Source organism: Chlamydotis macqueenii, chromosome 1 (assembly GCF_036417535.1).
Source record: "Chlamydotis macqueenii isolate bChlMac1 chromosome 1, bChlMac1.mat, whole genome shotgun sequence".
Lineage (NCBI taxonomy): Eukaryota > Metazoa > Chordata > Aves > Otidiformes > Otididae > Chlamydotis > Chlamydotis macqueenii.
Window position 1 is genome coordinate 99,352,047 of NC_141556.1, and position 144,179 is coordinate 99,496,225.

Below are 144,179 nucleotides of genomic sequence, written 5' to 3' on the forward strand. Positions count from 1 at the left end.
CCGCGCACGCCTGAGGGGAGGTGCCGGCGCTTCCCTTCGGGCAGGCGGACCGGTGGGGGGGGGCGGGCGTTCTGGCCTCGCCCCCTTACAGCTGATTGGCTGGTCCTCCGCGGGGTGGTAACCTCCTATTGGCTAGCCGCGGGCTAGCCCTCGCTTGTCCGCCCTGGCATCGCTTTGCCTGCGTTGGCGTTCCGCTGCTGCCGAGAAGTTTGTCCTTTCCCACATCCCGTTAGCAGTAACCAGGGGTTACCGGCCTGGTTACGCGTCCCCAGTCCCTCGGAGATCTCGGCTTCGACCAATGAGCGGCTCAGCATGAGCGGGGCTCCGGGCACGTGACCCAGGAGCGGCCGCGCAGCGCTCGGGGCGGCGGAGCCGAAATGGGAGAACGCCGCAGCCGCCACCGCCGCTTCCCCTCCCCTTGCGCCCCCTCCTCGTGTTCGGCCGTGTGCTCCCGTCGCCCGGGGCAACACCGGTCGCGCTGGCAGCCCTGAGCGCGCGGCCGGCCGGTGCGGAGCTGCGGCGGTGAGTGCCTGGTGCCGGCAGCTGCTGCTGGCGCTGCTGGCGGTGCTGCTGGGAGGCGGCCGGCTGCGCGGCCCGGCCCCGTCTGCCCAAAAAGCGCCACAAGCCCCGCGGGGGGTCGGGAGGTGCCGCGGGAGAGGGCCGGAGCTGAAGCGGGGCCGCCCCCACGACACGCAGCCGGGGGCAGGGGCGGGAAATGGTTCCGTGGGGCGGCCCAGGCGCCGGCGCTGTGACCGGTCTGTCCGTGCGCTGCGCGCTGAGCCGTTACATTTCGCCGCTCGGCAGAACGGGCTGGAAACTTGCGCGGCCGTGCTCTCCGAGCCAGCTCCGCCGGGGCTGACCCGTGGGCTGGGACAGCGTCCGCCCCTGCGCGGGAGGGTTTTTGGCAGTGCGGTGCCTTCTGCGGAGCCCCGTTTTGATCCTTGTCACCGTCTTGCTCTCCTTTTCAGGGACCGGTTAGTTCTGCACACACGGAGCTCGCTTGTGGAGAAGCTCTTCTCGGGTAATCTCATAGAACGGGGTTTAAGTAGTTCAACAGGATCTGCCGTCTCTGCTGGGGAACAAATCTGCCCTGTTTCTGCCGTGGAGCCCTGGCAGAGCCGTGCAAAGGCACCCGTGAAGGCAGAAGCTTCAGAAGAGCAGGGGTTGTTATCCCAGGTGATGAGGTACCTCATAGATCTGTGAGGGATGGTTCCCCTAGTTTTTTCCACTTTCCTTGCTCTCGACTGGGAAGATGACAACTTTGGAAAGTTTTCCTATTTAATGATTCCGTTTTCTGCATCATCTGAAATGACCTTAACTTGAGGTTAGTTATCATTTACAAGAGGTAAAAAAATTTGTGTTTTTAAAAAGCAAACTGTCTCTGGTAACTCCAAGTATCCCTGCTCTCAGTGAATCTGCTCATGGAGGCAAGCTGGCAGCAGAGAACATCTGTCTGCGTCTCGGCTGCTCTGGTAGGAATGCAGTTGGGGTTCTTTAGCTTCAGCTGCTGATCAAAATGGGACCTCGGAGGACAGGAGCCTATGAGCTGAGGCGATAGTGCCCACTCCTTCTGCACGGGCTGTGATCATCTCCGGAGGGGAGATCGGTCTGTGGTTAACCGCCATCCTCTGTCCCATGACATACTGGCGTAGGCATGGAGGTTATTCCCCTGTTTCACAGCTCCCCCACTCCCGTGCCCCTTCCCCAAACAAGAACAGCTGATGACTTGAGCCCCAGCTCTGGAGGGAGCCACTCAGGGCAGGAGAAGTGGCGTGTTGGAGAGCTGGATGCCAAGACCACTTTGGGTTGAGTCGCTGCCAGACTCGCTTGATTCCTCACGAGGCTCCTTCTCCTTTGGTTCCAGTGGTTCCTGCTGGACTGTTCCTGTGATAGACAACTCCAGTCACGGGTGATTTTTGCCCAAGTTAAAATCTCCTTCGGATACACACTGGATTTTCCATTCTTCCACGTGAGCCACCAAGTTCACTTGGGCCCCGGAGCAAAGACCATCCCAGGAACGGCTTTGCCTTGTCCAAGCAACCCACGCTGCCTTTCCCAGCCTCTGACAGGCACTGGCCTTTCAAAGACAGTAAAGTCAGGAAGCTCAGTGATGAGCGCAGCAGCCTGTCAGTGAACAGCTCTCACGTGCTCAGATCAAAGCTGTCATTGTCTTGGCCCCACCTTGGGCAGCAAGAAGGACTGTGGTGGGTTGACCTTGGCCAACAGCTGAAGACACAGCCAGGGACTTGCTGGAGAGGGAGAAGAGAGGAGGAGGGTGAGAAGACTTGTGGGTAGAGATAGTGGCCATTGAATGGGGAAAGCAAAAGCTGCGTCCTCCAGCAGAACAAAAAGAGCCATTCGGTCACTGCTGCCCATCAGTGGGTAGATGCTGAGCCACCTTCTGTCAAGCAGAGCCTCAGCATGCGTCCTGACTGCGTGTGCAGACAAGCGCAACAACCACGAATGTTTCCCCTCCTCCTCTTTTCCCTGAGCTCTGTTTGCTGAGCACAATCTCATCTGGTATGGAATATCCCTCTGGTCCATTGGGGCAGCTGTCCTGGCTGTACCCCCTCCCAGCCTCCTGGCTGGGGGAGAGTGGCGCAGGGCAGAGCGGGAAGGAGAGAAGCAAGCACTGTCCAGCGAGAGGCAAAAGATTGGTGTGTTCTCAGCAGTGGTTTGGCCAAACAGACAAAGCACAGCCTCACACGGAGTGCGGTGCAGAAGAAAGCAGCCAGACTCGTGACATGCTCCTAGGAGGGAGGCTGTGGATGGGAACTGGGGAAGGAAAATTGCCCAGAGCTTGCCGGTGAAAGGCCTTTACCTGGACAACGGCTGTTGTTTGCAGGAGCGTTGTTTGAGCTGAATAACCAAGGGACTTTCAAAGCTTGTGCATCTTTGTGCACTTGACCGCACGGTTTTTATGAGTTGGAGTGTTTCATAGCTCAGCGTGCGTACCAAGAAAGAAACATGCGCATCATCTCAGCATTATTCTCCATTGTTTGCTCCACAGAGAAACCTCAGCAAGAGGAACCCAGAGAACCCAGTTTCCTTGTTGTGGATCTGTTTGTGTCAGTGAGGCAAGCCCTGGGATTTCAGAGCTTCCTGTATGTTCCTGCTTTAACTTGCAGGTTTCCTTATGTGCAGTGGTCTTGCCTTCTTATTTTGGAAGAGTGCCGTGTTGTTGCTGCCCAGATACGTAAAATGGGGGCAGATGAAGAGTGAGAGGATGGAAAAGGGAAAGACACCATGAGACTGTCCTGGGGCTGACTGAATACGACACACTCTGAATAAACAGGCTGCTGCTAGGGAAATGGCTTGCCTCGCTTATACACTGGGGCTAACTATGCATTTCTTTTTTTTTCCTGTAGTCTCTCTCCCAGTCTTCTTGTGTTCCCCTGGCCTGTCCCCATCGTTTCTGTAGCCTTCTTGGCTCTAACTGGCTAACAAAGAGGGATGTTCAGGCTATTGGCCAGCTGCTGGAACTGGTTAAAACAACGCCAGGAACCTGTCAGGTAAACACATGAAAGCATTTTACACTTCTGTGCTGACCTTCCCAAACTGTATTTCATGTCCTCTCACCTATGCTTTGCTGTCTTAGCTGTATAACATGGTTTCCTATTTTTTAATTCTGAGACAAAATTCTGTAATTTTTTTTTCTCCAAGAGAGAATCAAGACATCTTCTGAACTTAAAAAGTTAATTCAGGTGTTGTTTCTGACTTCTGCAACGTGCAAACTTCAAAATACTTGGCCTTCACCTACTGTTTGCTCAAGTTGAGCGTTATGGGATGATGCTGTTTCCTAAAATGTTGTATGTGCTCAACAGCACTGGTTTGCACATTTGCAGTGCAGATTGCTCCTGCTTGAAACCAAGGCACAATGAGTAGCAGTGCCGCTTGTTGACAGCATCTGCTGTTGTCTACACAAGTGTTGTGTACTGAAATGAGTTTTGAGTAGAGGCACGACTTTGAAGCAGAGTGACAGTGAAAATACAGGGGAATGGGAAAGAAATGACGGAAATTGTTTGAGACCATGACCACACCAAAAGAAAAGGATAAAATTGGCAGTACCGTGAAACTAACTTTCAGCAGGCAAATACAGGTTGAAAGCAAAATCCGTGTCTCCTGTGAAACTTGGAGCACAATCTTAGACTTCTCATTTCATACCTTCTTCTGCTGTTCTGTCTAATCTGAGAGTTGGACACCTTGAACAGCAGATACCAAGCAGCAGGCGTTGTTACAATGGTGTATTTTGATCCCTATTCTTCCTGCTCCTTAGTGGTAAATTTGCTAGGCGTGTATGAATGAAAGAAGTGATGTCTAGCTAGAGGAAAAATGTTTGAAATATGTTTCTTGCTTTTTTTACTCCTTATGAAGGAAGGTGACTCTATTAATGGTGGGTCTGGATAATGCTGGCAAAACTGCTACTGCCCGAGGAATTCAAGGAGGTAAGCCATTAATTGGTTTATCATCACCTCAGTGGAGCATTGAAAGAGAGAGTGTAATTACTAATTTTCCATCCTTTTAATCTAAAAATATTTCTTCATCTCTTCATTTATCTCTCCCTCCCATACTGTGGAAAGACAATTCTGGTAATGGTACCCCCCAAAGTAGGACAAGGGTGGTTGCCAAAGTGAGCAGGTCACAGGCCCCATTGTGTGAAGAGCTGCAGATGAGAGAAAAATGAAGGAGTCTTACCTTTGTAAGATCAAGATTCTGATTTTTGATATCAGGCAAGTCACACTGCGGTGACTGTAAAGGTCGGTGCTGCCAATCATGTGCTTAATGCTCAGGAGAAGCAGCAGAGCAAGCTCTGCATTTGCTTGTTGGCCACTGCACCTACCATCATGTTGAGCTCCCGTAGACCAAACCCGTGGTAGTTCAACCAAGTGGCTACCATTCTGCTACGTCTTTGCCAAAGGTAATAGGATGGTGTGGAGGCAAGGTAGATACTCTGGAGAGAGCTGCCTCTTCAGGCGTTGCACCAGGCAGCATTACAGCCCTTACTCCACTGAGACAGGAAAAAATTGGCGCACAGAGGTGCTGAATTATCTGGGGAACACCGAGACCCAATGATGAGTCCCTTGATGCTTCTGTACCTTGAGTTGACCCCTGTCTTATTAACTGCGCTGAATGCTAAATGGCAACAAAATCTGTTCTGGGTTCTTGTTTAAATTTCATGAGCATCAGAGTGTATTTTGGGAGTAGAGGAAGGTTTTTTCAGTAGCTCAGTAAAGAGCTGAAGGAACATTGTCACTAAAAGGAAGCCGACTGTCTCCATCAGTTGCCTGAAGTGAAAGAAAGTGTAGGACAAAAACTCTGAAGGCTGTAGACCACATTTAAATTCAGAATTACTCTGAATTAGTGAAATGATACAAAATACTCTGGCTACTGATGTGTTTCACATCTTAATGTACATCAGAGAAATCTATGCACCTGTTTTGGTTTTTTTTTCCCCCTTGCGTGCATGTGAACTTGCTTTCAGGTGACCACCCAGTAGCATGCATACATGAGTAAACTTTAGAAAAAAACCAGCTTTCTTTGCCCTCCGGAAAGGAAGACGGCAAGCAAAAGTGTCAAATAGAAAGCTCGAGATTTTGAGCATATTGCATGGCAAACTGCAAAACAGACAATAAAACGACAGAAAAAGCCAAAGGCCAAAACCTGATCTTCACAGAGGCAGTCAAGGAATTGACATCTCAGAAGAACATGGTTTCAATCGCTTTGTCTCAGCTCTTGGTTTGACCTTTTGAAGCTGTTTTGGCAACCGTGAGGGGTAAAGAATAAACTTGGCAGAGCACAAGGCTTCCCAGTTCATCATGTGTTAACGGTTTTGTTTGTTTTTTTTCTCACACGTGGATTAATGCCATGCAAATTCTATAGAACTGTTCCGACGGGAGCAGTGGTGGTGAGGGGGAAAGTAAAAACTGCAGCGCACTGAACACCACTGCAGTTTAATGGTGGTGTTCAGTATTAAAGATTACGCTTTTGCCCCCCACCCCGCCCCAGTGCTCCTATCTAAATTCCCGTAGAGGTTGAGAGACCAATGCGTTCATTTGAAATTCCCCGAGGAGAGGGGAAATCTTAATGTAAAAAAATAGGTGGTTAGCAATATGCTGTCACTGAACAGGTTTCCTCCATGTTTTTAAAACTGGAATTTTGCTAGACAAATCACAATGTAAAATGCTGTTGAAATAACTCAGGACACTTTTGACTGAAGGATTTTTTCTGTGAACTCTGACAGAGTCTCCTGAAGACGTGGCTCCAACCGTTGGGTTTTCCAAGGTTAACCTGAAACAGGGACGCTTTGAAGTCACCATCTTTGATTTAGGAGGCGGAAAACAAATTCGCGACATCTGGAGAAATTACTATGCCGAGTCCCACGGTGTAATATTTGTGGTGGATTCCAGCGACGTGGCAAGAATGGGAGAAACCAGAGAAGCCATGAGAGAGGTTTTAAACAGCCCTAAGATATCAGGAAAACCCATGTTAGTGTAAGTAATGTTCTGAAATGTTCTCCTGACAGCCTGAAGTGTGGTAAATGTTGCCCTTCAGTACACCTTCTCAAGCAGTGTTTCTGTCTAGTACAGACATAAGTAGAAAGTATCTTAATAGTACCGTAACTTTAGCACTAAGCAATATGACAATGAGTTTTCCAGGATTTCTGAAGTATTTATTTATGCCAATCTTAGTATTCTGTGAGTGAACAGAACCTTTTTGTTCTTTCTTTCTTCCACCCTCCTTTCCCTCTTGAATTGTACACGGTGATATGCTGAATACATTCACTGCATCTGACATTAGATCTTCCTTAATCTTGCTCAGGGATTTTTATTTCTCTTCATTAGCAGTGTTAAAATAAGAATAAGGTTTTGGGTTTTTTTTTTCTCTTTACAATTCTAACATTACTCAAAATGGTATGACAGGTCAAAGGCTTTGCAAGTTTGGCATGGCAACATGGTGTTAAGAGTGTTACTATTTAGGCCTAGATTGATTACTTAAATTGTAAATGATTATATTCTGCAATATCAGTAATCTCTCATCAATAAATGTCTTGTTCAATTAACACATGGTGGTGCTGCTGATACACGATCAGCAAAATCTCATCAAAGACTGCTTAGTTTAATAGTATTTGGCATGTGCTTTTGTTTCAGTGCATGTGTTTTAATAAAAAAAAAAGTTTCAGAAGTTCTAGAGACATTCTTTCACAGAACAGATAGATTCATGAACTTCTCTGCTTAAAAACTAGGTTTTGTAAAATATTGGAAAGAATGTATTTTATTAAATTCAGCCACACAAACAAAATTTGTGTTTGAGGTTAGAAAATAAATTATGAAAGTTTGATATGTTTTATCAGGACTATATCTTTATATCTAGTGGGCCATATCACCTCCATAATGCAGTAATTACACAACATTTCTGTGATATCATGAAGAATCTGTAAAGCTAAGAGGGAGAGGCCTCTTACTTTTTAAGAAGTAGTGATGATCCGGTGGTTTGAGGGCGAAACTGGCTAATCTTTTTATATCAAGTGCATTGTAGTTCAGCAAGTTAATGGTGTATATATTGAAAAATAGATTAGATTTTAACTTCCATTGGTATCTAAATGCTATTAGTATAGGGAAGGCAATAATACCAAGTTAATGCAGCTAGTTTAACTTAAATCTGTTCTGAAAATGCAACTGTGACAGTTGACAACTGTGCAGTGTTTCTAAATAAATACAACTTTAGGGTTGTACCTGGTGCATCTGTTTGTCTTTGAAATAATCTCTGATTACGCTTTTTTTTTTCTTTTTTTTTTTCTTCCCCCTTTTTTTTTTCCTATGTGTACTTCTGATAGATAATAATAAAAAAGGCGGAATTACCTTTTTCTTTTGTATTTATGGACTTTCATCTCTCTGGACAAAACTAATTTTGCCTGTTGGATCAGGGAAAGATTAAATATTCGTGACTGGTAGCTACGATGGCCCTTTGACATAAACCATTGCTCATCAGACAAGTAAATTTGTGTATTTGTAAAGGAACATTCCAGTTATCAGGTTATCAGTATCGTAGCTGTGCTTTGTAATATTTTCCTTACTAGTTAATAAAACTTAAAAAGGAGCAATACTGAAGTGGTAGCAATGGGTAAGAAGGCAGGAATTTGCCTCTGGACAAGAATTCTGTTCTGACAGAGTTCTTTTCTTAATCTGTCTTTATACCATGGACTGCCTCAGAATATATAAAAGAAAATCCTGAAACAGAAATTGCATTCTCTGTTAGGTAAATTAATGCTTACTAGAACTTTCATCCTGTTTCACTTGTACAGGTCCTGGTGTTCAGAACATTAGGATTTGGATTAAGAAGAGTGCTGTTGTTGAATACTTTTAGAAAATTGGTTGTTCAATAGTAATTCCAAGAGGAAATAAAATACAATTTATGTAACTCTATACTAATGAAGAAACACATTCCCTAATATACTCACCTTTTCTTACATACTCTGACCTCTCACTAGTTCCCCAAGTCTTACCCTCTTTCTGCTTCTCTTCCCTGCCTCCATTCAGCATTTCCCCTCTGACTGGGTAGGCACATGTTGTGCCTGGTTGTGGTGCAACAAGCGAAGGTCTCGGCTGTTAGATGCCTTTGAGAACAGGTGACGTGAATGAAATAAAACAAGTTTGGATCTCTCTCTTCTAGCCGTGTGAATTTGATGTACTACTACTTACTACACCTTACTACTAGTAAGGTATGAAGATAACAGAAGGCTCTTCTCAGAGGTGTGGTGGTAGGATGAGTAGTGAGTGGTAGACAAGAGCTGCAACCAGGGAAATTCCTGTCTTTATTTGAGTAAGAATTTGAGCAAGCAGTTGATCTGGATGTCCCCCAGAAGTTCCTTCCAACCTAAATCAGTCTCTGGTTCTAGATTATGTTTATTTTTGTAAGAATGGAGTTTTATTTCTTTATTATATTTTTTCCTTCATTTTTGTACTAGCGAAAGTGAGACTGCAGAGGCAGCTGCATATTTAGATAGGCTAGGCAGCAGTAAGAACATGTCTCATCGCTGTGTAGTAAGGTATCATATTCCCCTATCCTTACCTGGTAGGGGTCTGCCTACGTGGCTGAATAATGTCAATATCTCTATGTTGGTTTATTAATGCTTGGCTTTTCAGCAGGCTGCTAACAAATGTCTCTGCAGGTTTGGTGACACGCTCTTCTGCTGTTAGTGATCTTTAATGTGTTCAGAAAATACCAACTCAACACCTATCTGTAAGAAATACAGCATGGTGTTATTATAATAAATAACCTCATGTCTGGTTTCCATTCCATAATTCAGTGCACACTGTCCTACTATAACATAAGCATTATTTCATGGTGTTAAGTAGGTAAGTTAGCCTATAAGGAACTCTTCTTATAGAGGTAGTATTGAAACACTCCTGATAACTGTTTTGTGACTTCTTTTTTGGTTCAGGCATCATGTTCTGGGTTGTCACTAACAATGTCTGCTTTATGTGTAGATTTTTTTTTTTTTTTTCAGAATTTCAGATTCCTGGGAAAAAAAAAAAAAAAGACTTAGACTTTGAATCAAGTAAACATGAGTGTAAAAAAAACACCAGGCAATTAAAAATACTAATTATTAGTTTATAAAAGGTAACTAAACCATTCTTATGAAGCCTGTCTTTGAGATTAACAATATTTTCAATGCTTCCCAAAAGCACAGGTAGTTTCTTGCCACATTATTTTATTGCCACATTATTTTGAGTGGAAGAACAAAAAAGTGCCACTTGTATCCTTTGATCCTTTCCCCTAGTTCATGTGTTTCTGTGAAAACCATAAAATTCTTTACATTCTTCTAACTCTATTTGGAAAAACAGATACATTTTTTTCCTGAGAGCTCTGTGGAAGAGGAAGTGGGAAGAAAAATGAAGCAATAGAGGGATCCTGAGACTGCTTTACAAGATCAGTTTACTAAACAGGAACCATTGGTAATTCAAACAGTTTACTTCTTTTGTCATTTGCAGCACGGACAACACCAGCAGCATACTGCTTTGCAAGGGTTTCTTTTTCGATACTTGACTGCAAGCCCAAATTTTTCTTTAGATATTTGAATGTATTCTTGAGTGTTGTTCATAATGATTTCAATGTTGTTGATCATCTCCCCTTGCTCCTCCACCAGAACAGATATCTGGATAAAAAGTTCCTTTAAGTCTTTGATCTGGTTCTCCAGATTAACTAGTTCTTTGTGTCTCTGTTCAATCTCTGAAAGCTGAGCTTTGGTAATTTTGACTTCAGTGAGTAGATTTTCATTGAAAATCTCCCATTTTCCTTGTTGGAGCATGTCATTGACTTCTTCCTCAGATACTTCTTTACCAGCTACTTCAAGCTGACGAACAATAAATCTTCTGCATTTCTCTTGCTTAGCAGTTATAGCATCGTTGTATGAGAACATAGCATTTAGGTAACGCTGGGATAAGAAAGTGTGCTGAGAAGCTAGGATTCTTACTGTTGCACGTGATGGCCCATGTTCACTTTCAGCTTTTTTCACTGCTTTTGACAGTTCATCCAAACATTTTCGTATGTGCTCTGCTTGAATTTTTATTTCTCTTGCAATGTTAGATTCTTTTTTAAGAACACTGAATCTTCTCATTGAAGATAATAGGCTTTTTTGTTGTTGACTGAATTTATGAACTTCCTCCGCCAAATTATTAATTTCATTCTGAAGCTTCTGGATTTCATGCAAGTGCCTTTCAGTTATGGGCTCTTTTTCATAAATAATGGCCTGCTGTTCAAACTCCTCCTGCTCTTCCTGTACAGTTGCACTGTTGTTTTCTCCAACTATGTGTAGTTCCTTAGCTCTCAGTTTAAGCTCTTGGAGGCGATCTTTCATGGTTTTTGTGTTCAGTGTTTTTCAGGTTTTTCCCCCTCTTGCAACACAGGGAGTTAACTCTAGTATCTTTTTTTCTTGTTTAACTGAAATCAAAGTGTAACAACAATCAATGTTAGCAGTTATATGTATACATGAAAGTAGTTTTAGAGATAGAGCTACTTCCCTCTGCACAAAAGTAAAGTAAAAGTAGCAATGAATTGGAAGTGGTAGGTATTCTAAACAAATGTACGAGATAGATGGTGTCAGTGTGCTCCACCATTTAATCCAGTTTCTGCAGGACTTAATCATAACCTAAAGTTTTTAATTTCTCTTCAGATGGGTATGGTTAACAGTCTTCCCTCAGCTTCTTGACTATAGTGTTTTTTCTACATACGGGGATTTGTAGCCCAAGCCCATTTTTCTAGTAGAATTGTGGTGTAGGGTCCAGAACTTAGAACAATGGGAAAGATGGCATGTGGAGAGGAATTTATTTTGGGGAGGAAGAGTGGAGTAACTCAAATTGTTATTTTATCAGAATTCTGTATTTGATGAAAATGAGTCAACTTTTAAATCTTTTTGGAAATAGAAGTGAGTCTGCTGCTCCATTTTTGGATTCTCAGTAGAAAACACACACTTCAGCTTTTAAGGTTATGAGATAGACTATCTGATGAATCAGGGTTCTGGCATGAATAAGCTACTTTAGTCTTTTAGTTTAACCACACTGAAAAACCTTTCTCCATTTTCCTTGCCTTCCCTTGCCTGGGGAGTTAAACTGATAATAATTGAAGCAGTTAACTGTACAGCAAAACAGAACTCTAATAATTTATCATGAAAATACTTTTTTTTTTTTTTAATGTTTGAGTTTTCACAGAGGAGGATCCATATTAGTAATGTTGCAGCTTGAAGATTTTCTAAGCCTTTTTTGGCTGAGAGAGGGCGGGCTGTTCAGCCTGGAGAAGAGGAGGCTCCAGGGAGACCTTACAGCAGCCTTCCAGTACCTAAAGGGGGCCTACAGGAAAGATGGGGAGAAACTTTTTAGTAGGGCCTGTTGCAATAGGAGGAGGGGTAATGGTTTCACATTAGAGGGAGGTAGATTCAGATGAGATAGTAGGACACAATTTTTGACACTGAGGGTGGTGGAACACTGGAACAGGTTGCCCAGAGAGGTGGTGGATGCCCCATCCCTGGAAACGTTCAAGGCCAGGTTGCAGGGGGCTCTGAGCAACCTGATCTGGTTGGAGATGTCCCTGCTCCTTGCAGGGGGGTTGGACCAGATGACCTTTGAAGGTCCCTTCCAACCCAAACTGTTCTGATTCTCTATTATTACATTGTCATTTGCAGTCTTCATAAAACTCAGCAAATGTACTTGTGCACCATAGTGGGATACAGTTCATACTGTTTCATATTTAATAGAAAGTGGATTTAATTCTATTTTCTACTTCAGTTGTTGTGCCAGCTTTACTGGAGATATAATTAAGAGAAATCTTCTATTGTGTATGTTTTAGAAAAATATCTAAGTTCAACTATTTTTAATTATAGGGAAGTATTTTCCTCAAACTCTACATGAATGTTTTCCTTGGACTATGATCAAGAATGGAAAGTTTAGTAAAAAGGAAAATGTTCAGGACTAGAAGACAATGGGATTTTTACTTGGGGTCTTCTGGTGAAATAAAATGGGTGTCTTTCAAAGGGCTGCTCAGGCGTAAATTTTAAACAGTACAGTAGTATCTTTTGGCTGTTTTCAGAGGTTTCAGAACAGTTTTCTGAAACAGTAGTGTTATATAGGTGCATTTCTTTTTAAACCCCAATTCTAATGATTTTTTTTTTTTTAGTAAGCAAATGCAGTATTTTTTTTATAGTATCCAAACGGATGCATTTGTAATAACTGCAAAGGACCAATCCACTAACCTGTCTATTTGGGAACTATTTTGTTACATTTGAACTGCTTCAAATGACACTGCTGTGGTATCACTGCTCCCTTATGCACATTTAAAGTCCCTAAATAGATTTTTGCATAATATATATGGAGTTGCACAGTGTGAACATATCTTCCACAGACTTAAATCTGTCTACAGGAGGATTAGCTGAAAAACAAAACTTGAAATGCTACAGTGATCCATCGTGAGAAAAAATACTGATATTCTACTCGTGTGGATTTCTCTTACCACCTTTTTTTTTTTTCCCTTAATGCCTTAATATTTGAATTTAGTGTTTGTTGATTCACATCAAGAGAACCCAAAAAGCCTTCCAGTTGTCAGAAGTTACAGTAATGTACTGAGACTTGTGATGAGGCAAGCTTGCAAATAATTTATTGCAAAACATTACTTTGGGGAGGGGAAAATGCAACGTGTCAGTTTTGTTACAGCAATTCCTCTTCATTGCCTAACTTGCTGTGAATCTCCCTATAGCAGAAGTCAGGTGATTTCTTGAGGCTAACATTCTTTAGGAATGTTTCAGAGCTGCTTGGCACCACAAAGACTGCCACAGGGAATGTTCAGTCTGGGGCATGTGAAAGGAACCAGGAGTGCTAAACAAGGCTTCAGAGAAGTGACCTGAAAATCTCTTATAGTATAGCCTAATAGATCTGTTGACCCATGTTAATTTAGCATGGCTTGACAAGCCTGTGATTAAAAGCAAGTTTTAAGGGCACCATTAAATGGTTATGATATGAGGTGGCAAGACTTTCTTGTATCTGAGAATTCAAGTAATTACTGAAAAGGTCGAAAATATGTATGCAGTCGTCCAGCTACCCCTTGAGAACACAGTACGCTTTCTCAAAAGGGCAGTTAATGAATTGGTCATATGATTAATCTCTTATAATTTTAGAGTAAGTTAAACACAGGAGCGTAAGAACTATGCTGGACTTCAATTTGTGTATCCATTAACAAATATTTTGGGTGCATTGGTTTTGAAATAGCTGTATTCCTTGAGGGGAAGAAAAAAAAAAGCAACAGAATTGCAAATCGGCAAATATTTTCAAATATTTGCAAAGAAGTAAGCAGAAGATACTTGAGTGCTGTTAATGGATTTTTTTTCTCCTTGTTTAAACAACAGTCTTACTAAAGAGTGGAATGTAAGCAATTGAACGCTAGTTTCGTATCTTATTTCCTATCAAGCTTGCCTTCAAAACCTGTCACTGAACGTGCTTGCCAATAAATGTGGTTGATTATACTGGCAACTGAAATGCATGCTGGTTTCAAATAAATAAGGATGTCTTCACGACAAAGATAACCTTGGAAATTGTTGGCTGGACTTCTTGAATGTTCCACAACAAGCTTTGTTCATATACTGAGTCCTTGGTGTTGTCCTGCCTGTTTGTGTATATGTATAGGGGCACATCCTGTTGTTCTTTTGATTGAGATGAAAGATTTATTTCCTTGAAGTTTTTGTCAATAGAGGGAGAATATGCCTGTTCCTTTTAGAGTAAAGGGAGTATATGGACTGAAAGCAGTTCAGTGACTTCAGTGCATCTCCTACATTCAAAAAAGTATTTTAAAAGATGATCCTCCTGAAGTGATAAAGTAGCACAGCCTAGCACATCCTCATCAGACTTTTTCTTCATTGAAGGTTGGAACATTTGGGTTAAAACAGCTAAGAAACTGGCTGCAGTAAAGGCAAAGCAAATCAATAGATAGGAAAGCATTAGCCTGTTAAACTGCAGCTTCAAATTATTGACTATGTTTAGAAATGGCCCTAAATGCTCCTACACATATAAATCTGAAGAGCATCAGTGAGGTTTGCCCAGGTTTCTGGCCATTCTTCAGTCATAAATGCTGCTGTGTCGTCTTTTATCTGAACTGTTACTGACACTGAAACCTGGAGCTGGAATTGGAGCTGGAATCACAAGCTGCTAGCCAGTCTTTAATAGAAGATAATCTGTAGAAATGGTGTTGCTCTAATCATATGGCTGAAATAACTTAGTCAAACTGGAGTGGCACTGTGCCTTCTTCTGTTCACACTTAGAAGCGATGTATGATTGAAAACATAGCCAAAGAATGGACAGGGCTACAGGATGGATTTGGAGAGGAGGTGGTAGATGTAAGGAAGGGAAAGGAGAAAGAGTCATGCCCAGTTTTGCCCAGTACCTAAGTTGCACTCAGAGTCCAAGGATTATTGATGTGCTTTCATACACGTATTTGGGGAGAGAAAGCAGGAATGCATATGCAACATTTCACTTTGGTCACTCTGGCATACCTTATCTTCTAGAAGGGCTTCCCTTCCCACCCCTCACAGTGTTTTTATCAGACAGATCCACTGCTGATTAAGTTTGTATTTGTTCTTCTGGTCGGCATCTTTATATATAGTTATATATAGCTGACAGGTTCAGAAATGCAATTTTCACATCCTTGTCAAATACATTTTAAGGATACTGTGGGAGTCTCTGCCTTCTGATACCCTTACTGTGTCGCTCATCAAGGTTATGAATTGCTCCAGTCAAACTGATGACATATATGGCCAGGAAAGTCTTTATAATGACAATTACCTCCGTACACTGATGAGGGGAATAATAGATCCGGACGACTGGACCACCATTATTAATCTGTCATGGTGATAAAGTATGTCCTAAATTTTTATATTATTTTCTCCATTTTTCAGGGGAAAAAAAAAAGCAAGTTGAAAGATCCTTTTGCTTAATTGCAAAGCAACCATACGTAATATTCGTCCACCTATCTAATTTATCAGTAGGCCCAGTAAACCGGGAGCCTACTTTCAAAAATGAGATTTGGGCTGCATTAAGTTAAAAGGCATAAACAGATATGTGAAGTAGGTAAGTTGATCATATAGAATTCTTATTACTGGTTGTAATTACATTTAATGGCTTCTTTTTTGGCTTTGATGAATTGTTTTATTTCCTCCTCACCTCCCAACTTACCAAAAACTCCTGTTTCTTTTAATTTCCATAGTTTTGTTCACTATTTCTTGCTTATTCAGCACCTTCATTAAAATGTCTGACACAAATAGCTCTGTTTGTATTTGATCTTTGATGCAATTTGCATGTCTTGTTATGCTCATTTTAATGTACTATGGTCCACCAGGAGAAGAGGACTTGCAGACAATCAAGGGACAGAATTCTCTCTTTAAGAGCTCTTTGAGATATACGATTTGCGTTGTCCATCATACTCCTTTCTTTATCTCTGCTGAAATAGCTACTTTTTTTTTTTTTCATGGTTGCAACAAAAATAAGAGTCAGTTTGTTTTCCTGTTCCTTAGTTAGCAGTCAATTAAGGGCACTGGGTGGAGGACACTTTCAGGCAACATGTCCCAAAGGAATTTCTGGTTACAAGTAATCTTATGTATTGTTTTATTTAATTTTTTAAAATCCCTTTCTAGGCTGCAGTGAAGTTACATTATAGCTCTGTTATATGGTGCCAACACCACAACTTATTTTTGAACACAATGGCTCTGAGTAATGTTTGGAGTCATACTCTGTTCTGGAACTGGATTACTGCTTTAAGTGTCTCAAGTTTAGCAACAAAAAATTAATAAATTTAAATGCCTACAGTTTTTAAGACACTTATAGTAGTCTGCGGGGAAAACTAGGGGCTTGAGTTGAGATTTCAGTTTGCTCCAAAGGCTATGCTCTCTCGTACATTCTCACAAGAAAAGAAGGAACTTGTTTGGTGTTTTGGAATCCTGCCCTATTACCCGAAGATTTATCTTGAGTAACTTCCTATAGATCATGTTTATTTTCTCCTTTGCTTAAAAAGTTTCCTTTAACTTAAATACCTTGTAAACAAACCTGCTTAAACCAAGGATTATCACACAGCAAGGGGGTTGGATGAAAATATCCTCTTAAAGCACCTCTGTCTTAAGATTATAAGTCCTTGGAAAAACATATTTAAAAATAGTTCTAAGTTCAAGTTTATGCTTGTGGCAAAGGTGGGAGTGGTTCGACAGGAAAATATCAAAGGCAGAGAGCTTGCCCTGGTTATGAACCTAAAACCAGATGCCATTATATATGGAAGGTAGCTAAATTGTATCAGAGTATATACGGTATGATAGTGCAAAATCAGTAACTTATTCAGCACAGAGGACAAGTGCTAATGGGCATCTCATTCTTAATATTAAAAAATACTAACATTCAAATGTCATTTATCAGCCTTTGTCTCTGGGAAGTAATCTGTAGCACATGGCTTCTGACATTGCCTACTGTGCGTAATGTTGAGGAAATACAACCTGGTTGCTTGTCACGTTGAGACAGTGTTACCCACCGTAACTGCCATAAGGCTACCCGGTGAAACTAAAATAACCAGTATGCAGGAGCACAGAAATGGTGCATTTGAAGCAAGGTAGCTTGGGAGTTCTCTAATTAGTGTGAAATAGATCATGGGAGGTGGAGAAATGTTGATACTGAGTGAAAACATGAGATTCAAATGGAATAAAACAGGTCTGTGTATTCAAGGAGTGGTTAGAATGGATAAGAATGAGTCTAAAGTTGCTGGAAAAGTGTAACCAAATCATGGTGCTGGAGTAAGCCCTCCAAGGGAGATATAGAAGGGGAAAATAGACCTTAGTTGCCTAAAATAATTCAGATGTTCTTGGGTGTTTGGCCAGAAAACTGTAACACAGTCATGTTGTACGAGATGTAGCTGTGTTGACTGTGTGGTGTTGCACAATATGGGAAAGAACCGTGAGAGGGAACAGAAGGGAATAATACGGGGCATAGACTTTAGCATTAGTGGAGTGGGAGAACACATCAGTTTGTGAATCATCTGTATTACAAGCTTTTACACTTGCAAAATCTCTACAAGTGGCAGTACTTCTCTTACATTTCAATTAGAAAAATGTGGTATTTTTTGCTATTTTATGAAGTATTTGGTTCAGAGATGCACAGTGAATCAGTGGCAAATCTAAGGTTGTTCCTTGGAGTTTTGGAACCTTGTGAATGTGTGGCTGTAGATGTGGAAGACTTGAGAAAAAGCGTCTACCACCACTTCCATGTCTACTGACAGAAGTTCTCATGTTCCCTACTGATACTTTGCGTAATGGAAGGTGGTAAGTTCATGCTTTCACACTGACGTAAATCAGTTACAGTGACGCATACTGCGCCAACAAGTCCTGACTGACAAAATAATGATCTCACTCTGCAGATGAGTTAGTCTGTAGATTATTCTCTGTAATTGGTAAGGGAATGGGATGTCCTTTGATTAAAAGCAAAACTGAAGAACTTATTAAATTTTTATGGTGATTTTTTCCACCTATTAAACCAGAGACTTACTGTCAGTAGTGCTCTTTAAGAGACCTCAGAAATGAGCAGCAGAGATAAGTAAAAGTATACATTGCCAATACTTGGGTTTATTTGTTTATTTCCAGCAAGAATAATACTAGAAATCAGCACCTTCACTTAATTAGCTGATGCAAATTTGATGGCCACCTATAGGTCACACAAATCCTCTGCCAAATGATCACGTAATTAGTGTCTAGATATTGATATCTTTTTAAAGCAATATTTGAAAATAAATTAGGAGCAAGAGAAAGGGCTGTAACAGGATAGAGGACAGGTGAAATTCTGTCCATTTAATAGTGTATATAGTTTGAACTCCTAGTTGATGACTTTGTATTGCTATAAGTCAGTTTCCCGACTTTTGTCTTCCTGACAGTAGAATTGCAAGCTCTAAATTTGTACTGTGCAACATCCCACCTACTTTAGGTTCCCATTTCATCTCTGTCAGACCATATAGCTACGTATCACAGCCTTGGAACTCACCTGTAATAAATGTAAGGATTTTCAGGCAGCTTTTTAAAAAACATATCTTACAGGCAACTTTGACTAAATAACTTTAATGTTTGCCTAAGTATTGATATATCAAGGTGAAACAGAGTATAAGAAAATAATTCCTATTTACAAATTTTGTAAATCTTATACAAAAATATATGCCAATGTCATTTATTGTTACTGCTTTTGTAACTACACATCTGGAAGCTGAACATAATATTCTTGATGTGGGCTCAGGCATCTCTGTATGCAGGCTATTTGATCAATAGGTATGATTAAACTGATAGCAGAGCAGAGTGTCTCGGAGAAATATGTTTTCAGTAAACAGGAATATGATTCAGACCTGAGGTGAGAATGAGGCCACTTAACCAAAATGAAACAAATTATAATTGTTTATATTCTTGTGACCACTTCAAAAAGTGATATGAGAATGAAGTTGCACTGGAGTTGCCTAGAGGTATTATAAACAGGGTGAGTTTAGAAACTTATTTCTAACTATTCTGTTATTTAAGTGTGACCTGGAGGAACTGTTCAGGGAAAAAGTTGAATTAGAGAAATGTCTCTTTTACCTCCCTGCAACTGCATGAAAGCAAACTCTTAATTTATGTTTGCAGGCAGAGGATCTTGTAGCACTTTATTCATCAGTTTTTCATTATAGCTTACCTTAATATTCAAAGGATTGTTTTGCATGAGAATTAAAGCCATGAAAAGCAAACTAGAGAAATTAAATGAGCCAGTTTATTTGAGAAAGGGCCTAACGTCAATCAGTAAAAGTTACTGATGGGTTTGTAATTGTTGTCAACAATGCAGAAGGCGCTGGGGCTTAGAGTGCTAAAGAAGAATTTAGTTTTTAAGATCTGTTAACACCCACCATTTCGATTATTTCAGTGTAGTGAAATGCTTTTAAAGGCAATCTGAAAAAAGTCTACAGAAAGAGGGGACTCGGAGCTTACTCTGAGAGTGGTTATGGTCTCCATGGGAGGCCTGAAACTGTTGGCTAGTTCTCCTATCTGCTCGTTTGTCAAAAATATGAAGAATTTTGCTTTATGCGAGTTCCTCGAAAAGCTAATGAACTGCCAGTAACTGAAGAGGAAAGCACAGACAAAACAATCTGACAAACTGACGTCTTTCTGCCTGTTTGTGAATGAGCTTGTTTTCTCAGGAATGCTAATTCAGTCACTCAAAATTATGGCTTGTTCAAGTAGCCTTAAAGACTGATACTCTTGATCTTAGATAAATCATTCTCATAAAGATACATTTTCTTTAAGTTGCTTTTAATCATGTTGATAGTTCTGATATTGTAATATTTTGACCTCAGAGATGCTTTGCTACTGGTTAATTTTGATGGCCACCATGCAGGTTTGACCCAAAATGTTAGGTTTGTGATAACTGACTCTGATTAAACCTAACCCCAAAAGCAGCATCTCTGAGATACTTTTACAGATTATTCCCCCCTCTACAGTATTTAGTTTTCAGTGTTACGTTACTGTATGAGAATCCCACACAAGTGGAGAGAAATGTGTAAGCTCCTGGAAAGTAATAGTGTTTAAAAAACCCTCCAAGTCTGCAAAGCAAGAAATCAAACATGCATGTGCACATCCCCTCATGCAAAATACCCAGTTCCCAAACAAACCCTTTCTGTAAGACTTCTTGGATTTTTGATGAAAGCTGAGATACAAATGTGTCCTTTTCATATTGGATTCTTTTTCAACAAATCTTTTGGATTGTACAGTAAAATTTAATACTGGTTTGGGTTTGTTTATTTTTCTTTTCTCTTTTCTCCTCATTGCTCAGTAATTTACATTTTAGAAACAGGTCGAGGCACACGCATAGTTTGCATTCAGACTTTGTTTTTCTCTGGCATGTCTTCTGGCTTCTAAGAAAAATATTGTTACCAAACTGTAGATGTCAGCTGTGCCAATGCACACATACACTCCCTGTCCACACTGTTTCCCGTGACTCTTAAAATAAAGTTCAAAAGCTCTCTAGTTGTTTTAAAAAATCCTACTTGATATAAAAGCAGTTGGTGCCTACCTCTTCTTTATTTGTTGCATAAAGTAAGTTTGTTAGAAGGTTCCAGATATACTTTATGTGAAATTGAAATAAGCTAGATATGATTTTAAATATGAAAGCTTATCATTCAGGAAACTTAATGTGATAAGCCACAGACACCCTCCTGTGCTTTCAAGTATGTTTTGGTATATACCTCCTGCAGTTTTTTAAACATGAAAAATTGCTATATATGAAGTTCTACTGACTTGGAAAATTAAAATCAAAGTCTATCCTTTAAGATAACTCTGACGTATCCCCTAAAGAAGGATTTTTTATGCATAAAACTTGCCTCAAAACCTAGCATTCCTGTGCATGAGCAGCAGACTATACTTACCCAGAAAAACACCCAATTCTTTGCAGGGTAGACATGCACTATTTGTATGTCTTGACACTTAGGCATATTTCCATTCTAAACCACACGACACAGCCTTTTTCTCATATTTGCAACTTTATAAACATTAAGTAAAGGAAAAGTCTTTACCTTTAAATCTTGTGCTGGTGGCTTTTTGTTTTGTCCTCTACAAAGGAACTCCTGATCGTAAGCTTCAGTATAATCTGAAAAACGTCGGTTTGAATATTTGCCTAAGTAATGTGTCTTGAGCGGCATTCCGTTCAGTATTTTCTGCATGCCTTCTGCTTCTAGTTCTTAAATAATTGTCCAAGGGTTCATCTTCAGGAGCGGTGGTGTGAGAGGGACGCCGACTTCTGCAGCTGCAGTCGACAGGCAAATTGATTGCTTTCTACGTGGGGAATCTGGTTCTGCCTGTTTGAAACCCAGCCTCGCCGGGAGGCGGATCGCTGCTGGAGCTGCCCGGTAGCAGGAAGCGTTCAGGAGCAGCTCCCGAAAAAGGGGCCTCCCGAACTGCAAGCGGAGCACTGCCTGCCTGTGAAGCACAGGTGTAAACGCAGGGATTGCTTGCTTCTGCACTGAAGCAGGAACGAAAAAGGAAGCAAGGCTAGATCATGTATATATTTACTTGAAAGGGGGGAAAAAAAATCCAGCATTATAATATTCTATATCACAGTCAGTACCTTAAAAATATTTTAACTCCATTTGTAAGTTTGACCTAAAGGCTCAAGTGCTGCAAGGGTGTACAGCAGGAAACGTATGACCTGTTCTATACCACTTCAGTTCTTGGGGAGCATAAGCTGGAGACAGCTACTTGGATACGTTGCACCTCAGCTGTATTTGTTAGAATACAGTCAGTATTGCAACAGGAGTACTGTGGAGAAAATGGAAGCTAATTGACCAAAAAGACAAATCTTATGCCCTTCAAGATATCGGAGGCTAAAAATCAGCAGCTACTGCAAGTTACAGGACATTAGTGTCACAGTCATGCTGAGCTATGCAGCTTACCAGCATTTCATTCTGCTTCAGCTGTGCTTGGTAGAATGTGCAGTCCAGTAACATACTAAATATTGCGGTTATTTAATCCTGAGGTGAACATCCTCAGGATCCTGTTGCTGTGGCAGCAAAGTCTGTGTTTGGAAATATTTTCTTCATTAGATCTAGATACGAATTGACAGCACTGCTGAGGAATGCTTTTTGAGAGTAGGGGGCACTGCAATAAGATTTTCAGATTGTGACAAAGATAGGTTAACTGAAAAAAAAGTGGAGATAATTGTTTCTAGTCTTTCAATTACTTTCCACAGCTTTCTTCAATTTCATTTCAGTTTTTTGCTGGTTTAGATTTGACCCTGTTTCATAGCCAAATACTGAGAGGACGTTACTTGTCCTAGCTGATGGGTGACAAGGTATAGTGCTAGAGTATCATCAGTGTATTGAAAGTGGTGTCTGTATATGCATTGAACAGCAGTTGGGAAATCTCTGCACTAAATTAGACGGAGTACAGAACACTGTGGAGTTACTCTTTTGGTTGAGAAACGGCAATGGATTATCAAAGCAGGGTGGGTGTGGGAAAAGCCTTGTTGTGCTCTTTCTAGTTCTGCAGGCAAGTCAGCAAAGTTGATCATCAGTAGGTTCTGGGGTGTTTTATCCACAAGCTGATGATAAGTATGTGAACCTTTTGGACCACAAATATTTCTTAAGCCTGATGAAGAATGATAGAGAATGGATGTCTGAGAAGCTGTATTTCCATGGTCTCCCTTGTAAACTCTACTTGAAAGGAAAGATTAGATAATGAATCATAGTGTGTGACATTAATGGTGACAAAGAACGAGGTTTTGAGCAGTAGATGCAACACAGCTTTTTCTTTTACTCTTGGGAGTAAAATAATTAAGAACTGAGACTGTAATACTGTGATTATGGAAAATGGGAAGGAATAAAGTCTTAGATCAAGCTGAAGTGCTGACAACTTCTGCTAACTATGCTAACTATTCCTACCATTGTTCCCTCTCTGCAAAGAGTATGATAAATCAAAACAAGCCTTGGCCTAAAATTCCCTAAAAGTCGTTTGATGATGACTTGAGGCTATGATGTGTACTTCCAAAGCTGACTGCCATTGCATTAGTGGAAGCTAAACATTTGTGATTTTATCCAGAAAGCTGAATCAGAGTTCTCTTGCAATGGATAGGTTAGTAAACTTCAGAACAACATTAAAATCAGATTGCATTGTATGCTTATATTCCAAAATGGTCTACACTGGTTTAAAGCAAACAGCACCAGTTGTCATGCTGAAAACTAGTAACTTTGAACAGGAGTAGTCTGTTGGTAGTGAAATATTAGTTAATAGCTTTTTACAGTTCCTAGAGATTTACCTACTAGGTTTTAATTTATAGTAGGTAATGAGAGAGGAAAGACTATACATCCTATTGTCAGGAAGAGTTTTTATGGAGGAATGGAACAACTCTTTTTCCACTTGACTCCTTTCTGAAGTTTTGTTTATTCCTTATACAACTCTCAGACCCTCAAGAAACATGAATTGTTTCCTATGTGTTTGTCTATTTTTGTTGGTTTACTTTGTCTGTTTAAAATATATAATTTGAATATGTATCTAAATATCTCCATTTCTTACTAAAATTTGCTTGTAAGTGAACTCAAAAAATCATTGACCAACATGACACTAAGTGTCCTTTTTAAAGTTTCTTCTTAGGGAGTACAACTGCTTGGCTAACACATTCCTAAATACGTAGGTCAACTTCCCTTGCTCATCTTTTTCTGACCTTTTCTACATATTGCTTCATGTACACGTTTCCTTTGCTTCTGACAGTTTATCCCTTTCTGCATATCATACATTGACTAGGATAAATGCCTGTTGCATTGATCAGAGAATGACTGAGAAGGTTTTAGCCTGTTTTCCTCAAGAAGTGAGGCATACATGATTATGATGCCTAGAATCCATCCTACCTTCTTGGATGTTGACCAATTTAAATCCATTTTAAACAAGAAATTGAGGTCTTGAGGATAGTCAAGAGATGTATTGGATGCAGTGATGGAGTATGTGGAAGAAAAATCTGATCAAGAACAACGATCCCGCCCCAAAGTTAAGATGTTTATCTTTTAGAGTCTTTGCTACCATATCTCTAAAAATAAGACCATGATGACACTTCATCTTACACCACACTTATATTGTAAGATGTGTTTCATAGATCTTTTTTTTTTCTTCTTTCCATTTAGCAACAAAGTATGTTTTTTAGAGCCATTCATGCAAGTTCCCCCCTCCAAACTTTGAGTTTTACTTATGAAGAACAAGTTCAAAACATGACAAATCAAGTTGTTTGGCACTGGAGAGAAGTTCTGGAGAGCAGGCAGACCCAAGGTGATCGTGAAGCAGTGTTCTGTGGGGAAATGCACATGGTTTGGGAAGTTGCAAAGTTCTGAGCTTGCATTCCTGGACTCCACCAGATGAGGCTGCGGAGCTCTAGATGTAGAACAGTACAGTCTTTTCCATCTGCCTTCTCAGGTGTAAAACAGAATTGCTTTGCCTAGGGATGCTTAGAAATGACTGACTATTAGTATCTGCTGAATACATGTTTATTAGGTAGAAAGAACAACTAAGAATTAAAGCTGAAAGTAGGCATTTGATCTTGGATTTCTCCTCCTTCCCCCTCTTCCTCCATTTGTCAAAAATGTAGCTTTTGGAGATGTGAGAATCTCTCACATCAGGGTGCTAAGTTGTTTCTTTTCATCTTTTCTTTAGGCTGGCAAATAAGCAGGACAGAGAAGGAGCTCTGTCAGAAGCAGATATCATCGAAGTCTTATCTCTGGAAAAGCTTGCCAATGAACACAAGTGTCTGTGTCAAATTGTAAGTCTGTTTTAAGATGCTTCATTTTCTAATAGGTAGGTGATGCTTGCAAGAAGGTGGGGATTGTGCCACAGAGTGTAAAACCGAAACTGGAACCCTGCAATCCCAGCCACGACACAGTACATCTACCTGTTTTGCAAGCAATTGGACTGTTCTCCTTGACGTTCTGCTTATGGATCCGTTGAAGAAATCTTTCTAACAAGGTTCTCAAAGCGTACCTGCTGGTCCACTCTGAAACCATGTAAGAAAAATTAATTACTGATGTGGTTTAAAACTTGTTTAGTTGGACAGCAAGTTTGGTATTCCACCTTTTTGAAAAAGAAGCAGGAAGTAGAATTTGCCTATGTTGACAATCAGGAAGGACCACTGTTCACATGCGATGTTTATCTCATTTCTGTTCATAGCTAAAACTATCATTTAGTGTGAGTTGCCATCTGGCAAACAGTAAGGACTTAATCTCATTCCTAATGCATCTACTTCCCAGAACAGTGGTCATCAAGGAACACTGTTAGAGCTAGTTCATATCTGTCCTAAAATAACTACATTTCCAATGTAACATTCACAGTCATGTTAAAAAAATAATTAAACAAATGGAGGGAGGATAGAGGAGCCAAAACCAGAAATCTAGATGAAGGCTACTTAATATTGGTCTATATCTCAGATAATTTATCCAAAACACTAGTCTTTGAAGTTTTCTTTAAGCCTTTGTTTTAATCAACCAGTTTGTTAGTTAACTATTTGTGGGCTTTTCTTTTATGATACTGTTCTTGTTCTCCATTTATATCTTATATAAATAACTGTTGTGGTTTAGCCTCAATCGAGATCAGACTACGCCCTCTCTCTCTCACTCCCCCCACCCTCTGAGAGAACAGAGAGAGATCATAGAAGAAAAAAGGGTCAAGGTTTGAGATAAGGACAGGGAGAGATGCTTAAAGTTACCGTTAAGGGCAAAACAGATTCAACTTGAGGAAAACTATTTGTTTAATATTAAAACCAAAGCGGGATAATGAGACAGAGAACAAGATAACCTCCCCCCACCCCTCCCTCTTCCTGGGCTTAACGTTCTCTCTACCGCCTTCCCCTCTCCGAGCGGCACAGAGGGGAAGAGGGAATGGGGGTTACAGTCAGTTCATCACATGTCCCTTTACGCTGCTCCATCATCCTTGGGGGATGAACTCCTCACATTCCTCCCCTGCTTCAGGATGGGGTCCCTCCCACGGGCTGCAGTCCTTTGTGAGCTGCTCCAGCGTGGTTTGTTTTTCCATGGAGTGCAGTGCCCCTGGAATGGCTGCCCCAGCGGGCCCTCCATGGGTACAGCCTCCTTCAGGCATCCGCCTGCCCTGACATGGGGTCCTCCATGGGCTGCAGGTGGATCTCTGCTCCTCTGTGGGCCTCCTTGGGCTGCAGGGGGACAACCTGCTCCACCATGGTCATCACCACAGGCTGCAGGGGAATCTTGGCCAGGAGCCGCATTACTCCTCCCCCTCCTTCTGAACTGACCTTGGCGTCTGCAGCCGTTCCTTTCACAAGAAAAATTCTTCACAACAGGCTGGCAGATGCCTCTCAGGATCTTTTTACATCTGATTCACATCTCATCTCCTCTCCACTTCTTGCAGCCAGGCTGGGCCAAGTTGGGCCCAGTTGGCTGCCTGGCAGGAGGCCAGAGTGTGAGGGCCGCAAGGCCCACAAGGCTCGCACCTCCCCCTGTCTGCCCCCGCTCAGCATCCTCACATGTTCTTCTTTTTTTTTTTTTTTTTCTGTTTTTCCCCTTCTGAAAGACATTATCGCAGAGGCGTTAGCAGGGAACATTCTGCTACCAATTGGCTCGGCCCTGGCCAGCAGCGGGTCTGCCCTAGGCTCTGCCGAGTCCACTGAACAAAGGGGAAATAACTTCTAGAAACTTCTTACAGAAGCTGCCATTGTAGCCCCACCCTCCCTCACTCAATAAAACCAGGACAGGGTGTCATCAACAAATAAACTAGATGACATACTTGAAGTCATTTTAGCTGAAAGCAGTTGAGACTTTTAAATACTCAAATGGGCAGCTTCTTTACTGTGCTTATTAAAGCTAAACATGGTCCCAGTGTATTTCAGTATGACTCATGGGGTGAATTTAAACAGGGGCATTATGAAAGAAGATTTAAATAAAAATAGGCAAAGACTACAAAAACTTTCTTATTCTTTTCATTAGTTTTCTTCTGGATTCTTAGATTTCTCTTCAAAATGTTAAAGCAAATGGGAGTCATTTGTCTCACTGTCACACAGTGTCAGTGCGAATGACCCTCATCCCTTTCTTTTTTTAATATGTCTCTATATTCTGTATTTCTAAATCTCTATATTTTATAACTGAACCACAGTAACAATAATCTTTGTTCAAGCCTAGAAGAAAATTGTTTCAGTGCTGTATATTGTTTTATCTTCGTTTTCTGAGAGAAACAAGGTATTATTGCCTAGACATCTTCTCCCTGATGAGACTCTGCTAGAGGATATTGTAATGTTTTCTAGTGAACAAGACTCATATTTGAACCTTAATTTAGACAATGGATTAAAGTGCAAACTAGGCTTGGCATTCTGGGCAAACATAACAGGTCAGAATTATTTTTTTCTGTTTTCGATAATACAGACCATATCTGTCTATGCTACCATTTAAATGCTTCTCAAATGAAGAGAGAACACAGACAGAAGTTAGGTTTGGATGTTGGGGAGTTAGTTCTCCTGACTATGAACATGAAGAGCAAATTCTTCTCTTCCTGTTTGCACTTATGTCTTCTGTTTTTGAAGGCTATTCTATCTCCTGGAAGCTTTTTCATCTCAAGAGAGGAACCGCTCCTATTCCTTCAATGTTTGGCTTCTAGATGTGTGTTCATAACCAATTTGGTCTGATTTCTCTCACTGTGCTCCTCTTGAATCCTTCCAGTCAATCCACTGCCTTGCAGTGTTGCCTCCAAGCTAGAGAAAGGAATGGGTTTTGTACCCATCTTCCAATTGATGTGCTTAGGTCATGTTTCTCTTGCTTGGTGATGAGAATATCACGGCAGAAGTTTTACTCCAATCAGGCACCCCTATTCACAGTACCTGTTCTGATCCAAAAAGCTGAGTTGGTTTGACAGTTTTTCTGATAAACTCATGCCGAATTTTGTTTATTCCCTAGGTGCTTATGATAAAGTCTAACGTTTCTTTCATGAACTGAAGCTAAGCTGATTCTCTTGCATCTCATTTCTCCATTTTATTGGATAAATATAACATAGACTGTTATAAAGCAGCAGCAAAACAGAACATACATCTTTGAGGTTGATAATTGCTGTTTCTATAGAGAGGCACAGATATGGATGTGTATAGAAACAGGTGTGTAAATAGACATAAATAGACATAGCAGGTGTATATGTAACAGATGTGTGTCTATGTAACAGGTGTATAACCATGTCTATTTAGAGACAGACATACAAACGTGTTTTTCTGTGCAATATTCTAGTATTTTTTGAAAAGGACTGGAAAGAATGGGATTTGGTAGAACTAATGTCATTTGTATGTTGGCAGAAAAAGCACCTAAATTTGTAAAATAACTAAATGCAAATTTATTTTCCATACTTGTAAGTCTTTTGCAAGCTTCACAGTCAACAGCAATTGTTTGGCTCATTTCTCGTTTTCAGCCAAGGAATGTGATCTGAACTGCAAATAATTTTCCCCTCCTTCTCCTTCTGTTTATAGGAACCTTGCTCAGCTATAATGGGCTATGGGAAGAAAATGGATAAATCAATTAAAAAAGGTTTCTGTTGGCTTCTGGGGATCATAGCAAATCATTTTGAGGACTTAGAAGAGCGCATCCAAAGAGACACCAGCGAACAAAAAGCCTATGAAGAACAGATGAAACAAGAACGGGCTGAGCGAGTGAGAAAGATACGAGAAGAAAGGTATTCCCTCTGTCATCTCTCCGCCCTCTGCTTCCTCCCTTTCTCTCAGAGACTGGATTCATTCCTGTACACAGACCTTGTGAGAACCAAGCTATCAAGGATTTAAAGCTGACAACCCAAGAGTCTCCCTATTAAAAGTACAGACCTGAGTGCTAGAGCCTTTCTTTAAGACCTACAGAAACTTTTTTTTTGCCTGGCTCATCCCCTTTATTCTGTTGGCTCTGTGCTGGAAATGCACCCTGAATGAGAATGGCAAGGTGGTTGTGGAACAAACTGGGCCTTGCTAATAGAACTTGACAGGAGGCTAACCTAAGAAAGAAATCCTGTCATTTAATCTTGTTCCCTCCAAGTGTGTTCTAACATCAGCTTTGATTCACGGAAGTTAGACTTTGTAACCCACATGTGAATATCAAAGACTAGATGCCAAACGTGATTCAACACTGTGCTCCATCAACTGCAGGCTACCCAGCAGGTGAGGCAGGGAGAGACTGAAGGTGATGCAGGGAGGGGAAGCAGGACAAGTGACTTATTACTTCCCTTCACAGCCCTTTGTGGTCACCAGCAGCTGATGACAGATTACCCAATACAGAATGATTTAGCATTTCTTACATGGAGATCCGGTGCATCAAAAAGAACTAGTGCTGGTGCAACAACCGTATACGGAGGATGATGTGTCTTTCAGAACTTAGGTCTGTTAAGAAAAATCTAGAATGATGAGAAATGGAGGTGTATTAAAAAGAGCAGAAGAGGTTTTAGATAGTCTGGTTTCCTACCACAGAGATTTTTTTTTAAAAAAACAAACACTTGAATACCTTGGAACAGGTGTTGTAAAGGATGATGAGTGTGAAAATTTCAGCATACTGTTGAACAAGCAAAACCTCCCAGTTACAGATGTGGTTTGTCACATCTCCAGAAACTGCTTCCAATTCTTGAAGTGCTGATGAACACTCAGGCACACAGCAGCACGTGTTTCTACCTCTGCCACGGCAGATACTTATGCTTCAGTGATGTGAGCCTGTCCTCTTGATTTTTGGAGAATGTTTTTCAAAATCCAGAAGCATCTTGTAAAAATCAGCTGGCATAAACTGGAGAATGAATTAGATGACCTAATAAGTGTTCTCTACTGTGTAAAATTTATGGCTTGGCTTCTTCATAACTCTTTGTTCATCTCCCTTCCTTTCCATGCCCCTTTTCCTCCTCAAAAACAAACCCAAACAAACCCCAAAACACTAAAACAACAACAATAAACTCAACAACAACAACCAAGGGCAAGAGAAGAAGGACGTGTATCTGACGAGGACAGCCCTGAGCCTGAGAACTGTGGAAACCCCTTCCAGCCTCTATCTGCTGTCATCTCTGAGGTAGGAGAAGATGTGGAAATCTGGCTCCTTTTAGACCTACCAGTAACACATGTCTGAGAGGTAATGAGAAAAATGGTTCGATTGCAAGAATTGTCCTATGTCTGTCTGCACAGCATTATTTTATTTATTTCTCCCTCATCTTGGCAGTCTGGTTTTGTGTGCGTTGAATCAAAGCTTTCACGTTAAGAAAATCCCCTCGTATTGATTTGGGGACAAAAATTTTTGTAGACACAGTAACATCAAGGCATTGTAAAGAGATGACTCAACACATTTCCTAATTAAACTCTGGGATATTCAGGAGTGGAAAATATTCCAAGTCTATGGGTTTCTTGCAAAGTGTTTTAGTGATGCAGTGAGTCAGATAACATCTCCCTCTCTGCTTCAGGTATTTAGAGTGCTGGGCATAACCTGTTTTCTGTTGAAAACAAAGACAATTGAGAAGTTTTCTGAGCTTTGAAATATGAAAAGCATATGACTATACAAAGTTTCTTTAACCTGTGTTTCTGAGTTCAGGTAGTTCTTTTTTATTGCACTGTATTTTTTTATTTGGTTGAGTTGAGAGAACATCATCTCAAGAAACACTGTAACTCTCAGATTTTTCCATTAAGTTTGCAACATTAGAAGTTATTAAAAACATCTTATACTTTTTGTTAGAACGGAAAACAAATTGAAAAGGAAAAGAAGCAGCAGAAGTTGGAGATTGAAAAGGCTACAGTTGTCTTGAAAGCTGAAGCAGAGCAGGAACAAATGGATGCCCTAAACTTCTCAAGTAGCAGTAGCCAAAACACAAATGATGGTAAACGAGAAATGTGCAATTCTACAACTACACAGCTTTTGCAGCATGAAGAAGAGGACGAGTATGAAGCCTCAAAAGGCCTTGACTCAGGTAAAACTGGTTCCTTTTAATGTCTCACTTAATATTATTCTTGATAGAGTTCTTCCCTATGTCTGACTTTTTTTTCATGATGCCACACATCAATGTCATCCACAGAAATCATAAAAAAGCAGCATCAGGTGATTGTCTTGGAAAATCAGCTTTGACCAAGTGTGTGTTTGTTGGTGTGACTGGTAGTGTAGCTGAAACTGGGTTCCTTTGGACCATCATCAAATGTGGGGTACACTTTCCATCAGTACCAGGCTACGTTGAATTTCTTTATTCAACCATAGAGTTTGTACAGTTTATTTGCTCTAGCAAAATGTTCTGTAAATTTTACATTTCACACAATTTTGTGTTTAAGTTCAAACAGAAAATGCTGATGTAGCTCATCCCAACAGTGGTATTAAAAGATGAGGTAAGAGATTCTCTGAGTAGAACTGGATGATACGTAATGCTTTATTTCTGTTTGGTATAGGTAACAGGAAGAAAAAAAATAAAATCCCCAAATTGAAAAGGAACCACAAAGTAGAGCCTATCAACGCAGAGGACACTGACTCCCCAAATCCTACACCACCAGCAGCTCTTCTACCGGGTAGGTGTACTAACAAACAAGAACTGATGTCTCAATTGGTGGTTATTCGTCGTTTAAACATTTGGGAATGATGGAACAGGAATGGTCTTCATACAGAGACCGGCTACTAAACCTTACTCTCCAGGAACTCTTTGATACCTTTTCCCACTTCATGGTCTGAACTTCCAGCAGTACTGATTTGCTCTGCTCCGTGGAGAAAGATGTCATTGCTTTCACAAAAGCGAGTCAGAAACTTGACTAGTCACTGATGAAAAAGTGATTAAAAATAGGAATATTTTCAAGGGTAAATCTGTATTTTTGAAGTATTTTATCATTATTCACCATATATACAATATGCTATCACATATTTTTGGCATTTCTAAATGTTTTGATTTGTCCCAAAGAGAACTGGCTTCCATACATTTGATCACAATCCAAGTGTAGTCGTGGAGTGTTTTGACTGTCTTTTTTTTTTTTGTTTAGCTGGCTGGGGAACTCCCAAACTTAGTAGACTTGGAAAACTTGAGCCTCTTGGTGAAACACATCTTGCTGGTAACTGAAAGTATTCTAAGTTTTGTGCTTTTTAAAAGCATTCTCCATTGTTCATTCATTCTACATTCACTTCTTTCTTCATCTTTTTTTAATTTCTTCATGCCATTTTTCATTGACTAAAAGCTAACTCTTTGGCTTAGTAGAAAGCATTTTTTTGATGTTTCAAGTCTTCTTTCTTTTTTTACCAAAAAGAGTAAGATCTCTTAGATACCCTTCTGAAGTTTAAAGTGGCACGGGCTCTCAGAAGCTATGAATGATCTGAAGTGATCTGCACAGCAGCATACACATAAATACTGTCATGTGCCACATAACAAAGAGGAACAGGAGCAGTTACTTCACGACTCCAAATACATCTTGCATTCAAAATTAAAATGGCAGAGTATATGTCCATTGTCCATCTGTAGACAGTTCATCGTGATCTGATGCAGTGGGGACAGGAGCTGGGTTATCTGCACACTGGATGAAGTCTGAGGTCCTCAGCAGAGAGGCTGCTTCAGACACACCCAAGCAGGACTGCAGAGATCCAGCAGAGCTTATTAATTTGGGATCCGTAGTGGCACTTCCAGCTCCAGGCTGGTTCTGCACGAAGCTGCCTGTTTGTTTCCACATGGACCTGATGATCTGCTGTCACTGACCAGTGCTCATCACTTCACAAGACTGAAGCCAGATGGGCCTGGTGTATTTCTGTCGTTCTGAGAACCACAGGCCACCTCCGGATACATTTGCCGTGTGTAAGCTGACTCCTTGAGTTGCCTCTTGAGAGAATCTCAAATTTCTCCCACCCACTGCTCCTGTTTCTCTATTGATTTAAAAGCCTGTTCTGTAAGATTTTTGTCATTGTTTTGGGGGTGTTTTCATGTAGGAAGTAAAGCTGAAGTGATATGGGCGCCTCTGAATTAAGTGCATGATGTTAGCAACTCCAAAGGAGGGACTGCTATCCCAGCCATGATGAAAACCCCAAATTGGATTCCAGAAGTCGTGAGACTTGCAACTGAAAATGAGGTGATTGGTTAAGGAGAGGTGTCAGTGATAAAGCTTGGTATCTTCTGCTTTACTTGAAGAGCCAGTGTCCCTGAAAGTTCACAAACTGGTAGGAGAAATAAGTTTGATAACTGGAAATGTTGAGGTGTAGTAGGCAAACTCTTGATTTCTCTCTTTAGTAATAACTATTTTCTATTTTTGGAAGACCATGGAAGATTGGTTTTCATATGCTCCTATTGCATCTTTTTCTCAGTTTTGGATGGCAGTTTCTTAATTTTTCTTATATTTTTGTTTTTGAAATTGTGAAAAGCCAAATGAAGACATCTGGAGCAATAGGAGAGAGGGATAACCAAACTAAACCAATGGGAATGCTGATACAAATGGAACAAAGAGGACATGAATTGAGACAGCTCTAGAGAAAGGAGCTCAGTGTGGCTGTAGTGATCCTTGAGCTTAACCCTAATTTGAGCTGATGGCACTACTGTCCTGTAGTGTACAGCGCCGTGTGGCCGTACCTGCTGGAGTTGTGAAGCAAGAGAACATGGAGCTTCCCTGCCAAAGAATCAAAAGATGCCTAAAGGGGAACTAAGATATCTAAAAACTAGATCTTTATTTTCACAGGAGCATAATCCATGTGCATAAAAGGTCATTTGTACTCTTGATCATAAAACCGTCTTGCTCTTTTTTTTTTTAAAGGCCTAGAGATTGAAGCCGGCAAGAAAGAACATCCAGATGAAGAGGTAGGGAGGGGAAGAAAGGGAAGGAGTGATACTCCATTTTGATCTGTGCCTAGGGAGGTGTTGCATTTTGTAGCAAGAACATTAGTGGGGCAAAGAGGTAAAAAACGCTTAAGCTAGGTATCCTACTCATAGGCGTGTTAATTAGTAACGTGAGATCAGTGTTAATTTAGTCTGTTTGTCAACTAAATATAATAATTCCAGTATTTTGGAGTTTAACAATGGCAAAGATGTTGGTAGGGTAGCGATCTCTTGACAAGAGGTGGAACCATTGAGATTAGAGGAAAGACGGAGTACTCAGAACTTTGCAGCTGAATTCAAGACATAATGTGCTCTTTGCTGAGATTGTTTTTTTCAGGAATTTTGAGACACTCACAATATTCACTTCTTGGCCAAGTGGCTGAAAAGGCTTTGTAGAAGCAGCAAATGAGCACTGACCTTTACGTAGGCCAGGCTGTCAAACCTCCATTCCAGTCGGATATTTGGGAGATGCTTTTGTCAGGACTCCATTGTGAGTGGCTGTAAAAGCAAGGAAAGAAAAAAGTATTTAAGAGTGTTTTGAAAAGTGTAAGGAGCCTTGGTTAGGCCTGGAGGCTATTTTCAGGAGGACTCTCAAAGTCTATGTCCAAGAGTGTATCCATGAAACGTTTGATGGCTCCTCAGTGTAAGTCAAGACACCCCCTTCAGCTTCAAAACAGAGACAACTTTTTGGTGTCTTGATTTCTACCAGTCCTTGGGAAAGCACGGGAACAGATGTTTCTCAGTAGTCCCGTGCATTCTCGTACAGGTCTTTGTCCATTAGGAGAGCAGTTCTTCCTTTGGTTTTGTCTTTAAAAGGATTTTTGGAAAGTGTCACAGATATGTGGTAGACCTTGCTGCTGAAATAGAGAAAATAAGTGCAGCATGAGGTTGAAACAAACTCCAAACTCGTGTTAATTTTAGCTCAGGAATGCAATTTGAACACAAGTGATTGCAGACGTAGAACAAGTGGAATATCTTGTTCTTGGAAAATTACGATTTATTAAAGCTGAATTTTGTGTTGGCAGCCATCAAGGCTTGGTTGAGGAGGAGGTTCTCTGGATAAACGAACTTGAGATTTGAATGCTTCAAAAAACTGCTTTTATTTCTACCTGTTTCCTCTTACCATCTTTCATGATATCATTTTGCTTGTGAAATGCTTTGCATGTATCAATCTGCATCTTATTTTTTCTTTTCTATCCATTACCAATGTTTGAGAACACTTGTTATTCTCTTCTGGTGTACTCAATGACTTTGTCTTGAACAATTTGACTACTTCCAGCTCCTTGACTGAGAAATGGAAATGCTGCACTTTCATCTAGAAATTCTTAATAGAGTTATTTTAGAAAGCTAGGATGACTTTCAAGATAGATGCCATGCACCAATTGTCCCAAAATTCTGTATGGTGCATTGCGTTACTGTCACTTACAACTGTATTGCAATGCTGACTTGACTACAGCAACATTCCAATGTTGCTACTTCCTTTTTTCAGTTCTTGTTTGTACACTTTGGATGTCTCATTTCCTATTGTTAGCGATGTTTACAGATTACCTTTGAGCTTGATCTTGCAAACGCTGATGCACGTAGAACAAAATGGAGTTAAACCCTGTTTTGGCCAATATACCTCCCGACATTCAATAGCACTGTCTGAAAGTTGCTTGTCGGAATTCGCTCTAAACTTCTAGGCTACCTGACTTTCATTCAGGAAGCAAGAATTTTCCTTATTTCAACGGCCTGGAAGCAAGGTAGATGGTAAGTCTACAGAGATTAATGTGTTTTTCTTCTCTGACATTTCTTCCACAGATTTCTATGGAAAACGTCTCCCGCTGACTCTATGCCAAAGACCGAACAGTGATTCCCACGATGTTATTGCGTAACTGGTTCTCAAACAGCATTTTTAAAAAAAATTGCAAAAAAAAAATTCAGTGATGTTTTTTGCCTTGGAAGGGAAATTTTTAAAATTACAGTCCGTCAGCTTGTTGCAAAATAACTTTGTGACAAACATGGAGTTTGTTCTATCCTAGTTGTTCAGACTTTGTGATTCACTTCTCACATCACCAGCTCTTCTTCAGGACTTAGCGTGAAATCAGGAAAGGTCTGTGTGTCCATGGATGCTCATGTGAACATGGTATTGAACACGCAGTGGGTTCACTTGTGCAAATACACAGCTGTAAACCTGAAGAAAAATACCTTCAAGATGCCATGATCCTGGACCGTATGTGCTCACCAAGACCTTTCTCCAGGTGCTGCGCAGTGCTTGGTATTTTTGCAGCTCATCAATGGTTCTAAAGCATTTGGTAGGATTCACGTATGATAGGGTGAACATAGGAAGGTCATGCAACAACTATGGAGTCTGTTTTTCTAACTTTTTATAGAATTAGTTGAAAGTTTGAGTGGACAGATGTACCTACGGCCAATAAAATGATACCTAGAAAGCATGAGAACGCTGATGGTCAAATGCATACAAGCAGAGGATGTTTGACTCTTCCATTTCTCTTACAGCAGCAATTCCTCTCCTGAGGGATGACATGACCAGACGCAGACTTCCTATTTCTGGCAATGTGAAGGGGGAGGAAGTTAGACAGGGAAGTTTAGGAGAAATACGTTTTCTACCAATACGTGCTATTTTGAATCGTCTGAAATCTTCCCATGTGTGGTTTTCTTTGTTTTGTTACCTGAGTTGGGCATAGGTAGAAATTCAGTTGAGAAAACAGAGCTGAATCGTGTGTAGTCTACTACAACGTCCCGGAAAATTGCACACAGTGACAGTTTTGCACTAATTCAGTCATCAGCTCTGATGGAAAACTGCATTAACTGGTAGCGAATCATAGAACTGTTAGGGCTGGAAGGGGCCTTTGAAGGTCATCCAGTCCAGCCCCCCTGCAAGGAGCAGGGACATCTCCCACCAGATCAAGTTGCTCAGAGCCCCCTGCAACCTGGCCTTGAACGTTTCCAGGGATGGGGCATCCACCACCGCTCTGGCCAACCTGTGCCAGTGCTCCACCACCCTCAGTGTCAAAAATTGTGTCCTGATATCTCATCTGAATCTACCTCCCTCTACTTTGAAACCATTACCCCTTGTCCCGTCACAACAGGCCCTGCTGAAGAGTTTCTCCACATTGGTATCAAAGCAATGCAATGTTTATATTCAGCACTTTGGCATGAGAAATCTTTGCCAGGTGCCCCTGAGAGCAGTGTGTTACACAAATAAATACCTACCCTACCAATCCAAATTTAATTATTACCTAAGATTTGTAAAGCATCTATTTGCGCGGGGAGGGGGAAATCCGTCGTAAGAATGGGATGTTTGGAATGGGTGGAGAGGAATGTTCCGAATCTGCTAGTTCAGTGTGAGGATGAAATCATTTGTGTGTGACCGTCAGGACGGGAATACTTTTGTTGTATTCTAGTAGCGCAACACAGTCAGTTTGATTTGATTATTCTCAAGATTTCATCATTTTAACTTCACACCAACACAGTATGAAGTGGAGGGAGGGAGGGGGTTGCGTAAAAGTGGATGTGTGCAATCTGGATCTTGCTGTCTTTAGCTGTGTTACCACCTAGTTTTTTTTTTTACTTCAAGGCTCTACTTTTGCCGGCTTATTTTTTTACAGCTTCAATTTCTAGAAATGCATTATTCTTTTATTTTAACACTGACCTAAAATAAACTAATGGAAGTCTTTATTAAAAATAAAGCTAAACACTGCTGTGGAAACAAAATTTCAGAAACTGAAATGTAAGCTGTTGATGCTTCTGTGTGATGTGTTATGCGTGTTGTGTGCGTGTGGACACATGGATCAGTTTGGTTTCTGCTTCTAAAATAAATTTTACTGATATGTGACCAAACTACTCAAACTGTTTCATGCAGTTTTCTTGATTAATACGCTCTGTAATTATTTAGTACAGTGGTTTTTTTTCCAGTAAGATATACTACCCTGACTTTTTATTTGCTCAAGGTGACATTTATGTCTAGAATAAAACTAAGGCACAGCATCGACATGTTTCCCATATCATCCTAGATTTTCAGGTTTTCGAAACAAGTATGGTCATCAATGTTCAATGCCTGCAAGTCTCATTTACATTGCTAAAACGTACAAAACAGAGACCTTATAGATGGGATCCGTGCAGATTTTTACAACCGCAGTATGGTCAAACTTAGAATTTATTGATAGATTGGCACTGAGTTATGTAGAGGCGTCTACACAGAAAGTGCTCTGACAGTTCACTGAACAGTGGAGAGGTAACAGGTTGCACAGCCGTAAGTGGAAAGGTAATAATTATTGCACAAAGGAGAAGATCTCGTCAGGTTCTGATGCTTTTCATTGTCAAGAACATCACCTTCAAAATGGATTAGTGCATCCAGCTCAGAGTCTCTGCAGTTAGGTGCGGGAGTGGGAAGAACACAAATATGAAACAAAGATAATGAGACAGAACAAGAGAATTTCCCCTCACCCCTCCATCTTCCCAGCCTTAAAGTTCTCTGCCACCTTTCCCCTGCCCCAGTGGCACAGCGGGGATGAGGGAATGGTTATGGTCAGTTCATCACACATTGTTTCACACTGCTGCTTCATCATCGGGAGAAGAACTCCTCGCATTCCTCCCCTGCTCCAGCGTGGCATCCCACCCATGAGCTGCAGTCCTTTGTAAAACTGCTCTGGCGTCGGTCATCTCTTCCGCGGGGTGCAGTCCCTCCAGAACAGCTGCCCCAGTGGGCCCTCCACGGGCCACAGCCTCCTTCAGGTCTCTACCTGCTCCGGTGTGGGGTCCTCCACGGGCTGCAGGTGAATCTCTGCCCCTCCGTGGGCCTCCATGGGTTGCAGGGGGACAACCTGCTCCACCATGGTCGTCACCACAGGCTGCAGGGGCATCTTGGCCAGGAGCTGCATTACTCCTCCCCCTCCTTCTTCACTGACTTTGGTGTCTGCAGCCATTCCTCTCCCGAGAAATCCTTCACAACAGGCTGGCAGATGCCTCTCAGGTTCTCTTGAAATCTCATCTTCATTTCTTGCAGCCAGGCCGGGCCGAGTCAGGCCCAGTCGGCCACCCAGCAGGAGGCCAGAGGGTGAAGTCCGCAAGGCCCATGAGGCTCGCGCCTCCCCCTCTCTGTACCCGCTCAGCTTCTTCACATCATCTCTCCTTTTTTTTACCTCTGTTTTTCCCCTTCTGAAATACGTTCTCGCAGAGGCGTTATCAGGGAACATTCTGCTACCAATTGGCTTGGCCTTGGCCAGCAGCGGGTCCGCCCTAGGCATGGCTGAGTCCACTGAACAAAGGGGAGCAACTTCTAGCAGTTTCCTACAGAAGCTGCCACCAAAGCCCCCACTCACTAAATAAAACCAGAACAGTGAATGTTTTGGGGTCTTTTTTTCTGTTTTCTCCCCCTACTGTTCATATGAGCTGTTTTTTCTTCCTTAGGATAGCTCTGGAACTGCTCTGTGGTAACAAAATCCGTGCTTTCCAGAAGATTTTAGGAGAGTGCACTATGGAATGGTGAGCAATCTATGTATACTCACTCCCCAGGGAGTAGGGATTGAAGATCACTTCCAATTCTCTTCCTGCTAGGCTAGTAGAAAGGTTGAGAGAGGGAAAAGTTGAGTGAGGATTACCAAGAAGTATCGAGCCCAGTATGTGGGTTAAGCTTGTGAAGACCAACAGAGCCAGGTGAGCCTGAATGAGGCAGCCGTGCTCCTGAAATAATGATTCACTGATAAGCAACTGAATAATCGACTGAAGGACTGAGGGAGAATAGGAGACTCAGGATTGTGAAGTGTACACATACACTTAAGATTTTCTTCAGAAGGCAGTAGATTTTGCAAACCTCAAACTGATGCTTAGTCAGTCTTCCCACCATGTTTGCATTTGCTTCTGCAAAAATCAGCATCCTAAAATTCAGCACACGGAAAAATACAGTCTTAAAGAAGTTTCCCAAAGAGTGCTAACAACTTTTGCTAAGACTGTCCTAAGACAACAAACAAGGAGAATTCATTTGCTTATGTATTTCTAAATTAGTAGACAATAGTGGTGAAGACTCAGAATTTGTGCTTGCTCCAAGAAGCTGTGGACACCTGAAACTGAAGAGTGAAGGTGACAGTAACAGCCTGTTTTTTCTGTTTGTGAGCCTTGGAGTTTGTTGATGCGCTGGCAGTGCTATTTCTGAATACTGACTCGCTAATTTTAATACATTTCATCCATCCTCCACTCTCAGAGAGTAGCGCGGACAATAGGGCATACACTCTGTCCTCTTCCTTTGCTTTCCCGAAGGCAAGGATGCGCTCAGAAAACAAAAGTCTGAAATAAGGTAACTCCCCTTTAAAGGAAATGCGTTAGCTGAAGAGAAATGTGGGCTGAGGTTCTACTGGAGTTGTGCAGATAGAATGGACTTTGCAGAAAAGAGATGCAGCTGTGGTTTGTGGTTGAACAGGGCATCCAAGCATGCATGTGGTCACTTTCTGTAGCAAGTAGAGCTGCTGAGGTGACAGAAATTGCATCGTTTTGGATTGCTGTTTATTGAGAGGAGCACGAGCCTGCCTGTCAAAATGTACTGAAATTAATTCCCCCAGAGCCCGCCCATCTCTTCAGAAGGACATGGAAGAGATGCAGGTAGCAGCAGCATTTTCACTTTTTTTTTGTTGCCGTTTGTCTGTTTGTGATGGTGGTGTTGCTAGTGAACAAACTCTTTAACTGAAGGCTTTCATTTGCTTCTGATGTTTTGCAAATCTTTCTGTTTTCAGCCCCACTGATGGTACCATCTACGAGTGGATTGTTGCCCTACATTGAGGGGAAGGTGACTCATGCGGCGTCCTTTTTTGTTTTAGTGGTACAGTAAAATTCAGTTATTGGATGTATGTTTTTGTATGTTACTGGTCTCGGTAGAAGTACAACTGCAAAGAACTGTACTTTTTACACCAGTTTTGTTTCGCGTCTCATGGTACAACTTATTTCTCAAAAAGCCTTTCTGGCTTCCTTTCACATTTGATAGGGAGGACGCCTCCATTTTGCCTACTGACTCTTTGTCGGGATCCTGGTGGAAACATTTTAAATAACTTCTCAAGTTTGGTGATAATTTGCATGAGATTTGCATAAATGTTCGTGAGTCAGTGTCTGAAAGTCAACTATTTACCTATAGAATAGCACTCCTGCCTTTACCTTGGCACCCCTTTCCAGCCTGGGTTTCAGAGGGCAGTTTTGGCATGCAGAAACTGTGTGGGCAGCCATGAATTGAAACTACTCTTAAACAAACGTGCTGTTCCACAGGGGTGGCTGTGGGAAAACCTGACGAAGCCAGGTTTTGAGAGAGAGAGAGAGAAGGTACGTGGGGACTTTGTTCTGCTAGGCCATGACGACGGCAGCAAGAGGCAGTGAACAAAGCCAGATGCCCTTTCTCAGAGAAGAAGTTTGTAGGTTTCTGCGCCTCTGTTCAGAAAAAGTGCTCAGGAGAGGAACTGCTCAAGCATTTTTTCAGCCTCAGATTTTAGTGCTGTTAAACCAGTTACAGTTGGGTAACCAGGGTCTGGTCGTTCTCCTGGTTACTGTTCCCAGAGAACAGGTTATCTGAAAATGCGTGTCAGAGATTTTGTCAGTAATTCCCTAGTTTCTGTTGCTGTTTCTCTGCAGTAGCTGCAGGTGAAGCTCGAGCTGACTCCTGGTCCGGTTTAGAGGAGGCTGTTGAACAGCAGTCACGAAGTCTGCATACGCCTGGGCCAGCCAGGAGCTGAGGACCAGCGAAAAGCCGTTAGTAAGAGTCGAACAGCGGTGGCCTGCATGGCGGCAGCGGCTTGAGCAGGCGCTGGGATGAGGACGGGGTTTATAAATTGATTAATCAACCGCCTGGTCACTGCATACTGCTGCTTTCTCTCCCGGAGAGGCAGAGGGGACTGCAGGACAGCACGGCCTCCGACGGGAAAACAAAAATCAACCAACCAACCCACCCCTGCTCCTCCGCGGAGCCGCGGGACTGAAGGCGGCCGGGCCGAGGCCGGACGACGGAGCTTCCTCCTCACCCTCGGCCGCCAGGGGGCGCCCCGCCCGTCCGGGCTCCGGTCATGCGGCTGCCGCGCGCGGCCACCTGGCTCCTGCTGCCGCCGCTGCCCCCGCACCCCGGGGCCGGGGCCGGGGCCGCCCTCCCGCCGCGGCGAGCGGCTGCCCGCGCCTCGGGGCAGGTGAGGAGCCTCGGGGGAACCGAGGGGAGCGAGAGGGGGCAAGGGCGGCTCGGGCTGGGCAACGGGAAGCGGGGGCGAGAAGAGCGCTCGGCCCCTTCCTGCGCCTCCCGGGGCGGGGGCCCTTCCGCAGGCCGGGGCCCTGCTTCGGCCGGCGGGAGCGGCCGTGGGGTGGCGGCCTCTCCGTTTGTGGAGTTTGAGACGGCGGCGTTGGCTGTTCGGGGTGTTGTAATGCGCCGGGGGGCGTCTGTGGCCGCGGAAAGGGCGCCGGTACCGCCTGGTGAGCAGTGCCGGGGTCCCGCTCCGCAGCGGTAATCCCCGCCCCCGGTACTGGAAACGAGCGCGTCTGTCTTTGGCGTCCGTGCTCTGTCCTGGGAGCTCCTCGTACCCAGTGCCGCCTACGACGCCGTGCCCGGCCGCCCTGGGCTGTGAGGCAGCGCGGATACAGCAGCCGGGCCCGCACACGCACTGTGGTGTTTAACTGAGAAATTAAGAGGCAACAGAGGGCACTGGGGGCTTAGCAGGCCCTTCCGGTTCTTCCCCCTGTGTTAGTGAAGTGTTTCCGTGCAGCGGGGACCGGCGTTGGGCAGGATTGGGGAGCGCGCGGGGGGGCGGAGGGGGCCGCTCTGCATCCCCGGGGAGAGAAACCCAGCAAAATGTAGTGTTCCCCTTGGGGATTTCCTTCTGAATAGCACAAGTTTTCTTAGAAATAAAAAGTTCTTCCTCTCCAAATACATATTTTTCGTAGTTAACCGAAAAAGTATAGCAGATCTTTCCCTCCCCACCCCCCCTTACTCCTGAAATAAATTAGTTATTGCAGTACCTTGTGGCTCAACTCCAGCTGACTTCCACAATGATTCAGATTAATTTATTTATTTTAGTTAAGCACATGGGTGCGTCTTGGTCATAGTGCATGATCATAATCATGTCTTGCTTATTTTGCTCCTGGTACATCAGGTACAATCACGGTGTGATTAGTATAGTGGATACAGAGAAGGAGTATTATCAGCAAGCTTTGAATGACCTCTTCGCAGATAGGGAAGAAGAGACTACCCTAGCTTAACTTGTGCTCTGAAATTTCTGTTATGTCTTCATCACGTGTGATGTGACCTTCGTATCTGAACATCCTAATATCACTGATAAGTTGATTTAAATTGATAAAATATCCTTTTAATAATTCCAGTTAGGGAATTCCATCTAAGGATGGTTTAATTTGTTTGTTTTGATGACTTTTCTTTTTTCCTTCTTTCTCTGAAGCCAGAAAATAACACAAAAGGGAAGCTTCAAAAACAGATATGTCAAGTCGTTCTGGATCATTTTGAGAAGCAGTACACAGCAGAACTGGGAGATACATGGGCCAGTGTCAGGTCTGTTGTCTTGGGGACATGGGAGAGGAGAGGTTCTGTTGGTTTTTAAATGCTTCATAAAGTAACTTTGAAGAGAGTCATGGACTGTAACAACTGCTTTAGTTTATTTTCAGTTTAGAACTACAGTAAAAGTGTGAAATAATGGAAGACTAAAACTTGGAATTTTAAAGTTTTTTTTCTTGACATAATTCTTTTGGACGTGATGAAGTTTCTGTTCTCCTGTATGTATATGCACTGCAAAGAGACTGCTATCTTCTGTATTTGTTGACTGTTTTGTAAAAAAACATGGTCTAAAAAGCATCCCTGTATACCTAACAGCTGCTGCTAGGGGTTTTTTTTTTCTACAGCTTATAGTGTCTTGAGAGACCAGGATAAAGATGTTAGCAGATAAGTACATCCCTTGATTTCTTTCATTAGAAAGAAATTTCATTTCTTGATCACACAGCTGCTAAAGAACTAACTGTGGTATTGAGAGAACACATCTTCCCTTCTCTGCTAGCTAGTGGTTGTCACTCATAGGAAAGCCGTCAGAACAGCCCTTATGGAGAAGTTCACTGCTCAGCTTATACACTTTTCAACAGAAATTTGAACAAAAGCAGTCGACTTTGACTTGAAGTGCGTGAGGAGTGCTCCCATGATCAGTGTCACGTTACTTTGAAGGGAAAGGCATCTTACATGATCAGAGTCTTAGAAACTAGGTGATTCCTCCAAGTGCCCTCTTTGGTTTGGCCTATTTGGATTAAAACATAGTTTAAAATAAGTGTCTCTATGTAGAGATGTATAGCATTAGTTGAAGTGAATCAACTCAAAAACTCTTTTGGGTTGGATCAATGCATATTTCTGTTTTAGGTAGTGAATATTCCTGAGGAGTATTTTTTGAGGCTGAATGAGAAAATACAGAGAGAAATTGAAATAGAAAATGGGGGAAATTCGTGTAAGATAGGTCTGAAGAAGTTAACTGAAATACGAAGAAGGATGTTCCTGCCATATAAGCCCTGCTTTTTGTCTGTCTTCCAGGAATATCTATCGATTTAAGTTTTTCTGGCCCAATGTTTGCAGAACAGAAAAGGAAATTTAGAAAAGAACACTTGTTAAAACTGCATTTTACAGTGTTGCCTGGAATAACCATTACAAAGCCAGCGTGGTTATTTTTGTTGTGATATTTACAACTAACATTACAGTTGTTCTTTGTCCCTAGGGAAGTACTTTATAGTCAGAAAGAGCATTATGTGTCATAATTTAGAACTTTTACAGTCATTGGTTAAAGAATTAGGAAAAATAGAGAAAATCTTATTTCAGAAGAAGTTAATGTTTTAAATGCAATAATTAGAGGAAACGGTGGCTTGATTTCGTATTAAGATTATTTTCCTGCATATTTTTCTTAATCATGTCTAATCAAAATTATTCCTTTTTGCTTGTACCAGAATCATCCAATGGTGAGATTGTTACCCTCGTGTAAGAAAAGGCTTCCTATGTTATGGAAAGCTCATTTTATTTGCCAAGTTATTAAATAGCTTTTTCTTTTTTCAATCTAGAGATGTACTCACGTACCCATTGTGCTGGCAGTACGCTGTACTGCTTAACAAGTTCAACCAGTCCACTGAACTGGAGAACGCCTTGCACATGAAGGGATATCGTCCTGCATTTCAAGGACCTTTGCCCTATTTTCCTGCATCATTGAAGTGTTACATCAGGAAAACTCCTGGGAGATTCCCTGCACAAAAACACCAGGCTGGTAAACTGAAAGAGTATTATCTGCTGAATGCTGCTTCACTGCTGCCAGTGCTGGCGTTAGAAGTGAAAGATGGGGAAGACATTTTGGATCTCTGTGCTGCACCAGGGGGTAAAGCAGTAGCTATACTGCAGTGTGCCTATCCAGGTAATGTATCGAGGTGCTGTTAGAAGCTGATCCCCTGGCTCTGTGCCTGGCATATTTCAGTTGTGCCTGTGTTCTGTACAAGATCTGCTTTGGGGCAAAAAAACAAACAACAATTTATATTCCAAGTAGTTCCATGCTGATTTGTAAGGTTTTTTTTTAAGTCTCTTTACCTAAAAGAGGATGAAAAATGCAGTAGTTATTTAAATAGAGGTTACTGCAGACTGACAGACAGAAGTGGAGTAGCTCTATGTTCTTCTTCATCCACTGGTTCCCGTATTGTTACTTCTCAATAAATTACTTAAAATCATGTAGAGTAGTAGGCACAGGGAGGTAAGTAATCTGCAATCTTATAGTACTTGTACTTTTTTTTTTTCCCTTTGCTAGCTCTCTGGCCAGTGCTATGCAAATAGTATAAGTAAATTTAAATGTACTGGTGTAAAACAGAGCATAACAAATTAAATGCGCAATATCTAGGCAGAGGAAGAAAGCTTATGATGAGGAATTGGTCAATATCAGTGTTCAGTAAGCTCTGTGTCTCAGTCCACCTAGATGTTGCAGAAGGGCACCAAGATAATCACAGTGTTTAGAAGGCAATAGCAAGCAGCAACTTGGTTCTTCCAGGCCAGGGAGTTAAAGCAAGCTGTGACTGCTGTTTCCAGGTGTATACGTTAGCCTGGGTAGTAATTGTCTCAAAATGTTCACAGCATCTTGTGTTCTTACTGATGAGACCATTACTATAACCGCCTTCACCTGTTGATTACAGCTGGTCCTCCCTCCCTCCTCTAGAGGAACAAGGTCATGCCAATGAGGTAAATTAAATATGGGTTGCCCTTTCAAAAGATTGGAAAAAAAAAAAGCTTTTATCCCATTACTTCTTCTGAAGGTATAAAGTTGTTGCTGAGAAAGTAAGAGGTAAGGAAGCTAATTCTTAATATACCTCACTGAAAGCTAAGAGGTACTGTATTGTGTCTGGCAAATGTGGTGTAGGACAACCTGTGGAGACATGAAAATAGAAATTTTGTTAAATTAGAAAACAGGACTAAGAGGAAAAATATCATGCTATGTTTCTGGTCCGTGTACGAGCACAGCAGTGTTTCTTCTGAAGGGGTAACTACTCTGGCTGCATTGTTAAAAGTAAGTGCAACCAAAAGGCTTTTGTTAAAACACTTCTAGCTTAAATTTCCAATAAATTATGAGTTGGACTGCTCAGCTTAGGATACACAAAACTGATGTTTTATTTATTTCAAAGGTAATTAATTAATTTACAAGGGGCATGTACTTCATTTAGAGAGTGGCTCAAAGAGCCCAGAAAGGCACTCACTTAGGACCGGTCTTTGGATATGGATTGTGTTAAAGTTTGTTTTACTGTGGAAGTCTATTGGTACGGTAAGTATTTGTTAGTAAATATTTATGACTTGCTCTGTAGGAGCATGTTGAAATTTACTGGGATTTATAAAAATTCAGCAGTTTTATAAAATGTGCAATAACATAAGCACGTAAGGTGTAAACTCTGTGGCAGTCGTGGCAAACAAGTAGTACTTCTGAAATCAGTGTTAACTCCTTATATTTGTGAAAAAACATAACCACTTATTTTAGGGTGTATACTTAATTTTTTTTTATTTTCTAAGGTCAATTTCACTGTAATGAATATGATGAGTTGAGGTCAAGATGGTTGAAACAGACAATAGAATCCTTCATCCCGACTCCTTTGATTAACTTAATAACAGTCTCTAAGCTGGATGGTAGACAGATGGGAGATCTTAAGCCTGAATTATTTGACAAGGTAACATTATTGCTCATTAGCAAATTATATTTCTGCATTCTGCTTCTTTTTCTTCCTATACTGCTCTCTTTTTATTTTTTTCTGGCTGCAACAAAAATGTCTGACCTATCAAGGGGATCCAAGGTCAGGTACAGGGTTTGGAGAGCCTTAGGAATCATTTTATGAAGCCTGTTGTGCTTCATGTGTTAGATGAATACTAGATGATAATAGATCACTGCCCATTTAGCCTTGGTGGTGAATTCTAAAGACCTTGTAGCTGTGTTCTTTGTGTGATATGTCATTAGGAAGGGAAGAGCGAGTGAGAGCTATTCAGGTAGAGGGTACTTTTGGAGCAGTAATTTCTTATCTCCTCCCCTCCCCACGATAACTCCACAAAAACATTTCAAATTATTAATTAGATCATTTCTGCCCCTGAAATAGAAACTAAAAGGATGTTCAAAGTGTTTGCAAAAGTAAGTTCAGTAGATTTTTGGCACACAGTGTTCAGACAGTGAATATCTTTATTGTGAATTGTCTTATTTGTTCTTATTTATTGTATAGGTACTGGTTGATGCTCCTTGTTCAAATGACAGAAGTTGGCTGTTCTCTTCTGATATTCAGCAAGCCACGCTTAGGCTAATACAAAGGAGGGAGCTATCATCTCTACAATTCCAGCTGCTAAGGTGAGAAGTGCAAAGGGAAGCTATTAAAGGAGCTTTTCATATTTAATAAAAATTACATGGGGTTAAGATTGTCATGCTTAATAATCAGAACCAAGTTTCACCATGTGAAGAGAATGTGAAGAATATCTCGTTGCAATAAACATTTGATCCAGGTTAATGTGAATATGGAAATTTGCATGGGGTAATATAAGCAGTGAGGCCTAGGTCCTCTACTACCATACTGCTGTACGGTCCCCTTAACTCGGTTATTCGCATGTACATCTCCATTTGCAGATGACTCTGAACAGTCTGGTACCATGTCAAAATGTTTTTGGTGAACACAGCTAAAATGGCTTCAGATATATTCCTCAGCTGAAGCAAACACACACATATAATTTTCAATAGTGGTTTTTTTTAAACTATCTGTGAAAGTGGTCTATAAACCTGCCGAGGAGGGGCATTCTTTCTCAAACTCCTTTTGTTGTTGTTCTTTTACAGAATTATCCCTTACAGTTCTTTATTACAGTCTTCTTGATAACTGAGTTGTAAGTCAGGACTGGTTACCAACCATCACTTAGGTCATTAGTTAATGCTGCTTCAGAATTTGCTTTCTGGGCTGTTTATGTGAAGAAATTTAGTCCACTCTTGCACATTCGTACATGCTGCTTTAATTTAATACCCATTTGACTGTTTGTAGCACAGAAAGACTACTCATCATAATTGATAGGGTAAAAAAGTAAAAGAATGACTTTAGTGGGGGAGAGTTGTTTGTGTATTTTTCAAGAACATCCACCCAATAATCCAAATCAAGGTTGTAATCCATTACACTTTTTAGCGATGCCAGCCATAGGCTAGCATTTGTGAAGCATTACAAACTCTACAGTTTTTTGTTGTTGGGGGGGGGAAAAAGTGACTTCCCAATAATACCTTCTAGACTTGAGTGTTTTTTGCAAAGTAACAATGATGCCTGAAGTCCATCTGTCAAAGCAAATTGAGGGAAAAATAACATATCAAAAAGAAAAATAAAGTTTTTACGGAAGTTCCCATTGCAGCTGTTCAAGATAGTTTTGCATGACTTACAATTGAAAAAGGCCTATCAGAAACCTATGATTTATAACAGAAATATGAGTTTCTTATTGCAGTAATGCATCATGTCACCCACTTCCTGTGAAGAAATCAATCACGTTTAAAACACTGACCTGTTTCAGTTTTCCCTTTTCAATATTTGACATATAAAATCCAATTTGTGAACCCCTACAAAAAGAAAGCATATATCATGCAGAGAAATTTTGAGAATTTGCATAAATCACTCCAGATTGTACATGAACCTTCCTTTTTTTTTTTTAAAAAGGAGACATTCCTGTCCGCCCAAATCAAATGTAATTGAATTATTCCTAAATCAAGAAGAGAACTTTGCTTCTGTTGAAAGTATACCTTACTACAGCAACAGCGATAAGAATTAGATTTGTAAGGACAAAATACTTTTGATATGTAAATTGAAGTAAAAGGATGGTAATTTCAGTTTCTGTGCTCAACATAGGTCTGAGTAGTTCTGTAGACTGGCCGATCTATTTTTATCTTAAAAGATTTTGGAGAATATGAAGTAAATGGGTAGAGAGTACAAGTGTTATCAGGTAAAATATTTGACATATACTTAGTAAATTATATAGCTGCCCACTGTATTTTTGTTGCTCCTTTTATCTGATCACTTTAGAATGAGTTTACGATACTAAAGATATCTCAGATCCCATGTGAAAAGGAAAAAAGTGGTAGAATGAGACTAACAAAGGCTAAATAGAGTCATGCAGGTGCATCAGAAGTTTGGTGAAGCTAGATTGTGGAATGCTACCCTATTCAAGCCTCTGTTGTATGGCTAGGCTGCATAATTTTAAATAAAAAATTGAGTTTGAATCCTGTCTCTGATACATCCAGTAGTAGTCAGGAAGGTCGAATCTAGATTAATCCAGCTGTACTGCATCTTACAGTAGTCAGCTCATGCAGAGCTACCTGTGGCTTATCTATTCAGATTACCTGGTGTTTTATGCTCATGGGCATTTCTCGCCTTGGCTCCTGTATCTGTACAACAAAAACAAGTACAAAGCTGGATCCCAGCAATTTTGTTGAGAGTAGTGTAAGAAATATGGTGTGATTTGAGGATGAAGCTTAAGGTATAAGGACCAAGCATTATTTCAGTTTAGCAGTAGTATTAGGTGTAAGGGTAACACTTAACTGAGAAGAATGAAATGCAAAAGGGAGTTCTGTTTTCATTTCTGTCAAGTGACACTCAGCCCAAAATTTGGGATTCTCTCTTAATTTCTTAATTAAGGAAATGCTTCACTTATAATCTTTTTTTCTGGGTTTAGTCATCTTGCTTGGGAGAGAAGCTGGGGACATCAGAGAAGGAGTGAAGGAAGGAAAAGTGTTTTTTGCAATACAGTGTAATTTATTAAGTACATAGAGGCTTCAGAGAATGAAGATTTGGAAGAAGTGTTGAAACTGATGCAACAATCTTCCTACTCCAGTCTGAATAAAATCTGAAATGTAAATAAGTGGCATAAATGCTGAACATCAAATTTTATAAGCAGTGAGGGCATCACTGATTTGAAGGAAGTTGAGATTGTAATGACTGTTAATACAGAAACCAAAACATCCCTGCTGAGTGCTGTAATCCAAGAACACACTGCAAATCTTGTTATTATTTGGAGTGTTCATGCAGAAAACAAATTGCAAAGTAAGGAAGGAATGTTCATTTCCTGATACTGAATGCTAGCACAAAATGCAGTGGTTCCCCTAAGTGAATTTACCAGTGTTATCAGTTCTCAGATAGAAATTAAATTTTGAGTTAAGCTTGAGTGCATAATAACTTAATGGTGAAACTGTTATGGATGTTGTAATTATTCCTAGACCAGTTACTGCAGCTGAAAGAAACCATGTTAGGGTTTGGCTGAAAATGAATCCAAGAGGATGCAATTTAGAAAACATAGCAAAGACATTCAGATTATTGTAACTCTTCTATACACAACATCTCTCAGTAATTAAACAGCTCTAATTGATGTTTGTTAATAACAGAGTTTTGATCTACAGAAGTTCAGACTAACTTTAAAATTTATATATTGGCTGACTTTCATTTTTCACCTCTTTTTCTCCCTAGTAGTTAGCTACAAGGTAGATTATTTTCAATACCTAAGACATGCACACACAAAGTTAAGAGATTTGGGGGAATTTGGGGTGCATGAGAAGTTTGAAGTGTGCTTTGGATTACTGGTGGCAAAATAAGCCATACAAAAATGCTAATTTTTCTAATTTTTCATAACTCAGGATGAAGCATTAAAGGTGGCTTGAGAAATCCAGAAAACCATTTATTCTTCCTAGTTAATGAAATATTTCAATCCCTGTTTTGCTTATAAATATGATTTTTAAGGACAAACCCTATTATGCAAGTAGAGCACAATAGTGAGATAAAATGGATGTTTCCCTCTGTGCAAAGAACTTTTTTGCTTTGGATATCAATCATAATATGGTATTTGAAATTGCTCATCTTCTTCAAGACAAGGTTACCAGAAGTTTTGAGTTTCTTTTTTTTTTTTTCTTTCTCATTTAATAGTTTGGGAGGAAGGAGGATTGTGCACATGCTTTTACTTGGAAGGAAAAATAAAAGAACCTCAACCCTAATATTCTGAACCTATTTTTCTGAACTATAGGGTACTTAGGCCATTAGTTAATGTCATATGTAAGCAACCAGGTATTGTGCAAGCAGCTTAATAAAGCTTTTGATCTGTGTTTACCTTGCTGCTTCAGTCCCAGAGCAGAGACTGCTGGTCATGCAACCACTTTGTATGGTGGTTTACCAATCTGCACACGTGGGAAGTAAAATGAGATTGATATTTTCCCTTAAATAATCAGGTAGAATTGGCAACTTAAGTCTCTAAAGGCTACTCCACAGGATCCACTTTATTTTCTCCACTCCAGAACTTTGAAAATATATCTTACTTGGAATAAATGTTAAAACTTTTGGTAAAAATGTGGGACACAAATATAACAAACCTTAAGTTACAAGCTGCTCTGTTTTCTCTGGTATGTGAAAATTAGTGACGTGTTTTCGTAGAATACATATAGTCATGTATTTATTGAAAGAGTCTTTTTCACATAGTGTGTAGGAAGTACCGTGATTTACTGGAAAAATCCTGATACTCCTCTTCAGGAGTGTCACCTCTCTTCTCACTGAAATGTAGTGTTTTCCTTATGCACTTAGAAGAAGAATTATGTGCTTTTAATTGTGGGGTTTTTTGATGTTGTAGAGTGAAGGCAAACTTTTTTTTTTTTTTAATAAATATACCATCTTATATTTAGCATACGGTACCACTGTACCATTTCTGCTTTGATTAAGACAAAAGCCTTTGTAGCACATGGACGTGTAATGATGAAGGAAAAAGGAAGATACTCACAATTAGCTACTTGTCCTGTCCAGGCAAAGTGATTCAGTTTTGTCTGTGATTTGCTACTGACGAAAAAAATCTCAGCCTTTAATGTTCATTGCAAAGGTAAGGAGAGCCAGTGACTTGAGGCTTTAAATAAATTTACCATCATAGAAGTTGCTTGAGTTTTAGTGTCAGGCTTTAAAAGGGTGGCAAGGCTGATTGTCATGGGGGAAGGAGAAGTCCAAGGGAGTCCGGCAGCTGTTTTGTGCCACAGATTTCCATGTCAGACCGTGCTGGACTCCTGCACAGGAGCTCCCTGGATGAAGTTCAGGGCCATTCTGGAATGGCCTGAGGGGATTCTGAACTGCGGTACTGGAGGGAGAGAGCTGAGCTGAGGAAGTGAAGTGGATGCCATTTTCTGTGGAAAAAGGAAAGACGGCACATGGGAAGGTTGGGAAAGTGATACTGAAGGTTGCTTCTCTACACTGGTTTTCAGCTCTTTCCCTGGAATTTTTCCTCTCGTTCTTTTGTAGCAGACCAATTAATTCACTCAGTATCCGTAACCATTGAGTCAATTAGCTCCACTGGGAATTTTTTAGAACTGCAACTGTTGGACCAGAAAATATTCTGTGAGTTATGTGTGTGGATGATTCCTTCTTTAACTGCTTTCCGCTTTGGAAAAGCTGAATAGTTTACATAGGTTGCTGGCCCCAGGCTCCAAATCGGGCATACTCTTCACGGTGTCTTGCTGTGCAAACCATGTTCCCTCTCTGTGCTTCCTTGCCCTCTGGACAAAAACAGTCAGCTGTTGGCTGGACAAGGAGCCTTTGTTTTTTTGTTCTAGTTTTATGTGCTTAAATGTGACGTATTTTTGCTGTGCTATTCCCCAAACACTGTTGGTTGTATTGCTGGAGGTATGAGTCATTTTACTAAGTTTTTTAGACTCATGGTTGTTTTGAATTTCTTCACAAAGCGTGAGTGCTGTGGCTCCATTTTGTGTTTAATCAGAGATGTTAAAATAAACAGTTTCTGATTTTAGGGGCTGCCTGGTTCCTTATGCCTTTGACAGTGCCCTGTGAGTAACTTACAGATTAAGTCCCTTATGATATGTTGCAAAAGAAAGTTTATTGAATTAATAAATAAATGCATGAATAAACAAGTAAGCCACCCAGTAGCTTGGTGGCTGTTTTGACATCACAGATCTAAATTCAGACATAAATTTTTGTTTTCATTTCACCTTCAGACCTTTCTTTGTATACTTGTGGTTCATAAGCTGTAAAGAAAAACACTGACTCTGAAGCTCTGTGGCAAAGTGTGTAGTGGGCTTCAGAAGTTCTCCCTTCTCTAGCTGAGAAGGTTCTGCTTGGGCTATATATGTTTTTCTTCTTGTAAATAGTAAGTTTAAGTTGGGAAGAGATATTGACCTCTGAGAGTGTATAAGGTAAGAAGGTAATAAACAGTGGAAGGATTGAAGGTTTGTCACAGTAGAAGTGGACTGCCTCTGGCTGCTGGAGGCTAGCCAGCGGGAAACAGCCTTGCTGTTAGCGATGCTGAGTGTGTGGAAACACAGCATGTGAGCGTACGACGCAGCTGCAATGCTGAGAGTGGAAGCAAAATTCTTCAGCATTGCGTTGGCACTTCTTAAATCTGAGAATGGGGAATAAACTAATCTGTTACCATTACAAAGGCACTGCAGTTCTGGTATTGCAAAGGATATCTCATAGCCCTGTGTTAACAGGATGAGTGTTTCAGGACTCACCATGCTTTAGAGGAGAAAGCTCAATAACATAAAACTGAAGGTTCAGTCTTTGCTTTAGAAGAATGTAAAATTGTTTGCTATAGAAATATTATTTATCAGAATTTTCGGGACAAATTTTGACTAGAGCTGAATAAGGTGGGGTGTTTGGGTTTGTTGTATTTGGTTTTAGGGGTTTTTTTTTGGTGGCTGTGTCTACTTTTACTTATGGTTCAATCTAATGCTGAAAAAAAGCAGTTCACTTCATGTTTCTCCTGTGGCTACTGTGTTATGCAGAACTGCAGTGTCTCTCCACAGTAGCAAAGTTTACTTAGAGAGGAGCAGAGGGAGTACATGCTTGGGCTATGGAGAGAGTACTTGAACTAGTGTCTCTGTCTCCTGTGCACCGCTGTCACTGCCTGTCACAAAGTATTAATTTTTTTTTTTTGACACAGGAGGAATTTCCTTATTGTTTTGACTTGGTTTAGAGGAAAAAAAAAGCAAAACCTTTAACATGCAGGCCATATTACAATGATTTATCTGAATTCTTGTACGAGGAAGAAGAAAATGTGTGATCTCTGTAGTCAATAAAAAGAATAGGATTGAGGATAAAAGCAAATGCATCTTGAGATGCTTTCTTTTTTGAATAGATTATAAAAGGGTTGGCAGTTTTTATTCTGATCAGACATCCTGCATATTGAGCAGAAATACATCCCAGTTGCCACAAGATGGCACTGTTGAAGTGTTGTATAATTTTAAAATTCCCCTAAAATATATGTCATTTTTTACTTTAGTACTGAAAATGGTTGAATGATTAACATAATTAATGCTAACCCTTCTAATGGCATGCAACATAAACCCAAGCACAGGAGGAGGAAGCTGGACATGCAGATGCTATCTATAGTATGAAATAGGTATTTCTTGTCTGCCTATTTTTAAAAGGATGTTTAAGATACCAGGATTTTTAGAATGAACAGAATGTCAGACTATCATGTTTAATTTTCTGTAAGTGTGAGTAATCCTCTTTTTGGGTTCTGACTAACTACATTTTAGTTGCATGTAAGAGTTTTTTGGTTTTATAGTTGTTGCGTGGCTCTAGAGTGGTCTTTTTTCCCTGAGATATTAAATAATAATACTGCTCTTTTCCTAATTTATTGATAGCATCTTCTCCATTGTTAGATTTCAAGTAAATCTTGAGAAATACACTAAATCAATGTATTTCTTTAAAAAAATCTTATCCAGTACTCCTGTAATATGAAGGATTAGGATTGATTACTTTAATGCTTCTTGTGTACCTATGACTTCCATAGTAGCATGCGTGCTGTTGAACCTGTGTCCAAAGACATGCTCTGCAAAAATATAAAGTATTGCTAATGCCTTTTTTTTTTTTTTTTTTTTTTTTGTAAAAACTCATTCAGAATGATGAGGGGAACACTGTGCATGTGTTAAATTGTTTTAGAGTGCTTCCTGAATGGGATAGACATCAACCACCCTTCTGTTTGGATTACAGATATGTCTTGCACTTAGATGTTGGAAAGGTGTAAGTGTGGATTCGATGGCTATAAAGTTATAATGTCAATAGTTTAAAGCGAGTGTGGAGAAGCATCAGACAAGTTTCTATGGAATGATGTGCCAGTGAACCTCACTCTGTCCTGGATATTGTAATTCCAAGCTGTTGATGATTTGAAAATATCATTAAAATTTTGGACTATCTGATATCACTGAATTCTCCTAAATTGTGATGTTCTGATATGTACTAAAGTTATGTTCAGAACCTCAGAAAAAAAGCTGACTTTTTTTTTTCTTTAGCATGTATGTCATCTTGTGACAAGCATGCAATAGTCCTTGAAGTTCTAGAATGTAATTGCTTCTTTTGCATACTGTTTTATATCATCTCCTGAAGGAACTAACCTGGGAGATCTTGTCTACAGGCCTTACATGGTAAATAGGGCATGGAATGGATTGTCATGCATTTCACCAATGTTAGTGGTTTCTGCTATGCCTTGGCTATCTTATGGCACTAAAACAATCTCACACTTCTGCAGTAGTGTGGTGTGATAGCATGCAACGTAAAAGTTTGAGTTACACATATCAGCTGCCGACAGTGGTGCTGCTTCTTTAGGGTCTTGATTGCAAGTACTAAGGGGTTCTCATGTTCCTAAAACAAAAATTGTTTTAGGGAAAGGTGAACAAGTGATGAGTCTCCAGGAAAAGTTTCTTGTGCTTTTAAAGTGTATTCTTATGTTTCTCCATATGAAGCTTGAACCTTAGCAGTATTAGTGCCTGTAACATGTAAAATTCATTATGGTGTATGTATATACCTGAGTTTAAAACAGTAAAGTTGAGTATAACTAGATTTATATTTAAACTGAAGCTTTTAGTTCTTTACTTAAATGTAATTAATCTGCAGTTATTTTTCTCTCAGTGGTACAGATGACCTTCATGTTTATTAATGTATTTTACTTTTAAACAATGTATTATAATAAAAGCAAGGTGAAAAATATTTTAGGGTCTTCTGCCCTAGCATCCTTTTAAATCATTCTAGATTTGCAGCCCATTTTTGCGGGTTACAAAATATCTTATAATAGGCGCCAGATTCCTTCAGCTGAGAGTAGAGCTTTAAGTAAGGATTTGGGGGATAATCAAGATACCTAATGTAAGAGGAATTTTACATTCTAAGATGGTAGAGTCATAGTAGCAGTGGTGGGTTCTGCTAGATGTCTGTAAGTTATGCTCCAGGTCTGACCTACCCCTTGGATAAGCTTGTTTCCCTCCATTGATTAGTTTCTTAATTTTATTTGAACAGATTCTCTTATGAATGAATTCTATGTCATGCTGATGACAAGGGGACCAGACTCCCTGAATCTGTTTAGCCCAGCGCAATATCACCTTGTGACTTTGAGCCCAGAACTTCTTCGCTTTGAATTTTGCAGCTCAGTGCAGGTTTATCAAAAGCCAGGCACGGCTTAATCAGGGATGGCGGCCGGTTGACTTTGAACACAGCCACTGAAACAACCGTTGCTGAACTTGACAAGATGGATAGATACATTGATTAACCTTGCAGCCTAAAGTAATCCTCCGTAGATATTTTAATTCATGTCTTAGGCTCAGAATAAAGATGACTGCACTGAGCAGCCTGACCCTTTTGGGTCATGGGCCAGTGAAGATTCCTAAGCTAAGGAGGCTTTGAAGTTAGGGCGTTTTTGATGTGAGATTTTCAGGATTTCATTCAGAAGTCTGTGCTGCTCTTTCCTCTGAATCACTGCCCCAGTGACTCAGTTGTAGGAGCACAGTGCCTTTGGAAGTGTTGTCTTGAATAGTTGTTATATATACTTAGCAAGTATCCAGGCTTTTAACGCTGTAAGCTGTAGCTTATCTACTTTTTTGGTATTTACCTTTACCTTTCATGTTTTTCGCTTTTACATGGTACAAATATTTTCTCACTTGTTTCAATGTTCATGTATTATCCATCTTATAGGTAGGAAAGCAGTTGCTGTTATCTGCTTCCGTCAGTAAAGTTAACAGGTATGCTAAAAGTACATCTTGATGCCCTTAGTACCTAAAGGGGGCCTACAAGAAAACTGGGGAGGGATTTTTTACAAGGACGTGTAATGACAGGACGAGGGTTAATGGCTTTTAACTGGAAAAAGGGAGATTTAGATTAGACATAAGGAAGAAACTCTTTCCTGTGAGGGTGGTGAGTCACTGGAACAGGTTGCCTAGAGAAGTTGTGGATGTCCCATCCCTGGAAGTGTTTAAGACCAGGCTGGATTGGGCTTTGAGACACCTGCTCTAGTAGAAGGTGTTCCTGCCCAGGGCAGGGGGTTTGGAACTAGATGATCTTTAAGGTCCCTTCCAACCTAACCTATTCTATGATTATGATGCAAAAAGCACTTCTATAGTTCCAAGCCAATGAGCTGCCCTCTCATGGCTCAGGATTCCTGTATGCATAGCTGGAGGGGGAAATTCTATGAAAATGAGTAAAGTAGATGGTTTCTAATAATACTGTGAAGATTAGCTCAACTTTGTGAGAGCCCATTTAGACTTAAGCCATGTTCTCTTTGAGTTCTAATGTGAAAGCTAGAATGCAAGCAACTACTACATGGGGGGAAAAAACCCCATGCTTTTATGTTTTCCAGAACTGGTATGAGACCAAGGAGACGGAGGATCAGTGTGTGGTTCTCTTGCTGGCTTGTTGTTCATGAGAAGGGAAGGTGGTACATTCCTGCTCTGCTTTATGATAGTTACCTTCTATACATCTGGGCACGCTGTTGTCGCTCAGATGGGCCAGGGAGCAGCAGCATAAGTCCTGCCCTTTTAAACGGACAACTGCAGCCGCAGCAGGATGGCTGCAAACAAGGAAGGTGGCTGGAGAGACAGTGGAAACAGCTTAGGGCCTCGGGTCCAGTACTGGTACTTTTGTAGCCTGCTAAGGAGTATATACGTGTTGGAATCTGGAGGGGAAGAAAGATTAATATCTGGATCTGTGCAATTCAAATATGTGCTGGTAACTGCAGAATTTTAGAAAATAAGATCTGGACGGGATGTTAGGATGACACTTGCTTTGTTTTACTGTCTCAGGGTGGTGTTGTAAATGTTGTCCCATATCAACCTGTGTCTAAAACATTCTTAAACATTTTTGCAGACTCTCAAAAGCTACTCAGAGATCTGAGATAAGCTTGCAGTTTTGTGATACCTTTAGCTAATTTTGGAGGTACCCTAGAATGAGTCCATTAGGCCCGGTTAAATTGGAAGTATTCAGACTACCGAAGTACTCTGTAACCTGTTCTTTACCTGTAAGAGGTTGAACTTGAACTGCTTTCTCACTTAGGCTAAATAGGCTAGCCATCTGCTCACTCTCTATCTTTTTACTGAAGACAGATATAACAGAGGCATTAAACACTGATTTTTCTTTGAGCATCATCTGTTGAGAGCGCTCTGTTCTTTTATGCTAACTAAAATTGGAGTAGTGTAGACTCCAGTAAAATATGTACTTGGCTTGCTGATTAACATAACCAAGACTCATAGAAGAAATGAGCAAGATAATGTGTATGCTCCTCAGAAAAATAATTGGATGTAATACGCAGGAGTTTTCACCTGGGAAGGTGAACAGACTTGTATTATCTCTGTCTGAAACAGTCACTTGTCCTGCTGTTTCCTTACTATTTTGGACAGGACTTTCAGAGTAGCTTTGATCTGTGATCTGCTTTGATCCTGCTTGTGATGAGACTTTTCTTCATTGATTCTTTTCCTGAAAAGCCCCAATCCCGTTAAAAGGACTTGTCTTTTTTTGCCTTGTGTTTTCTTCTTTCCTTTCTCAACTGTTTTTGTTCAGATATCATCCTTGGCAAGTCCTCAGCTTGCCTCTGGAGGAATTGCTGTTTCAGTGGCATTGTGTTTGTTTATCTAGGCTCTGAATCAGGCTTGCTGTGTTTGGGAGCTGCTCATCTCATCTGGTTTGAGGATATGTTTTTTTTTTTTCTTTTTTTTTAATTTTTATTTTTCCTTGTATATTTTTGGGGGATATTAATGCAGTATTGTCAGTAATATCTACCAGTCTAAGATTATTCACTGCCTTTCCATACAGTATGACTGTGTGTGTTGTTGTGCTCCATGAGTCCATGCTTCCAGTATCTACCCCGCCCTTGTGCACCTGCTAAATTCCCAGTGACACACTTGCAGTCCCCTGAGCACCTACCTTGTTGTCACTCTGATATTCACAAGCTGACTAACAGCATTCACCTGTTCAGATTCTCTTCTTTTTAAACAAAAGTAGTTTTGTTTAGGGAACAATTGTATTTTCATGTGGTATTTGCTTCAGCCCAGTAATAGTGTCTGTTTTCCAGAACCAGTGAGATGGTCTGTTTGAATACTAGCTTACAACTTAGTCTTTGAGCCATTATGTCCTTGAAGGTTCCACTGTGCATGATTAAAAGGGATTATCTTAAGAGAGCATTTTAATAGCAAATGAACTTTTGGTGTAGCTTCCTCTTTCAGTTATGTGGTGGCACCAGATTTGAAGAATGCTCTGTGATGCAAGATTTGGTTTTTTTTCCTCCTTACTCTTTTAATTTTCAGTAGATTAATATGAATTGCATATCTCATTTCTATAGTCTCACAGTTTATATTTGACCTGTCTGAAAAAGGACTTTGCAGATTTGCTTTAATGGAAAGTAAACCGTCTGTTTAAACTTCGTTTCAGTGGGGAAGTGAAAAAGAACCTCTGTTCTGTCCATCCACCAGTAGCCATGAAGCTTTCAGGAAACTTGAAATCTTAAGCCACTATTTTGCCTTTGTTTAGTCAAAATTTGTCAACAGGTTAATAAACGGTGCAATTGATAAGTTGTATTTCCTTAGGAAATCAGGTTGAAAAATAGTGGCTCAGTGAAAACCCCAAGTCCTCTTACCTTCCAAATAAGTTGCGGAAATGGCAGAAATGTTTGTAAAATTACAGCCCAGTAATTCTTCTAGGCTATTACTGCAACTGTACAGTCTGATATTTGTTCACGCAAGCAGCTAGCTAAGTATCTAACTAGCACTTTTGATGTGGTGTAGCCCATTTTGTATGCACAATCGCAGCATTTTCACAGTTCTGCTGCACATGTATATGTTTGAAGTATATTCTGCAACTCTAAGTGGATGCTGCTTTCTGCATGTCACTGTGGTATAATAAATACCTTCAGTTAACTGAGAATACATCAATAAATGAGAAGGCAAAAATGTGTTGCAGGCAGTTTCCTGAACTGTCAATTATCATTAAAATGTCTTAACAGGATATGTTAGTTTTCTCCTATTTATTATACCTGTTTAGATTTCTATATTTATGTGTCTTTACATGTTCCCCCTCCCCCAGTATGTCACTTCTTATGCTGATTTTTTTTTTTGTTTGTTTGTTTTTGTTATTTGCAGATCTGCTATTAAAGCATTGCGTCCTGGTGGATCGTTGGTCTATTCTACATGCACACTCTCAAAGGCAGAAAACAGCGATGTAATAAATCTCATTCTGAACTCCTGCAGTAACGTTATGCCTGTAGACATAAGTGAGATGGCCAAAGCTGTTTCTCAGGAATTCACTTTTCTCAGTGGTACACAACAGCATGAACTTCTGGTTCTCCCAGAGAAAGGGAGAGCATGGGGTCCAATGTACATAGCTAAATTAAAGAAAATGTAGTCTATCTGACACCTGTTAGTTTTTTTACAAGACATATACAATAAATTAATATTTATTTCTAATACAGTATGTGTATATGAACATGTCCAAGGCAACTGAATTTAGAAGATTGCAGTTTTGTATCAGCTGCTGCCTAATAAAAAGGAAGCTAGACACTTAGTTTAGCTTAAAATACAGAATGTGTCTTCTAATGTGGACTTGTGGGCCTCTGTGAAGTTCTTAGGAAGTCATGGGAGCTTTGTATTGTTTTCAAGGTGATGCTCTTAAATGGATTTATATTCTAGAATAGAGGCCTGTGTGGTGGGTTTTTGCACTGTTGTTTTGTTTTGGTTTAGTTTTTTTTTAATTACTAATTTGGTTTTAATACTGAATATTTTAAAATAAATCGTCTGAGTGGTGCCTGCTTCTGAAGTCATGGAAATCCTGCATTCTCTCTCAAACACGTCTAGAAATCTGTTTTCCCATAAGAGCTGATTTGTGTGCAGAGTCTGTCATCTTAAGCGCTGACTATTCCAAGCACTGGCAAAACAGGTTTCTTATTTGTTAAGTTGTTTACTTGTTAAATCTGTCTTTTGTTTACAGTCGTGAAGGTCAGCAGCTGTACGGACACCAGCTTTTTCTTTTTTTATATGTTTGTGGTTATGAAAATATAAATTGAAAGAGTAAATTATATTGAAATGTCCTTAAAACAGTAGATTTAGATGTGTTTAGCTTTGGTACTCAGTTTGTGGCATAATGCAGTATATCTAGCAGGGTCTAGAGCACATATCTGAAACAGAAGCAGAATGATTAATAACTGCAATAATGGCACAGTATTTAGGGAGTTTTGTTACATAATTACAGTCATGATGAGCAAAACAGACAATCTGGAGAAGTGGTTTATCCACTAAGTTGGGAAATATTACGTGAATTCATGATGTCCTATTTGTGGCGTGTAAGGAAAGAGACTCCCAGTGAGAACAATATGCTGATGATGTTTTTAGGTTCACTCAATTCTCCTACACAATGCTATAGATAAACATATAGACATACGTGCACGTGTTCATGCATATGCACATGCCAACTGTGTCTGCCTGTGTACTGCCTGAGGGCTAGGTGCAAAGACTTCGGACCCAGCAGTGCTTGAATTACGCCAATGAGTGGATCATGTAACAGTGTATGTATTAGATGGAGTGCTTGTCTGTAAGTAGAATGGAGCCCTTTCATCCCTCTCTGAGCAAAGAGGAGTCTTTCCCTGATGAAGCATATAGTAATTATTTTTAAGGAATGGTGTTTTAAAGAAGAGAGGTTTTTTTTCCTGGTAGATTAGTTGCTTGTGTGGAACTGTGTGTGTGAGAAACTGTGTACATTTATATATTTAATTTATTTTATGTGTATGTCTTTGTATATATGTAATAAAGTTTTTTTGCAGTCACAAACATGACTTGTTAATGCAGGTTTTTTTTTTATTATTCTTTTGTATTCATATCAACTTGTAAATACTGTGAAAACTACCAAATTGGTGATTCTGCACCTCGTTAACAAAGGCAGGAATAGAGTTGATTGCCTGAGGTCTTCTATGAGGAGCTCCATGTAACCACGCTGGAAATGCAGTAGTTCTACATGAGATTCTCCAGTGATTCTGTTGCTGTGAGCTCAGAAATACTTGTTACAACTGTGACTGAACTGCCTTTTGTCTCTGAAAAATTCAATTGAGTTTTCACTGCCTTTATTCTCTGCTCACCTTGTTGCACTGATGAGCCTCGACTCTGCGTTCCTGCTGATTCTCTGTCAGTACACCCCTGGTCATGGAGCACTCTGTCCCCGCTCTGAGCATTGTGGCTGCTGGGAAGGTCCTGCCTGTAGTATCTAGAGCAGTGAGAGGGCAGACAGAGTTCAGAACCATGTCACGTGAACTGAAGAAAATCTTAGTTGCCTGAAAGTAGATGCCGATCATGAGTGGTAGCTTGGGTTTTTCAGGCTTCTGAGAGTGACAGGAGGATGGGTTGGTCAGTTTGCCCTCAGACTTGTGTCTCACTGCTGCGCCTTTTGCTGAAAGAAGTAAGTGCATAAGGTGCACTGCCCCTTTGGTGCATGAGCTTCCACAGGTAGCCTTTCCCCTACTTTGTGATGGAGAATATTTGAGGTGCCCCTGTAGTATTAAATTGTCAGCAGTGTCACTGAAAACTTAAGAGGATATAAAGCATGTGCAACTTGAGGCACAGAAGTTACTAATTATGCAGATGATATTGTGTTCCTATGAAAAGACCTAACAGCATCTGTCCCAGAAACATTAAATGTAATATCCAGATTTGGAGTCATCTCGGGCTATTGGATGAAGTAACAATACCCTCATCAAACCCCTTTCCATCAGTTTTATTTGCCCTGCGGAAATTGAAATGGAAAGCCAAGAATATAACTTACTCAGGGATGGAATTAAACTATGTGGTTAAACTGACTGGTTGAGGAGAATGTGGGCTAGGTAATCACAGAAAGAACAGAGAGATCCTTGAAAACCGAACTTCGCTTAGTCTCAGCATATGGGCGAGTCCCTGTGAACTGCATTGCATTAGACCTAAATTATGCAGCAAGGCTTCCTGATGTGTGTAAAAGCTGCATTGAGTTCTGCATAACCCTCTGCTGAACTCCTGGAGTTTATTTTCAGCTAGTCTGAACATGCACCAAAAAGGGAGGAGAAAATGAGGCTAATTAATAAGTGATACTTATTTTGCTTTGTAGCAGGTCAATACTAGTCCAGAGTGCTGCGGAGTTTTTTTTTATTCTGTTCTAGTTGGTTCTGGCTGGTGACAGGGATTTGGTAAGCACATGAGGAGGGAGAGGGAGTGAGAAGGGAAAAGCAGAAAGGGTGGGAGGCATGCCTGTAGACACAAGGGGCAAGGTTTGTACATGTGCAGAAGCAGCTTCCGCTCAATGATACTTCTTGAAAAGGTTTCGTGTCTGTTCAGGTACCTCTTAGATACTTCTGATGTCCAAAGATGACTTCTGCTCACTTTCAGGACAAGGCTGCAACATTTTCCCTTTTTACACCTTTTTCCCAGGCAACTGTAAGTTAATTCCTCTGCTACGTCCTGCCTGCTCTTTCATGAACAACACTGATGGAAATGGAGCAGCAAACAAGTAAGCCTCTCTTAACGCAGAGGAAATTGCAGCCCCGGGAAAAGGGCAGGTGATCAAGATGAAGGCAAAAAAAATGACCATTTTTGTTGTATTGCAGAATAGGCAGAGAAATCTGTATGATCTCTGATAAAGACAATTAAGAAACTGTTTGTGCAACTACTCACAGTCATATTATGCACAGCATCCTTCAGTGCCAGTATACCTCAGAGGCAGCAGAGATATCTGTAGCTCAAATGCTATCATGCTTTTCTGCCATTCCCTTTTCAAGCATACAAAAAGTAGTTTCCCTGTTAGTTTCATGAGGGTTGCCACAATAAGAAATGAAGGCCTTATATAAAGGCAGCTTCGGTATTTGCCAAAATTTATCCTTTATTCGGTGACACCTGACACAATTCAATTATGGCTTGTCAAAAGCATTCTCCACTGTGGAATAGAGTGGAAAAACGGATTACACAAATGGCTGTGGAGTGTTACAGTCAACAAGGGGACTAACGAACTCTTGGCTTTGTTACTAAGACGTGCAAAGAGAAGGTGAAGCACAATGAAAGAAGGGTAAAATGAAAAGATCAAGACTACACCAGTGGAAGAAAAATGTGAAATGCTGGAGAAGAGATGCCACGCCTTTTATCATGAAATAGCAGCAATGCTGCACCCTGTGCAGGAAACGGTATGTGAGTGTCTGGGTGGTGAGGAGAGGAGAATTCCGTTGGTGGGGAGTGGGGGTCACAGTTACCTGTGCTGGGGTGGGGAAGATCCCCGTAGTTCATTTGGCCGTCTTTGGAGAAAAATGTCTTTTGAGGACATCAGTCATGAAAACTGCAGAGGGCTTGCTTTAAATGTGCAGGGTATTTAAATTAGCTATCAGCACTTAAACAGAGCGTGGGTACCTGTTTCTTGCTAAATGCATAGCTGTATCAGTGCAGTGTTCCCATGAGAAAAATTGATTTGGTGGGAGGAAATTTGGAGAATGATCTGGCTTAAGTAGTCTGTTCTGTAGTAGAATATGGCTTTACTGCTGAGTTGATTTAATTTTATGCAATATTGGTCGTAAATGAGACTCTTCCAGGGGAAACTTGAACAACACATATTAGTGTAGTCGCTTAACTTTTAGGTAGAAAGTCAGGTAAAAGTGAAACTTTAAGTTATTATCAGTTTGTCAAACTTGGATCAGAAAGCACAGCGCATATGTAGTCTTAGCTTTTAGATGGTGCTACTGTGTCCCCACCACACAATTTTTTACTAAAGACAGGTTTTTATAAGACAGATTATAGCAATCATGAAACATTTGTCAGAAAATGCTTTCGTTGGCTCATCTTCCTGGCTGCCTCCTAAGATTTGAGGTCAAGGCCTAATGGCCTTGCTATGTTTTATTTTCTTAGTAGTTGTACATAGTTTTCAACAAGGGCAAGCATCATAAAGGTCCCGTGGCTCTATTTTAAAAATGTGTTTCAGGTGATACCAAAATAAAATGCCCTGATCAAAAAGTCATAACTACTCTTGAGAGGAAGGGATGGAATGTAAACCTGGGTTTTGTGCCAGCCTTTGTATTTCACTCCCTACAGCTGTCTTTGAGGTGGTCACTTCCACACATTCTTCCCTGCTGTTTCACTTTGCCTTGGTCCTATGGACATAATAGTACTGTGGTCACGTACCAGTGTGTCATGGTGATGTGTTGGATACCTGGAGTACCAGGGGCACTTAGTGAACAATCCAGACCGAATGGAATTGTTATGTTTGTGAGCAGCAGGCCTCAAGGACATCACTGAAGCCGCTTGTGAGAAAGTACTGAAGCTGCCTGTAAGAAAGTACTGAAGCCACCTGTGAGAAAATAATGAGGCTGCCTGTGAGAAAGTAATGAAGCTTCCTGTGAGAAAGTAAACGAAGCAACCTTGAGAAGAAGGAAAACAGCTGGCATACGTGACTGGGGGCTGAACGTGAAGCAGGGTGCAGGTGGAGAGAGCCATGCGCGTGAACAAAGAGACTTAACGAATCATATTTTAGCTAGGAGCGCGTGCATGATATAGTTAGCCAATTAGTAGAGAGCTTGCGCATGATACGGATTTAGAAGGGCTATATTAACCGGGATGTATCAACAATAAATCAGCATTTGCTTGATCATATTGGTTGTCAGCAGTGTCCGTGACTTCCGCGTCAGCAGTGATGTAACCCTTCGTGGTCACAGAGAAAAAGGAAACAGACCTGCTACCCTAAAATCACAGGTAATAATCAATGGTATAGTAAGAAGTGCTCCAATAGTTGTTGCAGAACTAAGTTTTTTGTCAAAGAAGATAAATGGATAATGGATCAAGACCAGCCCTGAGGAGAAGGGCCTGTGCTAACCTCATGAAGTTCAACCAGGCCAAGTGCAAGGTCCTGCACCTGGGTCATGGCAATCCCAGGCACAAATACAGGCTGGGCGGAGAATGGACTAAGACCAGCCCTGAGGAGAAGGACTTGGGAGTGCTGGTGGACAAGAAGCTCAACATGAGCCGGCAATGCGCCCTTGTGGCCCAGAAGGCCAACAGCACCCTGGGCTGCATCAAGAGGAGCGTGGCCAGCAGGTTGAGGGAGGTGATTCTGCCCCTCTATTCTGCCCTGGTGAGACCCCACCTGGAGTACTGCATCCAGTTCTGGAGCCCCAACATCAGAAGGACATGGACCAGTTGGAGAGGGTCCAGAGGAGGGCCCCGAAGACGATCAGAGGGCTGGAGCACCTTTCTTATGAGGACAGGCTGAGAGAGTTGGGGCTGTTCAGCCTGGAGAAGAGGCGGCTCCAGGGAGACCTTATAGTGGTCCTCCAGTACCTCAAGGGCGCCTACAAGAAAGATGGGGAGAGACTGTTCAGTAGGGCCTGTTGTGATAGGACGAAGGGTAATGGTTTTAAACTAAGATGAAGGTAGATTTAGATTGGATATTAGGAAAAAAATTTTTACAGTAAGGGTGGTGGAACACTGGAACAGGTTGCCCAGAGAGGTGGTGGAAGCCCCATCCCTGAAACGTTCAAGGCCAGGTTGGAGGGGGCTCTGAGCAACCTGATCTAGTTGGGGATGTCCCTGCTCCTTGCAGGGGGGTTGGACTAGATGACCTTTGAAGGTCCCTTCCAACCCTAACCATTCTATGATTCTATGAATGCCCTAGAATGCAGCACAGCTACCCAAATTGGAATGAGACTACTGCTTCAGCTGGTTAGTGACATTCTTACTTTGTTCTTTACAAAATGTTGCTTCCCTGATGTGTGGCTTTCATCTTTAATGACCATAACCGTTTGGCCTGACCTTACTTCTGAGAAGGCTAATCAAATAGAGCAGTCAAAATAGGCAAGAGGCTCATTTAGATGCAGCACCAGGGTACCTCTCACAGCCATCTAAAAGAGATTTGGGTTAACTGTTGCTGTGTCTAGGTCATCCATGCTATTCTCCTGCAATTCTTGTATAGCAGCACCTGCGTCAGGTGTGGGCCCTGACACGACTCCTCCTGAGTCTCCCTTTGTCTCCAGTAACTTTCTTTGCTACTGGGGAGATCTCTAGAGGTGTGTGTCTTGCTTCAGTGAGACTCTGTGAATGAATGGCTTTCAAACCATCTTGTGATAGGCTTTAGTACTGCACAGACTAACAGGGCAAAACTTCTGTCTCTGAATAGGTGTTCTTGTAGCGTCTTAACCTGCTCAAGGTCCCTTGGTTTGAAGGTGTATAAAAACATTGTGTATATTTTAGATTCACTTTTCCCCCTTTTTTTTAACATACTCCGTGCTCATTAAACATCCTAATTTAAAAGAGGAAGATGACTGCTGCTCTCTGCCTTATCTAAAACAAAATAAAGCCCACAAGTGTAATAACTAATTAGGGAGTGGATGGGCAGGGAGCAACATGAAAGTAATAACAGAATGATAGCTTTGTTTTTTAATTATTTCACCTTTACTAAGAACTGTAAGACAAGCATGTGTGTATTACTGAGAATTAAATGTTGGTTTCTAGACTGAGCATTTCATTAGATTTTGCCCAGAAATAACTGTGGCCCCAAACTCCTCATTCTGTCTAGCTGACAAAGTAAGGACTGCCTGTATCAAGAGGTTTGGCGTAGTGTGCGTCTTATGAACATACTATTCAAAAGGATCTCCCATATCAGTTCCAGTTCCCTGCTTTGGTAAGTCTCCAATATGTCTGCTATAAACTGCTAAAACTTTACCTCCAAGATTTCAGGGGTTTTTTGTCTCCGCTGGAACATGGTTCTGAAATCCTGTTACTCAAAATTCAGAGAACTAAATGATCAGTTCACCCCCCTGCCTAGTGTTTGTGTTTGCCGTCACACCAGTAATAAATGAGCAGCTACTACTGCCTGCATTTAGGTGTGGTGGGCTATGAAAAGCAGGGAAATATGTAACTGATACAGTTCTCAGAAAGTATATTTTTTAATTGTCCCAAAGTGAAATAAGATGGTAAGACAAAATTCGGAGTGATGTATCATGTTTTTCTGGTAGAGTTTTTTTGCTTTGTTGATTTATTTTCTAGGAAAAATCTATCTTGGCCGAGTATGTGATTGAGTAGCTGATGGAAGAATTCTTTACAAGGAGGAGAAGATGCCAGAACACTTGGGTGGTGTAAAACTAAGATGCACAGAGGATTTGAAAAGGTACAGGGAGGAATAATTTTGTGTTGGCGTGAAGTAGACTTAATAGTACTTTTTTATCTGTAATTTTTATGATTCTATGGCTAACCAGGGAAATGTTTAATGTTCCTGATACAGCAACTGAAGGTAAAAGAAGGAAGATTGACATACCCAGCACTGTTATAATTCATTTCATTACTTCACACAGGGCTTTTATATTGTCACGCCCATAAAGCGCCAGTGTGTGCGCTTATAGCCAATTCATCTTTATGTACTGCTGCTGATCCCATTGAAGTGAATGGCAAAACTCCCATCAATTTTAGTGGCAGTGGGATATGGCCCGTTTTGTAGATATATAATGTATATCTCCTGCACACACTATCTTCTGTGTGTAACGTGCCTCTCATCTGAGGGTCGGAGAATGTTTTATAAAACGACTAAGTCACAACCATTGATGTGGTCTCCAGCTGATGAGAAAACGTGATCTGTCTTCAAAACGAGATTTAAAGGTTGACATTTATTTATCTATCTGTCTATTTATTTATTTATTTTAGGCATGATATGCACGTAGAAGGTCTCCATGTGTAGAGTGCTGTCTTTGGAGAATTGCCCAAATAAATTGCAGGAGGTAACTTATGTTAGAAATAGATGTTACACTTGCAAGGTTAACATTGTGCTTCAACTTTTGAAAAATAGGAAGCATCAAAGAAAATTGAAGGCAGCATGGATCACTGGGTTAGTACATTGCGCAGCAGTCTGCAGCACCAGAGACTAAGAAAGATCGCTTTTGGAAAGGATTTGTTTGGATAGCAATACACTCAATTAGCAAGTTATGACCCAAAAAAAAAAAAAAAAGTTTGGATATTTGCTCTGGTTTTTGTTTAGTCGGGGGGGGCCTAAGCTTCTGTAGGAAACTGCTAGAAGTCGCTCCCCTTTGTTCAGTGAACTCAGCCGGGCCTAGGGCAGACCCGCTGCTGGCCAAGGCCAAACCAATTGGTAGCAGAATGTTCTGTGATAACACTCTGTGATAATGTATTTAAGAAGGGGAAAATAGGAAAAAAAAGGGACAAGATGTGAAGCAGCTGAGCCTGGGCAGAGAGGGGGTGGTGTGAGCCTTGTGGGCCTCGCAGGCCTCACCCTCTGGCCTCTCGCCAGGCAGCCAACTGGGCCCAACTCGGCCTGGCCCAGCTGCAAGAAGTGGAGAGGAGATGAGAAGTGAATAAGATGTAAAAAAGATCCTGAGAGGCATCTGCCAGCCTGTTGTGAGGAACGGCTGTAGATGCCAATGTCAGTGAAGAAGGAGGGGGAGGATTAATACGGCTTCTGGCCAAGATTCCCCTGCAGCCCATGGTGACGGCCATGGTGGAGCGGGTTGTCCCCCTGCAGCCCATGGAGGCCCATGGAGGGGCAGAGATTCACCTGCAGCCTGTGGAGGACTCCACGCTGGAGCAGGCGGATGCCTGAAGGAGGCTGTGGCCCGTGGAGGGCCCGCTGGGACAGCTGTTCTGGAGGGACTGCACCCCGTGGAAGAGATGACCCACGCCGGAGCAGTTCCACAAAGGACTGTGGCCCGTGGGAGGGACCCCATGATGGAGCAGGGGAGGAATGCGAGGAGTTCTTCCCCCGACAATGAAACAGTGGTGTAAAACAATGTGTGATGAACTGACCATGACCCCCATTCCCTTTTTCCCCTCTGTGCCGCTTGGGAAGGGAAGGTAATAGAGATAATGTTAAACCCGGGAAGAGGGAGGGGTGGGGGGAGGTTATCTTGTTCCCTGTCTCACTCTCCTCCTAGTTTTAGAAATAAATGAATAGTTTTCCCCAAGCTGAGTCTGTTTTGCCCATAACGGTAACTGTAAGGATTTCTCCCTGTCCTTATCTCAAACCTTAAGCCGTTTTTCTTATATCATCTCCCCCTATTCTCTTGGAGGGTGGGGGGAGTGAGAGAGAGACTGCATAGTCTGGTCCCGATTGGGGCTGAACTACGACATATTTTAGGTAGTGTTCTTATTGAGAAACACTTCAAGTGGTAAGGTGTCTGTTCCTTCCAGAATCCATCACCCTTGACTCTATTTAAAGATCTTGTACGATGTATGAGTTGTATTTTAGCAGCTGTAAACCCTGCTGGTTATGCATCAAAAGACCTCGATTCATAACAGCATTCAGCATGTGCGTACTGGAAATGGAATTGCTTGACAGGCTAATGTCTTCACTTGAGAAGCTTCCTTTCTTCACAATAATGTATGCTGGACAGTAGTCACATTCTCAGCTTAATGAGAGAACAGAGTTTGTAGAGAACCCAAATGGGAAGTTTGCAGTTTTAGTTAAACTGCTGGAGTGTAGTTGTGAGTTATGAACCAGTAGAGACTAAATAATTCAGCAGACTGCACTGCAGGTGACAAATCACCTAGGCTTACTATACAGTATGCTCTACCACTTAGTGCTTCCTGCAGTCACGGGTTCTGGTATGGCATTATACAAAGACTTATGAACTAAGGGCAGATCATACCTAACCAACTTGGTGGCCTTCTGCGACAGGGTTACATCTTTGGTGGACAAGGGACAACCAAGTGATGTCATCTACCTGGACTTGTGCAAGGCATTTGACACTGTCCCACACGACATCCTTGTCTCTAAACTGGAGAGGCATGGATTTGATGGATGGATGGACCACTCAGTGAATAAGGAATTGGCTGAATGGCTGCACTCAGAGAGTGGTGGTCAATGACTCAATATCCAGGTGGAGACCAGTGACAAGTGACGTTCCTCAGGGGTCAGTATTGGGGCCGACATCTTTGTCGGTGACATGGACAGTGGGATAGAGTGCACCCTCAGCAAGTTCACTGATGACACCAAGCTGTGTGGTGCAGTTGACATGCTGGAGGGGAGGGACGCCATACAGAGGGACCTTGACAGGCTGGAGAGGTGGGCCTGTGCCAAGCTCATGAAGTTCAACCAGGCCAAGTGTAAGGTCCTGCACATGGGTTGAGGCAATCCCAAGCACAAATCAAGAGCAGCCCTGAGGAGAAGAACTTGAGAGTGCTGGTGGATGAGAAGCTCAACATAAGCCAGCAATGTGTGCCTGCAGCCAGAAAAGCCAGCTGCATCCTTTGCTGTGTCAAAAAAAGCATGGCCAGCTGGTTGAGGGAGATGATTCTCCCCCTCCACTCTGCTCTGGTGAGACCCTACCTGGAATAATCGAGCCAGCATCCAGCTCTGGAGCTCCCAACATCAGAAGGACATGAACCAGTTGGAGAGGGTCCAGAGAAGGGCTACAAAGATGATCAGAGGGCTGGAGCACCTCTCCTGTGAGGACAGGCTGGGAGAGTTGGGGCTGTTCAGCCTGGAGAAGAGCAGGCTCCAGGGAAACCTTATAGCAGCCTTCCAGTACCTAAAGGGGGCTTATAAGAAAGATGGGGACAAACTTTTAAGCAGGGCCTGTGGTGATAGGATGAGGGGTAATGTTTTTTTAAATAGAGGGAGATAGATTCAGGCTGAACATAAGGAAGAAATTTTTGACACTGAGGGCGGTGGAACACTGGAACAGGTTGCCCAGAGAGGAGGTAGATGCCCCATCCCTGGAAACATTCAAGGCCAGGTTGGCTGGGGCTCTGAACAACCTGATCTGGTTGGAGATGTCCCTGCTCCTTGCAGGGGGATTGGACTGGATGACCTTCAAAGGTCCCTTTGAACTGAAATTATTATATGATTTTAGCTCTTTTCTTAACTGGATGTACTTGAGTATATCCAGCTTGTTGAAGTACACTTGCCTTTAGTTAGCACCATGACATTGATGAGTATCTCTTTGTGAATGTGTTGATTTAAGTAGCTGTGCAGTGCTGGGGTGGCATAGTAATTGAACAGTCAAGTGCCACCATTCTGAAGGGCATTAGCATCATCTAAACCTACAGGCAGTGCACTTGTATCCAGTCCCTTACAGCCACTCTTGTAAAACAGTAGTTATCTGAGGCACGTATTAATTAACTGGTTTTGGTTGGTTGGTTTTCACTGTCTTGGTGTTTTCAGAGGTTTGTTTTGTTTTTTTTTTCCTTTTAAATATTTAAATAGTCTTTTTTCTAAATTACATATACAGATTTAATTTGAACTGTTAGTCTGAGATTTATATTCCAACGTGGTTCTCAAGAGAGTGCAGATCTTGAATTCAAGTGCTGAAAACATAGAGCAAGTGCTGAAAACAGTTTCATGTAGACCTGCGTCTCAAGTGCTGGACTGTGCACCGTAACACCGTTCGTTGTAAAGCAGCTATAAACCACCACTATGGCGTTGTGGAGAGGATGGCGTTGTGGCTCTAGCATTAGCCTGAAGTTGAGGAGGCCAGAGTTCAGTTCCTAGTTTTTCTATTGATTTCCTTTGGGCAATTTGCTTGAGATGTGGTTTTTGGAAGCACTTAGTGTAGGCCTAACTCTGCTATCAAAATAAAAAATTCCTATTCACTTATCTGAAAACAGAGTTAAGACTTATTGAAGCAAATTTGGTGTTCTGTCCTCAAAGTCTTCAGGTCTCATTTTTCCATCTGTCTATTGAGAATTATTTGTTCTACTTGTAGAAATGTTGTGAGGATTGTCGTGGTTTTGTTTAGTAGGGGGGGGCCTAAGGTGGTAGCTTCTGTAGGAAACTGCTAGAAGTCGCTCCCCTTTGTTCAGGGGACTCGGCCGGGCCTAGGGCAGACCCACTGCTGGCCAAGGCCGAGCCGATTGGTAGCAGAATGTCTCGTGATAACGCCTCTGCGATAACGTATTTAAGAATGGGAAAACAGGAAAAAAAAAGAGAGAAGAGAAGATGTGAAGAAGCTGAGCGGGGGCAGAGGCGCAGAGAGGGAGATGCAGGCCTATGGGCCTTGCAGGCCTCACCCTCTGGCCTCTCGCCAGGCGGCCGACTGGGCCCAACTCGGTCCAGCCCGGCTGCAAGAAGTGGAGAGGAGATGAGAAGTGAATAAGATGTAAAAAAGATCCTGAGAGACATCTACCAGCCTGTTGTCAGGAACGGCTGCAGACGCCAAGGTCAGTGAAGAAGGAGGGGGAGGAGTAATGCGGCTCCTGGCCAAGATTCCCCTGCAGCCTGTGGTGACGACCATGGTGGAGCAGGTTGTCCCCCTGCAGCCCGTGGAGGTCCACGGAGGAGCAGAGATCCACTTGGAGCCCGTGAAGGACCCCGTACTGGGGGAGGTGGATGCCTGAAGGCAGCTGTGGCCTGTGGAGGGCCCGCTGGGACAGCTGTTTTGGAGGGACTGCACCCGTGGAAGAGATGACCCACGCCGGAGCAGTTCCACAAAGGACTTGGCCCGTGGGAGGGACCCCACGATGGAGCAGGGGAGGAATGTGAGGAGTTCTTCCCCTGACGACGAAGCAGCGGCGTGAAACAACGTATGATGAACTGACTGCAACCCCCATTCCCTCTTCCCCCCTGTGCTGCTCAGGAGGGGAAGGTAGTAGAGATAATGTTAAGCTTGGGAAGAGGGAGGGGTGGATGGAGGTTATCTTGTTCTCTGTCTCATTATCCTGCTATTTGTAGTAATAAATGAATAGTTTTCCCCAAGTCGAGTCTGTTTTGCCCGTGACGGTAACTTTAAGGATTTCTCCCTGTCCTTATCTCAAACCTCGAGCCGTTTTTCTTATATTTTCTCTCCCTGTTCTCTCGGAGGGTGGGGGGAGTGAGAGAGAGACTGCGTAGTCTGGTCCTGATCGGGGCTGAACTACGACAAGGATAAATTCATGGGTACGTGTGAGCCACACAGCTCTTGGAGCAACAAAAGCCAAGCCAGTAGCATTTATTTACTTTGTAAAGGTCTGACTGACTCCACCAATTTCCAGAAGCTGACTAACCTGGGAATTTATTTTTTACATTATGAGGCTACTTTTTAATGAGAGGATTCATTATCTTTGCTGAGAATGTACAATGCTGTTGCAGTAAAGGCACGGACTCCATGGATGGTGTTCCGGAGACCCTTATTGTCAGTCAGCATAAGTCTTTTATAATTTTTCTAAGTTACACGCGAAGTGCATGCACTTAATCATCTAATTCAATTGGTAGCAATATACTGTTCACGCGCCTTAAGCTTCATTTGGATTGGTTATAGATTTTTAGTTGTCTTTACTATTTTTGCCTTTGGTATTTACTTATCTTGTTCTAATTACTGGTTTTTTTTTGTTGTTGTTGTTGAGCAAGTGGTGTTCAAGGACATAGCTCAAATTCTTCAATATCAGACAGCTGTACTGCACTCTCTGTTCCCACACAATGCTTTTTAGCAGAGGGTAGGGATGAGGAAAGCTTTTTGCCACAGATTTTTCTTTCCATGTCCTCTCTTAAAAGTCTTGTGACCCACAGCAGCTCTCAGTAGCCTGCAAATTATTTCTGCCCTCCCTAGCAGATGTCACAGTGGCAGTTGGTAGTATACTGTGAACTCCAGGGATGTCAAAGATTAAAATAAGTTGAAGTTGTTAAACAAAAAAGATATAAAATATTCTTTCTTAGACAAAAACCATAAATATCTGGCCTTCTGACAAAAGTCTGTCTCCCTTACATTTTCTTTTTGCAGAATACAAAATTCTCTAACTTCTAAACTCAACTTTGCTTTAGTCTGAGATATGCTGCTCCTTTTTTAAAATTATTGATGCTTGACCCAAGAAACATGAAAGGCATGGTTTATTTTTCTTGAAGTTGCATCATACGAACTGGCTCCCAGTGCAGAAGAGAAAGTAAATTGGAAAAGTGGTCACAGTTGTGGGGTGGCAGAGGCAGGCCGTGTCGAAAAGGGACGGTATCAAAGTTCATTTTCTGAAGGCTGCTCCACTGCTTAAAGGAGTGCAACACTTTGTGACTTTTGGAGTTGGTTTGCAGCAGAAGTGGTTTTTTAGAAGGGGGCAATAGATACTAGTTCTGACAAGAGATATCTGAGGAGGAACAGGAGAAGAGATGTGTTGAGCTAAAGAGAAAAATAAAGTTATTAGACTTTATGCTAGATTTAATTATTCTAGTTAAAGAAGTACACAGGGGCTATGGTTGGAATGAGTATTACACATACTGGTAAATAGAAAAATATGCATAAGATGGATTTTGAGCACCAAATTTCCCATGCTGGAACCAAAATACTGTAGCGTGCACCAACTATGTGGAAGGTCAAGTAAAAAGAAAATGAAGGTAATGATTGTAATAACTGGTATACCAATTTGTCAGTTATTTCCAAGTGTTTTCAAGTGACAGAATCACTGGTTTAAAGTGAAAAAAGGAGTCTCGGGAACAAAACAGAACTCTGAACTGCTGGGTTTGTCTCCTTTCTGTGGTCTGATTTGCATAAATTTGTAGATATGGAGCTTCTCATACTACGCAAGCAGCAAGATCTTTATCATTAAAATTTGGGAAACTCCAAGAAGTTGAAATGCAATGCCTGCGTTTCAACTGGAAGCTCATTTTCAGAAGATGTTTCTGAGAATGAGGGCGTAATAAGCTGTGACTTAGGCTAGACAGAGTTATCGTTAGTGGTGACCAACTTTGGATGAGTTGTTTTAACCTCCTGCATTGGGGAAGCTTTTTGGATAACTGTACATAAGAAGACGTGGCAGAGATACTCTTTGCCAGCTCTGCTCAATGGATCCGCGCTTTCCACTGAAGTGTCTGACAGTGACTCTTTGCAGGGATTCCGGATTAGACTAGATTGGACTATATAGTCTTTATTTGATGCCAGAAGGAAATATCTGTGTTTCTGTGAAAAATGGTCCAAACTGTATTTAAAAAAAACCAAAACACATGTATGCACATGCAGAGCCCTTTAATTTAGACTCTTGTGCCTGAAAGATATTTACAGATAGCTAGAGTGTGATTAGGTTCATGAGATCAGAGATAAGGATGTGAAAACCGATTAAATGCATTGGAGTGTATTTTATTTTGTCTGTTTTATTGAACCTGTTTGATTATTGATCTGTTTTATATATTTTGAGTAAGCATAACATTTAGAAGGAAAAAAAAAATCCTATGGTAGGGAGAAATGTCTTAAAAATCTCAAGCCTTCCAAAGTTTCTTCTTCTTCTTCTTTTTTTTTTTTTGTTAACAAATTTGCTATTTCTGAAATAAGCTATAAAAGAATGAGAGTATAAAAAGCTTTCTAAGAAAGCACATCCTCTGTTGAGTCCTACATAAAGAGGAATGAGAACTCTCTCTTTCACTTTTTACATGATACCTTTAGTCTGAAATAGAGCAAGGTCAGCAGTGGCTAAGGAATCTGTGTGTCAAAGTCACGTTCACTTCCTTGGAGACGTAGGCTTTCAAAATAATTTCAGCACTTTGAAAATGTTAAATTAAAGTTCAAAATGGACTGAGTTTCGGTTAGTTCTATAAGGCAGCTCTTCCTCCTGCTGTCTTTGTTACTTCAGGTACACAATGGCTATTGCTGATGGTGAATGGGAAAGTGCATTTGATCTGCCCTCGGGGACTTTAATGAAAACATTGTGAGGCCTTGCTTTGGAAAAGAAAAGGTAAAGTTTTGTTGGAATACCTGCAACTGGTTTACACTATTTAACTGATCATTGTTTTGATGAATAAAGCAGGACCAGGCATGAATGGGTGTGAAATTTTGCAGTAGCAATGGTAGTGCAGGCAGAACTTAGAAATGCCATCACACTAGCTCATCTCTAACAGCTTGTATGGCCATGTTTAACTCAAATTATGTGACAGGGCATTGCAAAAAGGATACCTTTAGGAAGAGAGGACAGCAGGCAAATGCCTGATTTTGGTGTAATGAAGATAATTTCAGACTGCAAGTCATTGCTTGGGCTAAGTGTGTTTCAAAGAGTCCAGCTGATGTCTGCATTCAGGTTCCAAAAGACCTGCTCCCCAAGATGATGAAAGTTTAGCCCTCAGTACAGCTAAGCCCATATGAGTGCACAAATAGGTTTCACCTTCAAAAGAATGTAAGATCCATAAGAAAAGCCCCATCCCCTTGGATAGAAACTTCCTCCTCGTGCTCTGCTGCCAAGCAAAGTGCAGCCCAGCAGAATGGTCGCTCGCTCCTCCAGGACATCTCCGCTGCTCTCCCTGGAGCGAGCACACAGGGATGCTCAGCTGTCCAGAGCCACTCTGCTCCCTTTGCTGCTGCTTCTCACTGCTCTGCTGCACATTGCACTTCTACAGCACCCTCCACGTTTGTGAAGAGAACTGTTTTGTTTTTTTCTACCTCCCCTTTTTTTTAGGGGAGGTAAAAAGAAAACCAGTAAGAACTATAGGAGTGGCAAAAGCAGCTCTGGGTGGAGGTAAGTGGGACGGTTTGGTGGGAGGGAGAAGAGAATGAGTGCTTGAGGTTGTTACATTAGCATCCAAAACAAATTCATTCAATCAGAGCCGCTGGCAAGGATTACTCCTATGATTTTAGGGAAGCTGGAAAGTGTATTTAGTGGTTCGCTCTGGCACTTTCTCTCCCAGCAGTAATTTTTTTTGCTGTACTGGGGGCCAAGGTATTGGACTAGCTGTGTGTCTGATCTGATAACACATGGCTGGCTTTAGGACTTCTCATGGTAGGATGGCTCACTTCATAAGCTTGTTCCCCAAAAAAGGTAGCATTTAAAGAAAATGAAATGATTCTTAAAAACTAGGCTTATAATTGAATGTATAGTAATATGATCCCAGGTTTCTTTTAGTTTTCAAATTTATGTGGCTAAGTAGTAAACATGAAGATTTTCCTTCAAAATGGCAATGGTACTTCTGAATCAGAAAAATGTATATCTGCTTTTTGTTCTTCTTTCTTTGATGTACTCCCTTCTTGAAACCATTGGTTTAGAGCGTTGATAAATGTGAAAAAGCCAGCCCTAAGCGCAGCCAGTTTGGCAGTGGCCTATCCTGGAGGAAGAAATTAGCAAATGTAACAAGAGATACTAGAATATCGCTGTGTTAATGCCGCCTTATGTTTTATGCCACATGTTTGTTCAGTGAGCCTAATGACATGAGAGTGAGATCCAGTTCTTTCCCCTTTCTGTCTTCAACTCATATTCTGTGATGACAAGTCTATGATGATTTCTTTCAACTTTTGCTCTTATACTCAGATCAGGATTTGCATAACCGATGTTAACATTTTGTCTCTCAGGGGCTTCAGGTAGGAGTATTTTCTGTTCTATAATATCTAACTGTTATTCAGTTGAATAACTGATTTTCTCACCTATTCGAAAAGGTCTGTTTTATGCTTACACTAAAATGCAAAGTGTCTAATGAATACCAACATAGTAAGAGGGTGGGAGAACAGTAAAAGCTAAGTGGTTGTTTGCTTTCAAGAATCCATGCAAACCGGAGTAAAAGTGAAGTTTGGCATCCGTTCATTGGCTTAATTTGTCTTGGATCTGAGCTATTGCAACCTCTGCTGTAGAAGAGCTGTCTTGGCTATTGTCACATTTGTATATAGACTCAGCTCTGATCTTGCTTAATTTCACTTCTGCGTTTCCAGGAAGGATGAGTCTGTTGAGCCATGCCTACAGGCCTGTCAACTCATTTCAACTCGTAGCTATTTCCCAGGACCAGTATAATAACACATTTATCTCACAAACCTACTCCATTACAGGATGCCAATATGTATGTTAGACTTAAAGACTTCCTAACTGCTCTTACCTTGTAGCAGTCCCTGTTGTTCTGAGTCTATGTACTGAAAACATTATCTCCTGTCTATGTCAGGAGGTCCTTTGCTCTGTATTCTTTCCCTCCAGACCCATTGTACTTTGCATGCCATATTTCCTCTATCAAGGTTGGCAGGTATGCTCGCAGGCTTATAAACGATTTGTTAAGGAATTATCTTGAGACCCTTTTGTCTGATGGAAATATAAACAAGTCAGCTGCAGTTTTTCTGTTACAAAGGAGACGGCATAAAGGCAGTGCTAGAAAAATGAAGGAAAATACATAGCTCGTTTCTACGTTAAGCGAGACAAGCCTTCCTGGGATTGTAGCCACTGGGGCTGTGGCAAGGCAGCAAAACTCTGCAGCAAATCCTTAATATGGGTATACATTCTCTTTGGGGACAGATGCTCCACTGGTGTAAATTCTCACAGTTTCAGTGGAGCCAATACCAGATAGGAATCTGCTCCATCCTTTGAGAGGGAAAAACTTTCTTTTAATGAACTCCATCCCTACTGAAACCAGGACACACTCATTGTCCAGGCTTTTGCATCACCTTGGCTTAGCAATTGGTTTAGGACTACAGTCCCTAGGCAGCCTGGAGGTGCAGGCCCGATCAAGTGAGCAGTGTGCTTTGAGCAAAAAAACCTCTGAAGGTTGCTTCCTTCTGGCTTTATTCTCAGAGTAGAAGAGACTGGCAAACTATCTGCTCAGTGAAAACTACTACACGTAGTTTATGCAGTGCTCGCAAACAAAAGTGAAAATTTTCTGTCTTGTCCTATTTGAATTCCTGGAGTTGAGAATGAGACTTACTCAACTTTCAGTATCTAGAATGGTAACGAGCTGCACCTATATATGTAGATATATATATATATATGTCTGTATACTGGTCTGTATTCATGGGAAGAGTGTATTAAAATGTAGTGACACAAAAGTAATTTTCACTTCAATTTCAAAGAATAAAGCAAATCCATCTTCTGTTGGTCATACTTCTCACACATTGTCTGCCTCAGAGAATGGGATTTAAATTGTTCAAATGAAATTAGAATGTCATAGCCTTGACCTGAATAGAAACAAGAATTAAAAGAAGTATTTATACAGAGGATACCCATGTAATCTGTGGGGCTTCTAGGGCTGTTAATTTGTGAGCGTTGTTATTTCAGTAGCAATAACCTCCTATAGCTGACTGTCAATATTAACACGCGGTATTAGATGCATTAAAAATGCTCTATTTGCCTTTTTTTCTTTTTTTTTTTTTTCTTTTTATTATTATTTTTTTTCCCTTTCCTCCTCCTAACATACATGGGCAGTTTCAGGTATAATATTCTAAAATTTGTATTATATTCAGCCAATCCAGATCTCATTACATTAGGCAAACACTGTACAGGAAGAAAGTGGATCACATAAATGCCACTAATATTATTCATGAATTTTCCTACTGCAGTAGGTTGGAAATATGCTACAAATATTCTCTTATAAATGACTTTACTTAAGTTCTGGTATTGTATTTCTGTATTTTTTCATTGCTATTTAGGAGGCTTTTAATTCATTTCTTCAGATAAAATTCAATGCTTTACTGTTGCTGTTTGTTCTCTACCATTGGTGATAATGTTCATCTCGCTTACCTCCTTTCCACCTTCCTTCTGGTCTCTGGGTATCAATTTAATTTACAGATTGGAACCTCAAATTGCTTTCATAAAATAGGGATTCCTTTTTTATTTTTTTATTTTTTTATTATTTTTTTTTTGTTAACTGTGCTTTGAATCAGCCAAAATTTATGACTGTTCAATACTGCCTCAGCTACTGTAGGTAATAGTTTAATTACTTATTGTCTTCTGATGTAAAGCTGTTTGCATGCTTGTAGTTGCTGTTGGACGTTATGTTCTAAAACAGCCCAAAATATGGGAATAGAAATATATACATTATTTAGTGCATATATGTAATCTAAAACTATTATATATATTATATCTTTCAAATCTATAATTAAAAAACATAGAAAATACTGCATATGACATGCATCTGGTCTAGCACAACTGCAGATAAGTCTTCTGGAGGAGCCTTATTAATGGAAAAGCTCCAATCTTAAATTGGACCATGCTGTAGTCTTTAATAAAAATATTACCAGTTACATTAATCTCTATAGAATACTTTAACACAATTTTAAAACAAGATTCTACCTAACGAATTCCACAGATTTTTACAATAATTTCTGACAAATCTATGGCATTTCTGTGTCTTTTATAGTTTCAATTATTGAGATCTTTTAGGTTGGGGAAAACCTTCCTGAAAAGTACAGTATCTTCTACTTGTGGTTTGCTAAAGTGTTAGAGCAACCTTTGGTATAAAATGCAAAAGTAATATGCTCTTGATAAAAGCAAATCTGTGTTTATTGAACATTGTTGATTACCCGAAAAGATCACTTGTGCATATTAATTCAAGAAAGCTCTTCTATTGGTTGTAGTGTATGTGTGTTGAATGCCTTTCCTGGCCTGTTGCTAAAACCATCAAGAGGGTAATAATGTACAGCCTACTGGTGGGTTTCAGCTTCACAAACGAAAGCATGGTGGAATGGAGCAGTGGGAAAGTTGTTGAGTGCTGTGAGTTCTTTTTAGTGAGACTGCTGCAGCTAATGAACAAATCTTTTTCTTCTTTTCTTGCTCTCCTGTCTATTTATGGAGGAGCAGGGCCAGCAGGAGAGCTGGCAGATCCTGGGGCATTGCATTACCTCCACTTTGTTTCATTCTGTTTCTGTTCTCACTAGTCTGGGCACCCTGCTGGTACACTTCATAATTCACGGGGCCACAAGGTCTTGAGGGGTTTTTCCAGTGATGGTGGCATTACTCACAGCATTACATCTGTGAATGCTGGCTTCAGAAGTTACTGGTGAGAGAGTAGATTTTCTGAAGAGTTAATGTCTTGCTTGACCGTAAAATTTCAGCACCATTTCTTGATTTTATTTCCTTCCACCTGCTGTGGAAGGAAAAGTGAGTAACAGGCTCTGGAGGGGACGGTGGATAAGATGACTTGCTACTGGCTTTTTTATTTGTTGACCAGGTCAATTTATCTTTTATTATTTGTTTAGTGTTTGTTTATTTAAAACAGGTGAAATGATGCATGATTCCGATTCACTTGGCCAAGCCAAATCTCTGGGACTGACAGCGTACTTTTAATAGATTCCTGCAGTAATGGTGAGGCCAATGCCACATAAGCAGTGCTTGAATTGGTATTTACACTGTCATAGGGATGTTCAGTGATGTAGTATTTTTGGTGGCACAGGTTGTTTTCTGTAATTAGTAGGCCTGCTTGTCAGGTAATACCAATATATTGATTGGTATAAAATGGCATTAATTAGAGAAATCTGAGGGTCAGAGATGTGCTGCTTATTGTTGGTGTTTATTTCTTTTGACGGGGCTAAGATGTGTGAACTGTATATTTTCCAACTTGGTCGTTAAGGTATAATGAAAATTTGTTATTGGTGCTGCATTTCTGTAGTCTCTCTTCTATCCTCTCACGTTTGTGACTTCTGTTCACTAAAGTTATTAAAACTCTTGTGCATTCTGGATATGAATAAAAAAAATAAAAATCATTATTAGCACATTCACTCTTTACTATCAGAAATCCACAATTTTTTTTTTATCACAGCAGATTGCTGTGCAAAATATTTTGAGTTATAGCTTTATTTACCTTCATTCAAAAATTTTGCAGCAGAGGGGCTGCTATCTAAGCCCCTAAATCTAAGCCAAACGGGAAACACCAACCAAAGTATTGAGGCAATATTTTCAGCCTCAGTCCCAGGTAAGCTAATTTCAGGTTTAATGCAAGTTCTCTGACATATGAATATGTGACAGAGACATGGAGGAGAGTTGAAGGTGGTGGTGTGGGGGGAAACCCAAGCACTCAGATACAGAATCATAGAATAGTTTGGGTTGGAAGGGACCTTTAAAGGTCATCTAGCCCAATATGGTTTATCTACCTTATTTCCTGAGCTGCATTTCATTGTTCTCATTCTTTTGCTGTGCTGGCTGACCACAAAATGGCTGCATATTTTCATCTTCCATCCTGTCTTGGGGTGATCAGACAAGTGATCCAAGCGGGGTAGGGGAGAGGCACTCCGTAACTTAGATTATGGCACTGGAGACTCCACAGGATGAAGCCGCAGGGCACGAAGTGAAGCGGGTGCAGCCCACAGGGCAGTCTGGATGTGTTGCAGTGTTGAGGGAAAACCATTCTGCTTTCTCCACACAAAAGGATAGCTGCCTTTACATTCCCATGGGAGGCTCTGGTACCTGAAAATCTTAATACCTAGTAAAATCACATACTCTGAGTATAAGTGAGCAGGTTTTGAGGTCAAACCATTTACTGTATTTACACAGAGGGCTTTCTAGGACAATAGCTATCTTGTCCTCCTTTTCTTGTGTTTCTGTAAAGTCTAACATCGTCGGGTTCTGGTCCACAGCTATGCTCCTACATGTGTACTGTGAAATATATAAATAGTGAAATACATCTAATAGATTCATGATAATGTGGAGCTGGGTGAGCATTGTTGTAATCGGCTTCATTTTTTTTTTTCTTGTATCAGCACCTAAATAATCACATTGCTCAGATGAATTTGTGTAGAAAAAAATCTTTATCCCTGTATTTAAGAATGCAACATAAGGAGTCTCAATATCCAAGCCATTTGAATCAGATTTCACTTAGACAAGGCAATTTTTCATACCATGACAGCTCTCAGCCTAATAGAAGATTTCCCTTTCCTTTTAAAAGTGATGCTATTATTTTTGCTGCAGGAAAGGAGAGACTTCCAAGATTTTAAATTCTGAACATATGAAATAGGTTTGGAATCTCAAAGTGTGATGGCATAAAGTTTTGGGGTTTTTTATAAAGTTATTTTTTGATGTGGCTTAAAATAATGTTTTCTTCTATGCATATCTCTGAATTCAGCACAGCCAGGAACTCAGCCTCTGTTGAACACCAGGTCCTCTATATGTATAATCATCTGATTGATGCTCTGCTTCTTAATTACGTGGGTGAGTAGGAAAGAACTAAGAGTTTTCTGTTGTATTCAAAGGCCAGAGAGAGACTTCCCACACAACAAATGCCATTTGTCAACACTTAAAGTAACACACATTTTCATGAATATTGGATTTGTTGTTTCCATTTTAAATATTCTATGTCAAGCAAGTGCAAAAGGTGTTAGAAAGGAGCTTCAGCAAGGAGTGAAAACCAGGAGAATTTGGAGTCTAGCCATTAGGATTGAGACAAGGAAGAGATGACCTTGTAGTTCAAAGCTACTTTGACAGCTAGGAAAGAGTTTTGAGCAGCAAGAGGACAAACAAGGAAAGAGAGATGAGAATTTCCATTTAAGAGCAGAAAGCAAGTAGAATTTTAATCTTGAGAGAATGATCTAATACAGACTAGGACTCAAAAGATGGAGAAATGCAGACTAAGATGTGTAATTTGTCATGCTAAAGAAATTATTATCTACGAGACTGTCCATTCTGCCTTTTATCATAGAATCATAGAATGGTTAGGGTTGGAAGGGCCCTTCAAAGGTCATCCAGTCCAACCCCCCTGCAAGGAGCAGGGACATCCTCGACTAGATCAGGTTGCTCAGAGCCCCCTCCAACCTGGCCTTGAACGTTTCCAGGGATGGGGCTTCCACCATCTCTCTGGGCAACCTGTTCTAGTGTTCTACAACCCTTATTGTAAAAAATGTTTTCCTAATATCCAATCTAAATCTACCTCCCTCTATTTTAAAACCATTGCCCCTCATCCTATCACAACAGGCCCTACTGAACAGTCTCTCCCCATCTTTCCTGTAGGCCCCCTTGACATACTGGAAGACCGCTATCAGGTCTCCCCGGAGCCTTCTCTTCTCCCGGCTGAACAGCCCCAACTCTCTCAGCCTGTCCTCATAGGAAAGGTGCTCCAGCCCTCTGATCGTCTTCATGGCCCTCCTCTGGACTCTCTCCAACTGGTCCATGTCCTTCTGATGTTGGGGGCTCCAGAACTGGATGCAGTACTCCAGGTGGGCTCTCACCAGAGCAGAAAGGGAGAATCACCTCCCTCGACCTGCTGGCCACGCTCCTCTTGATGCAGCCCAGGATGCGGTTGGCCTTCTGAGCCGCAAGGGCACATTGCCGGCTTATGTTGACCTTCTCATCCACCAGCACTCCTGAGTCCTTCTCCTCAGGGCTGCTCTCAATCCATTCTCTGCCCAGCCTGTATTTGTGCCTGGGATTACCATGACCCAGGTGCAGGACCTTGCACTTGGCCTGGTTGAACTTCATGAGGTTTGCATGGGCCCATGTCTCCAGCCTGTCAAGGTCCCTCTGGATGGCGTCCCTCCCCTCCAGCATGTCAACTGCACCACACAGGTTGGTGTCATAGATGAACTTGCTGAGGGTGCGCTCTATCCCACTGTCCATGTTGCCGACAAAGATGTTGAACAGGGCCAGGCCCAACACGGACCCCTAAGGGACGCCACTTGTGACCGGTCTCCACTTGGACATTGAGCCGTTGACCACCACTCTCTGAGTGCGGCCATCCAGCCACCTCCTTATCCACTGAGTGGTCCATTCATCAAACCCATGCCTCTCCAGTTCAGAGAGAAGGCTGTCATGTGGGACAGTGTCAAATGCCTTGTGTAAGTCCAGGTAGATGATATCCGTTGCTCATCCCTTGTCCACCGATGCCATCATCCTGTCATAGGAGGCCACCACTTTTAAAGGATAAAGTTTCTCCCATGTCTAGTTCTGCACATTTATGAATTTGATTAAATATCTTTGTCCTTTTTATAGCTGTTAGCCACAAGCCAGACCTGTTGTATAATGGGTTAACACATTGTTATTGAGTTTCTTGTTGATTATCCAAGGCTTAACAGAAATAGACAGGCTTCTAACTGGTGTTTACAGCTTGTTCCTAGGAAGAGTGTATTTTTCTCCACTTTACCTTAACTTCCTCACCTACCTTATTCAAGTAGCCCGTCTCATCGTAAGTCAAGACCATAAGGTAAAATCTTTTTGAGAAAAGGACACTGTTTTAGGAGACACTCATGCAAATGGCTGCACTCCCCATTCCCTTGAGGTAGGACCATATCTTCAGCTTTTGTGGCTTAGTGCAAGACTCTTCCCCTACAGACCTTCTGAGTTAGCAAGCCAGATGGTCTCATGCTGTTACATGATACGGTGCAGCACTTGTGTATGTCAGGGAGAAGAAAATTTAAAGGTTCTAGGAAATGAAAGCTCTGCTGATGCACAGGCTTTGAGCCTTCTGCATCATAAATACTCTTGGGTGGGTGGACGGATTCCAATCCACTGCGGAGCTGCAGCAGAATGCAGCAATGACAATTGACTGCATTAGCAACATGCTCTCACGTTGAAGGGTTGAAACAGTAGTGCACGACTGTAGTTGGAAAAGGCTTGCTCAAAAGATGTAGACCACATAAAGCACCTAGGTCTCAGTGAAGCAGGATTCAGGGCTGTGTCCATATTACCAAATAGCACTGCTTAATAGGAGCAGATGTGTGCAGCAGAACAGTTGAGGCTGAGGACCCAGCACGAGATTACTCTGGGTCAACTCTAGATTGATGTCGTGAACTCAGTGGCTGCTAGTGGCTGCAGAACATTAGGTGGACTCTTGGAGCACACTGTCTAATTGAGTTTCGTCCAAAAGGAATCCCATTTTCATACTCCAAAATCACCCCATAATGTGAACCAGAAGTGTGGTAAGTGAGATGGAGTTGCTCCAAAAGTGCAATTCCAAAGTAAAATACTGCTGTACATGCATTTCATACCTACCCCATGAACACACAGGGAGCTGAGCAACTGAGAAAGACAGCTATTCTGTGATCCTTGTTCCATTTAATGAAAAGCCATCCCATGCTGGATGAGTTTAGTGTTGCATGGCAAGCAGACTGCCTGGTCCTCCCAGCTGCGTGATCTCAGTTCATGTCTCCTGCCTGCCTTTTGCTCCCTTCCTCAGCCTCAACCTGACAGTATTTTAAGTTACTTGGACTTTAGAAAGAAAAGAGTGAGTTAAGCTTCTTACATGTTTTTTTTTTTTTTTAATTAAAAAAAACCCCAACACTTGAATATTGGTTTCTTGGTGAATTTTCAGATCTTCAAAGTTCATGTTTTCAAGCTTTACACTGCATGTGTTCTAATACACACTCCACTAGCATTTTCTGTGGATCCTTCAAGTTTAAGATTATGGAAGTAATTAGCTAAACTGTTGTTCTCTAAAAATAGGGAAGCTTTTTAAGTAAGGGCATGGAAAGAATTAACCTCTTTTCCCTCCGCACACACCTCCTAGAGATTTGAACAATCGATTTAACAGGTAGCAAATTAAAGTTTAATAGCAGTATGATGCATATGATTCAGTTCTGCAGCTTATTTCACATATGTTTGAAAATGAATATTTACGCACATTATCAATAAAGGACAGGTGACATTTCTGGTAATGGGAATAAACATGAAGTCTGTGAGACTGTTTCACTTCTCTAGGTTTTTTGTTTTGATTTTCTTTTTTTTTGGCAAGGAGAGCAGACTTTAGAAAACCCATAGAGTAACTATTACATTGGAACATAAATAAATATACAGTCCCTTTAAAGAGCATTTCCAGCAAGATTCCCATCCTCTTTCTGGGGCTGCCAGCTAGCCTGAACCTGTTGGGTTGTTATGTCTACCAGTAACTAAAGGTCATGGGGATATTGCAAAATTCATTGTAACTACTAAACTGCATGTGTTTTGATAACTGATTTTGGAAGATATGTGATATTTAATGCTGTGTAGTCATTAAAGTCCCTTGGCTTTGCTCACTTTTTTCACTAATTCTATGTCAAGGTAATCCGGTTTATAGTTCATCCAGCCTGATGGAAGGGAGAACACAAAGAGGCCTCCTGGTCTATATTTTATAACAAGAACTGGGGAAATGGTGTTCTGTGTGATCACTTAGGATAGCTGTCACATTTCTCTGAGGCTTCAGTTTTGCAAACTGTCCACAAAAGCTTATGAACCCATGTGTCCATGTCATGAAATAGGGAAAGCATGGATATGCACAGCTATTTCCCACATCAAGATCTGTTCTCATGTAATTTTCTACTGTATTCTGAGCTAACCATGAAAAACCAAATCAGGAGACAGGATAATTAGTTTTGAGGAAAAGTTGTTGATAGGCTTTTGGGTATTTTCGATTTCAGTTTGCTGTACTGAAGTGTAGTAATGGAAATAATGTAATTCATTTGCTAAACTACAGTAAGATTTTAGTACTAAAATTTCTTGTCAGAAAATTTGTAAATTGAAGCTAAGAAGTCAAGACAAAGAAAGCAGTCATGTATGTCTAACAAAAGATATGTGTGCCTCTTCTGCTTTCAAAACTCACGAGCATAAATTTGTAAATGGAAACACTCTAAATGGTAGAAAAGTCCATCACTGAAGGAATCACCCCCTTTAATATAGGAATTTGCAATGTGAGTTATAGAATTTTACTTCATGAATCTTTACAACTAGTTATTCTTTATAATTGCATTTTGAATACATTGCATCAGATATACAAGCCGCAAGATACGGTTTCTTATGGTTGAGATATGATTCCAACTGAGCTGAAGCTCTTCATTTTCTCAATATACATATGTATATGCTTCATATACAATCTATGATTAAACATACGTGCTTTGCCTTTTGGAAAATCAAACACACAATGTGTGATCCAGAAATGACTGAATCAAGAAAACAACTACACTGACTTTAGGCATCTATGTTCATGTATAAATACGGGGGTTTGGCACTTTTGAAAAGAAAAAACTTGTCCTTTGTCTTTTGGTACTCTATGATTTTCATTCCTTTCATCAGAACAATAAGTCTTTGCTGATTTGCAATGGTGAATGAAAAAAACTTGTACATTAATGAATTTTGTGCACTAGTAAGTAAACCATTTTATAAGGATGGCTACTACTTCGGTAAACATATTCTCTTTCTCTTTTTTTTTGCCAGTGTTAGCATGTTTTAAATTATTTATGATGCTTCATAGTCTACTGGTCAATGTTCTGTCCTATGTTTGCAGAAATAATGAAACAATAATAAGAAGAATCTTGACTGCAGCATATGCCCTATCTTTGAAAGGTGAGAAGAGTCCACAAATGCTGTTTTCTTCAAATAATAAGCCGTGCTATTTAGGAAAGTGCTTATAAACAAATGTCTTGCAGGACTCTTACACAGTATCATTTTTAATGTTCTGCTTTTGTCAGAGAATTAAGCTAAAAACCATCTGCTTTCTGTCTTAGAAACATTGGACTAAATCCAAACAGGAATATAGTAGCCTCACTTGCACTGAACTAGGTTCACTTTAATACTAATTGGAATACCAGGTACCTGTAACTGCCTTCTGTGAGAAGGGAGCAATGTGTTGTCCTCCTGTATTCCCCTGCTGGCTATAGCTCAGCTCTGAGAGATGCCCAAGGGCAGGAGCTGGACTAGAGGAATTACTGTGGACTTTTTGCCCCACACAGCCTAGCGGTCTTCTCTGTGCTATTCCTTCTCTTGTCTGTATGCCCCCTGCCTGTGACCTTGTCTTCTCTTATGGTCACCTGTGGAAAATTTACCTTCTCCTCTTTTGAGCTCATGTGGCTACATCACTCACCAACACTTAGTGTTCTTTCCCAAATTACTCATTGCTCCTTTCCTAAACCTCATGCTTCTTGCTTCTCTTATTTAATCCTTTCATCCCATCATTAACATCCACTGGCTTTCCATTCTCCCTCACTTTTCCTGTACAAAGAGTTAATGTAGTGTGAAACTGCACACTGCCACTCAAAGCAGTAACTGCAGAAAAGCTGCTTGTCTCAAGCCTGTAGGACAATGTCACCCCAATGCTGTCATGAACTCCTTATACTGTTTTCAAAGGCAGAATGGGGAAATTGCTTCTGCAAGGAACGTACAACAGATGGCTGTTAAGTACAGCAAGTACTTACTTGCTGGAGGGAAATAAAACCTGTGCCTGTTGCACTCTGACAGATTGGTTTGAAAGAGTTCCATGCAGTTTATAATCTCCAGCCTGGTAAAAAAAAAAAAACAAAAAAAACCAAAAAAACCCACCAAAAAGCAAAACTTGTTTAGCATCAATGACTCTCCCCATTTAATCCTAACTCTTTCAGCAGGAAGAGAAGGTGTAAGATGTTTTAGGCATCTTAAATCAATGTTCCTGTAGGCTATGTGGAATTTGCAGGATGAGGAAATACTGGATGTGAGAGACAGTTGTACCTTTCCGTGATCAAAGAGGTCAGGAGAAACAGCTTGTCAGCCAGGTAGCCAATAAACATAAATTTTGCCTTATGTGGATCAATATAAGGTCATGTGTTCATATTTGATTACCTTAGATGGATTAAGATATTGGAAATTATTAAGATAATAAAAGACAGGTTTGGCATCATGATGGTACTTCTTTGTCCTTAAAACTCTGTGGTTGGAGAGGTTCTTGTTTGTAGATGCTAGATGGTTCTTGAAACCTGGTTGTTGAAATGAGAGAAGATTTCTACCCTAACAGGTAATTTTTCTATTAGGATTTCTTTGGATATTCTCTGCTCTTGGTTTTTATGTAACTTTCTTCTTTAGTATTGTTTTAATTTTTAGTCTGTATCCGCTTTCTTTCTTCGTGTTTTGGTACTGGCACAAAAATCTTCCAGAGTTTGGTTCCAAAATCTTTTTGTTTTTACCAGACAGCACATCTGGGCATGCTCAGAGTTACTGATATTTTTGCAGTAATCTCCTTGGAATTGGGAACGTAAAAAGTGCGAAGACAGATTTTACTGTTACTGCATGTTAGCTAAAGTATCCATCTCTCCCCATTCACATAGCTGTTTTGTGTAAGTGAAAAAATCTCTGTTTCCTCATTAAAATTAGTCTGTAGTTTAATAATTTTCCTACTCTTTTCACCCTTATGACAAGGGATCCATTAGGCTGTCATCCCTGCCATTGCACCGCTCTGTTGTGATCTAGGGCTTCCAAGAAATAGCATGTCCTCCTTTCCACGACACCTGAAAAGAAACCTTGTTGTGTAGGGCTTAGGCTTTGCCTCCATTTATATGCTAGTAAATGCAGAACAACTGCAAAGGAGTCACTCTTGTTACTGGTGCATAAAGCCAGTCACTAATGTCCGAGTTTGCTATTTAGTCTTTTGTGGTATATCCCCTGGGAAAGTTTCATTGTCAGGACATGATTCTCCTGGATGATCTTTCTTAGCCAATTATTTCAGGGTACAGCTGTTATAATTGATTTTACTTTATGACTTTATTGTTTTGTGCTTTTTTCATCATTGCTCTTCTGTTGTTGTTATTCTGGGGATGTCTTTAGGATAAATTCTTTTCATTTCTTTTGGAGTATACCTAGGTCTTTTCTTTTTTAGTCTATATGCAGTCTGTATTTAGAATAAATTATTTTTTTTTCTCTACATGGTATCTAATAATGTCTTATTATAGGAATAAAGATGTTTAGTTCGAGCTTTGTCCCCTTCTGATTGACCCCCTGCTGTAGTATCTAGTGGGTTTCATACATCTCTTCTCAGCACTAGACTTGCATTTTCATAATACATATTTACAATTAAAAAGTTGATATTAAATATTGATTAAAACACCCTACTGTCTGAAGCGTGTGTGTCCTGGCACAGCAATTCTCTAGTGCATGCGTGTAAGTAATTCTGTTCTCTTCTTTGCAGTCTTCCGCAGTGAAGTCATGATGGTCACTTATGAGGAATCATTTTAATGGCACCATGATTTGTTACACAGCATTGCTTTACATCCCACATGCAAATCGAGGTCTCTTGCTCTGTGGAGTCTCTGATAGAAATGTGGGCATTTGTGCCACTGAGTAATGGGGTAAGATCAAAATATCCAGCACAAATCAATATTAGATACAGTCCAACATCACCTGTCCTGGAAAAGTCAACAGGAAACGAGTCACTTTTTCTGTGTGGCTTTCTTTCTGCTTGTGAATTGGATGAGCTCTGACCTCAGAGGTTGTGGTGTTTGTTTGCTTGTTTGTTTGACTTTGTGATTGTTTTATTTAGGATTAGAAGACAGAACGTAATGTCATGTCTAACGATGGGTAACCCCTCATGGTAGAATTTGGCAGATTATAGTAGCTGAGGACAAGGAGGTTTGTCTTTCCAAGGAAGGGATGGATGTAACCAGAACAACCTGTAACGGCTCTTTTGGTTTGCCTCTGGCTAAGAAATGAGACATAGTTGTATCAGTTAAATAGTCAAAATGGCCTGAATCAATCCTAATGCAGCTTTCATCTTGTTTTGCTGCAGGTAGATCCTGTGAGATTGTTTCAGTTCTCAGCAGTGGTGCAGAACACACACCTGTCTTGCTTTGCCTGGAAAACAAGGGGTCAGGCTGCGGTGCTGACATAAAAACTCCTCTTTATGCCACTGCTCTCCAGACAGCAGTCTGGTTTTCTTCTTTTGTTTTGCATATTCCATAAGGAAGTATAGCTTAGGGGTTTTTTTTGCTTTGTGTTTGTTTTTTTTTTGTTGGTTTTTTTTTTTTTTTTAATAGCCATGCATAGTGATTTACCTGAATCTAACTAATGCACCTGTAAGGTGCTGGCTATTGTAATAAATAGACAGAAGGCAACCAACAGAATGTTGCTGTTAGAGAAGAGGTGAGTCTTAGTATTTCTGTAAGCAACTCTCCTTAGTTACTTCATATGAAAAAATGAGTGTGGGTGTCATAGTTCAGCCTGTATCGGGACCAGACTACGCAGTCTCTCTCTTGTTCCCCCCACCCTCCGAGAGAATAGGAGGAGAGGATATAAGAAAAACAGCTAAGGTTTGAGATAAAAATGGGGAGAAATCCTTAAGTTACTGTCAGGGGCAAAACAGACTCAGCTTGGGGAAAAGTATTCATTTATTTCTAAAACTAGCAGGAGAATGAGACAGGGAACAAGATAACCTCCCTCCACCCCTCCCTCTTCCCGGGCTTAACATTATCTCTACTACCTCCCCACCCCTGAGCGGCACAGCGGGGGAAAAGGGAATGGGGGTCATGGTCAGTTCATCAAGCGATGTTTTACGCCGCTGTGTCATCGTCGGGGGAAGAACTCCTCGCATTCCTCCTCTGCTCCAGCATGGCGTTCCTCCCACGGGCCACAGTCCTTCGTGAAACTGCTCCGGCGTGGGTCATCTCTTCCACGGGGTGCAGTCCCTCCAGAACAGCTGCCCCAGCACAGGCCTCCACGGGCCACAGCCTCCTTCAGGCCTCCACCTGCTCTGGCATGGGGTCCTCCATGGGCTACAGGTGGATCTCTGCCCCTCCATGGGCTGCAGGGGGACAACCTGCTCCACCATGGTCGTCACCATGGGCTGCAGGAGAATCTTGGCCAGGAGCCGCATTACTCCTCCCCCTCCTTCTTCACTGACCTTGGTGTCTGCAGCCGTTCCTCACAATAGGCTGGCAGATCCCTCTCAGGGTCCTTTTTACATCTTATTCACTTCTCATCTCCTCTCCACTTCTTGCAGCCAGTCTGGGCTGAGTTGGGCCCAGTCAGCTGCCTGGCGAGAGGCCAGAGGGTGAGGCCTGCAAGGCCCACAAGGCTCACGCCTCCCCCTCTCTGCCAGGCTCAGCTGCTTCACATCTTCTCTCTTTCTTTTTTTTTTTCTGTTTTCCCATTCTTAAATACGTTATCGCAGAGGTGTTATCATGGGATATTCTGCTACCAATCGGCTCGACCTTGGCCAGCAACAGGTCCGCCCTAGGCCTGGCCGAGTCCACTGAATAAAGGGGAGCAACTTCCAGCAGTTTCCTACAGAAGCTACCACCTTAGGCCCCCCCCTCACTAACAAAACCAGAACATTGGGAATTAATGTACAAGATTAGATCAGCATTGGAGATACTCCAGTATTCTGTCTCCTTACACTCATTTAACCTTGGAAACTTCAGAGCCGCTCCACAGTGTCTGTGTTGGAGATAAACTGATGTAGAAAGTGTGTGGGTTTTTTTTGGTTAGTAGCGGGGTTTGGTTTTGTTCTGTTTTGTTTTTCTCTGTATTTCAGTGATTGAGGTTGACTAATTATCTGAAAAGTGATGGCTTATGGCCCTTCCAACTCCTGGAGATTTTGCTTTTTTTTTTTCCCTTATTTTCAGCATAGTTTTGGATGTTCTGGAGAACCCCACAAAGGAGATCTGCTTTTAACACCCTCATTAGGGAGGAGGAAATATTTTACTTCCAGAAGCCTGTGTTCTGATGTTTGTTACTGCAGGTTTAAAAATAACAAGCTTAGAAATATTTCTAAGTTCTCTAGAGAATGGAGCCTGATTCTGGAGGCTGATGGCCAGATTGTGCTACCAGGTATGATATAAATCAAGAAAAACTCTGTTGATTGCAGGGCCATTACTCCAGCATAACCAGGAGCAGAATGTGACCCTCAGTTTAATTTCTGAAATGGCTTCTGAATTTATTGGAGCTATGCATCTCTGCAGGACCTTTCGTGGCTTTGCTGCAGTGGTAGCCTGATGTAAATCAGATTTCCTTGCAGCTGAGAACAGTGCTGATTATATATGAAGCTCTAATAGTGTTTGCTGGAGTTTGGTGTTCCTAGGACCAGCTTAGGCATTCAAACATCTTACCCTTCTGCCTGTGACCTGAAGAAAGAGGAAAGTGTTTTACTGTAGTAATAAAGAGATTACATTAAATGAAGTTATTTTCAGTAGCTATATCAGGAAGATTGAGAGTCAATTATCCTGGTCAGGTTCATCTTTAGGACACAAGCAAAGAGGAGGGTTGAGACATTTACACTGTACTAGCAAAAATAAAAAAAGATTTAAAGCTGCTGTGTTTGCACTGAGTGCTTGGGCCTTACCAGCAGGAACAACTAGTGAGGTCACTGATCATATTTTGGGAGCTGGAGAGTATTACTTCAGTTTCTTTTGAGGTGCTCCTTGACCTCTTGGACTTTTTTTACTCAGCAGAGTGAGCAGCCCTTGTGGCTTTCATCACCCGTGGCAGTGAATATTTGGTAGGGAGAACAGTGCTGAGGCTCCTGATAATATTTCTGGGTTCTGTTTCGTGATTTTTCTCCTCTGTTGCAAAATCTCCTCTGTCAGTAGTTTGTGTATACATTTGTGTATAACCTGTATATATATAATTTTCCTACAATAGGATGCTATCTGCTTCTTTCTTTTTCTTTTTTTTTTTTTTTTTTTTAAATAATACTTACAAGGTGTAGAAGACTAGCTTTCCAAAAGTAGCTTTGCTATTTAAGAGCCCTGGGTTTTTTTTTTAAGTAAAACTTGTCATCCTGTAAAACAAAAGATACTGCTGTTTCTCTTAAGTTTAATCTTGAGGAAAGGCCATATGCAATGGTATGTCATCCTGCTACCTATTTTTAAGTATTTGCATACCCCCCCACTGATTGGAAAGAAGGATGTCAGTTATGAGAATGTGACAGCTGAATCAGAAACCTCTGCCTCTCACAATTACAAGAAACCGATGATCAGCTGGCAGATGGGACTGTGCCGCTGCAAGGTAAGACTAGGGAAGCTATGCTGACATAAATCCACTGAAGAGCTTACTCAATATGTGCCCCAGTTATTCTGTCCGCAAGGCTTTGTCTCTGTTTTGGCACCCTTCAGTTATCTTGTCAAGTAGGTGCTCTGCATTCGTCTGTGTTTTTACTGCATTTTTTTATATATTAAAATTTTGCCTATTGGAGCACTGAACTGTGTTTTCAGTCAAAATGAGGTGAGTATGTGATTCCTATTTGACTGAATGATAGAAATACCAAATCCTTCCAGGATGCACTGGTATCAGAGAAGCATTATTAGGTTTTCAGTAGTTCATAGTGTGCCTGGAAACGTGTATAGTTTCCCCTGTGTAGCCCTTTCCCTTCCTTTCTGGGGACTGTAATGCACTTATGAATTTGTCTGTTTATAGAGAGGGGATTTAGTCAGGTTTCAGTTCCCCTCCAGTTTGAGTTAATTCTGGCAGGTGAGTGCCTTTAGATACTCACTTCTGGCACCAGTTGAAATGTTCTGATTATCCAAAGAATCAACCTAAAAAGCGTAATCATCACTTGATCTGCCATTCTGAAGCAAGTAACACCCAATATTTTATTTTGGTAGCATTGATTCACCGGAATTGCTTGCATTTCAGTAAGCAGTATACCTGTTTCTTCTTCAATCTCTACTCAGCAACCACTTATCTTAGCAGTAGTGGTTGAACTGCTAACATAGCTGCTGCTGAAAAATAGGGAGACATTAGGAGCTAATCTGAAAAAAAATGCTACAACCCTCAAAGAATTTGCCTTACCTTTATGTGGAAAAGCACACTGGAGTTGGTGAGTATCAGTGGAATTCACCTACATCTAGACCTGATGGGGAGAAGTCATGGAGCAGAGCAGGGTGGTTTTTCTATTGTTACCCAGAACCTGAGCAAGATTTATCCCTGCTTTGCTTCTGTACAGCCGAGCTGTGCTGTTACCTGCACTTAGTGGTTTGTGGGGCATCCTGTAAATATGTTTTCCTGGTTCTGTTCCTAGCTTCTGTAAATAAGAAGCTGTTTCACTGAACTTGTTACTTGAGCTGTGTAATACCGGTGCAGATGAGGAAAGAATTCTACCTAATGCACAGTCTTTTTCTCTGTCAGCAACAAATTCCGTTTTCTGGGGAATTCCTGCTCCCGTACTTACAATCTATGAGAGGGTTAGATGCTGCTTTAGGTAAAGCCCAGAGAAGTATCCAGGTAAAATTACTCAGGGAAAGAAATCTTGTATCGTTTCTGAAGTTCTGTCACATAAGTCCCCAGAATCAGTCTGAAACTTGAGTATGAGTTTCTTTCAATAGCTTTTGTAATTAACAGGTTTTGTTGAGAAAGAGTAAAGATTGCCCCAAAATGTTGAAGGTTCCCTGAAGGTACTGTGTAGGGATCAGGGGAAAGGAACAATTTCTCCTGCTGTGGAGAGGGCTCCAGTGTACCTGGGGAAACAGGTTGCTGGTAACAGGATCGCAGACCACCAGTTAATTCTGAAAGCTGGGTGCCTTTGCATGCTCGTTTCTGGCAAAAGTTAAAACAGTCTCCATTTTCTAAGTCCCTGTCTTGTTCACAACTGATTCACAAGGCTGCCCACTGCTCTTTCCAGTTTCTCCCATTACTGAAGTGTGAAATCTTGCTGAAGGGTTTTTTCCCCCTTTCTTCACCACCGAGTTGTTTAGTCGACTCTGGGAAGGGAGCTGTTCCTCAGCTCAAGACGAATTGAAATAAAGCAACAAAATTAGGAGATGGCTGTCTGACATTCAAAAGTTGATAGAGAGCTTCAAACATCTGGCATGACTATGCAGGGTTAAAAGACCTTACACTTTAAAACAGCTTACACTTTAAAACAATGGGATTTACATGCTTCAGAGGTTTCCTATCTCCTTATCTTGTCCGTGAGGAATTAATAAGTTAAAGGCATTCAGCTCAGAGTGGTGGCTTGGTTGCCTGCCTTTTATTAAGTAGCTGAGGCGTGAGGAGACTGTAGCTTGATATATTTACATGGACTGCAGCTTGTGGACATGAAGACTTTTCTTTTGATGCACTTTCTTTAATCCTCTGCACTCCGACTCATCCAGCAGGTGATAAAATATACCTGTCCCTTGCAATAAAAATATTATGCTTTTATGTGCTGACTTATCCCCCAAGATCTCCAAATGCTTTGTAAACCTTTTGATTAAGCTGTTGTGAAGGGAGAGTCTTTATTCTTATTTCCTACTTAAACAAATCGAGGAGGAAAAGAAGGAAGGGATTTGGCCAAGGTTAGTGTGTGAGCTGCAAGGCCTAAAGCTGTATCTAACATCAATTTCTAATTATATATAGCAGTGACTCTTTCAAAATGTTTTAGGGTTTTTTTCCTTTAACTTAAGAGAGATTATCACTGACCTGATTTTATAACTTTTTTTTTTTTTTTTTTGGAAAGCGGTAGGGACTTTTTTAGAGAACTGTTTCCTGCTCTTGCAAACTTAAACTTCCAGACATAGCAGCTTTTGTCTGATGCTAAACGTTATGCTTGTGAGCAATGGCTGCATTGCTGTGTTTCCATAGAGTGCTTTAACTGTTTGAGATCAAGCGAAAGCTAATTTTATGTTATCAGAATCCTTTCTATTTAGGAAGCAAACAAGCTATTTCAATAAAACATATAACTTCAAGTGCTATCAAAAAGCATTTCCTAAGACTATGGAAAGACATACAAGGTTGTTAGATGTAGAAGTCTGAAACTCCATCCATTCTTTTATACAGCACTGCCTAATTTTTTTTTTTTTTTTTTTTTTACTCCTTTTTGCCCTATTCAGTGGCTCTGAGTCTCCGAGAGACTGGGAGCAATATGTTCTTGGACAATAAGAGAACAAGAGAATTGTTCTGTAGATACTTCTAAAGAGGTATCTGATCCTTCAGGTCTTCTGATTTTTTTCAGTAGGTAAGTGTTTGTGGTAGCCCTGTCTGTCTTCAGGAGTGTTTCAGGTTTGTCTCTTCCATTAGTTAGTGGTGCAACTAATGCCATTGGTTGTTGGGGGACGTGGAGTGTGAATTTTTTTGGTTTTTTTTTCCATCATGTTGACTTTATTTCTATCAAAGAAAGATCAGGAATTAATTATTAGAAGTTTAGATTGTTCTATCAAAATTGCTCGTTTGGGATCAAGGCAGAGAAAACACAAAACTTTTGAGATGACAAGAATGGATACTTATGTAGTATATAACATTTGGAAAAATGCTTCTGGAAACAATCCATGGAAAAATTGTGAGCCCTGGCCAATTCTAGGCAAGCTGGTGAAGGTTGTGGGTGTATAACCTGATGAATTTTAAGTCCTTTAAAAATATTACTGACCAAAGCCTCAACAGTCACATTATTTTTTAATATCTACATATTTAAATATTCACCTAAGCCTAAAGTGCTATCCTCAGGCACTCCCCAAAGGAACAAATCTGCTACCAGTACTTTTTATCTTTTGGTAGCACTTTCTGTCAGAGGCTCCTTTTCAATTTTTTCCCCAGTATGTACATAGAAGAGATGGTGTGCTTGGTCTTTGTATATAGCTCAGGAAAAGGAGTAATGATAGGACCACAACATTCATTTATGCTGGCATTTAATTTGGTAGATTTCCTTTTTTCCCTACTGGTAAATGAGAAACTTGAAGAATTCCCTGTAATATATGTAAACACAGTAGTCCATTTTGACTTGTTCATGGGTCTATTTTTCAGAAGAATTTCAACAAACTTGTTGATTCTCTGGGCTTTCTTATGTTGTCAGTTTTAAAGGTGATCACTGATGTCTGGGTTTTTTTTTACTGATGCTTTTTCTTCAGAATGATTGATCTATAATAAATGAGATAAATGTATGGAAAACCTCCATGCTCTTAATCATCTCTTGATTCTTCCTCAATTATTTCTTGATTCTGTTCTTACATATTTGGACTTCCCATTTTTCTCTATCTCTTTCCCCTCGGTCCTGATTTTTCATGACTTCTACTGTCCAGCCTGTGTCCCGTTCCTCTGTAGTTTACAGAAAGCAGAAGCAGCAGGATTGGAGGAGTAATTTGTAACTGTAATGTTTTAGTGCTTACCCTTTCTCGGCTGTCTTTGTTTTCCTCTGAGGACTACCTAGCGAGTGTGGAAAAGAGGCAGAGGCAGGGGAATAGAGCTTTTCTGCCAACTGAGCCTAGTGACTTTGGATGCTTTGAATAGAATTACTGCGAATTCTCTTTTGGTTTGCCAAAGTGCTTTGGCTGAGTTCAAATATGTGTATCAACTTTCCAGTCCCAAATGTGTGGCATAACAGATTTAGAGAACCTCTGTATAAAAAAAAAATTCACAAGACATATACAGATAATTCATGAAGGTAATTTTAAAGAGCCATTGGCTTCTCCATTTATTGTAGTCAATTCTGTAGCTGATGTTTCATGAATTTTTAGTACTGATGTAATAGTTTTCAACTGTAGAAGCAACTTTAGAACTAAAATGATATCTTAAACTACCACCAGCGTACACATTAAGTAATAAACAAAATTTTGACCTGTAGAAGAGGGAAGTACTATGTTCCTCCAGTTTGGAGTAGCTGCTGTTTATGGTGGAAGATTTTTTGCTGCTGATATCATAAGCAGAAATATAGAATCATAAGGCAGAAATGAGTAGCGCCCTCAAAATGAAGGCTATGTACATAACCTGGGTTCAAGAAACTGCCCACCTGGTAAGAAGGAATTGGTAGGTGCGGGACATTTTATGACAGCGATCTTGCGGTGTGCCTGCAGGGAGAAATGCAAACATTTTAAACTCAAAGGTAATGTTGCATAAGTAATTTGTGTGCTTCTGTACATACATGTTTGCACAGCAGCAGCAGTTACTGGAAGTGATGCGAGATACTGCTAGTGTTTTCCTTTGGCATAGGGTTTTGCTACTTGTAATTCTGTGATGTAATAGCGTTAGACATTTCTCAAACGCGTGCCACAACAAGCAACCTGATAATTGCTTTTTTTGTTTTTCCACTGTTCTCTGCTATGGTAACTGCTTTAATACTTCATGTGTTTGCACTGACTTATTTTTATCTGTAGTGTTTTTTAAAAGCATAAAAGATACAAACAACTGATAGAGCACACTTGCATCGTCCTGCAAAGCACTGCACCAGAATTCCTTGTATGGCTTTTCTGAATCAATCGTATTTATGTTGCTGTGATAATCTAAAGTAGGTTTCTGTAACTGTGTATTTTTGCTCAACATGATAGTAGAGCAACACTGTTATAGTCAAGAAAAACAAACAGCTTGGCTTTCCTGGAAGTAAAATATTTATAGAGAAAAAGCAGGTGTGAGGTCCACTGGCAATTCTTAAAACGGAGAATGAAACACAAAGCAGATGAGTTTCACTGCCCTCTCGGGATGCTGTTCAAGGGTGTTGCAGACAGCAGCAATAATCAAAATGTTTGCAGCCACGTTCTGCAAGAAGGCAAGAGCTACCCATGCTCTCTTTGGTGTGGATTCACAGGCTGTGCAAGGTCCTCAAACCTACCCCCTGGCAGAGCCCTTGTGGGCTGGGCTCTTCTGTGGGAACTGGAGCTTCTAGCTGCAGGTTCGGTGCCCTTGCCTGTTTCAGTCCTTTGTGTCCCTGGGACAGGGTGCTTATTCGGTCGCAGGGGAGCAGACCGGCCGTCTCTGTGCACGGGGAAGGTGGAAGGCAGAGAGGTGGTGCCCTGCTGCCCACAGGAAGCACAGCGACTCGTGAGGGGCTGGCCTGAGCACCACTTTCCATACTGGAAATAGCAGTCTGGGAAGAGCATCGACTCTTACCACCTTAACTGGATAGGCCATGTCTGGTTAAATTTAGGTCACTTCAGTGGCATCAAGAGAGGTACGCAGATCTGTGCCAGAAGGAGATCGTTTATATACAGCCAAATCATGTTAACATTCCATATTACAATACATTGTCTATTATAGTGTACTCTGAATTTAATTCCCGTCTGATTGATGATTTAGAAAATGCCAGATTTTGAATCTTGTGTAATGGATGTAATAACACTTTATCATAAAATGTATCTCAAATGCTAACCAAGGCAGAAGAAACAGTAAAGCAAACATCTCTTGAAATTAATCTAAATCAAAAAAATCTGTTCAATTAATAAAACTGGCAAAAAATCTAGGAATGTGGGATGAATCAAGAAGAATGACAAGTTTTTCACCTCAGCATCACTGGTTCATATGTTGCTAAAGTTAGGGAGAAAGTGGTTATTAGGCGAGATGGAGACTTTGCTGGATCTTTCCCTGCTCTTTGTTGTATGGAGAAAGCAGCATTAGAAGAGATTAGGATCAGACCTGCCTAGGAGGGAAGAAAATTAAAGTGGTGAAAATACCTAAGGCAGTCTGAGAGTGTAGCAGCTAGCAGATCTTCATCATTTCTCTACCCTGACAACCAAAGCTAGTCCACCCAATGCGGGAGAGAAGAGAATAACAGCATGGTAAAGTTCAGCTCGTTAGGTGGTGAGGAGTACTCGCACAGGAGGTCTGGAGAGCACCCGCCAAGACTCCAGCCTCCTCATCGGAGAGCTGAAAGGATCTCATCTGTAGGTAGCTTGAAAGTTGAGGACGGAAGATCAGCCCTTCCAGCCTGCATTCTTGGCACAGAGTCTTTCTGGGTACAGGCTTTGCATTTATATAGGTCTTTTGTGGATTTCGCCCAGAGAGAGCAGATCAATTTTAAAAATCCACTTGAGAACAGAAAATATGCAGCACCGAGTTCCCATCTGCTCCCTTACACAGAAATGTTCTTCTGTACGGTAATGTTCTGTAATGCTGTATTAACACAGCTGAAAACTGTAACGGATGGCCTAATGACTGCAGGATGGTGGTAGTTGTTTTTTAGTAGGCACTTACATGCTTAACATGATGTAATTGTTAACACAGGATTTCTACAGAGAAATAAATGCACTTATTAATAAAGCCTCTGGGAGAACTGACCAAAAAAGAAATAGTGATGATTTTCAACAAAGCGTGCTGTTTTGTTTTTTTTTTTTTTAAGAAGGAAGCAAAAAAATCTATTGTTTAGCAGACTTGAGCCTCCTCTAAGTATTGCTTGAAATAGTAAATGCCCTCCCCATATAGACAGAAAGAGTACTAGAAGTCATTGAACTGGTACCTGAGGGACATAAATTTGATACACATTCCTTTCTTTGTCATTTAAGAGAGTCTCTTTCTATGTTAAATGGGATAGCTGATACAGAAATTACTCTGATCTTGTTTTCCAACTCTGTTTGTCATTTCAGAGATGACAGAGCTCAGGCTAGCAGTACTTGAAAAAAGGGAAGTATAAGACCTGAAAAGCATAACCCTGTCACGTTACAGTTCATGGTGAGGTTGGCCATTTATACAAATTCATTCAGATGCTTCTTTCAAGATATATTTACTGTATCATACAAAACTGGGCTACATAGTTCTTGCTCAGAGCAAGATTAGATTATTATGTATATTTTTCCCTGTGACACTAAAAAAGTCCTATTGGCAAACAGATGAGTTGTTTTCAGACAATAAAAACAAAAAAGCTACATATAAAGCTACATATAAAAAGAAAAAAAGAAAAAATCTGTATTTGGTGTAAAATTTGAAGTAATGTTAACTAATTCAAAAGAAAATTTCACTACTGCTCATTTCAGACTTTGGTTTCGTTTTAGCGGTGATGAAAAAAATCATGCATGAAAATGGACAATCAGTACTTACCATATGATCAGGAAAGCCTAACAGAGTATTTAATCCTATGGTTTTTAGTTTGGTGAACTGCATAAATAACACAGCAATAAATTTAGTAGAATACATGAACATGAAAACTGATGCCTATATATGCATTAAGTTGTCTGTTTTCCAGCTGCAGAAGAACTGTCATCAATTCCATTTCTTCCTTTGAGCTTAAGAGCAGATCTTTAATCTTATGCCAGAATTTCAGCTGTGCAATTTGTATGAATTGAGGAATTACACCATACTGGAAGTCATCACAATCATCCAGTTAAACGTGCCAGTGGAATGCATCAGTATCACAGGGATGAAAGGTAATGATGGCGCCGTGCCTGCCTCCAGATATAAGTGGCCTCCAGAGAAATTGAAAAGTATGTTGTTGAACAGGGGTGAAATGTTGCCTGAGTCAAACAAGTCAAACATGGATTTCAAAGGCAGCATGTCAATAGTAAACATGCTAGGAAACCCCACCCTAAAAATGTGATGGCCAAGAAAGGGCTGACATGGGTTTACGAAATCCTGCTAAAATGTGTTCTTTAATTGCAGTGGTTCCTGTCTTACTGGATGGGAGCTCCAGTTCTTCTCCTTCTCTTCTGGCCTAAGTGAATTATTCTGAGAATTAACCTGTCTAGCACTCTCTATTATTTATGCAAACAATTGTGCCATATTTGTTAAAAGCAGAGTGCAGCAGACCATGTTATAAACCTTATTAAAATTCTGACCATTGTCATCACTTGGCAATTCATAAAATGATGTGTTAAAAAGCCATAAACTGTAGCCTGTTCTGTCAAGACTGTTCCCTTGTTAGATCCATGCAGTTTTGGTCCAGCTTATTCTTTTTTTCTGTTTATATGCAGACATAACACTTAACAAGTGATAATGTGTAAACAAGAGTATGCGTTGTGCAGATAAATAGACTCCCACTGTTGAACAAGTCCTTAGCAGTTTGCATTAACAATAAATACAGATGCAAACTGGAATGCAATATTTATTTTAACAGCAGGACTTTATCACTGGTAGCATTCCCTGATGTTTCCAGGATTAAATAAATGGCTTTTAAAAGAGATTCACTAGAAGTTTTAAACAGTTTAAACCTTTTGTTAATAGCACCAAAGGCAAAGGTAATAACAATTAGCAGTTCTTCACAATATCAAGAAATAGCATTTGCACTAGCTGACTGAGAATTGCTGGTTCTGTGCAACCACAAGTCTGTTTGCCCACTGACAAATGTTGTCAACAGAGGTGAAAGAAAGAAGGCACAAAGATTTCCACTGATCGCAGCATATTCAATAACACTGAAGAGGTTTTTATTACTTTAGTCAATTTTGCATTTAAAGAGTTATAGCAAAAAACTAAGAAAAATAAAAGCACTGGAAACACCGGGACAAGAACTAGTTTGATGCACTGTGGATGTGATTATGCATTTTGTCAGGCCATCTCTTTAGGGATGCTTTCCCTTGCACACTCATCCAGTTAAGTCATTCCATGATTCGGGCTACTAGTCATACAGTGAGAATATTAAATTTCTGAATGACTAATTAAGAAATAGTTCTGAGGGAGGTCATGCATTGTGATGGGTTTTTGAAATATATGTGATCTATAAAGCTGAGCAGAGACAAAATTCGTAAAGAATCACAACAGCAACATCAAAGCAGTAAATCCACTAGATAAGTTCCCCATTGCTCATCATCCGCTCCAGCATTAAGAAGCGAAGTCCATTTCTGTGAGGATCAATACTGAAATCACACGAAATAACATGTGTTTCACACAGTTGTATGAAAGATAAACTTGTAAAAGCAGTTATGAGATTCATGGGTTCAAAGGTCATTTTTCTCCTCCTTATTTCTCAAAACGAATGCATAACTATAAGCAGAGCTATAAGCTCTGAGGGAACTGGAGAGAGAAACTGAGAAGTGCAATGTGGAAGAGATCTACTGTAAAGCACTCCAAATCCCAAATTTACAAGAACTGTGGGAAATCTAAGACAGGGAATGGTGTTCAGGTGTTGTGGCAGTCCCACCTGACTGTAGCTATTTCTTGGGCTTTATGAAGGGGGAGTAATTGAGCTACACTGAAGTGCAAAGAGTTAGGAGAGAGCTGAGAGAGGCATTGTGAGGGGTCTCCTGTACCTTGCCTGGGAGCTGCATTTAGCTTGGGCTCTTGCCCTTGCCTGAGATATATTATAGGTATGTCTGTGTCTAGCCGTGTACTTTGCTTATCCTAACCTTGCCTTGTTGAGTTGACTTTCCAGCTTGACCTTGGGCTTGCCTTGTCACTACAGACTTGCCTATGAATAACTTAACTCAGCTGGTCCTGGTTACAGTTACTGGACCGCCTCTGCTCTTCTTGTTTGGCTACTACGGGCCTGGGCCCATACTGGTTTGGTCTTAGCACCTCACTCCGCTTCCCTGATAAAGCAGTGGCCTTGCTGCAGCCTGATGAGGTAAAACACAGTGACAATGAGTTTGGGAAAGAATGTGCTCAAGTTTTGAGGGGCTAGAGGCAGTTGATTCACAAAGCCATTTTGTGAATAAACAGAATTTCTGTGCCCAAGAAATTTGCTGGCAAGGATGATGAAAATTATCATATCAATGCAAAGCCCCACAGGCTAGAAGAACTTTAAAAGAGGATCCATAGAGTCTGAACCATTTAAATTGAGTGATCTTAGACAGGAGATTGTGACTTGGGTCGTGACAAGTCCAGGACCACATCTAAAAATCAGGAAAATGTTTCCAATAACATAAGCGAAGGTAGGATTTTACCCTGCAGAGCTCAGCAGATGCATATGTTGTTAGAAGGCTTAACTACAAGGCTTTCAGTTTCTTCCTCTCCTTTCCCTTAGTGAAGTGCAACATATGGTTAACTTTTCTGTTGGATCGTGGTCTGTTAATGAAGCAGACACTTGTAATAATTATACCTCCTTCTCCAAACTCCCCGATTTGGCAAGTTGATCTATCAGTATTCTGGGGGACTGCAAAGGTTTATTTTTTGTTTCCTCAGTGCTCATCATACATGAAAAGCAGGATATTTTGATTGGTTGGCAGTTGAAAGAGCAATTAGACATTTCAGAATCTGGAAGAACTTTTGAAGACATTCCTTTCCTTTTTTGTTGTTTTTATTGTTCTTGTTCTGTGGTGGCTTTTTTATTTATTTAATGACAGCACAAGCAAGTTTAATGTTTCCTTTAGAAGATGCCAGCTGTCCATTGTGAATGTAAATGATGAGCCAGTGGAACTGCATGGTTGCCTTGAACAAATATGTGAAATAGAAGTGCGTTGTTGTTACACATCCTGCAGGTGCCTCTGCTGTGGGAATCTATTCACTCAGAGGACATTCAGCTGATATATTGTACAGCTGGTCAAAGAATGCCTTTAGGCTATCTGAAAGTTTCCACAGGAAATTAAATGCTTTGGAGTTTGCTGCAAAACATTATTTTATAAAATTAGGCTAATTTTGACAGTCATCTTTTCAGACTGCTAATTTCAAATCTCTTCCTCTTCTATTCAGTTTGCCTCTTTTATTCTTTTTATTATGAACTATATACAGTAAACTTCTGAGTTTTTTTTAAAAAAGAGGTGTATTTTTTTCCACATCCCAGGATGCATATATACAATGTCTTTTAGTTTGTAGCAGGAAGCCAGAGACATACTAGGAAAAGGCTATGCTCACTCTCCTGTAGTAAAGCAGAGAGCAAAAGGGCAAAAAAAAAAATGTTGCCAAATCTGCTTAATCCTCTGATTCAGATGGAGTTTTGACCACTTTGCACCATTCCAGGAAGCTTTCCAGCTTGCTGCTGCTGCTTAATGAGGGATGGTTCTTTTTCTCCTTACTCTTTGTGATTACGTTTCAGTCTAGTTAACACGATTTCTTGTGGATGTGCTCTCTTAGCTGAGAATGTGCTGGGAAGCTGTGCACTTCTGAAAACTGGGGTACGAGAGGAGTGTGAGATTCTGCACACCCTGAGCAAGAGTTGCTTGGATGTTATTCAGTTATCTTCACTTTATATGGTTACCTGCCTGTTATTTAGAGTGTATGCTGGTAAAAGTCTGTATTTACAACAGCCAAAACAGATGATATGTTAACAATAGTCATGAAAGACTTGGGTAAAGAAGTGAAAAAGAAACCATAGTAGATCTACTTATGCTAAAATTAAAAAATGTTTTCTTTCCTTCCACATATCTCTTTCATTTGTTGTAAGTAGTGCCACAATAAAGCAGGCTAGAGATTTTTTTTTTTCTCATGTACTTTATGTCTCAGGTTGCACTCCTCAGAGAGAAGAAACACGGTATGGTAACTTTTATAGCTTTTTGGAGTCTTTGAGGGGCTCCAAACAGATTTAATGTGCCCCTCTTCCTTTCCAAAAGCAGCATCTTACCTGCTTCTCACTAATTCAGAGTTTAGTCTTGCTGATTGTCTCACCTCTATGACACATTTCTGTTTCCAGTCTTTTGGTCTGTAGATTCAAGTTTTAGAAATCATATGGATGCTCTGAATTCATAATAAAACATTATACCTTAGTTCAAAGCACAAGAGAATACTGTCTTGAGAATAAAGTCTGAAACAAATCAAGTAAAGCAATGCCCCTCATTTTTTACCACAGCCTACCTTTTGAAATGCCTCTATGCTCAGGCAGGTCATGGTTTATCTTCTCTCACCTCGAGCAGACCTTCCAACAACCCAAAGTTTAATCAGAACACTGATGGCCAAGACCTTATTCCTCCCTCTTATTTCCTGTGTTTCTGCGAGGCTTCTTTCTTTGTGTGTGCGTGTGTTTGTTTTAAGGGAACGTTCATTTTAAACTGTTTTCTCATTGGGCTTCAAATGCTCACCTGCTACTAACGTTCCAATTTCTTGCAAAGATTTATGAGAAGAAAGGTAATTTTCTTGTGAAGTGTGTGTAAGTGTTAGAGTATTGGTTGCACAGTCCAGATGGACCCATACAAATTCTTTATACTCAATTTACCTAGCTCAAATGCAGATGCGTGTTTCATTCACTTACAAGCATGTACAAATGCCATGTCTTCCAAGTGCTTGTCCCCCTTTGACCAGCGAATATCTTTGGAAAGAAGTCAGACTTTGAAATTGCCTAAAAAGGGAAGTAAGATTAAAAGCATTGCACACATTTCATAAAATCATGACAGAGATTCTCCAGAGTTGAAACATTTATTTTTCAAATGCTTATTCAAACAGCTGAGGAGAGCCAGAATGTGCATAATCCAGAGGCCAACATGTCAACTTGGATTTATTGTTCCTGAGGCCAGGTGTGTGGGTGTGAGTTTTTTGTTGATTTTGTTTTTTAAGGAAAATGCAATACATGAAATGGTATAACAGCAACACTTCTGTGTGGCACTGCTTTGTCAGTGATGTGGTTACATTAGGGTTAGTGATCTAATAGGAGATTTCCTGGACCACGATAAAAGTACTGTAGGTACTCCAGACAGCCCTCCTGGATTGGGGCTTCAGTGGGTTTGTACAAAGATATGTGCGTTACCACAATTGAATTCTCGATTGTAACAGAGGGAACGGTGCACATACCTTGCTGCAGGCCTGGTGCTGTCCACAGCATATTTGGTTTAATCTAGTAAAGGTGCAGGAAGGGCCAAGTCAGCTTGACAATAGCTGTCTCCGTGACCCCTGGGATATTCTGGCCTGCTCCTCCCTGGAGGAAATGGTATGTAGCACTCAGTTCTTCTGACCAAAGCTTAATGCTCTTGACCATTGTACGTGTTCTCGTTCATGTCCATTGTGCCCTTCTGCCTGTACTCCACTCCTGGGTACATCAATCCTGCTGGTTTCTTGACCACTGTTCTGCTTCCTAGGTGCTAGTTGTCCATCTTTTCATCCATAGCCAACTCCTAAGCAGTAACGTTTTGTTGGAACACTGAAAAGATTATTTATCACTATAAGACTATCTTACTGCCTAATACTAGCTATCTGTCTAGGGAGAAGAAGGTTGGCCTAAGTCCCCAGAGAGTAGATTTGGGACTCAGCCAATCTAGCTGTAACTTCATCTGTGGATTTTCTGTCTGAAAGTCAGTCTTTTAGTCATCCATTGACTGAAGAGACAGGGAAACTGTTTTTCTCAGAGTGTTACTGTAAGGATAAACTGTTAATTTGGAACTATGACATTCCTGGGGTTGGTAAGAACCCATCAGGTAGACAAAACTTAGTTCCTTGATTTGTTTTGGTATGTGTAATTTTCTTCTGCCCCCAGGCCCCATCTTCCTCTGTACTTATTCTCAAAAAAGCTGAAAATAATTTTCCCAGGCTTTATGGAAGTGCCAGGTTTTTGGCATAGTTTAGTCCCAGAAAGAAAATACAAATTTGCAGTAAGTTGTAAGTGATGAAGGAAGCACTTTTAACATGGTATCACTTTGTGACTCTTGATTATAGCCATTGCCAGCACTTAAGTAATAATGAAAATGGATTGTTTGGACTCTGACTCATTTTGTCTTTACTAAGTGTATGCTACTTTTTGCCCTAATGTTCTGTACTCTGCAAAATAAATTTTTTTTCCCATTCTAAAGGCCATTTCTAGATTTCTGTTCCAAGGATACTTCATACACCATGACAGTTAAAAGACACTGATAGCAAATGTTGAGGGGTTCTGCATCTTTTTCTGTGCCTCTCATGGAAAATGTACTCTGCTAATTACAAATGCACTTGGAGGAGTGTGGATTGAAGTAACATATGTTCTTTCCAGCTCTAATTTCATCAGAATAATTAAACATGGCTTCAAATCCTTTTGTATTCACCAAAGTATGTATGTTCTTAAGAGCCATTGAATTTCAAGCAACTTAAATGCATGCCTGAAGTTAAACATGTTCTTAAAAGCTTTCAATAGAAATTGGAAGTAAGTGCCCAATTTCCTCACAGTCAAAGCTCTTATGCAGCTTAATTGAGAGAAAGTTGGTTAATGAGAATAGCGCAAAGCATGAACTCTTAGAGATCACACTGAAGAAAATAATTACAAAACCAACTAGCGCTGTCAAAACTCTAAATACTAGAAAATTTTCTCTCCTTCCTTAGTCTAATCCTGGGGGAAAAACAGTGAACATTCCAGGGACTGGAAGAGAAGAAAAGGCTTATGTGAGAAAGAGATACTGACTGCATCAGATTGCTTCACTTCTGATGTAAGGAAGCATAGGACCCCACAGAGAGGGGTATTTTACCATCACCATCCAATGCGGGATGCAATGGCACGTGTTTCGTGTTGGTGTTCTTTGATTGAAGACTAATGATTCAGATCAAAATAGAGCAGTCTTCAAAAGCTCACAAAATTAATATTCAGAATAAATATGAAAACATTGAGAAAAACAGTTAAGTGATGTAGATGACTTCCCATATGACATCAAGTTTGGGACACAGCATTTTTCTGTGAGTGATTTCAATAATTACAGTGAAAAGAAAACTCCATACATTGGCAAGGATCCTAAGGAACTCTGACTAAAATTAGTGAGGTGAACTGGGGACACAGTAGAAGTTTCGGGGAGCTGCACTTAATTCCCAGGGGTGGAAGGGAGGAGAAGAAACATCAGTATCTTTCTTTGAAATGGTTCCAGTCCAGCGGGAAACTCCAGGTCGACCTTGACTGACTGTGAGGACAGAGGATGACAGGAAGAAGATCTTTAGTGTCTTATTAGGCACTTGGATACTTGTAGAAGGGAAAGGTTATGCAAATGAGTTCCTTTTTTCTTTTCTTTTTTTTTTTTTTTTTTCCTAGAATGCTGACACAAAACACTGACGAGATTTGGGGGAGATGTTTTAAATTAGAAACTTGGGAAGAGCTGACAGTTGCAGAAGGGTACTGAGGTCAGCCAAAGACATCTGGTAGGACTGTCACTCAGTAACACCAAGGCAATTTTGCCAAGTGTAGGGTAGGACAGAAAATTGCGTTGCGTTGGAGAAGGAATAGATGGAGGTCAGAGTTGAATTCTCGAAAAGTAACAAGGTTACAGATGTGAACTACATCAAATTAGGCATAGGGCCAAAAGGACACCTTAGAAATGCTGGTATGCACAAATGCTTATAAAAGGTTGTATAATTTCTGAATTTAAGTATACACCAACTCAGCAAAATTTACAGGAGGAAAAAAAAATGCTACACATGGAGGGCTGTGTCGATTAGGGGTCTCCTGCAGAGGGCGAATATAATCACCTCTGTTTTTAGGACACTGTCTGATTTCATCCCTCCTCTTCGGCGTGTGTGTTGTGTGTGCCCTCCCCATGCCTCCATTCTTCTGTATTCAGGTACTTAGTCTGTGGGTATGATTTCCTTTGTTTCTCATTATTTGTTTTGTCACCTCTTTTCCTGACTGCTAGTACAGGCTTTGCTGATAGCGTGCTAGTGAATTTTGGTGATTGAGAGTGGGAAAGCACCTAGAGGTTGCTAATGTATAAAAAGTACAGAGGGTATTCTTACTTAGTCCGTTGCTACCCTGACTTCAGTGCATGGTGGTATTTTCTTACACCAGCTGAAGACCTGCCTGTCTAGGAACAGCTGGTTTGCAAAATGGGGCAAAAAGTGTTTTAAGAACAGACCCTTATGGAGCATTGAATGGACAAACAAATAAACCAACCCACTCCCTGGTACAGTGTGACACAGAAAATGAAATCCAAAGAGGTAAGAGGAAAACAAAGCTATGATCTAAACGCTGGGGTATAGCCTTTCAGCAAAAATACAGGTGGTTTTGGTCTGTTGTTTTGTTTGTGGGTTTTTTTTTTCCCCTCTTTGTCTTAGTCCTCAGACTCTGTTTGAAATAGTCTTTAAAACTAAAGCAGCATGATCTAAACAGCTCCTTCTGTCTAATTAACTTTAGCCTGGTGATACGGTCAGTTGTTTGCAGCACTGCAATTCATCACCGCAGAAGTGTATGGAGCTAGAGATGGGCCCAACCCAAAACTCATATCTGAGCATCTGCATGTTTTGAAGAAGCAAGGTATATGTCATGGCCTTCAGAACTGAACATCATCTTTATTGTGAACTCAGGTGAACCTCAGATCCAAATCCAAGCAGAATCTTAGCCACTGTCCCTTTAAAGTGTTATATTGGAACAGCTGTGGCAGCAGAGGTTGAATTGGATAAGGAAACCATGCTAACCAGAAAGCACTTTGCTTTAATACACGAACACCTTGGAATTCAATCTAGCTAAAATCTTTGATGTGGCTACAATTATATTTCTACAAAAGACTCCTCACTGAGCAATCATCCATTGCCACTTAGGGAAGCAAAATTCTTGGTTACATTACAAACCTTGATACTCACAACGATAATTAAAAAAAAAATATATAATATAGGTGTGGAATAGCTATAAAAGACATGAATGAGATTGTAAGGGAGATTTCTATGAAATGTTCTTATCATGTCAGGACCAGTTACTTTCTGGAGGAATGGTTTTCTTCTTGGTTATATGATAGCAATGTTTTGGGGAGTACTGGCATGTTACTCTGGAGATGGCTGTGCTGGATGCACCAAGAATTGCTCTTGACCCTTATTGTTTAGAATTGAACAAATCTGCAGCAAATAAGGTACTTGGTGAAAGTTTCATGTATGCAGACAGTTGCCTGCGAGCCCTCCCACTCCCTGGATCTTTACCCGTTCCCCTTTCTTGGGCTACAGTTCAATGGCAGTAGGATATAAGGATGTTTGCAGGCCTTGTGCTGTCACTTATCCCATCGTAGACTGTTCCACTGGTCCTCCTGCCCTGTTCTCCAAGCCTATCCAGTCTCCAATTTCCCTTCTGTTTCTAATCTGAGTAAGTTATTTGGTCAGAGCTATATGTATGCACATAAGATGGACCAGATTTGCACTTTTGCCATATGTATGAGTTGGACCCAGGTTCCTCAGTTATTTGCTCCAATATTACTTGACAGAGTTGTATTGTGGTTTTTGTCCTCATCCACAGAGCTCTCAGTCCTTTTCCTCTAGGGATTTGACAGTCAGCATTCAAAAGGTGAGGATTCCTTATATGCAATGTAGCAGTAAGTCTAGGTAGGCAAGATTATTGCAAGTGGACAGCTGGAAAATCATGAGGAAAGAAAAATAAGTCAGACAGGTTTCTCCCTAGGTAACTGCTTACACTAGCATCTCCAGTGCTTGGGGCTTCTAGTCCTTGGTGCTGAGCGCTGGGCTGAAGTGCTGCCTAGTAAAGATTAAAAAAGTGTTTTCCTATAAACTCCAGAACATCAGTGTTTGCCAGCAAGTGTGAAATGTTAAATCTGATGGATTAGGGACACAGGTGTGTGCGCCAGTAGCTATGCATGGTATGAATATTAATACTCCTAGTTTCTACTTTTTACACAAAGTCTGTACGAAGGGAGATGCAAGTTCTTTTCCAGCTGTTGCACAAAGGTGGTGTTTTGCACACCGTGCCTGGTTACGGTGTAACTGAAAAGGGTGACTGATATAAGTCACCTGGGATTTGCCATTTGTCTGGTACCCTAACAGGTCAATGCGATAAAAGGTCTAAAGCCTCGTGACCTGCTGGAGTGTTCAGATTTGTGAGACCAAACTCCATTAATCCTTTTTTCTGATTTGTTCCTACAGTCCAGTGATTTATGATCCCCCAAGAAGTGTGCAGAGCAAATGTCTCTGTTTACAGGAAAAGGCCTATAAAAGGAGCGAAGCCTGGACCTGAAGCTGCAAGGTTGTACAGTTTAAGGAGGAAAAGGTAGGGGAGGCTGGTCCTGTTGCTGTTTTGCTCAACACAAAGGTTCAATTTCCTTGACAAATGATGGACACTACCTCCAAAATTGGAACTCTGATCCCAAAGGGGCCCTGTGTTATTATAACATAAAGAATGGTTATTAAACTGTCAGAGGGTTAATAGTTTCATCTTAATAATCTTGATAGATGGTGCACATTTCACTAGTGCTCCAAAAGCCCGCAATGAGCTTTAAAATATTTTACTATTGGCTTGCCCTTCATTTTCCAAGGAAATCTAAGGAGAACTCTTCTTGCTAATAAATTCTTTATCATAACTTAGCTGGTTTTCCCCTTATAGAAGGGAAATATATCCTTTGCTGTGCTGTCTGATTAATCGGTCTAATTTTATCAGGAAAATTAAATTCTCTTCTTTATCTAGGAAGTTATTTAAAGAGGTCTGAGCAAAATCCCAGCCCATGAGCCTGATGACTGCTCTGCATAAGCGTCTCTACGCTTTATTAACTTATTACTTTTTAAGTGATTTCTGTCTGAAGGATTCCCTTCAACTTTGAGGGCCATTTATCTTATGTTCTCAGGATTTCAGAATGACAAATGAGATGTCAGATATGACTTACTGTAAGACCTTAAGGAATCCATATAGGGTAGCTCTTACCCTTACGTCAAAATGCTCTGTATGAGGTAACCTGTAAAGCTGGCCAATTTTGATGATCAAACCAAAAATCTCAACAGCTTTACAACAGGCAAAGGAGCTATAGTTGTAAGTGAAGTAGTTCTTAAAATATCATTGATCATTCAATAAGAAAAAAGAACTAAGAAAATATATATGTATATAAATATGCATGGGAGTTGATCCCAGCCATGGAAATTGTAGTATAGAACTAAGGATTAGGATAAAGGAGAGCCGTGGCAATTTTGAAACAATACAAGCTAGTGCTTTGCTTCTCTTTGCTTAGACTTGTATCAGAAAAGGAACATGCCCCTAGACGTGCAGAGCTGATGAAGATGCACAAGCATGTATATATCTTTTGTATTTTCCAAAACTAATGCATGCTGAATCCAGAAACCAGGTGGAGAGACTCTGCTAATTGACTTACTGTGTTCTAGCCTCATTGCTGACGGAAAGGGCAACAGTTTGCAGTGAGGTAGGACTACAAATGATATTGATCCTCATGCTTTAGATCATAAGCCAATTTGCAACAGCCTGTGTTTAGGAAGACATTTCCCCACAAGTTTATATTATTGCAAAATTATGTTTGTTATGGAACTTCTTGTGCCTGACTGTCTTCAGAGATGAGGTATGGGTCTGGTATGGCAGTTCTGCTGTGTGGGCAATACTTTTGTCCTGAAAATTGTTCCTGCACACAGCTCCTAAACAAGATAGGAAATTATAGTGGCATGCCCAGTGAGGTGAATCGAACATTGTGCTTCCTGATTTAGCTGGAAATGGGCTTGTTATCTCCTTGGATCTCTAGGCTTGCATTATTATTATTTCAACTAGAATTTCAACATCCACACCCTGATGATAGTTACAAGACAGTTAGCAGAGTTAGCAACTTTCTACCTTTTTATACAGAATTGCCATGAAATTCCAAATAATTCAGCTATAAGAGAATGTTAGTTCAGAATGGCTGAAGTTGGAAGGGACCACTGAAGGTCATCTAGTTCAATGGCCCTGCTCAAGCAGTACCACCTACATCAGGCTGCCCAGGACCATGTCCAGTTGGTTTTTGGATGTCTCCAAGGTGGGACACTCCACAACCTCTTTGGGCAACCTGTGCCAGTGTTTGGTCCCTCTCACAGTAAAAAAGTGTTTCCTGATGTTCAGATGGCACCTCCTATGTTTCAATTTGTGCCCATCACCTCTTGTCCTGTCACTGGACACCACTGCAAATAGTCTAGCTCAGTTTTCTTGACACCTTCCCTTCAGTGATAGGACAAGAGGAAATGGCCTCAAGTTGCACCAGGGGAGGTTTAGATTGGATATTAGGAAAAAGATTATTTACTGAAAGCATGGTCAAGCATTGGAACAGGCTGCCCAAGGAAGTGGTGGAGTCACCATCCCTGGAGGTGTTAAAAAAACATGTAGACGTGGCACTTCAGGACATGGTTTAGTAGACATGATTGTGTTGGGTTGGTAGTTGGACTTGATGATATTACAGGTCTTTTCCAACTGTAATGATTATATGATTATTTTCTCCAGGCTGGGCAGTCCCAGATCTCTCAGCTTTTTCTCATAATGCTCCAGATGCTCCAGTCTCTTAATCACCTTAGTGGCCCTTCACTGGACCCTCTCCAGTATCTCCATATCTCTCTTGTACTGGAGAACCCAGAACTGGGCACAGTCCTCCAACTGTGGCCTCACCACTGCTGAGTAGAGGGGAAGGAGCACCTTCCTCAGCCTGCTGACAACACTCTTCCTAATGCAGCCCAGGATATTGTTAGCCTTCTTTGCTGCAAGGGCATGTGGCTGGATCATGTTCAATTTGGTGTCCACTAGGACCCCCAGGTTCTATTCTGACAAGCTGCTTTCCACTTGGCTGGTCTCCAGCATATGCTGGTGCACAGGGTTGTTCCTCCCCGCTTCCAGGAAATTCCTTCCCATGTACAGGAGAGCTGCTTATTGGTAGCTGATCATTTTTTTTCAGTTCTTCACTCAAGGTGTTGAGGAATAATTTGCCATCTACTAAAGCAGAGTAAGTTATGTCAATAATGCAGACAACAGCACACTGGAAGGTAATATACACTATAAAGTTCGGAGGAAGACATTAAAACATATGTGGAAACCTTTTATTGATTGCCTAGAAAGGGGATCTAGAGATAAAAAATAGCTACGGAAAAGGGAAACAGAAAATACAAATGCTACAGAGTTCTGTTCTTGGAGACTCCTCATTTATAGTTCACTGCTTTATTTTAAGTTTTATTGCTTCACAATAAATCAGATTAAGACTCAGTATTTATATATAACAATTTGAAACGTATGCCTTTATAAAATTAAATATGTACTACAACATGGAGAAGGCTGTCCATTATTTTTATGAATAAATGTGATACATATTCAGTGGTCAGGCATAGCTATATATGATATAAACTGGAGGGGAATACGGTGGGGGAATGGCCATGCTGCCATATCCCTTATCTGTAAGGAAAGTGCACAGAAATATCCTAAACCTCACAAAGCACAATGTCTGGATAAGTACCTTATGGTAACAGATGAAACAAAACAACATGCATTCTGTCCTTCACTGTCAACATGATAACTCGTAAGTGGTGTTCTTCTCTGCATCTTCCACCTATTATTATCATCCTGTCTGAGCTAAATGACCTGTGACAGATGACAAATATAGGATAGTTCATGGACAAAAATCACACTCAAAATTGGATGCAGGAGTATTGTAACCTGCTATGATGAAGCTTAACCAAAATGCAAAAGAATTTTTACTTCAGTGTAGGACAATTTTCCAGGCAGTTGATTCAATTAAGTGCAGGATGAGTCTTCATTGCGTTAGACTTCTCTGATTGAAAGATTGGTTTCTGTGACTTTGTACAGAAGGTAACAGCAGCAAGAATTGACTGGTTAAATATGTGATGGCAGATCAGACTCAATACTGCAATAAACATAATATAATTTTCCTGACTTTTGTGTTTCATTCCCTGAGGTTTTGGAGATATTTCAAATTTTGATGTTCAGTGTGAAAGCTGGATGCTTGCCTCTCTTAAGCCCAGGCTGCAACAGCATCTGGGAGGCACTGTTATTTTCTAAATTATGAGGTTTATGGAGCAAATTGCATAAGGAGTTTTTTGCTCTTCCCTCATAGGAGATTTGTAAAGAACAGTTTGGAAAGCCTGTCCTGAATGGCCTAAATATAATGGTCTTATGTTGGGACTGAGGGGAATGAAGTCAATGACTTCTTAAGGTCCTTTCTTGCTATATTGTTCTGTAAACCTGTGCCACCAGTGGGGTTGGGCACATATTGAATTTGCTGCCTGTTGCATTTTTCTCCATGTAAGGTAACATTTTGCTCCTTCACTGAATAGATAACAAGTCCTTACTTGGGAGGCCACCTTTTATTCTTTTGCAGTACATTAATCTGGTGGCAACCTGCCATTTTTTTTAGGAGCACTTGAGTAAAACTATAGTAGTACACATTAATTGTAGTCCCAGAGTTTTGTAGCCCTTTCTCTGTAGCTGAAGTATTATTTATGGTTACTTATGGGCAGGGCATATTTCTAGGTTAGTGAGTTCTCCTTTTTATGTGCTACTTTCAAACTCCGTGTGGGTTAGGCAGATTCTTTCTGTAAACTGATGCTATTCTCTCCTCTCCATGTAAATCCAGCAGTTGTTTTATTGCTGATGTCCCAGATGGCTCTGGGATAGGTCTCTCTGGTGCTGTGCTATAGCTTATTTCTGTCAATGGTGGTTGGAATAACAATGGCATCAGTTCAGTTCTGCCCCCTTCTTACCATACCACTTAAATGTTGTTTAAATTTGGGGACAGAGGAGTGATTTGTTTGAAGTTTATGATAACAGAATGAGATTATAAAGTAGTTTAAAGATAAAGTTGAGGTGATTTTACTCATCTTGTCCAAGGGGCTTGTGGCTGAAAGATGCTGTTGGGTTCTCTAGCTGCTCCTCAAAACATAATCTGGTTCACCAAATGCTTATTTATTTATTTGTTTTGTATCTGGTAACTCAATGGCTGTTACTGATTTTTAATTTTTTTTTTATTTGACCTGTAGAATTAATTGTTATTATCTCCTCTCAAAGTACTTTTCTTCAAAATAATGTAAGCCATTCACTTTCTGACAATTTTCAGCAGCTTGTTAATGCTAATCCAAAGGATCATATTGTATCTTGTCTCTGACAACAGAATCAAATCACAAATCGCTTTTACAAGAAATTCAAGATAGCAAGTCAATATTTTACAAAACAACTTGGATTTCCACTGAGCAGAAGCAGTTTGCCTTGCCATGCACCACTTCAACAACTGAGCTCAGCTGAAGTTTGCATGGATTTTCATTGAGAAGATAAAGGTCTCCAGCTCTGGAACTAATTTTCTCTGACTTTGACTTTCTTTTCACCAAACCTATATCTGATGGCCAGTGCTGTATGGCTCATAGCTCTGTTGGTCAGTGGTTTCTGTAAATCTTATTTTTTTGTATATGAGAAAAGCAATTTATGTGCTAGGGGAGATAAATTCTCTGTTATATTGGCATGGTCTCTATCCTCCTGCGATTATCTATGCTTCAGAGGTGTGACGAGGCTGTAAAGGCTGTCTAACTGCCTGGCTCAAGGTGCTGTCTGACGGATGAAACTTCAGGCATTAGACCCCATCCAGCTGTTTTGTGTAACTGGGTCTTGGGAATGCTTGGAGCACGGGCAGTCAGGAGAGCCAAGCTACAACCCTAACTTAGAGCAGCTTCAAAGGTCTGAATGTTGGGGAGGGTGCATAAGCCACGCCTTGTCACCCTCTTGAGACTGACTGCAGCTGAGATACAATGAAAGTCCTGGGATGGCTGTAGTTAGGTGTACTGAATATTTGCTCTACCCAGTTGTTAAAGGCCTGATGATGTGTAACGAGTGGGAACGGGAATCTGATCTTGCTGGCATTGCTGAAAACTGGGGTAATGCATGTGAAAATGACTGACTATGGCCTGTTCTGAAATAGCGTGAAAAGAGTTGATATAATTTTTGAGGTGTGGCTGGTAAAATGGCAGTATAGGCACCTTGAATGCATATTCATCAGTCTTCTCACTACCAAACTTTGAAGTGAGGAAGAGGATATTCTCCCCTTCAGGTTCCTAAGTCAGCTTGCAGAGTACCATGAATGGCTGTCTAAGCATCTTTCTGTAACACAGAGAGTTTATGGGCAACTTTAGTCTGAGAGGTATATACTGACTGTGTAATGCAGCTAGTAGTGAAATTTTGTTAGAATTTCTGAAATACTAGAATTTTAAATTTTCCTATATTATACATGTTGCACTCAGGACTCAGTAACTGCATTTTTGTACTTCAGGATGATACATTAAGAAATATTAATCTTTAGCCTGTTAGATGGCAAATGCATAGGCACTGCTAATTATTGGTTATGGAAACTCAGAAAGGGAAATGGAGCTGTTTGAACGGTAGCACCTGCCCTGAGGAGAAATAGGTGGAAATCTGGAAGGAAAATGTAGTGTAAAACTGCGAATCAACACTGGCTGTTAAAAAGACTTTTTTGAAAAGTTAAGATCTCTCAATTCTACAATAAAACATAGTTATTTCAGGCAAAAGCCCATTCTGGAAAAAGAGGAAGTACTAATGTACTCAGATGGAAGAAGGAGACATGGTCGTGAAAGTGATCCAAGACGTTAGGAAGTGGGGAGTGGCTGGGGCTGCCCCATGCCAAACACAGCCGGTTCCAGCTGGCTCCAACCGACCCAGCGCAGTGCACAGCTGGGCCCCTCAGCCATGGTGGTAATTTTGAGGAGATTGTTGAACAGTATCTCTGAGAGATTAGCACCCAGGCTTGCTGATTTAAGTTGCCTTTTACCAAGAATGCAAGAGAGTTACATGAAATTGTATTTTCTGTTCTTTATATGTTTTGGATTACTAGGGAAATTGCAGAATTCCTATTTCAAGATGAATTTGGTGATACGGACAAGTAAAATTGATGTTAGCATGATGTCTGTCTCCAACTCAGTATTGAGTGAACGATGCAGACTTGATTTAATAAAGAACTGATAAATTTAAATACAAGTAAATGCTAGTAGAGGCGAGTTTTTGAAGAATGTCAGTCAGATTTATGGCTTTTTGATTAAGGACTTCATTGATATCCACGAAGATATAATAGACATTGATGTAGAGTTTGATCTAATATCATGGTTGCTTACAGATGTAGCACCCTTTGAGTTTTGTCAACGTGCCTTTAATTCATTGGGAATTTGCCAGATGTGGAAGTACTTGTCACGAGAAGCCATTACCCAAAACCAGAATAGAACTATTGGTGCATCTTAATGGCCCATACCAGGTCTATGGTATTCAACATCCCCACCCATCATCTGGAAATAAATGCGCCTTACGGCTCGTAAAACTTGTAGCAGACACAAAGAGCATCAAAATGTTAAATAATGTCGAGGACAAGTGTCAGCCCTGCAGATCTAGATCACTGACAAGTTGGACTCTGCTCACACAGAAGTCACATTCAAACAATATGGATTTTGATTCAGCCAAGCATAAAGTACCACAGGTTTAGAAACTGTAGATGGAGGTGGTAGCTTTGAAATGGGGAATTATATCCTCACAAGTAGGAAAGGGCTTAGCTGTTGACATTAGACGAGAATCTTAAGCCTTCAATGAAAAGTTGTGTCAAAAAGGCCTGTTAAGATCTGGGACTGTTGATAAAGAATTAAGAAGGAGGAGAAAAAAAAGGATTTAATCTCTATGTAGTGGATTGGCAAAAACTCTGTTGAGAGTAGAAACTCACAGGGGAAACCTTTGGGCTCTGAGTTGCTGTTTTTTGAAATCGAGACTCAGTGTCTCTCTGGAAGACAACCTTTAGCTGTACAAAAGTTATTGGGCTTGTTTCACTCCTAACTGGGTAAAATTTAGTGGTGTGTGGTACACAGAAGGTCATTCAAAATTACTGTAATGGTCTTGTCTGCCTTTTAGCTCTATGAATAAATGTTTAAGTTATGCTCGGCTCCTTCATTCTGTAGGGTATTATAGGCTGTTTGTATTTCATTTCTTTCTCTCGTACAAGCCTCACGTTAGAGCCTCCGATGTTGATATACATGAGTTGAGGAGAGGTCTCTCTGCAGTTGCTCATCCGTGAACTTGATGTGGTTTGTGTTTGGGATTGGGCGAGCCTGACCTGCTTGCTCAAGGACTAGCTTGTGCCCGTCACTTTTTGTTAACACCCAGTGTTGTGCCTTTAAGTACCGTGCAGCCCAACACCCTGTGTTTGGGAGGAATCAGCTCTGCCAGCTCTAATCACTCACCTTAGCGTTGTGCAAAGAAAGGAACAGAAAATGCCGCTCAGCAAGGCTGTGAGGCCGTGAAATTGTGTTAAGCAACACTCATGAAAATGTCTGGATTTGCTATTTTAGCGTAAGTGTCTCAATGTTTTTGAAATGGTAATTTTCTTGTGCTGTTATGTGTAAAGGTGACCGCGCTGCGTTGGGCCCTTGGCAGTTTGCTCCAGACAGCTCATCAGCTTGATTCATTTGGCGGGGTGGTCAGTCGGCACCTTCTCCACATCAGCAAAGCAGGATTGAGCTCTTCTCTGATGTGCAAGGATATAATAGCACCTCCTCGAAATGCAGAACTTTCTGAAGACGCGTTAGGGTTTTATTTTTGTGGCAGCAATATACTTACCAGGGGTACAAAGAGTACGACCCATATTCGGCTTGCCAGCAGCCACAGGAAGGGCAATGCCACCTGAGGAATCCTGAGCTCCTGCTGGAGCGACAGGTGCGAATGAAGGCGTTTCTGCAGTCCGCTCACTTTCTGTATCACTCTCATCTTGTGTTTAAAATTGCTGAATGCACCCAAGGTTTGCGATGTTTGGGTGTTCCTGCCTTTGGCCACATGATGGCATGCATCAGTCAAATGAACACGACAATATTATCCGAGGGGCTCCTGTGGATGGAGAGGAATTAAGGATCCTGGTCAGGGCTGTGGTGGTCAGAGTTTATCCTTCCTGGCTGCTGTTTTGATCCACAATTTAGCATGATCACAGTGAGGGACAGTGGTGGTGTTTGACCCACAAGCCAAGAAAAATACTGAAAAAAAACAAAACCAAAAAAACCAAACCCAACAACGAAAAGGGTCTGAAGCAGGAGCATAAAGCATGTCTAGGAAAAAAGTCAGCCTTTAAAAGGGGTCAGTAACAAGAAAACTGTTGTTTTTCTGGTTGTGTTGTTTTGCCTTATTTTATGTTTCTCTTCAAATGATAGGTAAACACTCAGGAATCAGGGAAGCCTTTTTGTTTTTCCAGGACATAGAAAAGAAATACTGTGTTGTACTTCCTCTGTGAGATGTGAGGTGAGAGACTTTTCCTTTGTAAATGGTCTTGTAGAAGTAATGCTCTTTGCCTCCCAGTGATATGGAGATGGCTGGTGAAAACACCGAAGTGTACTATAGGATCAAAGTAGTCCAGAGCGTTATCAGTAAGTCAAATAGTGTTTTATGGAAATCACCCTCAGAAGTTAGTATGAAATTCATATTTAGTTTATTACAGCTTCAGTGGTGTTAGTTCCTGTATCCTGCATTTATTTCTACTAACTATTAATTATAATAAAACAGCAAAAGCTTGTTGGTATCATAGCTCTCAGCAGTTAATATCCTTTTTTTTCTAGCATAATTTGCATGAAGGAAAATGGAACAAAATGCAGTCGAATCCCTGAAGTGAATATGAAAATTCTGAAGCATCAAACAAGCATTTGACACCTTTGTTAGTAAACAAACGCAGCACAGTTTCATTTCTTGTGACACTGAATTATGGTGCAGCGTGTTCTGCCTCCCTCTCTCTCCCTTTCCTTGTGATTTTCTCTCTTCTCCTCCACCTGCCCCCGTTGCTGGCAAGCTGTTTCCAGAGGCCGATGACAACACTGGTGTCTCTTTCAAGTTGAGTGCATTTGTTAGGCATTTGAGAGGGTTGCTCTCCTGCCCTTGGGTACCCTGGCACGCAATGTGAAAGATGCAGGAGTTCATGCACTGCTGAGTGCTTAGCTGCAGCACTTTCCTTAAGTGAAGGCAACTTGTGAGCGAGTACAGCAATTAGAAATAAAAGAAAATATTTTTCTGTAGGGAATGTTTGTTGACCTCACAGCTGTTAGTTAAAATGAAAAAAAAAAAAAGAAACTGTCTCTGTAGAGAGAGGAGAATTCTTATTTATTTTTTTAAGGAGGTAAAAATGCTTTCCTACATCAAATTCATTGTACCATACAGATAAAACACTGCATTTTGAACTTATGCTTTTAAATGTATCTTTTCAAACTTTATCTTTTATAGTAAACTATCATTTAAAAATATGTTCTGAAAAAGACAATGATATCCTAGTGATATCTCAAGCTGTATTTGTCTTGCCTCTTCTTGTGAAGAATTTAATGAACAACCCACTAGCCTTTGCATGGGTTTTTTTTTGGCCTGGAATACAGTAAACAGAGTTTTCCAAATAAATACAGTGCAAATCAGATAGAATCATAGAATGATTTAGGTTGGACATGACCTTTAAGATCGAGTGCAACTGTAAACCTAGCACTGCCAAGTCCACCAGTAAACCATGTCTCTACGGGCCACATCTATAGGTTTTTTAAATACCTCAATGGATGGTTGGAGGGGGCTCTGAGCATTGTGATCTAGTCGAAGATGTCTCTGCTCCTTGCAGGGGGGTTGGACTAGACGACCTTTAAAGGCCCCTTGCAATGCCAGCTATTCTATGATTCAATGGTGACTCAACCACTTCCCTGGGCAGCCTGTTCCAATGCTTGACAACCCTTTTGGTGAAAAATATTTTCCTAATATCTAATCTAAACCTCTCCTGGTGCAACTTGATTCTCAGAATTCCATCTAATTTGGCATTTAGAGAAAACACAGGCTAAATGCTCAAACTTGCAAAAATCCCTTGGGTTTTTCACTGAACACAGATGGTCAAGACCTTCATTTTGTATCTTATCCAATTAAGTGGTCTTGGATCCCTGACTGCCATACTAAGGTATTCCGATAATCTGTATCTAAAGAGAAGATACTTGCTTCTCTTTAATTTGCTTCTCTGTTGTACCCTTTTTGGAGTACATAGTCAAGGAGAGGAACTGAGTTTCATTGTGGTACTTGTCATTGGGTTAAATGTTTTCAGAGATTTGCATCGTGTTGCTTGCACACCATGATGAATATATAGGTAAGAGGCTCTGAGTGAAATGGGAGCCAGATCAAGCTCTGTGTTCTTAGTTCAGTTTACCTGTAATCTGTAATTCAGTTTTAGGTCTGGTGGTTGTGTTGGAGTCTCATGCAGTTAGATGCATTTGCTTTTGATAGTAGGCATGCCACTTCAGGTAGAAGTGTGATGACTGGGTAAAGTAGAAGGACTTCCTGAAAGATTACTTAAGTTGGAAATGATACAAAAAAGCAAAATAAAAGTTTAGTTATACTAAGAAAAGTTTAGTTCTTGCAGGGGAGGAAATGGAGTGCTGAGATCAGAAAAGCACAGAAGCTTTACTGTGAGTGTAGAAAGGACATCCATACACCAAAGAAATTCTTTGGTTTCTAGGAAGCGCTCTATGAAGTCTTTCAGTCTTCATCTGCTGGATGGCTGAGGAATCAGGGAGTCCACATCAGAGCTCAATATTTTGTTCCCCAGATGAATATGCTTGAATTAGATGATGTCTCCTGATGTCCTCTCTGTTGCTGCATTGGGCCTGCTGGCTGTTGCTGAGTTGCAAGGCAGGAAAGTCTCAGGAGTAGCATCTGAAGAATCCAAATCCAACACCTGATGTCTCCAAGTGCCCGCTGCCTACAATATCTCACTGCTGTGACAAGAGACACTGTGTCCCTTTGAGAATGACTCTCATCTTATCTGCCTAGAACCAGCCCATGGTATTATGACTTAGACGCATGGCAGTAGATCCAGGAGAGCACTCTGTCCTCAGTGTTTAAGTCCTGGGAATGCCAGACACGTGCTCTACACGTGTCTGGCTTTAGGAGGGTCCTGCAGACAAGACTCATGGAGCCACAAACAGACCCACAGATGCAGCCAATAAGGTACAGTTGTATGGATTAAGTTGTTGAGCTCTAGTTTGACTTCAGTTATTAAGTGAGCTTCCTTTATTTCAAATTGTTCCCAAGACTCCTTTTCCCTTCATACCCTTAAAAAGTGATCGCATTATTCCCGGGTTGTTGCATACGGGTTCGAATGGAATTTAAACTGCCTGCCTGACAATGATGAATGAATCAACTCCAAGTCCCTTGATGTGGATCAGCTGTATAGCATAACAATAATATTGTTGTTTAACATTTATATTGAAGTAATACCATGAGGAATCTCAGCCATCTGGGGACGTATTTTGTTAGGAACTGAATAAAGCACACAGCAAAATAACAATTCTTGTTCCAAAGACAAGACTGTCTAAAAGACAAGCTGTACCAGTTGAAGGAGACAAAAAAGACAAGGAGCAGAATGATATAAATGACAGTTGCGTCTTTATAGAACTTTACAGACCCTGTGCACTGCTTAATTTTCTTGCATGGTTGATCTGCCACGTTGATTCTGGGTCTTGTTCAGTCCTTTCCAATTTCATCTTCTTTACCTGTGCTGTCAAATAAATGCTTAAACCTCAGTTTTTCCTGGTGAAGTTTAGAAAATATTGAGAAAGTGAAGCTGTCCAGGAAATCCCCCATGACACTTTATTATTACCTCTGGACCATACCCTTTTAGTTGAGTTTCTGTAACTCAACATCCATATTAAAGCTCACTTGAATGAGTTCTTCTATGCAAGATATTTGTGAAGCAGTCTGTCAAATTATTTATTTAAATCCAACTGTATTGAATCTGATACATTCCCTCCCATTACTCACTTTGTAATGTTTTCAAAATTATAATTGGGCTTGTCTGGAAATATTTTTTTTAATCTTTTCTCTTCAACTGACTCATCCTTGCTACTGTTCATGGTTCGCTGTGTCCTGCAGGGGAGGGGTTTTATGTCACTCAGCTAATTGGTGTAACTATTTTCTCTGGGAGACCAGTGCCATGAATTTTAATAAAAGCAAGCCTAGACCTCTGATTTCAAGAGGACTAGGGTATTCTGTTGACTGCTTTTGAAAGTCCCACTCTGGTTGTACAGTGTTATAAATACATTTAAAAAAAAAAGAAAAAAGAAATACATCTTAATAAGATATTTAAAATAAAACTATTTTTTTAATCACGTAGATAAACTTTGTGCATGTCCATGGAGATACAAACATGTTAAAAGAGTGCTGGGGGTCTAAAGGCACACTCTTGGAAATCCCTCCATGAAGGTCCTGCATAAAGGCTTATTTTGTTTCCCTGTACCCTGTGTACATTATGACACAGTGTTCAGTTACATGGTCCCATGATATTGTTTGCTGCACTGTCTCTGACTTGGGAATCTTGGGTTCTCTCCAAGCCCTCATTGTTGAATGAGCTCTACCAGCATGTGCTTTGCTCCTTCCTCATGCGGTGTTTGACCTGCCTATCACCTTGCCTCCAAGTTGTCCATGCGCACTCCTGACTGTCTTGGAAGGTGCAAAGAGCATGTGCAGTGTCCACACACTGAGGAGCTGGAAATTAAAATGCCCACAGTCAAACTAATGCCTCTATGTAATTAGGTCTTTTCAAGGAAGGCTAACTAGGCTAAAAATTGTGCACAACATGCCTGGATGGCACAGGCAAACTGACCTAGGAAGAGAAGACTTCCTTCACTGATATGACCAGAACTCTGCCTTCGCGTAGCTGCTTACCCATGAATAGACATCATCTAGTCAAAGGATATAAATACACAAATGTTACTTTTTCAAAAGCATTCTTCTAGCCTGGATGACTTGCACCATATTACTCAGCATAATTTCTGTTCCTTTGTGAGCCTGTGTTAAGCTGGAAGCATTACTTGATTATTGCCAAATAGAAACAGGTCCATGTGCTAAATTTAAGTGCCCAAAGAAACTGAGTGAAGTATATGTACTTAAAATCTCAAGTTGTGATAATACGATCATGAATAATTCCAAGTGATAAATGATTTGCTTCTCATTTTTTTCATGTGAAGAGGGTGAAAGAAGACTGTACCTTGCCCTGAAGTGACACAGTAATTGGAGTTAGTGCAGGATTACTGCATTTGCCCTGCCTTGACGTTATATTAAGATTAGGTAGAATTACTTTAAATCAGAGTAATGCTTGTCAAAGGCCTCAGACTAGCTGTCTTGAACTGCACTGCCCTCTACCTCGCTGCGGAATAGGTAAAAGCTTGGCCATTTTAACCTCTCCTTGCAGTGAGGCTGTTGCAAACCACATTTGACTGTACTTTGGATATCGATCATCTTACGGAGTCAGAATGTTTTCTGGATTAGCTAGGGAAGAGCAGTGTGTCTCTGTCAAGTAACTGTAGGATTGCTGCTCAGCCAAATGGATTCCTGGGGAATTCAAACAAAAATTGTATATACATGGAAAGAAAGCTATTACAGGGCTGGATTACATTAAAGGGAAAAGCAAAAAGCCACGGATAAAACTGAGCAGAGGAACACAAAGGAATAGTGAGAAAAATAAATATTTATGCCAGTAAATTGCTAAAACTGGTTGCTGTGATTACTCGAGCAGTATGTCAAAACACATTTTGAAAAATGATGACGTGCCATTCTTGTGAAGACTGCAGTGTTGAAGAAAAATGAAACAATGGGAGAGGGGCAAAAACTCCAAACACAATCTTGTCTTTTAAAGTACATACCGTGTCCTGCATTTGCAAGTTCGACAGTGTAGTCTTCTCAGGGATGCCTTTTGGCCACTATAAGCCTTAGTCAGGAAAACATGCAGCGGTGTTTGACAAAATGTGCAGCAAGGGGAAATTTTGTTATAGTTTATGGAATGATTGATGGTAATTTAAATCCAGTTCAGAAAAGCTGTTATGTTCTTGCATCATTTCTTGGCTAGTCTGCTAATAAAAATGCATTGTATACTGCTATTGCTGAATTTAAAACAATTTAATAACAAAAAGTTGCTTACTGGGGAACAAGAGGAGTTCCTCCAGAAGATGGATATATGATAGTAAGTATGAGGGCAATGGACTGGGCCTTGCTTACATTTGCTACACAGAGGAAAACATTACAAAAGCTTTACTGATTTCAGGGACGAGTTAAGCATTTAGGAGGCAATCACCTCTTGACTTAAAGCGAGATTTAGGTATGGAGGGTATTTAAATGCATTACCAGGCCTAAATAGCAAGATGAAAATGGGGAAACTTCAGTCTCCTCCATGGAAATTTGTAATCAATGGAAATTAGGGTTTGTGGTGCCTAAATTGCACCTGAGAATGCAAATATAACCTCCAAAGTCACTTAAGTAGACTAGAATATAACCTCCAAAGTCACTAGAAGACATGGTGTCTTGGTTTGCAAAAATAATTGTCAAGAAGAATGTCCTTGAAGCAGAATAATCCTCTGCAATGGGCAGGAAGTCAAGTAGGTGTGGCAGAAGGTGATCATGAATGAACAGGGAACTCCTCACTGAGCTCAACTGCACAAAGGCAGCCTACACAAGGTGGAAATGGAGGTGGGCTGCCCAGGAGGAATACAGAGATGCTACCTGAGAGTGCAGGGACAGAGCTAGTAAAGCGCAGGCTTAGCTGAAGCTGAGACTAATAAGGGATGTGAAGGGCAACAGGACAGGATAGCATAACTGCAGTGGCAGCAAAAGGAAGGTGATGCAAAGCAAACGTGAACCCACTGCTCAGTGGGACAGAAGACCTAGTGATGAAGGACAGGGGAAAAGTATGAGGTACCTGATGCTTTTTTTTTGCCTCCCTTTTTACTGGTAAGGTTTGTCCTCTTCTTTCTCAGGTCACAGAGCCTGCTAGTGTGTTCGAACAAAGCATTATGTTCAGGTGAAGACAGAGCTAGGGAACACAAGCCAACTGGTTATACAGAAGTCCATAGGGCCAGGTTGCATCTGAGGTTGCTGGGGGAGCTGGCAAATGTCATTGCGAGGATGCTGCTTATCATCTTGGAAAGGTCATGGATCAGGGGAGGTTCCTGTTTGCTGGAGGAAAACAAACTTTACATCTGTTGTCAGGAAGGGCAAGAAGAAGGAGGATTTGGGGAGCTACAGGCTGCTCAGCTTCACTTCAGGCCCTGGGTAGATTATGGAGCAAATCTTCCTGGAAGCCATTTCCAGGCACTTGAGGAAGATGACTGGAAACAGCCAGTGCCGATTTACCAAGGGCAAATCATGAGTGTCCTGATTGCCTCCTACCGTGAGACAAGGGATTGTGGTGTTTACCTTGACCTTAGCAAAGCCTTTGGCACAATCTCTGGTAGTAGTGTTGTTGTGACTAAACTGGTGAGATACGGACTGCACAAGCGTATGATAAGGTGGATGAAAACTGGCAGGACTGCTGGATTCGAAATACTGTGATCAATGACACAAACGGATGGCTGATTGCTAGTGGCATCTCAGAGGTTGACACGGATGCTAATGCTCTTTAATCTCCCTATTTACAACCTGGACAATGAGATACAGTGAACTCACAGCAAATGTATGATAGTTGAGGGGAGTATTTGCTGTGCTGGAGGGCAGGGCAGCCTTTCAGAGGGACCTCCACAGGATGGATAATTGGGCTGACTGCTACCTCCAGGAGTTCAGCCCAAGCAGTTTAGCCCCTGTGCTGGGGTGACCCCATGCAAAAGTGTGGGCTGGACCCACAGCAGAGATAACAGCTTTGGAGACAAAGACTTGGGGTCCCAACGGACAGCAAGCTGACAGGTTAGCAGTGTGCCCTTGCAGCAAAAACCACCGTGTCCTGGGCTGTCAGCAGGAGGGCAGCCAGCAGGCTGAGGGCAGTGATCCTTCTCCTCTGTTTGGCACTGGTGAGGCTGCACCTGGAGCACCATGACCAGTTTGAGGTTCCTCAGTACAAGACAGAGGCTGAGGTACTGGACGGAGCCCAGCGGTAGGCCACTGTGCTGGTGAGGGCTGGAGCACAGGTGTTCAAGGAGAGGCTGCAAGAGGTGGGCTTGGTCAGGCTGGAGAAGGGAGGCTGAGGGGAGAGACAATGGACAGAAGTTGGACAATTCAAACTCGATAATAAGGAATTTTATTTTCTTCACCATGAAGAAGGGCAAACACTGGAATGAGTTGCCCAGAGAAGTTGTTTTCTTCACATCATGATTATCATGATAATCAAGGCTTCTTCTAATGTACCCTTTGTCCTTGCAGGATACTTCAACTTTATCTTTCTGAAATTTCTACAGGGAACAGAGCGTTTTGTTGTCATCAGCAGCACTATGAGAATGATTGGGCTCTGAACAGAAAATGCAGTACAATGGACAGGCAGGGAATGAGGCTGAACAGTTTAATATAAGGATTTTCAAATAAATTGCCTGAAATGCTTTGCAGTTCTGGCAAGGCAAGCCCCTAAAGATAGAAGCCCCTCCTTGGGGAGCAGAATTCATCTGGAAAATAATTTTCAAATGCTTCTATTACACAGAATTTCCCCTGTTCTCCCTGCCCACAATGGTTATTCTTTCTATTCGGAGTGTAAAATCCTGACCATCAAAGCTGCTTTTGGTATCAGTGTAGTGAGAACTTTGCTCTGGGTTTTGGGACCCTTTGTAATACTTTAAAAAATGAGCCGAAGTTATAACCAATCAAAATATATCATAATTATGTCTGTTTCCTGTTAATATCTTCATGGCAAAAGGCCTTTGAGGCTAAAAACTGATGAAAATGTGTATATGTGTATGTATGCTATGTGTACGCCCACATGCACATATATATGTATATATACACATACATGTTCAAAAGCACAGCCCTAAAAGACTGGAGTTATGCTTTGCTGAACTCTCTGGTTAGAGTATAGTCCTAAATAGGAGGAAGCACATGGGAATAATCTGGATACTCAGGTAATATAATTTGCTTTTTGATGGATGTGTTTTTAAGGGCATTGCTGTGCCTATGATAATTCGGGTTTTTGGTTTTTTTTTTCTTCCTCTGGCAATGAGTTTGTGGAACATGAATCTGTCACCTCTGTCTTTCATCTGCCTAATTTTACAGATGTGCTGAAATACCCCAAATAAATAAAAGTAGTCAGAGAACTGCAGGATCTGCAAGATAAAGTGGATGCTTACGTGTTTGGCTTGCCATCTGCTTTATTTTGGATCGAATACCTGTATATTCGGTCCAAAACAACAGTATGCCTTTCTTTTATTATCCATGCTGCTTGCCTCGTATTTAATCATATTTTTGTTATTTTATTACAACTCTTTACAGATATGAATGAGGTAATTAAAAGTCCTCTGGAAAATTTTTAACACCTGTTCTGTGCCTTAAATATTGCTAACAAAATTCAGAAAGCCGTGAATCTTTATTTTGGTGAACACACCATTATTATTTTAAAGTGCTATACTTTCTTTGCACTTCTATTTTGTAAGGAAGATGATGAAGTCAAAGAGAAAGCTGGCTACTGCTGGCTCTAATTATTACAAATTATATGACAGTTGTGGCAGCAACAGACAGGAAAAGAATTATTTTATTTTTTTAATTTTCTTTTTTTTTTTTTTCATAAAAATGATGTTTCCATGTGGAAATGAAGAGTTGCTAGTGGCTAGTTCTTAAACTGATAATTTCAATTGGCTTTACTCCATCAACCACAAGGAAAACACCTGGCAAACTGCTTGATCCCAGCCAACTCTTGTTAACCTTTTGGCCTTCACAGTAACTATCAGCAGGCACCAAGTCAGTGCTACTAATAAACTGGCATTAAATCTTCCACCTACTAATAATGTCTTATTACTTTTCAGTATTAAATAAAAGGAAATGAACTGTTTAATTACAGTCAAAGAAATTTTGCAATGCTGTGCAACCTTGGATGGTGATGATAATAACAAAATGTATTTAGGGAGACGGCTACATGAACTGGTTGCTACTGAGGTAAGCTGGAATGGCAGTCGCTACTGTGTTTTAACTTTTTGCCTGTAGGTTTTTTGCCTGTGATAAATATGAATTATCTTATTTTCAAGTGAGAGTAAGATAAACTGGGGACAGTCTTTTCAACCATATGTGTAGGCAGTTGTAAGTAAGGTTGTACCCAAGGAAGTTTTTTTTCCTTCTTATTGCCACTCCCCTTAATCTTTCCACTTTACTGGTGATTCTTTGCTTGTCTTTTTGTTTGTTCGTTTTCCCCCATCCCCGTTATCAAAAAGGCAGAGTATACATCACTTATTCTTTCCTAGATGAAGTTGCATCAGGCCAATTAAGACTTTGATAAACATGATGAAGCCAGGGTAGGTTCAGCTGAAGTTTTCCTTTCTTGAATTAGTTAAGACCTTCAACTCGTTTTCAGAGTGCTGTTCTGCCCTTCCTCTCCTGCTGTTCAAGAAGGCTGGTCCTCTGCAGCCCATGTACCCCACCCACTCTTGCTTATGAACTAGAAGATGCTGGCCAAAACCATTCTTTACATTGTTTGTAATACATGATTGCACTTCCATTCTATAGGCTGGAGAGGGAGGGAGAGGGCCTGTTACCATGTTTTTACTTACCGGAAGAAGCCACATCTGGGAAAAGCATTGGTGAACACCCTGAGACTTCTAGGCACAAAAGAGGAATGGAAGGTGTTGAGACAACTGTGCTATCTACTTTATTTCTCACTCCCCATAGCTCCCTCACAAGCCATTATACTACTGCTTCTTAATACTTAATACTACTGCACCTTAAGGTGCACATGTCCATGGGACCTGATGAGATCCATCCGCGGGTCCTGAGGGAACTGGCGGATGAAGTTGCCAAGCCACTGGCTATCGTATTTGAGAAATCATGGCGGTCTGGTGAGGTCCCCAATGACTGGAAGAGAGGGAACATAACCCCTATTTTTAAAAAGGGGAACAAGGAGGACCTGGGCAACTACAGGCTGTCAGCCTCACCTCTGTGCCTGGCAAGGTCATGGAGCAGATTCTCCTGGAAACCATGCTAAGGCACATGGGGAGCAAGGAGGTGGTTGGTGACAGCCAACATGGCTTCACCAAGGGCAGATCGTGCCTGACCAACTTGGTGGCCTTCTATGATGGGATGACAGCATCGGTGGAATGGATATCATCTACCTGGACTTGTGCAAGGCATTTGACGCTGTCCCGCACAACATCCTTCTCTCTAAACTAGAGAGGCATGCGTTTGATAGACAGACCACTCGGTGGATAAGGAGTTGGCTGGATGGCCGCACTCAGAGAGTGGTGGTCAATGTCTTGAAGTCCAAGTGGGGACTGGTCATGAGTGGTGTCCCTCAGGGGTCCGTGTTGGGCCTGGCCCTGTTCAACATCTTTGTCGGCGACATGGACAGTGGGATAGAGTGCACCCTCAGCAAGTTCGCCAATGACGCCAAGCTGTGTGGTGCTGTCGACTCACTGGAAGGGAGGGATGCCATCCAGAGGGACCTTGACAGGCTGGAGACATGGGCCCGTGCCAACCTCATGAAGTTCAATCAGGCCAAGTGCAAGGTCCTGCACCTGGGTCATGGCAATCCCAGGCACAAATACAGGCTGGGCGGAGAATGGATCAAGAGCAGCCCTGAGGAGAAGGACTTGGGAGTGCTGGTGGATGAGAAGCTCAACATGAGCCGGCAATGCGCCCTTGCGGCTCAGAAGGCCAACCGCATCCTGGGCTGCATCAAGAGGAGCGTGGCCAGCAGGTCGAGGGAGGTGATTCTCCCCCTCTATTCTGCCCTGGTGAAAGCCCAGCTGGAGTACTGCATCCAGTTCTGGAGCCCCCAACATCAGAAGGGCATGGACCAGTTGGAGAGGGTCCAGAGGAGGGCCACGAAGTTGATAAGAGGGCTGAAGCACCTTTCCTATGAGGACAGGCTGAGAGAGTTGGGGCTGTTCAGCCCGGAGAAGAGAAGGCTCCTGGGAGACCTGATAGTGGTCCTCCAGTACCTCAAGGGGGCCTACAAGAAAGATGGGGAGAGGCTGTTCAGTAGGGCCTGTTGTGATAGGACGAGGGGCAATGGTTTTAAAATAGAGGAAGGTAGATTTAGATTGGATATTAGGAAAAAACTTTTTACACTGAGCGTTGTAGAACACTGGAACAAGTTGCCCAGAGAGGTGGTGGAAGCCCCATCCCTGGAAACGTTCAAGGCCAGGCTGGATGAGGCTCTGAGCAACCTGATCTAGTTGGGGATGTCCCTGCTCCTTGCAGGGGGATTAGACTAGATGACCTTTGAAGGTCCCTTCCAACCCTAACCGTTCTATGAGTCTATGATATCTGTGTAGTATACTTTTTTTTTGCAGTGGGTACTGCTATTGATTTTAACGTCTGCCTAAACAATTGTTCATCTGAAGTCTTTCTTACATTAATGAATATTTATTCCAGAAATTTCGAGAGTGCCTTATTAAAAAATATTGCTTGATTCAGCTTCAAACTTCCTTCATACCATAGATGTATAATAAGCTTCTGTCCCTCTGCTCCCCTCTCCTTTTTTTTTTTGCTTTAATTGAGGAGCTGGAGCACAGAGCAGGTGATCTGTCCTACTAAGTATATCTTCTTCTAGGTTAAAGAGAGAGTCTGTGGCAGACCTGAGAAAAGACTGAAAAGATATCTTTAGCCACAAAATCAATCCTGTTCTGATATTCTATGTGCAGCAACGAGGCAGGGGTAAGGTACGGAGAAGTAGATAATATTTTTATTCTATTAGGAGGGTGTTCTTGTATTCTGATTTTTCTGTCTAACTTTTCAGGAACATATGTAGGAAATAAAAACTTAGGGGAGCAAAAAACTTGCATGGAAGTCCCATGTTGGATATAGTCTGGGTTAGTATTTGTGTCTTTCAGGCATGCATGCTTCTTTGCTCCTTTTTCTGATTCTTGCCCAGATGCCTTGACTATTTCAGGACAAAATTAACTGGATATTGAAGCATGAATAGCACACTTCAGTACCGCAGGAGATCTGGTTTAGATTTTGGAATGTTTTGGAACAGGGAATACAAATACCACTTCCTTAACCGTATTGTAAGTGGAAGAAGCAATGCCCTACTGACAGTTGGTCCTCTAACCTGTTCCAATGATGCCACCTTCACAATGTGTTTTCAGCAGAAAATTATTTCATATTGATATTACAAGCTGTCCAAATTTCAACAATTTTAATAACCTGAAATATAAAGATTATCAAAATTAGGATTATCCTTTTAAAAAGAGGTGTAATGCAACACAACTTTGCTCTTGATTATCTAGTGGAATGTTTAATATGTGGGAAGGTTTGGACCAGCAAGTTCATGAATTGCATAATAAATGGAATAAGGAGCTATATTATATCCATTGCACTGCCACAGGTCAGTGAGTTAACAGGTCCCACGATGTGTTCCAACATCTTTCTACTTCCAGGCAGAGAAATAAGGACTCGGGTGGAGGAACTGTAGAGTTAAGGGAAACTCAGTTCATGTCAACTCTGTTTCAAGAGATTGCTCTCATTATTTATTTCTCCTGTGAGCCTTGGCTGGATTGTCAGCATTATGCAGCATTACTGTGGTGAACTGTTGAGAGGCACTATCTTCAAAGATAATAAATCTTTAAAAGGACAGAGGGAAACATTAATGCTATACATGCTGTTTGACTGTTTACAGCTTTGCTCTTTTTTATTCTGTTTTGCAGGAAAATCTGTTGTTGCTGGGAATGCTTATACAACTGCCATCCTGCTTTTAAAAATAAAAGGAATTTCTTAGCCTTTTTTTTTAAAAAAATCTCTTCTGATCAAAATGTAGGCAGAGTATGTTTCTGACAGGGTACTGCTTTAAAACTGACTTGTGAACTCTGTGGACAGAGGAATAAAAGCCCACAATAAATTACATTTTATTTTACATTAAATAGTTTGTATGGCAACAGCTTCTAGTGAGACAGATTCAAAGCAAAATCACTGCATGGTTCATGTCTGCCTTTCTCAAGATCATCAGGTTATGACAGGTGAGCTAATCAAACAGTATGATTTGTCAAATATCTGCAAGCTTTTTAAATTAGTTGTCTCAAATTTGGAAGCTTAGCTGTGTGCCTATAGCTTAATGAAGATTCTGATTGTTTCAGTCAGTATCAGGGAGCTAAGATATGCTACTCTAAAAAGTGCTCTTCTGTGTGGTGTCTTAGCCTGCTGATTTCGGTACAAACAGTGACAAAACTGCAAGTTTGCACACTTTGATGGGACTCATGTAGGAAATCAGCTATGCAGCTGTTAATTTGCATAACACCTCCTCTCTCACATTAATGTTTCATTTGTGGGGAAATTTCTAGTCTGCCTTCACGGCCACACACACCCCTTCCTAATTCTGGAAATGGCTTAAAGTACACAGGCAGAAGCTGATGTCAGTCTTCATCAGATTGTAACTGTTGAGCTTGACTCCCTCCTTACCTTTTCTTTGGTTCTTGCATACTTTCATCCCAGTTGGGGCATGAAACTTTTTCAAGACATTCAAGGAGAGACAACTTCTTTATTCTCTTTGTATGCTTTTGCCCTGCTGTTACCAAAAGTAGGGCAAGATTTTGTATAGTACATATCCAAGTGGAGATGAAAGGAAATGAAGGGGCTGCCTGTCACTGTTGCTGAAAAAAACTCCTAGAGGTGTGATTTTGGAGCATGCAGAAGACAAAGGCAGGATATTTCATGTATTGTTGACATCTCCATGTATTGTAGACATTTCCTATTGTTGTGTTCTTGATGGCACAACTCAGGACACTGGTATAGAAATTGTTCTTCTTGGAAAGAGCTAAGACATTTCTATTCAGTGTCAGTAGCAGGTAGGTTAAAAAATAACTGACATTGAAGAAAGAGCCCAAACAAGCCTTCTTTTTACCACAGTTCTCTTTTTCTTTTTACTGTAAGAATGGCTCTTGTGGCACTATGTTAGTACTGTGCAAGTGCTGGCAACTTGACATACTTGGTGTTTGCTGCCCATAACTTTAAATGTTCAGCTGAGATATGTGGATTCAGCTGCTACAGAGGGGAGCAGTACAGCAAGAAAGACTGATGATCATTTGAACTAGCAGTCCAGCTAGTCCTGGAGATTTTATCAGTTATCAACTGCTTAGCAGAAAGCTAGTACCACTCAGAAGAGATGCTAACATGGTAACTTGGTCAGGCTGGAAAGGGGTACAGAGCTATGTCACTCTCCACTTTGACGTACCTGAAGTAGCTTTCCCAGGAGAGAAGACCCCCAGTTTGCTGATTAGCTAATATCCTTTTCTTAAGAACTGTTTTTTTTTTGGTGGTGGTGTTTTTTTTTTTTTTTCAGGTGTAATAATGTATTTAAATAAAAGTAATTGCAACAATATTTACAGCCAAGAGATACAGAACAGAAAAACATTTCGGTGCTGGTACGATGGCTCGACTTAGAGGGTCACTGAAATCAGAATAGGTGTCAAATCTCAGAAAAGGGCAGGATTTTTGAACCAAATGCTGCACTGCTGTTCAAATGACATTTAGCAACAAACTTTCCCAAGGGTGAACTGTCTGCTATGAGAGACTTAATTGTGAGACAGTGGATCTAACAGTGTGCTCATCAATGGTTGCTTTCCTTTCTGAAAAGGCGAGGGTAAAAGCAGCACACTCAATGGAACAGGCAATGGGAAAAGGCATTTTGAGGGCTTGTGGGTGTGGGGGTTTTTGGGGTTGGAGTTTTTTGTTTGGTTTTTGATTGTTTGGTTTTGTTTTGTTTTGGTTTTTTTTTCCTAACACTTTATGATGAGAAGGCAGAGAGAAAGGATGCTAGGTTGCTGAAAGTGAACTTAACTTTTGAGCTGGAGATGTAACAGCCTGGGCAAAGCAGATGGCTTCTTTGATGTAGCTGGGTACAGAACAAGACTTGCAAGGGAGTTGTTTTTTTTTTTTTTGGAAGCACAGCCAAAGGGAGGAATATGGTGATATGGCAGTGTAGTGGGGCAGAATAACTAGGAATAATAATTGAGTTGGTCAGGTGCCATTGGTGCCTGAGGTGTGTACTCCAAAGCATTTACACAGCAGCTAGTTAAACACCTATAGCGTAGCATCCAGACAGACAAACAAAACTCCTGTACAGAAAACTGCACAAAACACAATTTTGAACAATCATACTACTCAAACTGGTTCTGCCATGAGGGTGTTTACACTCCTAATCATTTTTTACAGGGACCATTATAGGATCGTCTAGCTGGTGTCATGTGGCTGTTGCTCCTTCAGTTCAATGCAATGCAAACTTTAGCCCTTTAGCCATTGTCTGGATGGTCGGGTTTTCTGGTTTTGTTTATTGATTCTGCTACTAATTGACCTTTTGAAAGGGTTCAGTAAATGATATAAAATCCTCTCTTCTCTTTGTGAGATAAGGTACTTCCTATGTTCTGCTCTTAAACTTGGAGAACATGAGAGCCACTTGTCAGCCTCTGCTGCAGTAATGGTAGGAGGTTATCCTCCTCAGGTTTCCTGGAAGCAGGATCCAGGGAAGCAAACAAAAACTGCACTTTCCTGCTGCTGACTCCAGAGTTAAGGGTTTCCCGCTTTTGTTTTTCTGTAAGAAAGCCCGTAGTAGCTGGGGGTGCATGGGAGCTAGGGTCTAAACATGGGTTTTGGTGGGAGTTGTATATTTTATCAAGCTAACACTTGGGTAGCCCAGGTTTGGCAGGGAAATCCCATGAATGCTCTGGGTAGTGGGCCACTCTCCCACAGCCTGGAGACTTGTCAGGGATCCTCTGCGTAGCTCAAATCAGAAGGCTTCTTTTTGAAAAGCTGAAACCTTACCTTAAAAGCTTTTCTCTAACATGTATTTTTCTCCCTCTCAATAATTAGAAACAAAAACTGTTGGTGAAAGAAACTGACTGTCTGTAAGAGCCACACTTTCAATGGCAGCTCCTTTACCACAGAGCTGTGTTGATGGTATCTTCAGTGCTGTGCTCCTCTCTTTGTGTGATGGGAGACGCAAATGGCCTGCCGTGACATGGATCCTGATCTCCTCAGAAAACCCTCCTTCAGGGGTCAGTGGGATGCTTGAAAAGAAAATGAATGAATGAAGGAATGTTTCTGGTTTCTGTCAGGGAACTTAGATGTAACTGTGCCACAGTCTGCTCTATCTACTATTTACCCTGTACATTAAAATATAAATATTCCTAATGAGTGCCAGCCACCTGAAGAGCCTACTCTCAGCGCAGTTCTCTATTCTTCCACGCCCATGTTGCTTTCTGGTAGACTTTCCAGCAGTACTAGTCTTTTGCCAATCTGACCTTATCTTCTGTTGGTTTATACCTTGCACTCAGGTCTGTAGATTTCTCAGGGCTTATCTAACACAGGCTTCTCAGTGCAGAGTTAGCAGAGTGGACTATGCAGAGCAGAGATTGTTGTACAAGAAATTAAATTTGAAAGCTGTGATGCCTGGGACTTTAGAAATGCTGAAGAGTGATCTTCACTGACAGTGTCTGGAAGGCAAATGCAGTTCCACTTTCTGTATATTCTTTTGTTTCCAGCTGTGGTGAAGGGATAGACATCAAGGCAGGAAGGCTACCAAGAATCTGAAGTGAACATGTACAGGCATGCTGATACATTAATATGTATGAAAGACACATGGTTTCTCCTGCAAACGGAAACACCTCCTCTGCAAAGAGTGATAAGCCCTAGGTTTTTTTTTCTGTGACACTGCCTATAATTGCTAGGAAAAAAAAATAGGCTTAAATGTAAAGTTCAATATCCACAGAGTGGATTTTCAACACTATTTTTAGCCTGTTGCTTGCTTGGTTAGAATGCAAATAGCCGTGTTCACTCTGAAGCTGCAGAAGTCCATAAAGACAGAATACAGCCATGTTCCAGGGGAGAAATTGTGCCATCCCTCTGGTGCCTGTCCTCACTGAAGAGTTTTGGAAATTTTCCCCCTTCATTACTGCCCAACGTTCAACCTATTTGCTGCTAACAATATTTGAAGCACACAGGCTTTTGTCTCCTGCCGGTATTTTTATATTAATACAGTTAGACAATCTCCTTGTAAACACTGGTCCATCCAAAGCAGAACTAATGGGACCAGTGCTACTGTTTGCCAACAGACAGATTGTGCCTCAGGTAAAGATCGGTCTTGAGTAGTTGGGTAGAAATGTCACCAAGTAATGCCTGGAGAGCAGATCTGAAGTGAAATGCTATCCTAAATAATTTTTCCAAAACAGCTCATTTTTCTTTTAATAATCTTGAGGAGTGACATAATGAATTGGCAAAATGAAAAAAAAAAACAAACCAAACCAAGCCTCTTTATTGCAAATAAGCTCTTAAATTTCCTAGACTTCTTAAATTTCTTAGACATGAAATAATGCTGGTGAGAACAAATGGGAGTCAATGGAATTTAGAGATGGCAGTAGGGGACCATATAAAGGCTCTGCTGAGATCCTTAAAAAAAAAAAAAAAAGGTGAAGCCTTGAGATACAAAGAAAGTGGCTGTATTACATCCCATATGCTGAATTGCATCTAAACATGCAGCTGCTTCTAGATTTAAACTTCCTCCCATTAACCAGCTGCTTCAGTTCTGGCAGAACTATTTTGGGTGTATTTCCTGCTGCAGACACAATGGGAAAAACCGTCTCAAGGGAGCCCTGGCTTACCTGAAGGCAGGTAGTGGCCACTGTGAGAACAGTTGCAAACCATTCTGAGTACTTCAGTCGCATTGCTGATTGTAACTAAAGCTCGTCAACATGCTCCTGGTTTGGTACCAAAACATGAATCACTTGTTCTGGTTTTTGCAGCAGATTTCACGTCCTTTGCAACTGAAGTGTAAGCATCATCTAAGAGGAAACCAATCTTTTTTTTCAATGTTTCAGTTATAAGACAAAAGTCAGTTTATATACAACATTTGAAACTCTTTCAAATTTATCAACAGAGTGGGTGACAAGTTAATCTTGAGGAGGAAAAATAATTATGCTCTAAAATGTACAGTACTGACTCCAGGACATAGTGTCACAGACTTTCAGTGCTGTGCACTATTTCATAGCCTTTAAAGCATTGCTTGCTTTGCAACGTGCATGTTGTTTTCATGTTTACCAGGAGTCTAATTCAAAGAATTTAGCTCTCTTTGTGCTTTAAGTTTCTGCAAGCTCATTCTTTAGAGAACACTGCTCCACCACCACCCCTGTGTGTGTTTTGGCCACTGCACATGTTTAGGTGTCCTGGTTCTGGCTAGGACAGAGTTAATTTTCACCTGAACTGGGAGAGGAACTGGAAGGGTCTGGTGACCCCTGTGGCTGGAGGACACAGCTGGGATAGGTTACTAATTAGCCAACAGCTGGGACAGTTTCCCCAAATTGGCCCAAGGGCTGTTCCATACCCTGTGACACCCATGCTCAGTATATAAGTGGGGAGGGTGCTGAGGGGAGCCTCCTGCTCCTTAGAAGGGAGCTGGGCATCAGGATCCACTGTGAGCTATTGTACTGTAAATTAGGTGTCAGTGTTTTCTGTTATTAGTTTTGTTTATTTTCCATTTCTGTTTTCTTTTCTTCTGTTACTCTCTTAAACTTTTTTTAATCTCAACCCATGAGTTTTGCCTTCTCTTCTTTACCAATTCTCCTCCCTGCCCCACAGGAGGGTGAGGGGAGGGAGCAAGAGACTGCATAGTTTGTTCCTGAGCAGGGCTAAACTACAACACTAGGTAATAAAACTCTTTTGAATAAGAGTTTCAAAGTCTCCTGACTGCTTTAAGAAACCGCCCACCTTTTGGAACCTCTGTACTATATGAAAGAGGAAAGAACAAATCTTTGACAAGTTATAATAGTCAAGGTTAATTTTAAAGCGGTGTGTATGTATACTGCCTCTTAAGGGAGTATCTTGCTGCTTTGCATGCTACTTAGATGTTTCTGGAGCTGAAGAAACACTGCTTAAAAGGATTAATTTGGCAGGCACTCCTGAGACTTCAGAAGGTAAACAACTGTTTCTTTTTTGTCAATATGGCAATTAAGGTCTGGGAGATTAAAGAAAAGAAAGTAAATGCAGTTTTGGCTCCTACTGTAGACTGATGGCTTAGTGATCCTTTGAATATTTAATGAGGTGCTTTGATGGTTCTGGAGTAGTAAAATCCAGATCAGATGTGAATAATTAGAGTAGTGAACTGCAGAGTGAGAGTTATGTGATACCCAGAATTAGGCAGGCAGGGTTTTGTATGCTCAAGACTGATGTCCGGACTGGTTTGGCAAACAACATGTCCTTCAGATGTAAAGGATGTGCTGAAGGTGTCCAAATGCCTGGAGATTTCCTGATTTGGCCTCTTGTAACTCTAGCAAAACTTATGTCTTTTTCTGGGTTTTGAGCTAAAGAAAATCAGGAGTCTTCTGCGTCAAGCTGGCAAAATTGGTAAAAATAGCATTACTGTGAGTGGAATTGTGAATTACAGAGACACCGAGACAGTTAGGAGTGATATTAAAAGAAAATAAAATTAAGGGGATCCCTTAACAGCCATTAAAGCTGATGGGACAGTTTCATTCTTAGCTGCTTTGTTCACCTCGGATGACTGAAGGTAGCCACAAAACAGGCTTTAACAATCCCTAGTGCTTTGTTTTCCTCTAATCTCCTCTTTTGGGCAGCACACTTATTACCTATCCTTAAGGGGGTGGCTCGGTTGTCATGTCTCTTCAAATGTATCTTCAAGGAATTAATTAAAATGTCTGTCTTAAAGTGGGTGGGCATTCAGAGGAGGTTTAATTTGAAATCAGAAATTAAGAAGGTCTGACGTGAATGCAGAATGCTGTTTATATGCATTATAGTTGGCGAAACTGGCAGAGTGTTACCTGTGTGTAGTGGGAAGATAGCTCTATTTGCGTCATTTTCTTCCTCATCTTTCCCCCTGCCTCAGTGCTGTTCCCACTGTTTTCAACCCCAAATCTGTTGCTCTTGTTGGAGGTTGGAGTGGGAAAGATGATCCTTTGAAGAAGCAGAGCAACAGAAATCCAGATTTTGAACAAGATCTGAATATATTCCTTAGGGGAGCTCTTCATGCATTTATTTTAGCACACCAGTGTTTCTAAAGTGGCAGTGTTAGCTTGAAGTCCTCTGGATGTTCTTTGTGACAAATTCAGTGAGAAATAAATGTGATTGCTTTTCTGGCTAAGTGAAGAATTTAATCCATTCTGCATTGTCTCCATTGACCTGCCCTGCTCTATCAATCTGAACAAATTGAAGAGCAATTTAAAGAAAGTCAGCCATATTTCACTTCCAGAACAGCTCAGTTGTTTTCCAGAATGTCCAATGGTGGAAGATTAGCTTACACTACACAGCCCTCTTCCTCTGGAGATGCTGTCTACTGTCCTAGTAGTGTTAACTATGGTGA

The 144,179-nt window shown here is 41.0% G+C and overlaps 3 protein-coding genes across 6 annotated transcripts; 2 read left to right on the forward strand and 1 right to left on the reverse strand.

The window, feature by feature from the left end:
- Positions 1-270: 270 nt before the first annotated feature.
- On the forward strand, positions 271-36,381 carry LOC104473120 (ADP-ribosylation factor-like protein 13B). Of its 4 annotated transcripts, XM_086763099.1 has the most exons (14): positions 271-522; positions 969-1,021; positions 3,011-3,068; positions 3,369-3,512; positions 4,375-4,445; positions 6,242-6,491; positions 24,707-24,812; positions 28,521-28,723; positions 29,991-30,084; positions 30,739-30,970; positions 31,437-31,553; positions 32,016-32,084; positions 33,762-33,805; positions 35,624-36,381. In XM_086763099.1, exons 4-14 carry the CDS (start codon positions 3,454-3,456, stop codon positions 35,648-35,650), a joined length of 1,272 nt encoding a protein of 423 aa, XP_086619225.1. In that variant the 5' UTR covers positions 271-522; positions 969-1,021; positions 3,011-3,068; positions 3,369-3,453; the 3' UTR covers positions 35,651-36,381. The 4 variants fall into 4 exon arrangements, with proteins under 4 accessions (XP_086619225.1, XP_086619231.1, XP_086619207.1 ...); XM_086763105.1 differs by lacking the exon at positions 33,762-33,805 and having other exon boundaries at positions 32,016-32,094; XM_086763081.1 differs by lacking the exon at positions 33,762-33,805.
- Positions 8,790-21,399, reverse strand: STX19 (syntaxin 19). Its single transcript, XM_086763117.1, has 2 exons — positions 21,088-21,399; positions 8,790-10,941 (listed from the first exon to the last, which is right to left on the reverse strand). The coding sequence occupies exon 2, from the start codon at positions 10,856-10,858 to the stop codon at positions 9,983-9,985; it is 876 nt and encodes a 291-aa protein (XP_086619243.1). The 5' UTR covers positions 10,859-10,941; positions 21,088-21,399; the 3' UTR covers positions 8,790-9,982.
- Positions 36,382-41,156: 4,775 nt separating the features above from the next.
- Positions 41,157-62,388, forward strand: NSUN3 (NOP2/Sun RNA methyltransferase 3). Its single transcript, XM_086752425.1, has 6 exons — positions 41,157-41,213; positions 43,234-43,343; positions 44,879-45,222; positions 46,851-47,005; positions 47,546-47,667; positions 60,709-62,388. The coding sequence occupies exons 1-6, from the start codon at positions 41,157-41,159 to the stop codon at positions 60,968-60,970; spliced, it is 1,050 nt and encodes a 349-aa protein (XP_086608551.1). The 3' UTR covers positions 60,971-62,388.
- Positions 62,389-144,179: the final 81,791 nt, after the last annotated feature.

Excerpts from the sequence above, each read along its gene's own strand:
- LOC104473120 (XM_086763081.1), top strand. The coding sequence starts at position 3,454 with ATGTTCAGGCTATTGGCCAGCTGCTGGAACTGGTTAAAACAACGCCAG. Across the intron at positions 3,513-4,374 it reads CAACGCCAGGAACCTGTCAG|GAAGGTGACTCTATTAATGG; the intron begins GTAAACACATGA and ends CTCCTTATGAAG. Across the intron at positions 28,724-29,990 it reads AGAAAGATACGAGAAGAAAG|GGCAAGAGAAGAAGGACGTG; the intron begins GTATTCCCTCTG and ends ACAACAACCAAG.
- STX19 (XM_086763117.1), bottom strand. The coding sequence starts at position 10,858 with ATGAAAGATCGCCTCCAAGAGCTTAAACTGAGAGCTAAGGAACTACAC.
- NSUN3 (XM_086752425.1), top strand. The coding sequence starts at position 41,157 with ATGACGACGGCAGCAAGAGGCAGTGAACAAAGCCAGATGCCCTTTCTC. Across the intron at positions 43,344-44,878 it reads GATACATGGGCCAGTGTCAG|AGATGTACTCACGTACCCAT; the intron begins GTCTGTTGTCTT and ends TTTTCAATCTAG. Across the intron at positions 45,223-46,850 it reads ACTGCAGTGTGCCTATCCAG|GTCAATTTCACTGTAATGAA; the intron begins GTAATGTATCGA and ends TTATTTTCTAAG.